This window comes from Asterias amurensis, chromosome 1 (genome assembly GCF_032118995.1).
Source record: "Asterias amurensis chromosome 1, ASM3211899v1".
Classification (NCBI taxonomy): Eukaryota; Metazoa; Echinodermata; class Asteroidea; order Forcipulatida; family Asteriidae; genus Asterias; species Asterias amurensis.
In genome coordinates, this window is record NC_092648.1 from 272361 (window position 1) to 386804 (window position 114444).

General features: G+C 38.2%; 4 protein-coding genes across 4 annotated transcripts; 2 read left to right on the top strand and 2 right to left on the bottom strand.

Moving 5' to 3' along the window:
• The first annotated feature begins 6446 nt into the window (after positions 1-6446).
• LOC139941330 (globin-like) lies at positions 6447-18327 on the top strand. The gene is made up of 3 exons (XM_071937774.1): positions 6447-7263; positions 14227-14452; positions 14917-18327. The coding sequence occupies exons 1-3, from the start codon at positions 7070-7072 to the stop codon at positions 15052-15054; spliced, it is 558 nt and encodes a 185-aa protein (XP_071793875.1). The 5' UTR covers positions 6447-7069; the 3' UTR covers positions 15055-18327.
• A 1949-nt stretch (positions 18328-20276) lies between these two features.
• LOC139941338 (spectrin beta chain, non-erythrocytic 5-like) lies at positions 20277-83037 on the bottom strand. The gene is made up of 73 exons (XM_071937784.1): positions 82925-83037; positions 81073-81205; positions 80217-80384; positions 79497-79610; positions 78828-78898; positions 78351-78431; positions 76830-76945; positions 76178-76290; positions 75487-75674; positions 74832-75057; positions 74548-74682; positions 73782-74003; positions 73220-73428; positions 72150-72327; positions 70957-71157; positions 69999-70208; positions 69189-69398; positions 68323-68566; positions 67732-67910; positions 65550-65806; positions 64887-65078; positions 64287-64446; positions 63666-63793; positions 62857-63016; positions 62374-62451; positions 61768-61907; positions 60971-61094; positions 59544-59690; positions 58766-59029; positions 58139-58269; positions 57589-57775; positions 56860-57060; positions 56079-56195; positions 55548-55661; positions 55007-55189; positions 54295-54440; positions 53638-53752; positions 52808-52970; positions 52007-52134; positions 51454-51657; positions 50630-50779; positions 49794-49898; positions 49277-49371; positions 48580-48670; positions 47722-47883; positions 46926-47117; positions 46486-46569; positions 45895-46013; positions 45328-45442; positions 44778-44891; positions 44129-44311; positions 43729-43830; positions 42967-43155; positions 42465-42542; positions 41725-41897; positions 40810-41047; positions 40068-40205; positions 39458-39583; positions 39107-39237; positions 38467-38653; positions 37766-37966; positions 36999-37229; positions 36346-36528; positions 35518-35709; positions 34226-34381; positions 33479-33696; positions 32567-32756; positions 31821-31997; positions 30952-31056; positions 29957-30118; positions 28095-28977; positions 25047-25183; positions 20277-24905 (listed from the first exon to the last, which is right to left on the bottom strand). Exons 2-73 carry the CDS (start codon positions 81202-81204, stop codon positions 24414-24416), a joined length of 12435 nt encoding a protein of 4144 aa, XP_071793885.1. The 5' UTR covers position 81205; positions 82925-83037; the 3' UTR covers positions 20277-24413.
• Positions 83038-84979: 1942 nt separating this feature from the next.
• LOC139941665 (cholesterol 24-hydroxylase-like) lies at positions 84980-93963 on the top strand. The gene is made up of 13 exons (XM_071938265.1): positions 84980-85311; positions 85725-85802; positions 86355-86436; positions 86891-87057; positions 87981-88119; positions 88726-88839; positions 89414-89648; positions 89989-90061; positions 90227-90311; positions 90800-90910; positions 91215-91303; positions 91732-91798; positions 92215-93963. Exons 1-13 carry the CDS (start codon positions 85178-85180, stop codon positions 92353-92355), a joined length of 1515 nt encoding a protein of 504 aa, XP_071794366.1. The 5' UTR covers positions 84980-85177; the 3' UTR covers positions 92356-93963.
• A 135-nt stretch (positions 93964-94098) lies between these two features.
• LOC139941654 (BBSome complex member BBS1-like) lies at positions 94099-111214 on the bottom strand. The gene is made up of 14 exons (XM_071938254.1): positions 111039-111214; positions 104602-104681; positions 103930-104112; positions 102805-102929; positions 100768-100856; positions 100266-100341; positions 99521-99652; positions 98942-99048; positions 98231-98351; positions 97620-97778; positions 96992-97220; positions 96168-96301; positions 95405-95539; positions 94099-94556 (listed from the first exon to the last, which is right to left on the bottom strand). The coding sequence occupies exons 1-14, from the start codon at positions 111098-111100 to the stop codon at positions 94383-94385; spliced, it is 1806 nt and encodes a 601-aa protein (XP_071794355.1). The 5' UTR covers positions 111101-111214; the 3' UTR covers positions 94099-94382.
• Between the last annotated feature and the right edge of the window lie 3230 nt (positions 111215-114444).

Genomic DNA, 114444 nt, shown 5'->3' on the forward strand with positions numbered 1-114444 from the left:
GAAAGCATCCCCATGGTACACAGTCAACCCTTCTACTGTCTGACCATCCAAACTCATCCACTATGGTTCTGAATGATAAACTGTGCCAGCCTTCAAAATGATAATTTGTGAATGCATCAACACACTACACAGTCAACCCTCCTACTGTCTGACCATTCAAACTCATCCACTATGGTTCTGAGTGATAACTATGCCAGCCTTAAAAATGATATTTTGTGAATGCATCCACACACTACACAGTCAACCCTCCTACTGTCTGACCATTCAAACTCATATACTATGGTTCTGAATGATAAACTACACCAGCCTGCAAAATGATGTGTTGTGAAAGCATCCCCATGGTACACAGTCAACCCTTCTACTGTCTGACCATCCAAACTCATCCACTGTGGTTCTGAATGAAAAACTATACCAGCCTGCAAAATGATGTGTTGTGAATGCATCTACACAGAGCACAGTCAACCCTCCTACTGTCTGACCATCCAAACTCATCCACTATGGTTCTGAATGATAAACTGTGCCAGCCTTCAAAATGATAATTTGTGAATGCATCAACACACTACACAGTCAACCCTCCTACTGTCTGACCATTCAAACTCATATACTATGGTTCTGAATGATAAACTATACCAGCCTGCAAAATGATGTGTTGTGAAAGCATCCCCATGGTACACAGTCAACCCTTCTACTGTCTGACCATCCACACTCATCCACTGTGGTTCTGAATGAAAAACTATACCAGCCTGCAAAATGATGTGTTGTGAATGCATCTACACAGAGCACAGTCAACCCTCCTACTGTCTGACCATTCAAACTCATCCACTGTGGTTCTGAATGAAAAACTATACCAGCCTGCAAAATGATGTGTTGTGAAAGCATCCACATGGTACACAGCCAACCCTCCTACTGTCTGACCATTCAAACTCATCCACTATGGTTCTGAATGATAAACTATGTCAGCCTGCAAAATGATGTTTTGTGAATGCATCTACACAGAACACAGTCAACCCTCCTACTGCCTGACCATTCAAACTCATCCACTGTGGTTCTGAATGAAAACTATGCCAGCCTGCAAAATGGTGTTTTGTGAATTCCATCTACACAGAACACAGTCAACCCTCCTACTGTCTGACCATTCAAACTCATCCACTAATTGGTTCTGAATGATAAACTATGCCAGCCTGCAAAATGCTAGATTGTGAATGCATCTACAGTACACAGTCAACCCTCCTACTGTCTGACCATTCAATGTCATCCAAATGGCAGACTGGAGCTTTTAGTTAAAGATTTGTTTTAAAGCTTTAGAGTGTAGCCTTACCTAATGACTGAGAAGACATCATTGAATCTTGAAGCTTGGCTGTATTCCAATCATGCATCTACTTTTGGAGAGGTAGACTTCATCTGACAATGGTGTGTCTGTGGCTAGCTAAATAGAAATAAAGTATATAATACAATATTTTGTGAAAAGGAAAGTACTGATTAGGTCTAAAAGGCACTGAAACAAAGAGAAAAATGAAACTGGAGGATTTGTTGACAAAGGAACTATTAATGAAAGCTTTCAAAGAACTCACTAGGGAAGCACAGTATGGTGGCGCAACTTGCTGCCAAACCATACCAGAAACACAGGAACAAGCCCCTCACTTTCACTGGGAGTGTTCTGGGTTCTTTAACATGTTTCATAACAAACAAGACCTACAGCTGTATGCACCTTCCAGAGGATGAAGCAAAAGTGCCTTGCTCATCAAAAAGACACGCCTGGTAAGTGAAAAGTACATGTACATGTTAACATATTTTTGTCAAAGCCTAGAGTCATCAACCTGTCTAAAATCTCTTCTACATTCAAATTGAAAATTTAGAAATTGAGAAATTACCAGTAGAAGGAGAAGACATCATTAAATCCTTTTAGCTGGGCTGCATTCCCTTGAGAGGTAGACTTCATCTGACAATGGTGTGAGTGCAGCTAACCTAAATGCGAATGAAATATAAACAATATTCTGTGACCAGGGGTAATAATGTAGGAGCGCTGTGAGAAGCCCTTACCGTGTGAAAAGCGTGGTATAAAAAAAAATTATTAATATTATTTTCAAAATATGAGTTAAGGGAACACTAAGTTCAACTCATCAGGGAAATGTTCATCAACGTACTTGGATAAGATTGTAATAATTTTGGGTTGAACAAAGAAAAGTTGACAAGAGCAGGACTTGAAAATGTCAGTGCTACACAAACTGAACGATAGCCCTATTTTAGGCGTCTCCACACTCCAGACTACTGTTTTTGCCCCTACTAGTCACTTGTGGCGATGATTTTGATACAGTAGAAAAAAATATATTGAAATGCCCTGAAATCTTTTCTTTGCCCCTCAGTTGCCCTTGCCCATAATATTTGAGTCAGGCACCGAGGCCAGTCATTTGTCCGGAAAGTTTTTTTTTCAAGATGCTTTAAGGACATTGCAGCTCCCTGAAAGATGGGTGAAAGAGAAATGATTCCTGTAATTTCAGCCAAAACCTGCTCTTCATTGAGATGTCATTGTGGTTTCACAACAGGATTTTTCACCCCAGGGACAAGACAACTTGAACTCATGCTCATAGCATACTATTATCAAACTATCCAAAATCTCTTGATCCATTTCAAATTGATGCTTTTAATAAATTTACCTGTTGATGGAGAAGACATTGTTGAATCTTGAAGCTGGGCTGTATTCCCATTATGCACCTTCATCTGACAATGGTGTCTCCGCAGCTGGCCTAAAATGGGAATAAAATAAAAACAATGTTTTGTGAAGGGAAACTACTGATAAGTCTATAATGGCACTTAAAGAAAAAGAAAAATGAACCTAGAGGATTTGTTGACAGAGGAATTATTACTGAAAGCTTTCTAAGCACTCACTAGGGAAGCACATTATGGTGGCGCAACTTGCTACCAAACTATACCAGAAACACAGGAACAAGCCCCTCACTTTCACTGTGAGTGTTCTGGGTTCTTTAACATGTTTCATAACAAACAAGACCTACAGCTGTATGCACCTTCCAGAGGATGAAGCAAAAGTGCCTTGCTCATCAAAAGGAAATGCCACAACCGGAATTCAAACCCAGTGGTAAGTGGTTGAAAATAGCGTTACGTTCATGTAATGGTTCCGACTTTGATACCAACACTACAAGTTACTAAACACTGAAATTAACCAAGATAAGAACATCAAGTCAAGTTAAAAAATTGATTCATGGTTACATAAGGCATCAGCGGAGCCCACTGCTTTATTTACCAATCACAAACAAAAAATGTTGCCAACATTTTACAAAAGCCTGTATTACTTCCTTGACTTTTTGTTCTTCTTTAATTTTTGGGCTCCTTTATCAAGTTTCAATATTTCCCTTAATAAAGCTTATATCTACGTTCAAATTGCATAAAAATGCATCAGTGAAGCCTACTGCATCTATTTAGAGCATAAAATCAAAATTAAAAATTTTGCAAAAATTTGACAAAATGCCTCCAGGGACTTACATTGTACCCCTTAATGTTTTTTCAGTTTAGGGCCCATTTTCCTTACCTGGATAAAGCTTATACAAAGCTTATATCCAAGTTTGTGTTGCGTAAGTTTTTTTTTTTTACGTGTTTACAAACAAACAAGACCTACAGCTGTATAAACCTTCCAGAGAATGAAGCAAAAGTGCCTTGCTCATCAAAAAGACCTGCCACAACCTGGATTTGAACCCAGTGGTAAGTGATTAGTACATGTTGACATATTTTTCTCAAAGCCGAGTATCATCAACCTGCCCTAAAATCTCTTCTACATTTAAAATTCAAGGTTTCAAATTTACCTGTTGATGGAGAAGATTGGTGAATCTTGATGCTGGGCTGCATTCCAATCATGCATCTACTTCTGGAGAGATGGACTTCATCTGACAATGGCGTGTCTGTAGCTAGCCTAACTGTAAAGAAAACAAGAATGGTGAGTTGACAAACACAAATGCCCCGCTGAGATTAATCTCACTCTCGAGTTGTTGCTTGGACAACTTTTCTTTTGTTCCCGGACCTCACATTAAACTTATGGGGTCAACAAACAATTGGCTAATGGGGGATCCCAAGCCAAATCCACAAAACAGGCTTAGAGTTGATATGCCAAGTCCTTCTTGAGTTATCACTCGGACAACAATTCTTTTGTTTTAGCCCTAATGACCGTTACATTTATCTTTGGGGGTCCAAAAACCATAGCCTTTTGGGGATCCTAAACGCCACATAAAAATTGGTTGACTATTCATTGAATGTAGAATTGTTGTTTTGCTAACAGTTGCTGGCATTTTGCGTGACATCAATTTATATTAAAAAAATGAATAAACGCTCACTGAGCGATAAACTCCAAACAGGAAATTAGTTTTATTATTCATTTCTCATCAAATATGACATTTCAGACAGAAATATTTCAAGAGTTGTTTACTACTATCATTATCATTAGACCATGCAAGTTTTTCTGTATGTAAATCTGTGATCTTAGGCAAGTCTTTCCCCAACCATTTCCTGTAATGTTCCAGAAGTGTTTCTATATTTTTCTCAAAAAAAATCAAAGCCTAGTATTATCAAACTCTCCCCAATCTGTAAATGCATCTTATATTAACGGTGGTTTATAAACAAACCTGTCAATGGAGAAGATATCATTGAGTCTTGTTGACGGCATTCACATCAGGCATGTACTTTTGGAGAGGTAACGTCTGACAACAATAGCGTGTTTGTGTGGCCATAGTACTTGTAAGCAAAATAAAAACAACATTTTGTGAAGGGGTGTGTGACTGTTTGTGAATGTTTTCACATAAGAGGGCGCCATACAGGCTATCTTAAACTTCAACAACAACAATACTAAACTGGACACTTAATTCTCATAAAGAGCCATAGATAGGTTGAAAGAAGAACTTCTGAACATCATGATGTTTTATTCTTATCGAACGAAAACGTCCTTAAAAAGCACGAAGGGACAAGGGTCCTACAGCTACATGAACAGTCAATGAAGAATAATTATAAGAACGAAAATTCATCTCATTTAATGTTCACATTAATTAAAAATCTATTTGCATTTAGAGAAGCTTTATGCCCAAGACGTCAGTGCAGTGCTACCGAGAATGGTGTGTCCCGCCATCAACCAATCAAGTGCCGGGGTTCGGATACACTTTCCCGGCAGCGCAACCACCGGGCACCCGCTCCAAGTTCGGAGTTTGGGAATTTGACAACGTCAACGGGGTCAAAGTTACCCCCACATATCTTTAAATTCGTTAAGTGAAAATCTTTAAAAATAAAATCAGCAGTATCACAATCTAATTAGCAACTCACCATCACAGTCTTGTGGAAGTTGTGTCCTCAGAACTCGGTAAAAAAAAATTGAATTGTTTGAGAAAAAACCACAGCAACTTTTGACGCAATCAGTATGTCTTTAAAAATGGCGGCGCAAAGCTGCTGCTTGTGTCATGTGATCTTCAAGAGGGCGGGGCTTTCACAAACAAAATTTGCATTACAAGATACAGGCGTTCTGATTGGACAACTCAGTGTTAATTAGTCAAGGACAGTTTTGTTTCTTATCAAAAGGTTTTTTGTTACCCGAATAAAACAATATTTAACAGAACACTAACAACGATAAATAAGGCAACCCATCAATTATCAAATAAAAAATAGAGCGCAACTGATCTGAAATTTGCTCTTAAACGAACCACGTGATCACACACCCGGGATTTAAGAAACTCATTTGCATAAATATTTGCATAAAAAGTCCCTCTTCTTATATTAGACAGGTTTAAGTCCCGTTGTTAAAAACTCCCTAGAATTTTTATTTTAAACAATGTATTTGCCATACCCCACGATTATCTCAATCATAGTTAATTACACAAGAGACTGCTGAAAAGGGGCACTTTCGGGAAAAATACAAACTAATTTTAATTGTCCGCAGTGCCCCTTTTTCTAGCCTTATCTGTTTGTTGTATTTATTTATTTATTTATTCGTTAAAGCTATCCTTCATCTATATATTTATTTGTATTTAAATTTTGTATTATATTTTGTTTACCAAAATATCGCTTTTATTACATTATCAGCATCCACAGGCGCAACAAAACACTGTTTAATTTCCGATAGACGGAATGTATAAACTCAAAAATAGACTTATCTCTTAAATGCTCCATTTTATTTTTCCAACAAAATCCTTTAGATAATTACGATAACTGAAAGATGCATTTTAAACTCTTCTTGTAAGGTCCAATATTGTTTGTTTTATACCACCATTAAAAGCATGACTCTAGTTCCTTTCACGCTGGCATTGACTTAAAACGGGAAATGGGAAAATGCATGTTAATAAACTACCTAGCAACCGAGCTAACAACAATAAGCGATCGTATCATGCCTGACTTGCTTTTACTGTGGAGTACGCTGGTAGACCAATAATAATTTAGACGTGTACAGTGGTTGTGTGTACACCGGTAATACCATGGTTGTCTAGTGGGTTTTAGCCACTACAGCACAGTGTATTGCAACGGACCGATGCTTAGACCACACGCATGCCATACATCATCGCAAGGTTAAATATCTCTGCATTTATAATTTCATCATTGTTTTGAAGAACAAAAATGTGGTTGATGAACTACGCATGGAATTAGGACCAACGAAGCCATGAATGATATGAGATGATTACAGGATTTAAATTGGTATAAAGCTTCATACGGATCCAGCAGCCAGATTGCCGATTAAACCTTCCTGTATTACACGCCAGAAAAATACTGTCTGTTTGTTCAGATAACACTATGGTTGGAGAAACAATTTAATTTACTTCTACTGCTTAGCATAATATGCCATACTGAGATTAACTGGAAGGTGTTTTAATTTATTTATATTCCTGGACATCTTCATAAAAGATAATGTGTATATCGTCAATAAATGGAATGGACAGAAGATGCGGCCACAAACAGCACCAGACGCAGCAGCGATCGCAAAACAAAACATGGCGGGCTGTTTAATATGCCGCCTGTGTTTTCTGTGGCAATATAAACACTGTTTCCTGGAAGCTCGGTAGATATTCGACGGGAAATACAGATAAACTAAATGGGTTGTGCTTCGTCTGTAACGGAGGAGAGGACCACTAAGAATGGTACAGCCGGTGGCATCCCTGAGCCAGACGCCCCTCCACCAACAGACCCAAGGCTACCCTTATCAGCTCGACAAAAATTCAGCCTGGAAAAATCATGGAAGGCGGTGCAACGAAGCTTAGAAGGAGTTGGAATGAATGCTCTGATTAGGTGGGTACATTTCACAATTGTTCACATTTTAATAATATTATACAGCATCATGACAGAAGGTAAACAAAATGGTAGACTCACGAAATATATTACACATGCCTTGTTTTGTCTCTGCCTCAATTAATTAAATCGGAAAATAAACAAAAGGGAAGCCCTAATACGATAGGACTCACTGATGTTTGTTTAAAATAAACATTATGTAGTGTCATCCACACTGACGGAAGCATTGTCATCCACACTGATGGGATGGATGTAAGATTTAGTCCGACTACGACGCAATATTGTCATATTGTGTCACCATCTCACTCCGACACCATCCTTGCTTATGTCATCTATTCACTCTAAAACCATCTAACTCGGATACCTGATCACTTGGAACCAATCCATGTTATAGTTACTGTGAGACAATCTCACCAGGTCTCAGAGACAATCTCACCCATCAGGCTATCTTACTCTGAGACAATCTCACCCAGGTCTCTGAGACAATCTCACCCGCAGGCTATCTTACTCTGAGACAATCTCACAAGGTCTCTGAGACAATCTCACCCATAAGGCTATCTTACTCTGAGACAGTCTCACCCAGGTCACTGAGACAATCTCACCCAACTCTGAGACAATCTCACCCATGCTATTTAACTGTGAACCAATCTCAGCCGGGTCTCTGAGACAATCTCACCCAACTCTGGGACAATCTCACCCATGCTATCTAACTGTAAAACAATCTCACCCAGGTCTCTTAAACAATCTCACCCATCAGGCTATCTTACTCTGAGACAATCTCACACAGTTCTCTGTATGAGACAATCTCACCCAACTCTGAGACAATCTCACCCATGCTATCTTACTGTGAAACAATCTCATCCAGTTCTGTGAGACAATCTCACCTATAGGTCTCTGAGACAATCTCACCCAGGACTCCGGGACATTCTCACCCAGGACTCTGAGACATTCTCACCCATGATATCTTACTGTGCCAATCTCACCCATGCAATCTAAATGCGAAACAATCTCACCCAGGATTCTGAGACAATCTCACTTCCAGTCAATCCCATTGTGAGAGTCATCTCATTCCCTAACAATCTCACTCAGAGAAAATTTCACATTCAGTCAATCTCATGGTTTGGACATCTCACTCCCTATGAAGATCTCACTTTCAATCAATCTCACATTGAGTCAATCTGTTCGTAACACCATCTCACCCACAAGCCATCTCCCCCTCAGTCCACCTTACATAGTAAGGTCATCTCACATTCTAAGGTCATTTGACTCTAGGATCAAACCATTGTGACTAAGCCTTATACTACAAGGCTGTCAACCCGTCTGGTTTCATCAAACACTTCCATTATCATTTCCAAGTCTATGCATATTCTTCCTGCCCTTACACCATGTACTGAAAGACAGTAGAGCCTGTTAGGAAATGCTGTAGTTTTTGACAGGAGTGGGATTTTATTTAAAGAGATTTATTTATTAGATTCGTTTATAACAAGTTTCTAGATGAGATCGATTGTACAATTGAAAGGTCACAGAGGCTTCGAGACGAAAAACTGTTTTTATTTTAGGAACAAAAATTCGTTAAAATAAACAATTAAGGCAATAACAGTTGAATGGTCTGTAATTAAATGTAAGATATTATTGCAACATAATTTAGATTTTTTTTCAACAATTCAACAAACAGATGTTTAAGTCAAAACCCACTAGTTTAGTGAGTGACGTTTACCAGTTTACTAAAGAAAAAAAACAGCTTTTATTTGTATAGGATAACATTTTTTTTTTACTTGAAAACTAATTTCATTAACCTTGACATTGAGACAATGAAGCTGTCATTCTTTAATTAATATTTATTTTTATTTTGCAAAACTTAAAATTCAAAAGACATTATAGTTCCTTTCTTGTCTTTCGTAACACAGCAAGCAATTCGCCATACAGATTGTACAGAGTATAACATCTTACGAAACGTTGCTGGCCTACACTTGAGTCCAAACATTATAATTCTTTGAATTTATACATAATTATATTGTTACCCATTAACTCTACGCCTCATACACACAGAGTGTATAAAAATTATAGAATTTCCTTTTACAGTAGAATAACTTGTCAGGCCATTAATAAAATTCAAATTGCAAAAAAAAGGGTAATGGTCTGGCGTTTTGATCCTAGCAGAGTCTTTCTCGAAGGCTAAATTCAACGATGATATCGTTTTGATATAGGGACCATTACAAACCTAATTCGTTAACCTGTTCTTTTTACGTTTTCATTATTTTACGTCTCTCTGGGTCATATGATCGGGGAATATTTGCTTCTGCGGAAATGATGTGAAGTAGAAGGCGTGAAGTAGTAGAATATTTAATTAAAGGAATTATTCTGAGTCAATAATCAATGTTGGTATAATGGTTCGTTGAAATGTGAGCTAAGTGCAATCACTCGCGTGTTTATCGATCCTCGTGTGTTTATCGATCCTAAATTTGACTATAGTCCTTCCTGGTTTTGTTTATATCCATTTTCAATTTCATTTGTGACAATAGAACGATTCCAATTGCTGATGGCAAATAATTATGCATTCCCTTGACACATATATAATTAAAAGTTCATGAACACACAAGGAAATGGTCAGTACGCTGGTAAATGTTGCCAAGCGTGCTAGGTAACACGTTCTATTTAAAGGCACTAGACCCCTTTGGTAATTGTCAGAGACAAGTCTTCTCACTAACTTGGTATCCCAACATTATGCATAACAAACTTGTGAAAATTTGGGCTCAGATGGTCATCGAATTTGCAAGAGAATAATGAAAGAAAAAACAGCCTTGTTGCATTTTGTGTGTTTTCAGATGCATAATAAAAGGCTTTAGTTGAAGTCATTTATTATTTATTATTTGAGTGAGAAATTACCTCTTTTTAACAAAATATTTTATGTTTTACTTCAGAGGGAGCGTTTCTCTTGTGTGTTATTATGCTTACAACAGCTCTCCGTTGCTCGTAACCAAGAACCTTATTGTGCTAACAATTATTTTGAGTAATTACCAATAGTGTCCAGTGCCTTTAAGGCAGTTTTCTGAGCATCTTCACGTTATCCCAATGTAATATTCAAGCCTCTGATTTAGTCGTGTACCAGCACCCTAATATTAGATGTACTTTGATCTGTAGTACGTCTTACTGTTAGAAATAAAGCTTGGCGTTATGTTTCAGCATTAAGACTATAGTATATCATTTACAAGGACAGTTTAAAGGCAGTGGACACTATTGGTAATTACTCAACATAATTTTTATCATAAAACCTTATTTGGTAACGGGTAATGGGGAGAGGTTGATTGTATAAAACATTGTGAGAAACGGCTCCCTCTGAAGTGACGTAGTTTTCAAGAGAGAAGTTATTTTCAACGAATTTGATTTCGAGACCTCAGATTTAGAATTTGAGGTCTCGAAATCAAGCGCTGAAAGCACACAACTTCGTGTTGCAAGGGTGTTTTTTCTTTTATAGATCTCGAAACTTGGGCGACCAATTGAGCTCAAATTTTCACAGGTTTGTTATTTTGTGCATATGTTGAGATACACCAACTGTAAAGACTGGTCCTTGACAATTGCCAATAGTGTCCAGTGTCTTTAAAACAAAAGAGTAATGTTGTCAAAGTATTATTTGTATGTAGCTATATTCAGCTTGTTTAAGAAGAAAACTCCTTGAGAACGGTTACTAAGTTCAATAATTTCCCAAATAATTCCTAACCAGGGTTTCCATTCTTTGTATTGCTCTGAGACTCAGTTATCGTTTTACATAAAATAGCTTTACATAAAGACTTGACAACAGACATGCTCAGTTGTCTAAGCTGATCTGTAAAATATATTCATTTCAATTCTAACGATACTGACTTGTGGGTTTTATTTTATTGTCAACGTTTGCCTCGAATGCCTGTGAATAAAGGTCAATTTAACTGAATCTGATTATAGCAGATTTTAAATTATGTCATCCATACTGTGCGATGTGGTCAAGGCAACAAATTGAAACGCCGTTATTCGATTTCTTCTGTTGTCCGTTTGGGGATAAAATAGATTGGGTCTTTCTATTTATATTTCCAATTTGATTATAAGAATGTTTTAAGGCACCCAAATTAGTTATGCAACCTAAAAACCAGTGAGTCAAATTATACTCGCACCGTACACTGTAGAGGGAAACAGCTATGTTTTTTAACATTTCTAGTAAATTTATATCACTGAAAATACAAATTTCCATTATACCCTTCAAGAAAGACAGTTCTGCTATGGTCGAAACGTTAGGCCATTAGATTTTGTTTGTTTTATACCAATGTATATTTTTTTTCTTCGTTTGCAACAGCTAATTTTACACACAATTTATTTAGCTGAACAACATTTTTGTGCGACGAATATATTTATGTATGTATTTGTTTATTTATTTGGTTATTTATTTGTATGTAATCATTGTTTTGCGCTGAATAATACGTGTTGTTTACTAAATAATATGACTACACTCAACAATTAATTTCATCCGTAAAAAATGCAAAATGTCAGTGGTTAAAAATATCCATTTTGAGATGGAGTGAGCGTGAACGATCATTACAGTAACCCGGTCAGTTGAAAATACCATTCCGTATTATCATACTGTGCTAATTACATTAGTTGGCCAGGACTGCAGTTTTAGCCCCTATAGCCAAATGGTTCACAATTCGTGTTTGATGGCTTTAATTGTATACAATAGAAGCCTGGGCTAAGTTTGATGCCTGCAGTAGTTTTATATACAGCGGTTGTGAGAGTGTATTTATTACTCAGTCCTCGAAACCTATTAGTATAGCATCCATACTCAAGATAGACTCTGGATACTCAGTAACGCTTACAGGCATGGATTCGACCTCTTTCTTGGCAATATTATTATTATTTGGGTCTTACTGACGGTCTAACCAATATAAAATTTGCCGTCAATAACACTGGATGGAGTGTTTCACAATATTCGCCCACTCCTACTGGATGTTATACTCGCGAATTAAGAAAAAACCTTCACACTTAAAGGCACTGGCCATCTTTGGTAACTTTATATCAACATGTATGCACAAACCTGTGAACATTTGAACTCAATTGGTCGTCAAAGTTGCTAGGGATAATTGAAAGAATAAATACATGTGTGCTTTCAGATGCTTGAACTCGAGACCTCAGTATCGGATTCAATTCAAATATTTTTAGTGAGAGATTTTTACTCCTTCCTCAAAAACTACGTTACTTTAGAGGAAGCAGTTTCTCACAATGTTTATACTATCAAGAAGTAAGATTTTATGCTAACAATTATTTTGGGTAATTGCCAATAGTGTCCAGTGCCTTTAAGTACCCTTGACACAGCGTTATTGAGTTAGAATGAAATATCTAATGGCCAAACACTTAACATAATGGATGTGTATATATGGGTGAATTTAAATCATGTAAAGTAAGTCATTTTGGGAGCCTCGTCCATTGTGGAATTCTGAGAGGTAAATCCATTTGTATCGCGTGACGTCTGTGCAGAAACATCTCACATTAACGGCTTATTTCAATGCTTTTATCATTTATTATTTACGGTATCAATGGAATATTTAGATATACCAATCCAATTGCCATTAGCCAATGACAATGACAATATATATATATCTATTTCTATATTACTTTAAAAGGCTAAAATATGACAATCTCAACTAATATTTTAACAAGAAAGACAACACAATTATATGTGATTGACACAAAATGCAAATCTTGTTTGCATCTAATTTTCTTATTAATGCATTGAGTGTTAGATACGAGAGCTTTGCAACGAACTGAAGCCGAACTGTTCAAACAATATTTTGCGCTTGTGCCTGGCACCCCTTCCTCTTCCATACATTATCTAAAGACAAGTCCATTTTTAATTGACTGCATTAGTCGCCATCTTGGATGAAACGTGCACGCATGAAAGGCTATCATTGGCTGAGAATCGTGCGCTGCGCGTACACCATCACCAGAGCACGTTTCCATTGTGTGTAATCCAAGATGGTGATGCTTGACGTCATGCAATCCATCTTTAGGCTTCTCATTATTAAAAGGGTCTCTTTAAGATTCAAATAGGGCTATATCCGATTTGGCAGACGGCTATGGCTGTTGCTAATGACATTCAATGCATAATGGCTAGGCGATCTAGTCGTAGCTGTCCGAAGCCGCTAATACGGACGATTATTATATATTATTCATTATTAAGTTATGATTATGTTGATGTGTCAGTTTCTGAGAATTATAACATTCAATATTTGCAATCAATAAATCAGCATGTGTAATGCATTTCCGCAGGAATCAGCCCGATTTGGTAACAATATACCACTTTCATTACAAATAATGTTTTGTTGTATATTGCCACCGGCAATGCTACAGCTATTCGTGCGTTTTGTTCACTGTTAACAAACGATTAAACGTCTGTGGGGAAATGACTTTTCATTCCACTGAGAGAGACTTCTTCATCTTTACTTATTTTCTTTACCGATTTTCGCAGAAAGAAGGTTTTTCTCTGAATAAATATTGACAGACTATGCTGCTTCACAACTAAAATCAAACAAAAACATTTGCACAATGAATGGATTCGTTCTTGTGAAAACACCGCGACAATTTTCCTGTTTTCTCAGAAAGCACACACAGTATTCAGCAAATTCCACTTTTATTGTAGCTTTCATTTTTTAATTTTTTTATCAAGCATTACGTTGGCAAAACCTACCCATGACCCACGTTCAAACACCGTTCCTTAAGTGTTTATTGCTTCATATGCAACTTTTTTTAGCCTTCGATAAAGACTCTGCTAGGGTCGAAACGTTGCAACAGAGGCCTAATCTTATTTTCTCACATTTTCTCTAGTAGTTTCTTTTTTGTATTTATATAATTTTGTCATTTTGGTTGGTAAGTAGCCTTCGAGTAAGACTTTTCTAAGATCGAAACGTCAAGCCATTACCTATTTTTTTGCTTGTCTTTTAGATTATTCAAGCAATGTCCAGACACGCAAGATTGGTTTCCTTCGTTTACGGGAAAGACAGAGGATCAACTAAGAGAAGACGAGTCTTTTGCTGCTCATGCTAACGCCTTGATGTCTGTGTTTGATGAATCAGTGGAGAATTTAGGAGATGTTGACGAAGCGATCAAACTTCTGACTAAAACGGGTAAAAGACATGCAAAACTAGGCTTAGATGCTGATGTCATAATGGTGAGTCTATTAATTGACTGTGTGTTGTCAAATTAATTTGTTCAAACTAAAAACGAAGAAGAGAGTTCCCCAAAGACCGTAAAGTTATTACAATAACTAACAAGTGGGACGAAAATAACTTGTGGTGTTTGTTTAATTGTTTGTTTGTTTGTTTGTTTGTTTGTTTGTTTGTTTGTTTGTTTGTTTGTTTGTTTGTTTGTTTGTTTGTTTGTTTGTTTGTTTGTTTGTTTGTTTGTTTGTTTGTTTGTTTGTTTGTTTGTTTTTTGTTGTTATACTTTTCAATCTACCTTGAGTCTTCCTCTTTTTAAATACACAGTTATTAATATCAAATCAATGTTCGTTTGAATTGATTATACAGTGATAAACTGGCTAAAGTTTGAACACATGAACATAAACTATTCAACATTTTGGGGGATGGGAGGGTTTGCTTATTAAAGTTGTTTTTTGTTGTTGCAATTTTGCAGAAATTTCATCAGCCTTTACTTAAGGCAATTGAGGAACTTTTGGATACAAGATATAGTGAAAAGATAGAAGAAATCTACAAATTGTGGTTAAAGTTTGTTTTCGAACATATAACAAAAGGAATGGAGGCAGGAGCTTAATGCATTTGTCGTTCGAAAGATCACGGCCTGGGCATAACGCATTACAATGCAGTGATAGAGATCCAGCGACTGTTTAATGAACAACTTTTAATGCAGTAATAAAGATCCAACGACTGTTTGGTGAGCTGCATATAATGCAAAGACAAATATACAGTGACTGTTTGATGAAAGGCTATAACGCAATGATAAAGACACAACGGCTGTTTAATGAACACCTACAATGCAGTGATACAGATCCAACGGCTGTTTATTGATCAGCTCGCACGTATAATGCTTATGGTCTGCCTGACACAAGATTGACATGCAGAAAGGAACATATGAGATTTGTGTGGAATACAAAAAAATGTGTAGACTTATTTGATTGTATAGCAGATTATATTTTAAAGACTCCTCAATCACCATGAGTGCCACTTAGCATGCTTAGCTATAATTGATGACATTGTGTGTAAAATCATGCATTGGTGAGAAAGAACTGTGGGCCAATTTCAAAGAGCTGCTTAAGCACAAACATTTGCTAAGCACAGCCACTTTATGCTTACTAAATTAAGGTTACCATCCACCATGTCACTGTACAGTTTGTGACTGGTATCCTGTCTATTTCTGATAAGCAGGAAACTGATAAGCAGTTTTGTTTTTGCCTAAGCAGCTGTATGATTGGACCCCGTCCATACATTCATGATGAACCCATTGTCAATATTCAACATTTATTTTATACAATAGAGTTGCATGAAAGTTGACAAAGACTTTTGTTTTGTGTTGTTAATATAAGCGTGTTTGATTTTTTTAATTACCTACAAATATATGCATCAGTTTTGTAGTTTAATTGATGACAATTACGTCATGAAATAACCAACTGCACAGTTGTTTCACTACCCTCAAGGAAAGTGTTTTTGTCTGACATAACTGTGAAAGTCGAGAATAGCAACTTTGGTAAAAAGTCTAGTATTTTGCACTTCATGTGACATGTGAAAACTTTTGAGCTTTTAGTCAGCGGAGCGACGAGAAAAGAGTGACAAATTTGTTTGTCGGAAACATCGAGTTTTGGACTCGCCATATCCATAAATTGTTTCACTCTTTTCTCAAAAACTAAAGACGTTCAGACAAAATTATTTAAGACTTGGGACGTTTTGTACCACGGTTTTGATCTCTCGAGTCAAAAACAAAACAGTAGGCTACTTGCTGTTTAACTGTTTCATTTAATAACAAGAAAGCATTTAAAAAGAAGGTAAGTTTGCTATCATTCTTAAAACCAATGGTAAGAAGTACAACAATTTTCGATAAAACAAAAATGCATTTTGAGAAACATTTCCCAATGCCCCAGAAGTTGAATCCGAGGGGCGTCAGTAACGCTTCTTAAACTGTGTTGGAATTATTCTTCATGCGTGGACATAATCGCTCTGGATTGTCGGCTCTATCTAAAAAAAACCGTTTTGTTGTATTCCGTCACAAGTTTACACAAATTTATTGATTTCGTTCAAGCTTGCTGATAAAGGCAAACCTAAATCAAATTGAAGTAGTCTGTAGTTTGGAATTTGGAGGCAACTTATTCACAAGTGTGTTAGGAAATAGATCACAGTTCAGTGAAATACCCACCAAAATGACAACAAGATTCTATGTTTTTTTCTGAAGGATGAAATTATACGCCAATAATTAATTGCTTGAATAACAGGGTTTTAACTTGGCACAATTTTATAATGCAGCTAACACATTTTCTGCCTAGCAGATCTGAGCAGGATAGCAGTCCAAAATTGTACACGTGACATTATATTTTGGCTGGTAACCTAAGATAATGTTTTTGCTGAAGGTGCTCTGAGTTCTGGGCCCAATTTTATAAAGCTTGTAGGCACAAAAACCTGCTAAGCACAGACAAATATTGCTTAGCAAAAACTGACTGGTATAACCTATTTTTTGCTAAGCAATATGTTCCTGTGCTTAGCAGTTTTTTGTGCTTACAGGCTTTATGGAATAGGGCCAGGAAGTGAGAAAGACTTTTTACTAAGTTTGGAGATACCTCTAATCCAAACACTTTATGGATGCCAGAGAAGACTTAGACCGGCCATCTTGGCTTGTTTGTATAACTGTACCATTCCACATTCTAATCTCATTCATACACACACAACTTTGCCAGTAGGCCTATAGGGCCACGGTATATATTTGAATTACTCAACTCTTATCTCAAATCACTTTTGAATTTAAAAGTAAGTGCACCCTTTAAAGTTTCGTCTATGTGCAATGCCTAATTTTACTTTTCTTATTAGAAATGATAATATTGTTTTATTAAGAAAATAGTTATACGTTTAGATGTATTATAAAGAGACAATGAAGATATTTTTCATATGTGATATTTATGGGGGTATGTGCAATCAAATTGGCTTATAGTAATATAGGTTGTGGTTGGTGGGTGGGTGTGTGTGTGTGTGTGTGAACTTATCTACGTTTAAATCGAGAACTTTGAACAAATGGATCTGGTAAAATGAAGTAGAGAGAACGGTACTCGCTTTGCGTTCGTGTTCAATACCGATAAGCCCCTACGCCATTTTGAGGTATGGTGGACAAACTACTATAACACCATATTTATTTTAGGTAATTTTGTCTGTGAATACCCGCAGCAAACAGGGCACAAACCCTAAGAGCCTGTAAGCAGATAAAACCTCGCTAAACACAGAATAGTATTTAGGAAGAAACTATAAATAAATAGTAAACTTGCGGGTACAACCATGTGTAAATCTCTTTTGAGGGAGTGTTGGCTCTGAAACTAGTCAGTGTGGTCTCGACGTTTCGAACAGTATACTCTGCTCATCTTCAGGAGAAAGCAGATTAGTATTGCTAAGCAGATTCAGGGTACCAGCCTAAATTACAGTAAATGTGCATTGTTGTAGCTGGTGCCTGACTCAATTATTGCTTAGCAAAGACATTTTTTTCAAGCAGTTTTTCTGCTTAACAGCTATATGAAATTGAGCCCAGCGCACTATAAGTGTCCACTATATAATATTTCAAACAGGCTGATGAGGACATCGCTAAAACAATATTATGGGAGAACAATGGAACGTCCTCGATTTGCGACAGTGTGTTTGTGTGTGTGCTGAGTATGTACTGTTTGAGCATAATAACCGAGTACAATTGAGCATAATAACCGAGTACAATGTATTTACAGGATAAGAATTCAGGAGATTTGTATCTTGTCTGAACAAGATGGTTCCAATCTAATTAGTTAGAGGGACAATGACCCGGATGGTTCCAATACCTTTCTGTGTGTCTTGTTTGTAAATGAAGGGCATCAGCAATAAATGAAACTGTAAATAAAACATGTCAAACAATATCAAGATTGTATTTTGTAATTATTATTTTGTTCAAGATGCATGTAAGATTTTGATGTTGAGAAGACAACTCGACCCCCGCTGTGAGAGCAGCTGGTTTGTTCACAGGGAGGGGGTATGTGAGATCGATTTGAAACTTTGATGATCGCTTGCAGGAGGTCGAGTTGGTACAAAGCTTGATGGCGCGTAAAAACTAAGGTCCTTGACCATGGATCGAAGAAGTGACAGTTGGGTCGACCTTGCATCTACGACGTGTGAAATATAAAATATTAAAAAACTAATTTGCAATTTACTGTTAACTTGTCTATCTTCATATGAACAGCGATCGCAATTATCATAGGTTGGCAGACTATGATGCAGAAGCATAGAGCAAGCCGTGTGGTTGAAGTAAACAAACTTCTTGGTTATTTACTGATGTAATGCTCTGCATCAAAGTCATACCGGTATAACCTAATGTTCAGTTCCTACGAACCACTCACATTGTTAGGCGCTGCACTGACTTAGATCTTGAACAACAAATTATGCACAAGACGATTTTAATTAGCACATGATAGATCTTTTTTTGGTTGGCAAGACTTGAAATGTTATAACAAGACGGGTAAAAATAGGGCATTATTAAATGAAATATCAATGCAATAGATTTACCTACGTATTGACAAGGTTTTAATTGTTTAATGTTTCAGCAAAGCTAATTACCCTATGTCTTGCGCAGCCGTCCTCGACTTAATTGATTTATCTTTTTCTCCTCAACAATGCGATGTTATTTATACACTTATTAGTTGAAATTACCACTCTCCCATGTCTGCTTAGCAATTCAGTTTGTCTTACAAAACAAAGATGTTCACCGTCACAAGAACAACTTCGATATCACTTGAAAATTCTCTTGAAAGGGTGTGGTGGGTCACATCCCATGTCGGGGCAGAAAGGTGCGTTTTTCTAAGGTGGGTGGGTGTGTGAGTGTGTGGGTGGGGGTGGGGGCAAGCTTTGTTTATGATGGGTATATGATACGATTGTTCACTAAGTTTTGTTTATATTAAAACGTGTTTTCCTCATTTTCTTTCTTCTTTTTAATTTTGAAATTTTTGCGCAATTTGTTTTCATGGGGGGGCGCTACATGGGCGTGCCCACTAGCCCCCCCCCCCACCCCAATTAGCTAACGCCGGTGCATAATACTAGTGTCGGAATCTAGAGCAGCCACTGTGTTTGTGTTTCTCTATCTCTTTGACTTGGTACTCTACTATCCTCAGCTGACATAGTCTCAGCCTTTCTCAAGAGCAAGGCTCTTGATGTCAACAAGGTTCTTAACATCAGTTATTTATTTAACCTTCTATGCCACATGGTCATGCCACTTCCAATCCACCTGTCTCAACAACAAAGATGGGTCCGTCTTAGATTAGTCGCCCTGATTTCGCCTCATCGTAATTAACGATCTCTAACAGCGACTGTCTTGTCCTGCTAAGAACAAAAAATAAAATCATCGCTCTTAAATCATTTTGTTCAGATCAAACAGGTCAGGCATAAAACCATTACATGAAATAGTCGTGTGGTGTTGTCACGAAAGGAAAAAACCTTTCATGTGTTTGCAAAACAGTGTTCAGTTTGACTTTAAAAATTACTTACAAATCTGCAATTTAGCCAATATCATTACAAACTCTCAGAGCTCCACTCAACTTATTTTTTTCTTATTTATTTCCCAACATTGTATTAAAATATGTTAATCGGATAAATTTATCAAAAGGTCATAGGTTCTAGTCTAGGTTCTTTGTTTAACCACAAGATATTAAATATTTACTCCTCTAGTTTCCCTTGGTGTCCTATCAATGTTCTTCAGTATATAACATCTCATTATACAGATAGAAATATTTCTTCTATTTATACAATTTCCACCGATAAACGCCCGAACAATGATATGCCTCTACCTCGAATATTTAACATAAAACACACGATCCTTCTGTGCCAGTTTTAATCAAATTCCAGCCGAGTATTTCGGTCCAGTGTGCTTTGATTCGAATGAAATAATAAAGTCATTAAGGTCAGCCATTCGTGGTCCAATATCACACTTTAACCCTCACACAGTATTATCATAAATTGTCAGGTTCATGAGCAAGATAAAAATATCACACTTTCGTTCTTGGCGTTAAATTTCTTGGATAAAGATTTGTGTATGCACGAGCTAGGATATGATGGTCCGAGTTGAGATTGAAGCCATATTCGTCTCTGCCTACAGAGAGATGGGGATTATGTATACGTTTGCCTAATGGCAACTCTATTTGACAGTTGGCTGATTCTTATCTGAATGGTTTAGAATGACATGTCTATTCCCACATCAGCAAACCACTTAAATCATCTCTCCTCTTCCAATAACTGCAAGATGGGTTTACAAGATAAAACACGCAACACATTAATAACTCAGACAGTTAAATAACTGCAACTCAGAATGAATGACAATATATAGCAATTCAGAAACGATGTTTTAATGTGATGTTGTAAGCTTTAGATTAAGTTATCACCATGGTTTCACACATTAAATCAGTTTAAAGGTAAGACTGGCGAATTTTAAATCAAATTTATGAATCCGTTTAAAAACAGAAATATATAAGTCAAGATTGCTCTGTTTAATACAAAATAAATGATACAAATTGGAGATAAAAACCCAAAACAAATATTGCTTAACAAAACATTCTCTGTTGTATTTCGATTATTCAAAAGACACTACAAAAGAGATATTTGTAAATTCCTAAGTACTTTTCAAAAACAACTCCAAGGGAGTCAAATAGTATAAATTATTGGAATAGCATAGTTTATAGAATATATTGTAACTATAGAAGATAAATTATAATGATTTCATCGCACACATTAGCATTTGGTGCAGCCTGATATGTGAATGGACGGGGAAAAAAGATGTCTCATAAATTAAGGCGGTGAGTAGATAGGCCTACCAGCTATCAGTTCAAGCTAGACTTAACTATTCATCCATTCTACAATAGCAGAACAATTCATTCCAATTTATTCTACAATCGGACTTCGTGTCATCTCGGCAAATTTAAAGAGCACATGAAAAAATTCAAAAGAAATAATAGGCAATATACAAGGGAAAATATACAATTCCTCTTTAAAATAGTGACATTTGCACAAATACATAAATATATAGATAAGTCAGTCAGCCACATATTAGAAAAAATATCAGTCTTTCGTACGTTTTTGGCCCCAAAGTTTAGGAATAGTGTAGCTCCTACATAAACCCTGTAAACAGTGTAGTAGAACTATATACACATATTTTACAAACACAAACACAAACACATAATTATTTGAATTTGCTTAAATTACCAACAATTGAGAAAATAGAAATAGCTGTTGCAAACTGAATACCAACCAAATGAACCGATTGTATAAATGCAAAAAATAGTTAATGGCCTGACGTTTTGACCCTAGCGGAGTCTTTCTTAAAGGCTAACAACACAGCACAACACAACACACATTTAAAGTGGAATAAAAGCAGTCAAGTGGAATCAATATTGCAAATAAGGCAATTCGATGTTTGTTTTTAACTGTATAAAGACATTTGAAAGAATGTAAAACAAGTAATAAAGCAATACTTATCAAAATTGATAAAACAACCACAGTTAATATGTTTATTTATATATCTGTTATGGTATTTCATCGATGGTGGTATAAAATCATAAGAACGAGGAAGACAGAACAAACTATAGTTAGGGAAAATGTTAAATATAAGCACAAGAAATGTCACTGCATTCAAATTATTCAAAAGCTTTTTTAAGTGTCTATAGAAAAAAAGGAATGTTCACACAGTGACTGAAACACGGAGCTGTATGTGTGATTTTTTGTCAAGGCATAATTTTTCAAATACTTCTATACCAGAATGTATACAGATAACCAATATTTACAGATGGAAAAAGGAATAAATACAAATATATACAATAATATCTACAAATGAGTTTCAACAATGAACCTTAATGTATTGATAACTTCATTCTTGAGTAGCAAAGCAACTGTAACACAGTGATTTAGCAAACAAAATATACAATATCAGCCATTTTGGAATTCTATAAAACCAATATATATTAAGGCCAAATCAGGAAGTTGGCAACAGCATTGGACACTTCAAACACTTAATTAGTCTCTTTGTTTTCACATAGAAAAGTATAAACTTAAAATAAACACTTGTTGTTTTTCAGTCATGATATTATTATTGCTGTTAAAGGAATTTCTAAGTATAAGGCACACCATTACATCACGATAAGGCATCAAAAGAAGTATTTTTTAAGAATATCATAATTTAATAAGATAATTAAATATAGTACAAAGTCACATTGATAAGTTTTAAGTATTTCAGCCAAGATAGGAAGAGTAAGTGTTTAAAATGAGTGTCTGATTTGACATTAGTCATTCAAGCAGCGATAAATGGATAACTCTATAGTACTATACTACTGGATGGGAGGTACTGTGATGTCAGACCTTCCTTGGTCCTCAGTGGAAACTAAAACCAAATCAGTGTTTCTTTCCTGGTGCAATCATTGTACTTCTGCATGCCAACAGTATATAAGCCATGGCATTTGGCAGGCAATCTTTTACTAGACAGAAAACAAAGTCTGCACCTAGTTACTTTTTACACTGAATTCTGTCTTTGAAGGTTGCTTCAAACAAAACAATATTTTTTTAACTCAACAACATATCAAAATAAAAAAACACAAGTCGTCCTGCGCTGTAAAAGTCAGCGGAATTGAAGTAAAATGCAAGCACAGCCTGCTTGGTCTATTAGTAATACAATCTAGTTATTCAAGTTGTATAGACACGCACTCAGCTCTTAAAAGCTTTCATGTTAAACATGTCTGTATAGCATAATGTATACTACAGACTTAATAACTCCACTGCCTGCTGATAAGGCATTAATTGCATACATAAGATGAGTAATTTGCATAAAAGCTCTAATGGGTACGCATAGGACAAGGCCATATTGGCTCCATCATGGTTATAACAATAAAACTCAAATCAATAATCATCATAATAATCCTACCTCTAGGTTCTATCAATTGTAACCAAAATATCATCAAACTGGTTAAGCACTAAATGCCAGATTACCAGGCAAACTACCATGCCACATGCACAATTTGTGACCGGTATCCTGCTCATTTCTAGTACTACGTTCATAAAGCTGTTAAGCAGCAAATCGTGCTTAGTAAATTTCTTGGTTAAGCAACAACAAATTAATGACTGAGGTACCAGCCAAAGCAAAGTAGGGTTCTCCGGCTGGTAACCCAACTTTTGCTAAGCAAACAGCTTTGTGTGCTAAGCAAATTTGTTGTGCTTATAGGCTTAATGGGCCCTGCTTAGCAGAGAATTGTTAAGCAATAATTTCTATGTGAGCAGGTCAATGAAATTTCAGGAGGAGTGCAAGACAAGGACTTCAAGGAAGATAAGTTCATCACTTCCTTCTATAAATATATCCAACATTTGAATCAACATGAGACATTAATCAGCTTATCATGCTACACTCATGTCTAAATCCAGTCATCATTATTCATTTATTATTATTACATTTAAAGAATTGTGAATAATAGAGGTGTTTGTTAGTGGTTTCCTTAGTGGATAGCAATGTGTTAATAGAGCTTCGTCATTGATGCTTCCTTCAGTACTAAGACTAAGCTGAGTAGCATCAATTAGTCTCAAGACTGACTCTAAAGGTAGAAAGGTTCAACAATCAATATCTAGAGACAAAACAATCTTTAGAAACTGATGTTAAAAGCTGCTTGTAGTATTAACAACTTCTTGTTTTATTTGGAGTTGATTGTTGATTCAGGCATGTATGCTTCGTTTTTGAAAGGGCAAGGGCACCAAGGCATTTTCTCCTTGGTAAAGGGCACCCTGTGAGGAAATTGTCAATTTCTACTGGAGCAATTCAAGGGCACCAAGGCAATCACCAGGGAACTTGCCCTAGTCAATTATTCTTTGTTCAAATCATAGATATTTCACTCAAAACAATGCTGTACACACACTTTAAACACAACCTTGTTTAGCTGGAGTTTACTTTTTCTTGAAGAAACCTCCAAACCCCTTATTTCTTTTTATTTTGGGTGAATCTGGAACTGACTTGCTTAGTCCTTTCTGGCTTCCTTTAATGCCTTGTATTTGTATAGGAGGAGGTGGTGTAGCTGTGACTCTATCTATTGGAGTCCTTGGTGATTGGGGTGTAAGCCTGCGAGGTTGGCTTGGGGATGATTTAGGAAGGATGATGGGTGATGGAGGCGCTGGGCGTCTTGGTTGTTGGGGCGGGGCAGAGTATTTACTTCTTGGAGCTGGTCTGAGAGGATGAGGAATGGCTGTTATATCATGAGATGATGTTGAAGAAGGAGCAGATTGTGAAATGGTTGGTGACGGACTTGATGGTTCCATCTTATTGCGATCGTTGGAAGATGTTTCCGTCTTTTTGCGATCGTTGGAGGATGAGCGAGAACGTCGTCTTCTAGGAGGGGTGAGATGAGGAGATGGATTTGGTTGCCATGGTGATGAGGAGTCCTGAGGAACGCAATGAAGCAAATAAGAAATGGAAGCAAACAATGAGTAAAGTGCTTGATGACGTCAAATGTATTAATACTACCATATTCACGTCTGGAGTTAAGTGTGAATAATATATTATCAATATTGTGTACTATGCACCTTTTCTGTTGTTTTTGTCTCTTGGTGGTGTGGGAGTTCGGAGCTTGCAGTTCTTGGAGAGTCACTGTAACTAAATAATGGAGGAGGACCACAACTTGGCAACGCTGGTGGCTCTGGCTCTGTCTTGACACACTCATCTGTCAAAAACAACCAACACTCAAAATATTAACAACTAGTAAGGTGTGTATGCTACGTTTTGAAAAGGCAAGGGCAACAAGGCATTATTTAACTCCTTGGTAAAGGGCACCGTATGAGGTAATTGTAAATTTCTACTAGAGCATTTCAAGGGCACCAAGGCAATGACTAGGGATAATGGAGGCAATCCCATTTGATGCCCCATGAAATATCAAGCCTGACCTCTTCTTGATCAATGCCCAATTTTTACACCAAACTTCCACTAGACCCCAAGTCTAAGGTTTGCTCATCATTATTGAACTTGAAATGGTTATTTGTATAACAATTGATGGTCATTGTCGGCAGCAGACTCATTAACCTTGGTGTACTCCAATGGCAAGGGCTTAATCGTGATATCACTTAGCAACCGTTGCCACGTAGTAAATACGGAAAATAAGCAACGGATGGACAAACAATATATGCTTGAATCTTACAGACCCAAGGTTGGCCGCTATTTACACTTACAAAGAATCCCTGATCAATAGTTAGTCATATATAACAAACAGGTAGTAAACAACTACTCAATACAAGCTGAAATGTACAATTTCTATCGATCCCTAGGGTAGAAACCTTCACCTTATAGTTCTTTTATTGCAAGCGCTACAGCCTATATCATATATTCACTATTAAAGAGTATATGACTCTTTGCTTCTAAATTAGTAAAAGTAATAAATTGCTAATTAGTATCATCAAATATATATTGCCTTCAAAAAAAATTCAGTTTTGCATATGAAACATCGAGGGGTTCTTGATTTCCAATTTCTAGCAATAATCATGCATAGTTCTTGTTAGCTTTTTAAGAAATCTTTACAGATGGGTGTCTCACTGTTTTCATGGCAGGTTTGCAGAGTTATGTAAGGCTACTGCGCTATCTTTCAACATCTCCATCATCCGACATCCCCATATTCTGACACCCCTGGTTTCCTATGTTTTGACAACCCCCTTGAGAATTACATGCTAGGGTTACAGTTAGAGTTAGGATTAAGCCCGGTTTATAATTATTGTGAATGCTTCGCGCGAAAAAAAAGGTTCCTGCGTCACAAATTGAAGGGGAGCGCATACGGATTGATGCATCACCAAAATTTGCTTAGCATTCACAAGAATATGGACCAGGCTTTATGGTTAGGAATAGGAACACACACTAGGGGTGTCTGAACACAGAGGTGTAAAAACATCTATAGGTGTGTAACCATTGAAGTACAACACCTTGTATGCCAGTGTAGGGTGTGCATTACACACCACACCATAATTCACAGCATTTTGCATTTATTTCTGGCAACTATAACATCCGATATGGATTGGTTTGATAATGCTGTCTCATGCATACTACGGAAGGATACAGGAGACAATGCATAAAGAATTATCCTACCAATACCTAGGAAGAGAAAGTCTTTGGTGTATAGTAAATAACCACTCTGCATTAGCATTGGACTAGACTGCATCCGTGACTAATAAATAATAGTATGCAGGAAGGTACAATTTCAACATCTTATACAACAATCAAGAATCAATTATATCCAGCATAACTTATGATCATCCATCCATAAATGCATCTTATATAATGGATGTTTCTATTTGAAGATTCTTAAGTGGTTGTCACTTTGGGTGAATAGTAAAAAAGATTTTGATTTTCAGAGCTTTTTGTTGTTTAGACACTAGCATAGTTCTCTTGGAGAAAGACTCTGCTAGGGTCCAAGCGTCAGGCCATTAACTATTTTGTGAATTTATACCATAGGTCCATTTGGTGGTAAGCAGTTTCCAACAGTTCATTCTGTTTTCTCCGCTTGTTGTTGTGTCAGAGTGAGTAAGTTTGCCCAAATTCACATTTATCAACTCGGCACAATTGTTATTACTGAGGGCATGACCAATGCAGGTTTGGTAATACTCAAACACACTGGATATAAGAATGTACTTCATTTTTAAAGGTGTCAACATTACTTTTCCAGAATTTATGAATCTTTTTAAAATAGTAAAATGTGTTTATTTTTAAAAGATGTCAACATTCTATTTCCAGAAGTTATTACTCAATGGTATCACAACACAGAAACTGGACTTACTTTCTGCACCTACATGAAGGTGAGAGGTGATAAATAATAAATGAAGTCTGATTAAATAAAACCCCTATTAAGCACAGAGAGGCACTGTGGCATATTACACAGTAATTAGCCCCTACTCTTTCATAATGTGTTCTTAGTAATTCAACACGCTGGACCTACAGCCCTAATGCCCTAGGCAAAGGACAGATCAATTATGGTTAAGTGTCTGACTGGATGATATAAGAGCCTTGACTGGGAGCTAACCTACAGCCTGACAGCACCAGAACCCAGAGTCCTTGGTGCTAAGATGCTTTGCCATGATGCCAATTAAGTAAATAAGACAAACATTATGCACCAAACAATATATATCATTAAATCTGGTTGTCAAGCCAAGGATTCTCAGAAAAGCAAACTTAATCACTGTACAAGCCAAGAACCCAATGGAGAGAAGACAAGGAAGGAAGTTTCAGTTTTAGATGTGGGAGGAAAACCCCAGAGAACTATTGCAGGGAAAACCCACGCATACAGGTACGGACTGATAACCCAATCCATGTAGTGCTCCCAGTGGGTTTGAACTACGGTCTGAGAGGTTGAAGGCAAGGAAAAAGACGACTACGACAACCCGAACACCCTAAATGTGCATACATGGAAAAATGTTTCTGCAAAATATGCTACCACTAACATTATTAACAATTATTTTGCAAACATCTGAGGAGACAAACTAAGCTTCTCAAACAACCCCCCCCCCCCCTGACATATTTATCCAATCAAATCTAATGTACATGTACATCAGGGTTTATGAATGCAATCAAATGTCACATTGAAAAAAATAACTTACCGTTATTTGAAGTGATTTTCGGTGAAGTTTTCTCTTTGCTTGTGATCGAAGGATTTGATTCATCAGGTAGCGATGGTAACGAGCCGATGCTTAAATCATCATCATCATCTAAATCATTCAGATCATCCAGATCATCGTTAATGATTGGATTCAGATCATCTGGTTTATTGACTGACCAATCACCATCTATTAACGACGATGGTTGATCTTCCAACGATTCCACTGTTTGATGATTATTATTGCTGTTAAGAATCAACGACTCAGTGCCTGGACTGCGTCTTGTTCTTAGTCCTTGTGTTTTCACAGCATCTTGGCGATTCCAATCATTGTCACGTGGACTTTTTGATCTTGGTGACATCTTGGTCTTTAGTCCTTGTGACTGGGTTGTTAAGCTCGGCTTTGTGGACTCAGATTGGGTTTGTTTGTACCGATCTGGACTAGATAATTTCTGGATGTTCAGATTCAAGCTTTCCCCGCCATCTTTCGATTGATTCTTTTGGTTTTTGACGTTGGATTTTACGCCTGGATCCAATGTCAAATTAGGACTGATTCTGACTGAAGCATCCCTAGACTTGCTAGTAGTCTTCTGAGATGGGAATGAAACTGGTTGATAGCTGTTGAAGCTGGTAGGAGTTTGTGAAGGATCTTTCTTGTTTGTAGCTAGCTCCATAGATGGTTTATCGTCCTCGTTAACAGAAAACAAATCATCGATAGAAGTGACTGGTGTTGAAGACTCAATGGTGTTGGGTTTGATGGAGGGTTTTTGGATTTTACTTTTTCCAGTCCCCTCTGGAGTAACGTCTTTGTTTGGCAAAGCAGCATTGACTTCTTCTTGTAGCTCGTCTTCCAATAATTCTTCTTCTATCTGAGCAACCAGCGCAGCCTGAAATGCACAAATAATAATGAAGAATGTGTAAGTTTCATTTTACTTCATTTCATTTCGGTTTTATTAAAAATACCAAACAACAAGTCCAAAGACTACAAATATTTAGATTACAAAAAGTGAGATAACAACATCCTGCAAAAATAGGTGATTTGGCCAGGCCCAGTGACCTTGCTATAATCAGAGTTGACTTTATTATTATTGATGTAATTTTGTCCAGCTAGAATGGCCTGAAAATGACCATCTGCTGACCCGGGGAAAGTAATGATGTATTGAAGAAGATACAGTCAAGCTAGATTACGACTTTGTATGGACGACATTAATCTTAGATAAAGGTACAATAAAACATCTTTTGTTGCGGCAGGGCCAAAGGGATTTCATCAAAGTACCGTGGATGGATGACAGACAAGATATAACCAGATAATACTGTGATTAATGTCTGATTTTCCAGTGACTGTCTCTGGTTAAATAATAAATAATCACATCTAGAGGACATCGCCCTGCAATTCCTACTTTCATTTCATTTCTGGTTGGTTATAATTCATTTGATATTCAATGAAAACTCTTTGTGTCTTTGTTGCTATGCATATGACCTTAACAATTCCTTAAATTTGCAATCTTTAATGCAATCTGTACTATTTATATACGATGGGTTTTTCATCATACCAATAATTTGAGTACATACTGCTAAAATGACTGCCTAACTGTAAAATAATAATATTAAAAATTTATATCGCGAATGATAAAAAGCGCATAACACATGTTATAATGCACAGAATGGAAGAAAAAGAAAAAAGAAAAAAGACGAGGCAAGGCGACCATAGAAGAAAGACAAAAAAAGACCAAAAAGAACCAAACAAATTATAATCTAGTAATGTGTGTTGAACAATATAAACAGGTCTTAGCTTATTCATCGTAATGCTAGGATAGCTTGGACTCGATCAATAAACTTGGCAAAGAACAAGTCAAAGAAACTTACTCTTTCATCATCTCCTAGTGCTTGGGGTGAAGTACTATCAACTCTTTCTTGATTCAAATCTTGGTCTTCTTGATTAATAGAAGACAAATCAATCCCATCATGTTGAACTTCATTCAAGATGTCATCAAGACGCTGCTGATGCCCAAATGACTGCTCTTCACACTTTATACAAAGACATAGAGTGAGAAAAAAGAATAAGCTAACGCGCTTTAGCCCAAACAAAAGAACCGATGTATAAATGCAAAAAATAGTTAATGGCCTTCGAGCCTTCTCGAAGATCGAAAATGTCAGGCAATTATCTATTTTTTGCAAAAAAAGATATTTCATTGAAAAACATTATTCTTTTATATTTTCTTTTAAAATGTAATCATACCAAATTTACTACAAGATATAATCTTTCATCCATAACTATTTGTTGATCATGTTCTTTAGTTCACCAAGTCAGTTCTAATACGATACTCCATGACTTAGACAAGTTATTTTAATTACCCATATAACTCAGCCAGAATATATCACAAAGTATCTATGGTTGACTAACAAGCTGACAAACAATGAGAAATTATATTTCTAGGCACAAACTGAATAAAATCATTGAGTATTTCCACAGTAATGATAATCATATAATAATAATACAGTACAAAAGTATACTGTATACTGTCAAAATAATAATTATACAGTATAAAAGTATAGACTGTCCTAGACTGAACATCTGACGGTACACTTAGAGGCTCGTCAATTACGCCAGAGATCTGCCTTTTAGCCCATCTCCGTAATCACCTTTGACCTCGCATTCATTTCACATGGCCTTCATGGTCCTGAGATAAAGAGTTAATGCCGATGGACATGTTTATACATATAAAGCCAATACCCGTCTTTAGCCTTGAGGATAAAGAGAGGGGACCAGTTTAGCACCATCCTTTTAAATTGACTTAATAATATTAATAGACAATTACTTATAAAGCGCATATCACTGTAAGTCCCCTAGAAGCACTTACCTTGGTTTTTCTCTTGAGGGCGGCAAACTTCTCTTCTTGGGCAGCGATGGTCTTTTCAAAATCTTCATGTCTCTTGATCATTTCTTCAATGTCCAAAGTATCTTCCTACATACATAAACATAATTATGGTTACGCACACATCGAGATATGTAGTTCGCACACATCGTGAATATAGCGAAAACCGGCATGCACACATCATGAGTACAAAGCGTAACGCAGCACGTAACGCGGCACGCATCGCGGCATGCAACGCGGCACGCAACGCGGCATGCTCACATACGGAATACATAGTGAAGGGTCACGCATACGTCACAGCCACCTAATAGAGTTATTATTATTTCCAAACACTTAACACTATCAACTCATAAAACACCCTGAAAACCACAAGGATAATGAGACTACAGACCGGATGCAGTGAGGGTAAAGCACTTTAACATTAAGACGAATACAAAATACCTACATCTAACTCAACAGACAGAAATAATAACCAAGATAATAGAATTAGCTGATTGGAAACTGCTTACCAACCGAAGGACCTATGGTATAAATGGCCCCAAAATAGTTGACAGCCTGAGTCGACCCTAGCAGAGTCTTTCTCAATGGCTGTACAGACAGACTCTTCTAGGGTTGAATCGTCAGGCCATTAACTTTTTTTTTTTTGCAGAAACAACAAACACTGAACAGTGCAATTAACTAACCTATAGTAGAAAAGACCCCCAAATAAAAAAGTTGATGGCCTGACGGTCGACCCTAGCAGAGTCTTTCTCAAAGGCTAAACAGACATCTACGAGAGTTCAAACATCAGACCATTAACTATTTTTTTTTTGCAGAAACGATAACCATTGAACTAATGATTGAAATGAACTTACCAGGAACGATTGATCTTTGAGTATTGGATCTCTAGCATTCAACCAGGTCTCAGCTTGTTGTAGATCTCTCTGGAATAACTGAGCATCTAAGTAAGTATCGTACACTGACTGCTTATCTTGCCACTCGCCTTGAAGACTGTCCCAGGAAGTATGAAGCTGCTGCACCTTGTCAGAAATCTAAGGAGTACAAAAAAAAAGAAACAGATGAGCAAATAAACAAAAGGGATATTCAATGAAAAGAAGTTTGTAGAGCAGAACCTTTGAACACACTTAAGCCATTTTCACACTACTCTATTCCCCGGGGTTGTCCCTTGGGTAATATCGGCTGGCCTGTTCACACTATGATCCCTTTACCCCTGGTCTGCCCTCGGTCTGCTCAGTGACTTACCTGGCAAATGGCATACCCGATGAATAACCACAAAATCCTGGGGTATTCTTGAAAGACGCAGCCGGAACCCCATGGTATATGGATCTAGGCTGGGACAGTGTGAAGGTGCGCTGGGGTAACCGTGGGGTAAAAATAAGTCCCAGGTGCCATCCCAGGGCTGTGTTCAACGGGGATAAGAAGTACAATGTGAAAAGGGCTTCAGGTCTTATTTAAATCAAGTGATTTGGGCTGTAGCTGTTGGCTACAACAACCACATTGACAAATAAAACTTGCAAGCACCACTGCCAAAGCCTGAATAATACCTTTAAAATATAAACAAATATATGAATATCGGTTTAATTGCCAGCATGAATCCTACCTCTTCAGATAAGAAATGGCCGTTATCAATAAGATGTTTGCCAGTATTAGTAAACTGCACCAGCCCATCGACTCTTCCATCAATCTCTGCTTTATGTTCAGCGTGTCTGGCCAGTAAGGATTCAGCACTGTGAACATCATGAGGAGTTTCATGAGTAGAGACTAACGCTATCATCTCATTGATCCATGCACTGCAAGATAACATTAAAACATGTATCAATCTTTAGACTCTGTAGCTTAAAAAGTATGATTACTTTTATTATTACTTAATATATGTTAATAGATTATTATTTCTTTCATATATGAGATATTGCCCAACTCACAAGGCCTGGCAGCCACTTCAAGGTGAGGGCTACCCAAATCAACTGCCACCGGGGGCATGTTGCCACCTACTCCTGGGGCTGAAACAGGGTTACCCCCTTCACAGTCTGTAAGGATGTAGGCATGGGTAGCATCCACTAGGAGCCTGGCTGGTAGAGCAGAAGGCACTACCTTCCCAACTTTTTATGAAGCATTTATGGTTAAGTGCCTTGCTCAAGAACACAAGTGTCATGACTGGGAATCGAACCCACACTCTGCTGCTGACAACACTAGAGTTTGGGTCCGTGAACTCAGCCAAGACACACCTCAAGCTCCTTTGTGTATTAATGTTGTTAGATATTTCTGGTAACCAAGGATGCCTTATAAGTGAACTTAATCACTGTAGCTCACAAGCCTGAGGAAACCTATAGAGAAGGGTGCTGAACCAGAAACACTGGGTTAACCCCTTACTCTTCCAAGTGGGTATTCTGGGTTATTTTCTGTGTACAACCAATAATAGTATAGTGTCCCATCCAAAGGACAAAGCAATAAGGTGACTTGGTTATTCAGAACTTCTCCTTTCAGAATAACATAAACCAGAGAATAGACTCACCTTATTTCTCTGTAATCCTTCAGGTAAGTTTGCAAATTCTCTGTTTGGGAAAGACGATCTTTGCGGGTCGCTGCTTCTTCCAGAAGTGAATTCCAAGCTTCAACTACAGCATCATTCTTAGCACTGATATGATCAAATGTATGAGGGAAATGCTCTACTAGCTGAGATGCTGTTGAGGAGATGGAGGCAACTTGCTCCTCTAACGCTGCTAGGTCTCTCTGTAGAGATAAATCAATCATAATAATAATAATTACTATCTCATTGGCCAAAACTGCTTTTATGTAATGTTCAAGTAGCGGAAAAAACAAAGGAAACAAAAGACCCACCATAAAACCAAAAATTGTACATGGTGGGAGTGTAAATTCTTTTAATGGTTGTTGGTTCTGAAAAGAACCAGTGGTTGACAATTAAACATTTTAATCAGTATACTCCGCTCATCTTCAGGAGAATGATCAGAGTATACTGATCGAAACATTGAGTAACCTAAACAAAACATTGAGTTGTCAACCACCGGCTGTTTTTTCCAGAACTAACACTAGTAAAGAGATTTACACATGGTGCTACCACAAACCTAAACTTAATATCAAAAGCAGTCAAATTTGCAAAGCAGAATTTTCTGCTAACAGCTTTCTGAAACTGGGCCCAGTGCTTTATCTCACTGTCATAGGTTCATATCCCACTCCAGCCAATTTGTCTTTATTCACATAGACAAGATATGATATAAACAATCCCCAGTAATCAACCTACCTCTAGACCATTGTGGCGTCTAATGAAAGCTTGTACACTCGCCAAGTCATGACCGTAATTCTCTGACGATGCCGCAGTTTCTTTTTCTTGAATCCAACTTCTTGTCTCCTCAGAATCACGATCAAATGTGTGAATCAGTTTAGCTGCTGCTAAAGCCTGCAAACAATTATCAAAAGTTGTATAATTTGTTTAAAATCTGTCAATATTCTAGCCATTAAAAATGCAATTGTCAGGAATGAAAACCCAAATCATTTGTAAACCTAGCACCAGTAAATCTCTTTCTCAAAGTTTTAATTAAATGCCAATAATAGGATAAATAGGAAACAAGAATTTTTTTTTAGATGTGGGAGGAAAGTAGGTAGGGACAGATAACCCAATCCACATGCAAGGCTCCGGTCTGAGGTGGGATTCAAACCAGGGTCCACAGAGGTGAAAGGCAGGGAAAGAAACCACTGAGCCAACCTCAAGATTTCTAAACATGCCGTCACTTCATTGAAACTTTATTTTTATGAGATAGCTCCTAACATCACAAGGCAACAGACAGCCACTTCAAGGTGAGGGCTACACTTTAAACTAGTTTGGGCTATCAACCAACACCAGCGGCACGTTGTCACCTACTCCTGGGGCTGAAACAGGGTTACCCCCTTCACAGTCCATGAGGATGTAGGCATGGGTATCATCCACTAGGAGCCACCTACTCCTGGGGCTGAAACAGGGTTACCCCCCTTCACAGTCCATGAGGATGTAGGTATGGGTATCATCCACTAGGAGCCACCTACTCCTGGGGCTGAAACAGGGTTACCCCCCTTCACAGTCCATGAGGATGTAGGCATGGGTATCATCCACTAGGAGCCACCTACTCCTGGGGCTGAAACAGGGTTACCCCCCTTCACAGTCCATGAGGATGTAGGCATGGGTATCATCCACTAGGAGCCACCTACTCCTGGGGCTGAAACAGGGTTACCCCCTTCACAGTCCATGAGGATGTAGGTATGGGTATCATCCACTAGGAGCCACCTACTCCTGGGGCTGAAACAGGGTTACCCCCCTTCACAGTCCATGAGGATGTAGGCATGGGTATCATCCACTAGGAGTCACCTACTCCGTGGGCTGAAACAGGGTTACCCCCCTTCACAGTCCATGAGGATGTAGGCATAGGTATCATCCACTATAGGAGCCTGGCTTGTAGAGCAGAATGAGCATAACTGTTTACGAAGCAATTATGGTTAAGTGCCTTGCTCAAGTGTCATGACTGTGATGTTGAAATAAGCATTAATTATAAATCAACTTACCTCTGTTCTAACATTAGTGACTTCCTTCAACTGTTCCCACAGTTCCTCTACTTGATGACATTTATGTAATATTTCTTTCTCATCTCCAATTCCTTCATCTACAAGATGGAGACTCTTAGATCCTACAGCAGTGATCCGGAACTCATTGCCAAGAAGGTCTCGAGTAAAGTCACTGAATTTAGCTTCCAGGATCTAATGATTGGAAAAGAACATTGAGAGAATCCATGATAAGAACTTGAGTAAGATTGGTAATAATGATAATAATAAAGACATTTATAATGCACAAAAACACACCCACCCAAGGGGTGCTCTAGGCGCTTACGAGAAGAAAATTAAAAAATGTCAACAAAAAATTTCGTCCCATAAGGTTTGTTTACGGTTTGGTCTTGAAATTATCAACAGTTCCACAAGTCTTCATCGAGTTGGAAAGCGAAGGCGAATACTCGATCACCCCATGTCAGCCACATCCTCATCTCACCTTTCCCCTTCAAGCCGAGAGGCCTAAGGGCCTTGTCACATGAGGCAACTTCTGCAAAACCAGAGTCCCCTAGAAAATTACGTGAACATTCAAATGTGAATGGATTCTCTTCTTGGAGACGCCTGAAACTGAATTGCCTCGTGTAACATAACCCTAAGACTGAAGTGCAATCTCACCAGTTTGCTCTGCTTTTGGCCACATGTTTATCTCTCCAGTTTGCTCTGCTTTTGGCCACATGTTTATCTCTCCAGTTTGCTCTGCTTTTGGCCACATGTTTAACTTCATTTCAAGACTACCACAATCAGCCAAATATTCAATTCAAACTCAGCTTTCATTATTCTTAGTCTTACCTCTACATGCTCTAGATCCTTGCCATAATCCTCCGATGATGCAACAAGCTCCTTCTCTTTGATCCAATCTACAGTTTCATCGGTATCACTGAAGAATTCATACAGCTTCTTATGATCCAATAAGGCTTTCCTTCGGCGCGAAGATAAGTCCAAACACTCTTGATACAACGATTCAACCTCAGCCTGAAATAGGTACAAATAAAAGTCACTCATTATCTTGTAAAACTCTATTACGTAAAGTTGTTTGGTTTATAACTACATTTAAGTGACATGCTTACCATAACTTTAAATTAATATTGCTTTCTAAAATGGCAGACCATTGTCAGGCAGTAGCCGCTCATGACATCAGTGGCTACTGCCTGACAATGATCTGCCATTTTGGAAAGCAAAATTCTGTAGTAAGCAGCACCATGAACTTGGGCCCACATTCTTTGTCAATTTCTGGTATCAATATTAATGTGCTATAATTCTCATAAAGGTCAGTCTATTTAATCATTAACAATCATTTCTTATTGTGTGTGGACAAATATATCAATGTACTCAGTGTACACCCCGCCTTTTTTTGCAAAATACGATAAAGTAATAAAATTAAAAGCACCAACAAACCGTTATTTTATAACAAAAATGTGAAAACAAACCAAGTTTGTAATTACCTGTCTCCTTTTAATATCTGCGCTGTCAAAATGTTGTCTCTCTATGAGTCCATTACTCAACCCAGCCAAAGAATCAATTGTCTTGTGGAAGTTCTCTACGTCTAAATCCAGAGCATCAAGTTTCTTGATTAATGACATGACTGAATCTTCATCTTTCCCGTAGTCCGATCCCGATAATAATCGCTGCTTCTCTTTCATCCAAGATTCTGCTTCAACTACCTCAGAGTAAAACTGAAAAAGAGAAAGACACTTTGATTATAATTCCTTAGGATCAAAGTACTTCAGTTAAAGACACTGGACACCTTTGGTAATTGTCAAAGACCAGTGCTCTCACTTGGTGTATCCCACCATATGCATAAAATAACAAACCTGTTAAAACTTTGACTCTATTGGTCATCAAAGTCGCAAAAAAATAATGAAAGAAAAACACACTTGTTGCAAAAATTTGTGTGCTTTCAGATGCCTGAGAAAGGCTTCAGGCCTGAAGTCTTTCTCAGATTCAAATATTTTAGTGGGACATAACCTCTTTCCCCAAAACTATGCTACTTCAGAAGGAGCCGTTTCTCACAATGTTTCATACTATCAACAGCTCTCCATTGCTCGTTACCAATCAAGTTTTTATGATATGATAAATGTTAATGTCGTCTGCTACATACACACATGTAACACATCACAGGTAAATGTTTGGAGAAAACCAAACATGAATTGATGCATTAATTATTCCAAATAATCAAACCTGTCTTAAAGATAGCTCCATTGCTACATACCGTTTGTGACTCCAGTGCATCCAGTAATTTAATCTTTCTATCTTCAGTTTTCTCTTTAAGTTGATACCACAGAGTTTGTAGCTGCGTCAGTTCTTGATTGATGTCCGTTAATGCATAATGCTCTCCTTGGATCAATCCTTGGGCTGAGTTGATGACAGCATTTATAAGTGGCTCATGTGCAGTCAGCTCAGACTCCAAAGCCTATAAAGACAATGAGTCAAATCATAGTAGTATTAATAAAAATATCAATGGCTTCTTATCCGTTACTCAGTTACGCTCAAACGCTTCAACATCAAGTATTTTCCTGCAAGGTGGGACTAAGTATGAGATCTACTCGTTTTACATAGCACCGTGCAATGGGTAAGGTGCTTTGGCGCAACATGCTGCCAATCAAACCAGGAACAATGGGGCAAACCCCTTTTCTTTAGGATAAGTTCACTGGGTTCAACACACAGGACCTACAGCTTTACGTCCCATCCAAAGGACGCAGCAATAATGAGGTGTCACTACCAGGAATCGAACCCACACTCTGCTGATCAGAAACATCAGAGTTACAGTCCGGTGTTTTAAGGCAGGGACTGACAATCCACATAGTACCCTGGCTGGATTTGAACCGGGATCCTAGAGGTGTAAGGCAAGGCAGGATACCACTACGGCATACCTGACCAACCATGAGTTATACATGTAAATGAAATCTATACCTGATGTTTCTTGTAGAGCCTCTGCACAGCATGAAGACTACTTCCTAAATCATCAGACGTTACCATCAATTCCTTCTCTCTAATCCATGACATCTCATCATCAAAATCTCGATGGAATTGATAAAGAAGTAGAGCGTCTTCTAAGCTGTCTCTTCTTACACGCATCGGCTCCCTCAACGCATCAAACCTAAACAGTGTCAATCCATTGTAATATTTAGTATCATCAGAGTCAGAAATATACCCCTCACTGTGAACAGGAATGAAAAAGCTGTCCATATATGACATGATATAAACAATAGTTTGAGTTCCGACACTCTACAAACCAGCCATAATGTGGCAGTCTCCCTAATATTTATTTTCTTTTTTTACATGTAAAGTCTGGCAACCCTGATCAAATAAATTTACAAAAAAGAGAGACTGGGAACATTAGGGTAGAAAGCTAAGTTGGTAGAGTGCCAGCACATCAATCCAGTGGTCGCAAGTACAAATCAAATCCTGCTCTAATCAGTTGCTGAAGTCCAACAAAAAATTGTTTTCAATTTACCCAGACAGTTTACCTTGTGGTTTATTATTTGGGAATTCTTTGTGTCGGACTGGTAAATGTAATTTTCAAGGGGTTGATGTTAATGCTGTTACAAACCTTTGTACAATCTGTTGAGTTTTCTGAGTCAGTTCTTCACTCAAGAAATGTTTTGCTTCTTGGAATGATTCTGCCATTATCTTGGCCTCGGAGACTTTGGCATCGTGAGCAGTCATCTGAGACTCAAGCACCTGTAGGGAATAGTCAAATACAGATATCAATGTACAAATATAGAATTTTAATTAAATTTTATTTGATAAATTAATTAATTCTGGTTGTGAAGCCAAGGACTCACAGAAAATCAAACCTAATCACTGCACTAGCAAATAACCCAATGGAGAGAAGACAAGGAAGGAAGTTCCAGTTTTAAATGTGGGAGTAAAACCCCCAAGTGTACTTTGAAGTACTTACAGTATGTTTCTTGAGGAGTTTGTTGACACTACTAAGGTCTTTGCCAAGATCTTTTGAAGCAAGTTGCGTTTCTATTTCAGTCAACCAGGTAGTAAGGTCATCTAAAGAGCGTTGAAATACTAAAGCCTTTGGAACAAAGAGAATCAGTCATTAATGAACACATCACTATCTGATACACTTCAATTATACAACTATACAGAAATTATTGTTTCAGTTTACGACAATGAATCTTTCTGATACAATTCAGTTTAGGATTGTATGGTGTCATGGCCGAGTGGTTAAGAGCATCAAATTCAAGTTCTGATGGTTAAGTCACCGGAGTGTGGGTTCAAATCCCAGTCATAACACTTGTGCCCTTGAGCAAGATACTTTACTATAATTGCTTCTCTGTACCCAGGGGTATAAATGGGTACCTGCGAGGGTAGAGGTTGATATTGTGAATTAAAAAGCTTTTGGAGCGCCACGGCAGCTCGGGGCTGTATACTCCCTAATGGGAGCTGAGAAAGATTAAAGGAATGTTATTGGCCCAATGACCAGGGCACTAATGTAAAGCGCATTGATGCAATTATTGAAAAATGTGCTATATAAGAACTAGTTATTATTATAATACCTGATATGCATGATTGAGTTTATCTCTCTTCTTGGTTGATGTATCCATGAGTTGCTGCCATTTTGCCTCCATGTCAGTCAACTTATCCTGGACCTCATTGGATGCAAAGTGATTTGCAGTCACTAAGTCTGTTCCTTCCTGAAAACACATATGTTGAAATCAAACAGAATATCAATCCAATGTACATTTATTGTTTTATCAGGTACACTGCCCAACTCACAAGGCCGGACAACGGCCACTTCAAGGTGAGGGCTACACTTAACTGATTTGGGCTAGCGACCCAAATCAACTGTCACCAGGGACTTGTTGCCACCTACTCCTGGGACTGAAACAGGGTTACCCCCTTCACAGTCTGTAATGATGTAGACATGGATATCATCCACTAGGAGCCACCTACTCCTAGGGCTGAAACAGGGTTACCCCCTTCACAGTCTGTAATGATGTAGACATGGATATCATCCACTAGGAGCCTGGCTGGTAGAGCAGATTGCACTACCTTCCCAACGTTTTATGAAGCATGTATGGCTAAGTGCCTTGCTTAAGGGCACAAGTGTCATGACCAGGATTTGAACCCACACTCTGCTGCTGACAACACCAGAGCCTGGGTCCGATGACTTAGGCCGCTCGGCCAGGACACATCTAATATCAAGGTTGCAGTGATGTAAACACAATAAGAGGCTTGTATGCATCTCAAACATTAAGATATAAAACCCTGTTATGGATTGAGTTGGTTGCTATATACCTTTGTTATAGCATCTATCCTGTCTTTATTAGCCATAAGTTCAGCTTCAAATGCTTGATGTTTTTGTATTTTTCCCTGGAGGTTACAAGGATCCTTGTAAGATTCATCTTGAGATATCTGAAGTTTCTCTTCAATCCATGACATCACCTCGTAAACATTCTGAAGGAACTGGTGAAGTTGCTTCGATTCAACGAGCTTACGATGTCTTGTATTGGCTTGGGACCACAGTTTGTCTCGTCTGCAAAATACAAACAAATTGTGTAATTTGTTTCAGAGAGGAATGCCAGTGAAAGCTAATGCTCACATGATGTGATTAAACAAGCACAGAATAAAGTACATGCAAAGTACATTCAAGAGGGCGCTATCAATCGATTGCACAGTGTGCAATAATTTTAAAGCCCAATTTAAGTTTGGAAATTGCTTTGGATAGAATGAAACACAGCTCTCAAGAAATGCATAGAAAGTCAATGCAGAGTCAATGTGAGCTGAGGTTAAAATGTCAGGCCTCACTGCGTTTAAACAACTACATTAGTTTTAAACCTTCATCGCACTTAGGCCGTTTTTACACAACTCTATTTCCTGGGTTTGCCCCCAGGGAATAAATGCCAGCCTGTTCACACTATAGTAGCTTTACCCCTGGTCTGCCCTCTGTCTGCCCTGGCATGTGGGCATACACCAGGGATTAGCCACACCAGCTCTGGAGTAGGGGGAAGCGGTAAAACCCTGGGGTATTCTTAAAATGTTCAGCCGGAACCCCATAGAATAGGGACCTAGGGGGTCACAGTTTGAGAGTGGGCTGGGGTAACCATGGGGTACAAAAAGTCCTTTAGCCTCTCCAGGCCTGTGTTCAAAGGGTATAAGAGATCAAGTGTATAAGGCTTTTGTCTCCCTTAAACCATTACATGTATGTCTTACCTTTCCAGCACAGCTTGAGATCTTTTATTGATATTCTCCACGTCATAATGACTTCCTTGTATCAGCTCAGAAGCAAAGTTTTGTAACTCCTCTATTTTCTCTGCTTGAGTTTGCAACGTCTTCTCAAATCCTTCATGTTTCTTGACCAGAGTTTCAGCACTGGTCAAAGAATCCTGAAACAGTAGAGAAAGGAGCTGGGTTACCTAAAGGGCTTGCAATCAGGGAGATTTCGTAAAGCAATCAAGGAGATATTTAGAATTACATTCAACATAGTATATTCTGCAATTTTTTCTCATAGTCTAATGATATTGGTTTCTTCTAAATAGCTAGTTGTATTGTGTATTTCGTGTACCTTTTGTATTATTATTGTATTTTTCTAGCTTTAATTTTCCAATTTGCTTACTTATCATTTATATATATTTTTGTGAAGCGCTTAAAAACTTATTTTTTAGTATAAAGCGCTATATAAATATAATCTTTATTATTATTTTATTTTAGTAGGGACAAAGTCACAAGTGTCATGACCGGGATTTGTACCCACACTCTGCTGGCAACAACCACAGCTTGGGTCTGATGAACTAAACCACTCGGCCAAGACAAGCCACAGACTTCAAGCCTAACAAGTAAGTATACAACCATGAACAAACAGGATCTCTACAGCAACCATGAGCTTTAGATGCTGAAACTACAAACTTAAGAGAAAGAATGCTGGATGAAATCAATGTCAATAAATGACTTACTCCAATGTCTTCATTATGCAGGATAGCATCTTTAGATGTGAGCCATGTCTCTGCTTGGTCTACATAGTCATTGAATACCTGAATGTTGCAATCAAATAAAGACAGAAAAAAATGTCAATGAACTTTCAAATCAACAATAATAATTAAACTATCAAGCGTTTATATAGAGCGTCATTTGTCTAGAAAATAAAATCTGACGTGAAAAACGTAAACAATCAAAGATCAAAGGAAACAAAGAATATCTAGAAATAGAAGATCAGGGGGAACCCCTTCTCTTAAAGTGTACTGGGTTATTTTACATGAATTAAACAACACAACGGCCCATCCACAGGACAAGCAATAATGTTTTTTTGCTTAAGGACACAAGTGTCGAGACCAGAACTCAAACCAAGAAACAGCAGAAATTTAGTCTAGTGCGCTTGACCACTTGGCTTTGACACTTGAAGCAAGCGCCATGAGAACTTTTGTGGACATTATTATTTTGATGATGAAACTTTCTTACCTGTAAATCCAGACATTGAGCCAGTAGATCTTTCCTCTCTGTCCATACATTATTGACATGTTGTTTCAGATCTTCAAGTCGTATCAAAGACGTCTGAATATCTTCTCTTGCATGATTGCCTTGTTCAATGAGTCTATCTCCAAACTTCTTCAAGTATCTGAATGTACTGTCTCGACCATCTATCTCAACCTAATTCAGATCAGCACAAACACACTCTCACATCAAAATGGCTAACATAAATGTTGCATTGTAGTAAAATGAGATAATAAAAAGTATGTATATATGGTTTGCGGAAACCCCATGTGTCTATCTACTAGCTGGGTAGATTATGTTGTTTTGAGAAATTGTCTTGCTATTCTACTACACGGGATAGATTTTTCAGAATTTGGGTTTTAATAACTTCACTGCCACTTAATTTGTCTCAACGTTTTCGACTAGCTTGCTTTAGTCATCATCAGGAAAATGTTAAAATCCCTTTTAAAAAACAAATAAGGGCAGGTGCAATGTGAGATAAAGAGATTGTTACCAAGCCCCTTTCATAGCTATCTAGCCCTATGTTGGCTCAGTTGGTAGAGCCCAGGCGCGTTAATCCGAAGGTCGCTGGTTCAGATCCCGCTCTAGTCAATTTTTCTTTGTTCAACTCAAATCACAGTTTATACATGTGCAATGCTCTATTGGTTACATGCAGAGGCCTCAGATCAAGAGATGTAAACATTGAGAGACTATTTTTGTGAGACTGTTAACATTTTCCAGTCCACTCACCTTTCGTTCTTTGTGAAGCTCACACATATTCTCAGCTTCTGGAACACTTTTAGCCAAGTCACCAGACGTCATCCTTGCCACAATATCACTCACCCAATTATCCTATAGGTGTCAAACACAAAAAATTTCTACATTACTGTCTGCCACACTCACCATTTTGGAAGTAAAATTGAAAATCAAAATGATGGTAAGTATTGGATTTGATTTAATAAAAAAGACGCGTACATATAAATTTAGCCTCCAAGAAAGACCCTGCTAGGGTCGAAAAAGCAGGCAATGATCCATTTTGTTTACATATAAATGAGTCATTTCAATTGATGCTAAAAACAAGTACATCGGACATTGTGGATCATTTGTTTTCAACTTGTACAAAGATTAAGAAACAAAGATGCTGCCTTACCATTTCTCTGAAGTCTTTATTGAATTTCTGGAGATTATAAGCTTCTTCTAGCCGTGCTTTGCGTACTTTAGTAAGATTACAAAGAGCTTCCCATTTCTCTGTAGCCTCTTGTTGCTTGGCTTGGATGCTGTCTGCATTGATGGGTTGGGAAACTAAGAGAATCTTGGCTTCGGCATAAGTATCCTGGGAATGATCAAATGAAATCACTTCAATCAGTTTTGTTCAAATTGTTTTCAATATTGTTTTCTTTTACACGTCCAATAGCACAATTAGCACCATTAACAGGATGAATTGAAGGAAAGCCCCAAATGGGGAAAACCCATGCAAACAGGTAGGGACTGAAAACCCAATCCACATGCAAGGCTCTGGTCTGAGGTGGGATTCCACCGGGGTCCACAGAGATAAAAGGCTGGGAAAGAAACCAATGAGTCAGTCTGTTTGTGACAAATACCATCGACCATCTTGTAAGAAACAGTTACCCTCAACACAACCTTGTTCCCAGAGGTGTACAATCTCACCATGTCATTTTTGCCATAACTTTGAAATATCCAAACATAGGAAATTTTACTGATCAATTCTGTGTGAGAGTATTACGCTATGCTGACTTACAGCCATACACAAGAAAAACATTTATCTAGAATGGCCTTACATTGAGTTTATCTTCAATTGCTGTCAGATCTTGAACCAAGTCTTGATGACGTCTTTGAAGACTCTCAACTCCTTGTAGATCCTTCCCTAGTTCATCACTGGACATAGCATTGGTCTACAAGGAAACAATTAAAACTCTCATTCTGAAGTATTTGAATTGAAGTTTTGAATAACTTACAAACCATTTATTAACAAACTACTGTCATCAAAGTAATTAACAGAGGCTATTAACTTAGACAGTACATAATGGTACACTTATAAAGTCTTAAGGATGTGCTTGTTGTACTCAGGGGATTGTCAACAAGTCTGAAACTGGAATCCAGATCTTCAGAGCTACATTGAAATAATGGCATTTCCATCTTTTGATAACCCCTGGCGTTCTGGATTCCAAGGAGCTTTTGGAAACAGTATCCTCAGTGCTAGGCCAGCTTTATCTGGGAAAACACATACATTTTTTGTTACTAGAATGAGTTTAAATAATCTGAATTTAGAAAAAAGTTTAAAATTTCCTCTCCTTGTGTACTTAATAAAACTACTTGAATATCTCTTACCTTTTCCGCAATGCGTTCTTTAATTTCATCCACATCTCTATTGAAGGCATGAACCTCTAGAGAACCAGCCAGCTTAGCACGGTAGTTAGCAAGACCTTCTTGCATCTCTTGCCAACTAGAAATTATGCATAGTGAAACATACACAGAGTGAAAATACATAAAAAAAGAATACAAATAGTGAAAAAATAAATAATGAAGTTTGCTAATATTTATAATACAAACATTTAAAAAATACAAAGTGAGAAAAATACAAATAATGAAAAGTGCACTTGTGACAAATACAAATGTTGAAATAACACAAATAGTAAATAAACACATTGTAAACAATTTAGATTTGGGCTAGCTAGAAGAAATATTAAAAAAGAAAAAATACAAGTAGTAAAAATACAACTGGTAAAAAGTTACTTGCAAAAGTTGACACAAAATACAGCTAAAGAACAAACTAGATACTCGGATATTTCAAAATGGATCAGTTGAACACCAACAATCAGAGCATTGAATCAGATATCCAATCTACTAATGTTAAACACTACTCTTTACAACCAAGAGGTAGAATTACTGGCTTACCTCAGTACGATACTTGCTCGTCTATCTTCAATAGCTCCACTGTCTCCCAGTGACTCTTCAACAAGTTTCTTACCAACTTTGTTGATTTCATTCACTACAGAGTCATCCACGGACATGTCCTGTAAATACACACAGGTGTAAAACGTTTTGTTAAATTTTGTATTTCGAACTTGTCATTATTACAATAATTTTTTAACAAAAATTGTGATATTTATTTTCTGATGGACAAAGTAATAATTTAGATAGACAACCTTAAGTCTCTAACCTTACGCTAAAATGGTGTAAACCGCCATTTTATCTGAAACTCTTTCTCCAGAGAGAAATTTAAACCATGACGTTATCAGACAGCGAAAAAATAAATTGATTAGTACATTCCAAGGAGGAATTTTGAACCATTCAAAACGTCTAATTCAATACCATTTTAATTGAATATCGTCAGAAAATGATATTGGTTAATTTTGTTCCAGGTTTGTTTTGATAGTTTTCCCATAAACATTTATGAGCCAACAATACATACTGACCCCTTCATGGTTTTGTTTTAGTGCTAAAATAAAATATACCAATCATTGTATTCTATCTAATTCTACTTACTGCTCCAAGATCATCCAATTTCTTCTGCAGTTCACAGCAATGTTCATAGTCTCGCCCAATGTCACTTGCAAGAACCATCAATTCCTGAGGAAGAAAAATTTAAACCAGATTTTAAACAGTTAAAATTAAAGAACAGTTGTTAAGTAAAAAACAATGAGCCAAGTAGTTAGACTGTAGAACTTGCAATCACGATGTTGTGGGTTTGAATCTTACCAAGCTAACCGCTGAATATATGTATTGTTGTATAGATACTGAATCCAATTTTTGATTTGTGCAACCCATAAATCAAAAATATTGAAACCAGTGTTTGTATGAGAGAGATTGGTTGTTGCCAGCTCGGTGTTTATTTCCCCTTGTAGGAGTTTACTGAGTTCTCTGAACGAGAAGATCATTTAGACAAAAAGACAGACAGAGAAGTTGTTTTGGATGAACATTAATACCTTTTCTTTGATCCAGCTTTCCACCTTATCAGCTTGTCGATTGAACTCTAATAGATTCTTGACTTCATCTAACTGTTGACTACGTCTTGCTGATGCTTGACGCAATGCATTCCAATGCTCCAATAACTCCTGCACTTCAGCTTGGATGTTATCAGAGTCAGGATGATGTTCCTTCACTAGAGAATTACCAGCCTGCAACAATTGGAATACAATAAAAAAAGTTTTGGGTTTGTATAGTAGAGACTGAGAGGATACTTATTCAGCGTTCCCTCGCTAATACTTTTCCTGTGTACAGTTTATATATAAATTTGGGTTTTAAGATGTTGTTTTACGAGAGCAGGACTTGAACCAACGACCTTCAGATTAATGTACTGGCACTCTACCAACCGTGCTATCCGGCTCTATTTTGGTGGCTACATATTATTTAATATCTTTATTCAGGGTGACAATACAAACAATGGAAATTTGGAAACCTGAGAAGCTGAATTGCGAAGGACGCGGCTACCACATGTTCCAGCTGCTGGCCTGCAAGGGCACCTGGAGCAACCAACCCCATCGACCCACGGAGCACAGCTATAGATCACAAGTGTTTAAATTTTCGTAGGGAGATCCAGAGGGCCTGAAGAAAAACCAACATGGACAAAAACCAACGCGCAAAATCTAATCACATTAATCCTAGCTAGGAATCAAGCGCTTTATGCACAAGCCAACCATGATAGGCTGTCCCTAAGTTATAGGGGTAACAACAGCACCAACACGGACAACTCTACCACGATATCTTGGCTTGATTGTTTACCTGTTTGACTTCAGCAATGAGTTTCTCATTAGCAACAAGCTCAGCTTCAAATGCTTGATGTTTCTGAAGTTTCTTCATCTTTTCTTGTAGATTCTTCATGTCTTGTAGAGAATTCCGATCATCTCCAAGGGTCTTCTGTTTCTCATCAATCCAAGAATCAGCCTGAAGTCAAAAATATAGGAAAAATATGAAACCAATATGGTATATAAACAAGCATTTACCATTCACAAGCTACAACCAATAAGCAAAATGCATGTGTTTAACCCTGTGTGGCTTTGTAGACACAAGCTCTGGTGTTTCTGATCAACAGTGTGGGTTGGAGTCCTGGTCAATTGCTTCTTTTGGATGGTACATAACGCCATAGATCCTGTGTACTAGGATGGGTAAGGCACATAAAATAATCTTGAACACTTATTAGGGATGAATGGGGTTAACCCTGGTGTTTCTGGTTCCAATACAGGTTTCCTCAGGCTTGTAAGCTACAGTGTAAGAGTAGGGGTTAACCCTGGTGTTTCTGGTTCACATAGCAAGCACCCTTGTTTACAGGTTTCCTCAGGCTTGTAAGCTACAGTGTAAGAGTAGGGGTTAACCCTGGTGTTTCAAGTTCACATAGCAAGCACCCTTGTTTACAGGTTTCCTCAGGCTTGTAAGCTACAGTGTAAGAGTAGGGGTTAACCCTGGTGTTTCTGGTTCACATAGCAAGCACCCTTGTTTACAGGTTTCCTCAGGCTTGTAAGCTACAGTGATAAAGTTCACATACATGTAAGGCATGCTTGGCTTCATTACCAGAAATATATAATAATAAAAATACAAATAGATCTGATTGTAAACAAACATTAATCAAAGTTTTATACTTACCTCTCTGATATCTCTTTTAAATTGTGCATACATTTTAGTAATAGCCAAACTCTGTTTCCTTTCATCACAGCTCGCTTTAATCTTAGAACGTCTGCAAATTAAACATAAACAACATTACTAGAAACGCACATCACTGTCTTCATGACTTTAATCTCTTCATAATAGAGTGTGCAAGTCTTGCACTTCTTTGGATGTTGGGATCCGTCAAAGTGTGCCAGTTTGTTCTCTTCACACATTAAAGTAATGTAAGAGGTGCCAAAATTGTTTGAATATGAGCAAGAATACACCAATCCATTAAGCCAGGCCCAATTATCATTGACCAATCACAACCGCGAAATCTGATCACCATTTGAACCGTTTGGTGATCTTTGCACTAATGGTGATCGGGTTTCGCGGGGCGTAATGGATCGGTCTATTGCACGTTCAAAAGGCCCTTATCACACGAGGCAATATTTACAGGCAACTTGGAGGTAACCAACTGCAGTGCATGCTACAGGACCCTTGGGTAGCACATGAGTCATTGTTCAAACAATGTCTTGTTAACATTCATATGTGAATGCCTTTCCTTCTTGCCTGGAACTGGTTGCCAGTAAATTGCCTCAAGAGTAGTACTTTATCGCTACCACTTATCTACTCACTGTTTATTTGCACCAAGTATTAATTCACATTAAGAGAAATCCTACATGATGTTCCGTACCTTTGCAATACTTCATTCATCTTAGTCCTCAAGGCTGGAGAATCAAAATGATCTTGGGAGATGAGTTTATGTCCAAATTCTTCCAACACTGTACCCTGTAATAATACAATACAATATAAGTAACCTATGAAAGTTTCAGCAGAATACAGGGTTTACTCGATGAGAAAACAGCAAAAATACTGTCACTGTTTTTGCACAAGAATGTTGAATTCATCCATGTTTAGCAAGGTGACAGCGGGTACCAACCACATATGTAACCACAACATTCCCAAATGGACACCAAAGTAATTTGATTTAAATTTGTTTACATACTTCAGAAAAATAATTTCTCAAAGCACTCTCAGATTCATCTTAACAGGGTTGCCAAAGTCATTTGTATTGTGACATCACAAGCGATGAAGATTGATACACATTTAATATCAATGGGTCGATGAAATTGTGTCCTGGTTATTTGTTCTCCTGTCCCTGAAAACATAATGAATATGAAATACTAGTTCTATTCCAACAGGAGTCCTACCTTTTCCTCTTGAGTAGCCAGTAACTTTTCAAAGTCTTCATGTTTCTTGATTAATACATCCATCTCTTCCACTGTTGCACTCATAACAGCACTGGTCAGATAAACCTAAAACAAATACATGATAAATAAATCAAGTAATAATGATTGCATAGAGAATACTTTTTAAAGAAAGTGTTCAATGTGAATGGTAATGAAATCAAATGTCTAAGTGTTTGCAGATTTGAGTGATCATGTAGAAACATGATTCAATTGAAATGGATTGCGTCAAAATATTTGCAGTTACCTATGCATGTACTTAGCACCGTACAAGCGCTCAAACAAATTGTATAATCGGCATGCAGAGCAAACAGATTTGGTAGCCTATCAGTGTAAGTTTCAGTAATTCCTGTCTCGGGTAAGTGACGAAAGGTATCAACATCGCGCACTGCACATGGTGGTTCCAACAAATTCCCATACCCCACACAAACCAGGGAACAATTTCATACAGCTGCTTAAGTAAATATTTTTTTATTTTATTTTTTATTTATTTTATTTTTTTTGCTTAGCAAGATGAGCAGAACACCAGTCACAAATTGTACAAGTGACATAGCAGTTTGGCTGGTAACCTTTATCTGTTAAGCATCATTTTGTTGTGCTTAGCTACTTTTTTGTGCTTAACGGCTCTATGAAATACGGCCCTAGCATCAAACTATAATAGAGTCCAGTCAGTGTTAGGTAATGACCGTAACGACAACTTTGACTACAGACAACTAGATGGCGCGTATCTGCCAATTCTGCGACGCAGGCAGACGCACTAATCTAGCTGTAGGTGTAGTGAGACTGGCCATCTTTCCTACCTCTTGTTGACTGCTGATTGTTTCCAACTGTTTGGCATCTCTAAGAAGAGCTTGCTGTTCAGCAACCTGCTCCAGATGTTCCTTCTTAGATTGCCAACTTGTATGAAGTTGTTCTCTCGCTTGAAGAGCCGAATCAAGTTTTTCCTGGATCTGTGGACACAAGAAAATAATAAGAAAGGATTCAATGAAATTATAAACTCTGGTGGCCAAGTCGTTGGGGTGTCGTGGAAGAGCGGATAGAAGCACCGAACTCAAGCTCTGGTGCTTCTGTTCAGCAGAGTGTGGGTTCGAATCCCGGTCGTGACACTTGTGTCCCTGAACAAGACACTACAACAGGACACTTAACTGCAATCGCTTCTCTCCACCCAGGGGTAAATGGGAACCTGTGAGGGCAGAGATGGTTCTTGTGGTTGGTTTAGCTTAGTGTGCTACATATTTGGCAGCACAGGCTGTATACTCCGCAGGGAGCTGAGATGGTTTAAGGAATGAAATGGTCCAGTGATCAGGGTAATAATGTTGGAAGCGCTTTGAGACACGATGTATAAAGCGCTATATCAAAACCCAATATTATTATATTTAGTTTATTATTAGGTTTGAATCCTGGTCATGGCGCTTGTGTCTTTGATCAAGACTATTAATGCGTACGTTGGGTACATTGAGGAATAAGCTAAATACTAACCTCATCACTTGCATAATGTTGATGTTGTATGAGCATCTGTCCAGCCTCTACTAATGATGAGAAGTTATCTTCCCTAGTTCCTATCTCTGCATGGTATTGCATATAGTAATATTTATACTACTTGATGAATAAGCTAAATACTAACCTCATCACTTGCATAATGTTGATGTTGTATAAGCATCTGTCCAGCCTCTACTAATGATGAGAAGTTATCTTCCCTAGTTCCTATCTCTGCATGGTATTGCATATGTTGACTCAGTGCTGCTGAGGCTGTAGCTACATCACGTATTGGTACATCAGTCATCATTTCAGTTGTCATCTCATTGGTCCAATTAATCAGATCTCGACACTGTAAGGTAATAGAGTCAATTAAATCAACTGTTCATTAGAATTATGACTAGTCCAATTCACCGAAATTTTGAGCCCACATTTTCGACTGCCTGTTTGTTTATTTTGTTCTTGTTTCAATGGCCAAATAAATTATAATATTAATGAAAAAAGAAAAAGTTTTTTTAAATTTGTTCAGCTAAGTTTGGTTCACACATGCTCGTACAAGGTCACAAATACTGAAAAGCCATAAATAGTAAGACACGAACTAAAAGGGTGGACAATGAGCCAGATATCTATAATAAAGAGTCTGCCCACTTCGATCAATATTCCAATGAGTTAAGGCGGTAAAAACCAGCTAGATTTCTTACTGTTGCCATTAATCGTTGATAATCATTAGCAGCTTGTAGTAACTGACGTCTCTGTGTGGCATGTTCTTGTAATGTGTTCCAGTTGGTCACTAGAACATGTTGCTGATCATTTATCTGCTCAGCATTCCCTGATAAACAAATAAATACAGAACAACTATTCAATAGTGCTTTGAGATTTGTATTTATAATAATAATCAATTCTTATAAAGTGATTTATCTATTGGCGTCTCAAAGCACTTATTATGTTTCAGGTATGCTTAATTTTGAATTATGAGATTCATTTCCAAAATGTCTTGTCATGATTTACAAGGTGCTACGGTGCACTCAGCAGCCACTGCCAGAAACACCGCGACAAACCCTTCTATTAGTGAAATTGTAACTGAGTTCATACAATTGATCTTATGTAAAGTCTGTCCTAAGCCAATATGGCTCATCAGGCCAGTGTTTATAACCGGTTTCCTTGGCGTTAAAACGATTGAGATTATTTATACTCCCCCCCCTGAACAGAATACCAGTCCATTTGTACTCCTGGGTGTATAGAAGCAATTATGATGCCTTGCTCAAAGACACAAGTGTCATGACTGACCAATCCAGATTCCAACCCCCATCCTGTAGATTACAGAACTTGGATCCACTGCCCTAGACCACTCAGCCACGACACCCCACATAGCTAAGGTTACAGCTACGGCTAGGACTGTTACTAAGGGCGTTGCTAAGAACGTCCTATACTTCAATACATGCTGACCAGCAATCTAGCCAAAGCCAGAGCCATAGCCACTAATTCCTACACAGCAGCCGTACCTCCTGGATATTCTTCCTGAAGGCTCGTAGCTTCATTGACTAAACTCTGAAGCTGACCCTCCATTGCTAGTAGATCATTCTCAAATATCTCATGTTTACGAATCAGGGACTGAACAGAGTTGATATCTTTACCCAAATCCTCAGGCATTGCATTGTACTTTTCCTGTAGATCAACAACAAAACAAAATTAACTTATTAAGTAATAAATCATACAGGAAACTGACTGGGTAAATCTTAACTAATTATGGATTCAACAAATAAAGATTTACTAGGGCAGGGTTTTGAACCTGTGACCTACAGATTAACGCAAGTTCAAATCTTACTCTCAATAATTTTTCTTTGTTCAACCAGTCGGTTTCCCTTGTGGTTTACTACTTAATAATTTTAAAAGAAAAAATTGCATCCCCTTCAGGTGATCTCTTTGCTGCTGCTTCCCAGGCGGTGTTGTAAACTTGGGTTAGATCCCTGGCTATACAACAGTTACAGGCTGTATGGCTTCTGACTGGAACCCCAGACAAATATATTGACAAAATAGGAGACAGGAAACATAGAATTAGAGAGCTCAGTTGGTAGAGTTTTAATCTGGATGTTGCAGGTTCAAGTCCTGGGGTGGATTACACAGAGAGTTAGGACTAGTCTCATCTCCAGTTAGGATGAGTAACTTGTCCTAACTCAGGACTACCCATGCATTTTTTATATCTCCTAGGACTAGTCCTAAGTTAGGACCAGTCCTAACTCTTTGTGAAATCGACCCCTGCTCTGCTAATTTGTTTTTATTCTACGCCCCCCCCCGACCGTTATTATGAGACTGAGCATTTTGAGACATATACCTGTATCCTAGACATAGAATCATCAATGTCGCTGTTGAACTTGTGGATCTTGCCAGCTGCTTCCAACTTCTGATTTCTGACCGAGATCTGTGCTTGAAGCATCTCCAGAGCTTGTCTAAAACACAAACATAAAGGGTCAAGGGTCAACTGTAAACGTATTCCGATTCTTCCACATCCAATGCAAAGAAATAAAATGTAACAATTTTTCATTATTTCTATAAATAAAGGTGACCTATTGTGAGACGTTATATAAAGTGGTGGCTAAAAAGCTTTTTCACATTGAACAGAATTTTGCTAAGCAAAGAAAAAATGCTGTTAGCAAAAACAGTCTCCCAGCCAACATTTCATAAGGTTTATACTGTTGCTACTGGTGCTTCTCTCAATTCTTGCTCAGCAAAGGACTCTCAGAAAAGCGCAATTACTGTACTAGCCAAGAACCCACAGGAGAAAAAATAAAGAACGTGGTTTCAGTTTTAGATGTGGAAGGAGAACCCCAGAGATTTATTCCAGGGAAAACCCACGAAGTCAAGTGGGAACTGAAAACCAAATCCAGGTGGTGCCCCCGGCGTGATTTGAACCGAGGTCCCAGAGGCAAGGAAAGATATCATCAGGCCAACCTGACCACCATAATATTATTCAAACTGAAAGTTTCCTTACTTGAGACTGTCTTGTTTCTCTTTAACAATATGAGCTAGAGGATGATCATCTTGAATTAATCGTTGAGCTTGTTCCTCACAGCGATTAAACTTATCCATCCCTCCATCGACTCGACGACGAAACTCATCATACTTATTCTTCAGTCTCTGTAAGCAGCAAATTATCATAATAAGACAATTATATATATCAGTCAATGTTTCAATCTTTAGAAAAAATAAACTCACCGCAGTATGACCAGGATAGGTTCAGATTTATCCCTCAATGCTTAGAAACAAAACAATTGACTGAAGTCGAGCAGAATAATAAATAAAAATAAAAATAACTAGTCCTTATAAAGCGCATTTCAAAATAACCATATCAATGTGCTTTACATTACAGCCCTGGTCATTGGGCCAATAACATTCCTGTAATCTTTCTCAGCTCCCTAGGGAGTATACAGCCTGGACTACCGTAGCACTCCAAAGGCTTTTTCCAAACTCTACCCTCGCAGTTACCCATTCATACCCCTGGGTGAAGAGAACTTGCTCAAGGACACAAGTGTCATGACCGGAACCTGAACCCACACTCCTATGACTTTACCACCAGAACTTGAATCCGATGCTCTACACCACTCAGCCCTGACACCCCACCTTGTTCAAGGTTCTGATTTACCTCTCAATGTTTGGAAAGGAAACAATTCTCTGAAGTCTGAGCAGGAATAATTCTGATTTACCTCTTGGTGTTCATAGTCTTCTCCAAAGTCTTCTGAGCTTGCTATCTGATAATGAGCTTCAATCCATTCTCCGATATCATCACTTTCTTTAACATACTCATGAAGTAGCTTAGCTCTCTCTAACTCATTACTTCGTTCTACAACATCATTCTCAAGACGCTTCAGATGGGTTTGCAGAGTCTCCTGTGGTATTAAGAGATAAAACAAGGTGTGAACAAGGTTAACCCTACTACTATCTTGCATATAATCATGTACCTCTAAAGGATGTAAAAGATCCCCTTCAAAATTGATTGAAGATGTCAACCCAGGGCTCAGATTTATCCGTTGTCAACTTCACCATAGGCGTGTAGCGATTCATCGTCGCATCACATTTAGCTTAAGTGCAACTATTAATTTATTCATATTATCAACAAGGAGAGGGGCAGGGGATTGGAAACATGCACAAATAAATTAATCGATACATTAAAGGCCTTATTTCCCCCACTTGATTTCAGGTTTGCAGGTAACAAAGGAGTGAAGAAACATGACTTAAGAAACCAACCTGTCTGGTAGATAACTCAGCAGCTTGAGGGTTATTCTTCTTGATCATTGCGTCTGCTTTATTACCCAAGTCAGTCACAACACTCTGGTAGTTCTCTACATCCAACTTCAGCGCCTACAATTTGACAATAATAGATTATGGCATATCAATTTTAAAAATGACTTATTGAATGAATTCTGTGTTGAACAGCCTGGTTTAGCATTCTGTCCAGCCATCATCACAATGTAGTATTATTCAAGTCACTGTGGTGCAGTGGTTAGACTTGCAATGGTTTAACGTCTTTGATTATGAACTGCATAAATCAATCAGTCCCAGTAGTCTGTTATTAAGGACTTGTAGAACCTATAAGATATGGAAAATTCACATCTCCATCTATAAACACTGCAGACTACAGCATCTTCATTTGAACTCTTGACATCATCAACCATAACACATTACATACTCAATTAAAAAGTTTGAGATAAACGATTCTTTCTTGTAGACTAAAAGGAAGATATGATTACATGTAACAATCTGCAGAGTTAACCCCACCTTATTTCTTGTAAGTAACTTGTCTGTTGCATCATGACTGTTACCATAGTCTGTGTCTCTCGCTAGACTCTGCTTCTCACTGATCCAACTCTCTACTTCATTAGCTTCAGCAAAATACTACAAGATAAAAAAACATCATGAAAGAGAGTCAACCATTATTTCAAGTGTTCCACTGTTATTATCTTGTTGGATATGGTTTGCAGTAGCACTATGTGTATATCTCTTTTGAGACAAGTTGGTTCTGAAAAGAACCGGTGGTTGACAACTGAAAGTTTTGATCAATATGCTCCGAGTGTCTCCTGAAAATGATCAGAGCATACTGAACGAATTGTTGTCTTTTAAGAAAACTACTCAAAAGAGATTTGTACATGGTGCTACCGTGTACAAAACCCAATTAAACTCCAACCAAACATTTCAAATCCTAGGCAATTATCTTATCAGCCTTTTGTCTTTCTCTAAATTGGATAAAGTAAAAGGAGTCTCAGGATGTATCTAAATTGTTGGTTACAGCTACGGCTATGGCTGTTGCTAAGGCTGTTGCTAAGAACGTCCTATACTTTAATGCATGGTGACGCAGCGATGTAGCCGTAGCCCTAGCCACCAATTCAGACATGGCCTAATTTCATAAGGCTGTTAAGCAGAAAATACTGCTTGCTAAGCAAAAGACGAGTGGGGCACCGGTTAAAACATTGTAAACTTAATGTAATTTTGCCTGGTGACCTGTTTCTATTAAGCAACTGTGCTTAGCACATTTTCTATGCTTAGCACGTTGACTACCCACCTGTTGAGCTTCAAATGCTGTATTCAATCGTTCTTCTCTCTCATCCATAGCATCTAATAACTGAGTCCATGTCAGTGATAACTCTTGGCAATTCTCTCTGATAGTAACGGATGCAAAGTGGCTGCCAGCTATCAACGCTTCTCCAGATTCAATCACTTTATCTATCATAGGTTGGTGACCGGTAAGCTCAACTCGCAGTTTCTAAAACAAAAGTCAAACAACGAGGTTAGAGAAAAATTACAATCCTGCTCAAAGTTACTCACATGTGATGGAAGTGAAACATTAAAGTCACTTTAGCCCTTTTCTGCTGTATCTCTAATATCCATAAGCCTTTTTTAGGTGTACTGGACAAAATTCTACAGCACTATTATGTTTAGGTAAATTTGTCCAGGTATACACCTAAAAGCAAACAATGCACTCCTAAAGTGTCCACCATATCTAAAAAAAAAGGCCAGCAGCCCAGAGGAGGCTCCGAGAGGTTTTTTACCCCATCGTTACCCACTTTTACACTGTCCCCGCCTAGGTCTCTCTTCCACAAGGTTCCTGCTGTACATTTCAAGAATACCCCAGGGTTTTACCGCTTATATACCCCTACTCCAGAGCAAAGGTGGCTATTCCCTTGGGGTATGCCCATTTGATGGGGCAGGTTAAGGGGAAATGTGTATCTTTTCCCCGGAAAAGAGTAGTGTGAAAAGGGCTTTTGTAAAAAATATGCATTAAGAGTGATACCTTGTGTTTCTGCAGATGGCTCTGACATGCAGTAAATGTCTTGCCATAATCAGTGGAGCTAGCAGAGGGCAAATGTTCCTTCATCCACTGCATCTCATTATTCACATCATGTAGAAACACTTGAAGCTTGAGGGAATCCGCTAAGATGGCACGACGTTTCTCACAGGGTTCACCAAGCTTGGCAAATCTGTTAAGATAAAACAAGTTATTATTGTTTCTATTGTTTCAAATAAGCAAAATTGGACAGTTCGAGTTGCGTTCAATTAACCTAGTGTTTCATGGCTGAAATGAACTAAAGTTCTACTGGTTGATTCATCAGAGTGTGGGTTCGAATCCCGGTCATGACACTTAATTGCTTCTCTTAACCCAGGTAGAGACAGTAGTGTGGTGGATTAACCCCTTAGTCATAATTTAAACAGCTTGGGGTTGTATGCTCCCAGGTAAATGAGAACATTTGCAGGGTGGTCTACACTACTATATATGAACTGAGTATTATTATTATTATTATTATTATTTTTATTATTATTAGTTCCATATGATAAGTGCTAACCTTTCCGTAATAGCAGCAGTTTCTATAGCGATTCTCTCTGCATCAAAGTGACCTTCTTCCGTTAGACTGTGAGCCTGCTCTACTATCTGGGTAATCTTGTCTGCTTGTACTGCCATATCACTCTCTAGTAACTAAACATATAATCAAATCAAATCAAATCAATCAATCATAAGTCATTTATAGAGCTCCAAAATCAAGAGTTTGTTCTAAGGCGCTGAGGCACGGCTCTGAGGCACAGTTGAATGGTTAGTAAGCCTGCTGAAACAGATGAGCTTTAAAGAGTGTCTTGAATGAGGTGAATGAGCTGGCATTTCTGATCTGTGTAGGAAGCTTATTCCACATTTTGGGGCCATACATGTGTATAAACAGAATGATCTCTATGCAAAAGTTGAATAGCGAGTTCTTGGCACAACAAAAAGGGAGCAAGAGGTAGACGAATGAAGATGTCTTTGTTGAGATCTCAATTTGAGCATGTCCATGATATTTCAAGGAAAGCTCCTTAATATATGTATATCACAGACATGCTCAAATATTTAACATGATAACTTTGAGGATAAATCATCATCATCATCATATAATATTAAGTCGGATTTCTGGAGTGCCTATGACTTGAGTCAATCTTGTTACCTGTTGTTTTTTATTCAATCCCTTGACACTGCGTAAGTCCTGCCCAACATCTTGAGATGATAAAGCCATCTCCATCTCATTGATACAACTTGCTGCATCTTCTAAGGCTCTGTTTAACATCTGTTGCTGAGTTGCTTGTCGTAGCTTGATGCCTTTGTCTAATGATCGATTATTGAGGTCGTACCAACGATCATTCAAAGTGGATAAAGTCTCTTTGATGGCCGGCGATTGGAAGTTATCTTTCTGGATCAGTTCTTGACCATTCTAAAGAAATAACATCACAATATGAATTAAATTTACCAAAGCAATTTTTCTCCAAGCAAGTACTATTGTTTGTTTGTTTTTGAGGGGGGGGGGCTAAGGTTTACAGAAGTCTAAGAAGCAAAGTGTCCAGCATTCAAGTAAAGGCAATAGTATTACTAAGTTGAAGTAAAGGCAATATTGTCGCTAAGTTGACGTAAAACCGTTGATTACGTATGTTGTGTAATGCACTGAAAAAGAATACCGTGACTGTGCACTTATTAAAAAGAGACGGGTTCGCCCTGGTGTTCCTGGCTAGAAAGGAATAGGTCTCATACTTCAAAAACGTAGCCCCACAAAACCTTGCAGGAAAAAACTGAATGTTGAATATTAATAACAATAATGCATTGATTTATATTGCGCCCATATTAATTTATATTGAAGCGCCTTGAGCTTCACTTAGTGATGGATAAGAGCGCTATTTAAAGAGACATAATTATTATTATTATTACGTTAAAATAATACAACCTGTTACTACCTGATGGAGTTTATCCAAGCTGTCTTTATTCGCTTTAAGTTCAGCTTCAAATGCTTCATGTTTCTTGACTTTGCCCTGTAGATTAGTCAACTCTCTATAGGAGTCATCACATGCTATCTCATGCTTCTCAGATATCCATACTGATAACTGAAATATCAAGTTAATAAAAACAAATAATTCAGTTTGAAATGGATGCTTATTGCTAGCTCTTCTGTCATGATTAAAACCACATTTGTATGATTTTAAATGTTTTAGTAAACCTTCCAATGGTAATGGGGTATGTTCCTTTTGGACTAAAAAAATAAAATAACAATGACAAAGTACAATATGTTGTAGTTTGTATAGGTTAACATACAGATTTTGTAAAGTCCTTTTTTTCTTCTTTTTTTTTACATAAAATCCTGGGCCCGAATTCATGGTTCGGTTTACCATAAGAAAATAATTGACGCTTATAAAAGCAGGAAAATATTAATAATAATAAAAGCTCTTATATAGTGCATTCCAAAAAATGTTCATTACGCTTCACAAAAATACAACCAAAAATGTCTTTCTAAAATTCCTACCTTCAGCTCCCCCAAGTTTTTTATCTTTGTTTTCTTCTTATACCATCTTACCAAGAGTGGTGTTTAACCTTATACAGTGTGAACTTGCATAAAACCAAAAAGGAACTTAAAAAACTATAACCTAAAATCCCAATGCCTAGCTCAACTCTCCTCCATGCCTCACCAGATCCTACATCCATGCTGCAGCATGCATTGGAGACCTCTGACTGCCTAGCACTATACTGCACACACATCACACCCACTGACTTCAAACACTGGTACTCTGCACTTACTTGCACTGTCTCCAATTCATATCCCACACTACCACTCTGTTCACTCATGTACACCAGTGACATTCCAAAGACATTCCTGAGGGACAACGCCCCACAGAACAAAAGAGACCAAAGAGATTGGCCCTAGGAATGCCTTTGTACTTATATTGCAAGTACTGCTGCTGCACAGTAGCACTTGCACACCTGCCAAAACTATTTATAACAAAGCAGCCACTGCACAGTAGCACTTGCAGTAGCAATTGCAAAGTAGCAACTCACACCAACAATTGCACAGTAGGAAAGCATGGCCCTTCAGTTTAGTGGGGTAAAAATACATACAAATTTTAATCAACTTCCATGGGTCTAGCTGTGACAGGTTCACTGCTACAAACAAATGGAAACAAATTCACGAAACAAGAGAGGAAGTGAACATTAAAGTGTCATTAGCTGACTTCTTAATTTGACAGGGAGTTGCTGGAAAAAGTTGGAATATCTACACGTATTTACTTTATAGTCTTTGACAGATTTTTCTGAGGACCTGAAATAATAAAGTAAAACCGTATACGATACCTGAGATAGCAGGCCACATAAACAATCAATAATTAATAATCACCTCATCTGCATCTTGATGGAATTCCAGAAAGTCTTTAGACTGAACTAATTTGTGTTTGCGAAGAGCGCTGTTTTCTTTCACCTTGAGTCTACGTGTCACTACTTCCTCGCATCGGTCAGAAATACTGAGCAGAAAAATAAAAAACCTTCACTATAAAGATGGAGTTTAAATATTGTGTTAAGACATCAGTGGTCAATAAATGTTCACTGTATCTTTTATTTCAGTAATAAGAACCAACACAAATTAACCTTGAGTTTAATAATAAAAGTAAGTAATATGATTTTGGGTTGAAATTTTTTTTTTACTAGAGCAGGATTTCTCCAGAAGGCGATCAGAGCATACTGATCGAAACGTCGAGTTGAAACCAACGGTTCTTTTCAGAACCACCCTAACTCATAAGAGATAGTCATTACATGGTGTTACCGCAAACCTTTCCATATCGTATTTCCACCATGCAAAGTTTCAAATCCTACTCAGAGCAGGATTTGAACCTGCAAAATCCAGATAATTATTAAGGTGCTCTACCAACAGAGCTATCCAGCCCTGATGTTGGTTGTCTCCCTATTTTGTCAACACCTTTGTTCAGGGTGCCAGTCAGAACCCTTACAACGTAATAACTGCTGGATAATCAAGGATCCCACCCAAGTTTATGATACAGTCTGGGAAGTGCCAGCCAGGGGATCACCTCAAGGTGATGTGACTTTTTATTTCAAATATTAAGTCAAAAACCATAAGGAACTAACTGTGACTAATTAATAATAATTAATTCATAACGTAAGAAAAACAGTTCCACTTACGTTTTCTTTGCGTAGTGATTGTTATATAGAAGCTTAGCATTGATTTCATTCAATCCTTGTAGCCGTTCATCTTGTACAGCAAGAGTATTCTCAAAGTCATCTTGCCTCTTGATCAAAGCGTATACAATCTGTAGAGTACCCTGAATACAAGAGATAATCAATCAATCATCAATCAATCATCAATCAATCATTAATCAATCACCAATCAATCATCAATCATTAATCAATCAATCAATCATCAATCAATCATCAATCAATCATCAATCAATCATCAATCAATCATCAATCAATCATTTATCAATCACCAATCAATTATCAAACATGTTTATTTTAATCAATCCTACAGGGGTAACAGTTAAAAGGGTTTTAATTCTGAAGCAAACTTGTTAAGAAGCGGGAGAACTAGATTTTGACTTTGGTTACTTTTGTCATAAGCATGGTTAAAAGAGACCAGGTGATGGCGGCGACTCCAGGAGTGCGCCCCCATTACAGGTTGAGGACGAGGCGGCCACGGACGCAAGTCTATGCCAAATAATGATGATGTTGACACTGCATCATGGTACACTTTGATCCAGTCCCAACAAAGTTTGTTGTTTAAATACTTACCCCAAGGTCAGCAAACTCCAAGAAGGTTTCATGGCCACTAGTAGTTGCATCTATCTGATCAGCTTCTCTATTAAACAGCTATTTGAAGAAAAAATACAGTATAGTTTAGCTATCAGATCTATAGCTTACAGCAGTCAATTAATCTATCCATATATTCAATCATTCATATATGCATAAAACAACATTTCAAATTTTGTCACACCTGTATTTATAAGAATTATTTACCAAGCAATGAAGGTCCATCCAGCATTTGAAGAGATAGTTCCTTGTTATTTTTGTTAACCCTACAATTGATTTGCGGGCCTTGAATTTCACTCTTGAAGGGGCACATCAATTTTTCTCTGGTAAGATGCACTTCTATGACGACAATATGAACTTGTACTGGAGCTTTGCAAATGGCACCATAGCAAAAGCACAGGGCGCCATGGCAATTGCTGGGAGTACCATGGATTACTTCGAGGCCTGGATTTTAGATTGACTTACCGCAAGATCCAATGCATCTCTTAGTTGTTGATTCCTTTTATCCCAGTCTGCTTGTATATCAAGCTTTGCTTTAGTCATTGTCTTGAGTTTATGCTTAATAGTCACAGAGTCCGGTAGTGCCTTCAGTAACTGCTTACCAAGCTTCTCTAAGCTAGCAAATCTAGAAAGAAAATATCATGTGAATGTAAGAAGAAAATAGAATTAGCTATTTCAAACTGCTTACCAACAAAAAGGAACTATGGTATAAATGCAAAAGTAGTTAATGACCTCATGTTTCGACCCTAGCAGAGGCTTTCTCAAGAAAGACTCTTCTATGGCCGAAGTGTCAGGCCATTAAATTTCTTTCTGTGTGAGTAAGTATTCACTGTGTAAAAGACACAATTTTAATAATTGGAGAAAAGATGTTGAGCACACTAATCACTTAATACATAATACAAATAATAATATGCAGTGCTAATATGGCGCTTGTTCATACTGGAGGGTATCTTAAAGCGCTCATTATTGAAACACAAGAGCTTTATCATTGAGCTGCTCTGCTGATATCACCCTCCTAGATCTCTCTGCTCCTCATCCCACAAGGCTTCTTCATACACCTCACCCAAGTTGTGGAATGCCCTTCACTTAGAACAACTAATACCCTAGACAATTTCAAATCCAACTTAAAAACCCACCAATTCAACTTGTCAGGAGCATCAACATTTCTTCCAGTTATGTTGTTTTAAGGTGGTACGGTGCAATCTGCTGCCAATAGCGCCAGAAACATTGGAGAGAAACGATTCTCTAAATGATAAGATAGGACCGATACTTACATCTCATCGTGGCTTCTTATATCCTCCAGTAAATCTTGATGTTGTTTGAGTAGATTCTCAGAACCAATGACGTCTCTTGCTAGCTCTGTATCCAGCAACATGCCTCGAACCTCATTACACCATATCGTCTGAGGAAAATACAAATAGAAAATAATAAAAAATACTGCTGGAGTAATAATTCCTAGATAACAGACAAACAATTGCAAGGAGACAATTATTTTGTTTAAAACCTAAATATAAATGTCAATGTGAACAATTGCACTTACATAGGTGACCACAAATTCTGGAGTTAATCCCAAGCAGGCAGGATACCAGTTGAAGATGGTACAAGTGACATGTTATTTTGGCTAGTAACCATATTCTGTTAAGCATAATGTTGTGCTAAGCTGTTTTTGTGTACTTTAGCAGCTCTAAGAAATTAGGCCCAGCTTTAATTTTCAATTCAATTCAATTCCTATTAATTCATTATCACATTGAATGCCATACTTATACCAAAACACAGTGTCAGTTGCAGGACGATGTTGCAGAACAGGGCGATAAGATAAAAGGACAAAGTGACAAAAGATATTTAACTAAAATTACAAAAGGTACTGCTACTGATGTACATTTGAAGACACTTACCAATTCCTTGGTCTCATGATGGAATCGACTGATATCCCGACTCTGTTCCAACTGGGCTCGTCTCTCTGCTGCTTTAGCTTCTAAGGTATCCCATAATTCCCTGATCTCGTTCTGTCGTTGGTCGATATGATCACCTTCATTTGGGTAGGAGGTTTTCACCCTGGAAATAGTTCAGAACAATAACAAGCTCATAAGCTGGGTTATAAAGGAGAGATATAGCCCATCACTGGACACGTTTGGTAAGAACTCACAAAGCATTAGCATAAAAACTTACTTTGTAACAAGCAACAGAGAGCTGTTGATAGTATAAAACAATGTGAGAAACAACTCTAATCTGAGAAAGAGTTCTGGCCTGAAGCCTTTTTTAGTCATCTGAGAGCACACAAATTTGTGCAACAAGGGCGTTTTTTCTTTCATTATTTTCTTGCAACTTCGATGACCAACTGAGTCCAAATTTTCACAGGTTTGTTATTTAATGCATATGTTGGGATACACCAAGTGAGAAGACTGGTCTTTGACAATTACCAATAGTGTCCAGTGACTTTAGATGAGCATCTTTAATTTGTTGACATCAATATAAACTTAAAGGATTCAACTTACGCTTTTGCAAGCAACCCAAGTTTCCTGAGTTTCTCCTGGACTGGTGCTAATTCTCTCTGTAGGTTTTCATGTTTGCGTTGAAGGTCTTGCACGGACTGTGTGTCTTTACCAGGATCATAAGAAGACAGGGCATGGAACTTATCCATTATCCACTCCTTGCATTCACCCCAAGAATGGTTGTACAATTCGATGCTAAATAGAGACAAAATAGTACAAATCAAATGTCATTATTATTTTTAGGAGAGATCACCTAACATCACAAGGTCACAGACGGCCACTTCAAGATGAGGGCTAAACTTAACTGTCACCAGGGGAACGTTGCCACCTACTCCTTATGGTTACCCTCTTATCAGTCTGTAAGGATGAAGGTATGGGTATCATCCACTAGGAGCCTGGCTGGTAGAGTAGAATGCACTGCACTGTATGGTCAAGTGCCTTGCTCAAGGGCACAAGTGTCATGACTGGGATTTAAACCAACACTCTGCTTCTGAAAACACCAGAGCCTGGATTCGGTGAACTAAACCACTCGGCCTTGACAACCAAACACTACAGCGCCATGCTAGTAATATAAACCCACTAAGAAAACATTATTAGGACTGGTAAACATTATGATCCCTGTTCATCTGCGATACTTTAAGACCATTCCTCACCATCATGTCTTACCTTGAAGCTCCCTCCAGCATCTTCTCCTTTTCCTCTTTAAGTTTCATCAATCTTTCCCACTGGTCATTAATCTCTTTCTGTCTCTTTCTTACATCAGCTTGCTTGCTGTGTCCAGTCCGTACAAACTCATCTGCCATCTTATTGATCCGGTCAATACGTCCTTGATTCGCAACAAGGTCAGTCAAGAGATTCTCAAACTTGCGTCTTGAAGCCTCGACTCGCTCAGATAACGTCTCTCGTTTCTTGAGGATTTTCTCCTGTGAAGTCAGTTTTATATCAATTATGTCAAATCTTGGTGTTAGTAGTTGTTAAGACACTAATTTGATTCTCACACTAGGGATGTGTTTTGGCGGTCATAACCAATAACTGTTTCGGTCATTGGCCAGTGATGGCCAATTCAACCCAAACAGTTATTGGTTTTGAACGCCAAGATGCACCCTAGATAAACAAAGTGCAAGGTGTAAACTAAGATCACAAAAGTTGCTAACAGATTTCCTGAGTGAGGGTTAGAACCATTAATACTAGTTCACTTGTAATACATTAGTTACTACTTTCAACATATTCAGTGACTGCATTTTAAATCTCAATGACAAATCTTGGAGGGAAAAAGCAAGTCAAATGAAGGGGTTTATTTTAGCGAGGGGTGGGTGGTTGGGGACAAACAAACACTGCAATTCCAAAGCACCAAACAGGTGTATTTCCTATCACCTTCTACTGAGATCCATCCGTCTCTCACACTAAAGCCCAGTTCATGCTTCCTGCTTATGCGAAGCGAATGTTGACGGCTGTTTTCACAGCGAATCATTCACAATAGTTGAACACAGTTCAACTGTTGTGAATTTGTGACATCAACTTTTTGATTACATTCACAGAAAATATGAACTGAGCTTCACATTGAGTGCTCTAGTATTGTAGTCACGACCTGAAAGTCAAAGACTAATACCAATATTTGGAACGAGCAAAGATCCAATAAGATCAAGATTTAAACTGCATCTAGAAGGTATTGAATCTCAGTGGAAGGTGCGGTTTGTATTAAATCAAACAGTGCATTGCAAGGAAGAGATATGACACCTACCATAATACTGGTTTGAAAAGGGAATGCTTTGGGCTTAGGGGAAAGGCAAATCAAAAAGATATCAGAAGCATTTCACCAAGAAAAGTCTCCTAGCAATAATGATAATAATAAGACTTGTAATGCGCATATATCCACCCTACTGGGTGTTAAGGCGCAAAATATATGAATCATATATGACTATTTCATTTTGAGCCTGTTCACAATGACAGTTTGTCATTTAATATGATTTGATAAACTCGAGTAATGGCTTCCGACTGGCAGCCCCCTTCCCCTGGACCTTGCCCAAACAAAGTTATGGAGACCATTAACATAGCTTAGTTGGTAGAGCACCAGCTCTTTAATCCAGAGGTCACAGGTTCATATCCCGCTCTAGTCAATTTTCCTTTGGTCAAACCAATTTGTTTTTAATGAATACATCCGCTTTCTGGAAACTATGCAACCAACTTGTTCCTTTTAACCTTGCTTAAATCTTCTTTATAAAGATGGCTTTGACAATAAATTATAAGCAATTTGTACCCGGGTAGACTACCAAGCTAAAGGGAAAAGGGAAACAAGAAGCGGTATTAAGGAAGTGTTATAGAGTTAATGTTACCTTGATTATCAGAACCAATTTGCCTGGATACTACTCAAGAAAGAAGAGGGGTTTGCAAGCATTAATAATAATCCTCCCATTCATTCACAACTCAGATAGTACAAATATTGAAAACATTCCTGCAAGATAACGCATAATCTACTTGAAGATATCAGTCCATTTATGAAAAGGAACAGTTAGTTTGTTGGCTTTCTAGGGGGTTCACAGCAGTTTGTGCAAGTCTTGGGCGTGTTCGATCATCAGGACCCATTAAAATGCTTGAGTTTGCTTCCTTCACACACTAAAGCAATGTTTGTTGGAACAAAGCGGTCCCAAATTTGAATTGGAACTTTACAGAGGGCACCACAGCAAAACCACAGGGCAATTGCTGTGGATGCTTTGGGTTTTTTCGAGGCTTGAGAGTATATCTGCAAAGAAACTCAAACTTTTATATTTTTATTTGGACGTATCTTCATTTGTCATTTGGCATCCTCTTCATTTTAATCAGTTACCTTAAAAAAAAATAGTAAACTCACTTTCTCTTTGATCCATACTTCAAATTCATCACATTCTCTGTAAAATGAAAATAACTTGATGGCATCTTCAAGATAGCGTCTTCGAGCTACGGCCAGTTTCTGAAGACGTTTGTACGTGCCATCAATACCTTGCTGTCTTAACTCAATGTTCTCCTTGTCAAAGTGGTTACTTCGTCTTACTGTAAAAGAACAAAATAGTTCATAGCCCAAAGTTTACTGTAAAATACAAATATTTCCTACTTCAGGATAGCAGGATTTAGGCATGGGTATCATCCATCAGCAGCTTGGCTGGTAAAAAAGAACACACCACCTTCCCAACCTTTCACAAAGTAATTATGGTTAAGTGCCTTGCTCAAGGACACAACTGTCATGACCCGGATTTAAACCCACACTCTGGTTCTTCTAACACCAGAGCTTGGGTCTGGTTAACCAGAACACTCGTCCACGACACGCCACAGATTGGGCAGATCAATCCATATTATTGCTAACGAATTAACAAGGCTTTGTTTTCTATATACAGGGACCACGCACATATATTGGTTGGAACACCAATCTGAATAATCCTAGATACAATGATCAAACTGCACTCACAACTTGAGCTTCTTGACAGCGACGCTCCTTTACCCCTCACCCTCTTAGTCCGAACCATCTCTCGTCTCGTCTTTGTCTTCTTCACTTTCACCTTCTCTGGTACCTTGACTCGCTTCTGTACTTTCTTCTTAACAATTCTTGGTTGGGTTTCCTTGACATAGTTAGCTGGTACGAAGCCTTCATCACCGGATGATTTACGGATGCTCCACCAGTCAGCATTGGTTTTCTCAATCAGGATCATGATCTAAAAAGAACAAAACAAGTCAACAACTTATTTACCCTAAAACAATTGACTGTGCAGTATGATTAATTGAGGCAATACCTAGCGCTGCTTAATGGTAAGCAAATTTTTATGCTTACTTGTTGACCTCTGACAATCTAGAGCAGATTTTTACGAACTGAGATTGCCTGGTAGCTAGGTAGGTGATTTAGTTGGTAGACATCTGTTCTACATTAGCAAAGGTCGTGGGTTCTAATCCCACCCAAGTAATGTGCCTGTGATTTGTTTTCACAAAACTTGGGTAAGTACTAAGTATACAGTGCTTACTCACATCAGTGTAAATCGTTGCGGTACTTGCTGCTTAAATACAGGATTTGAACTGCCTCTAGCTACCTTGCAATCTCTGTGGTCTAGTTGGTAAGACACTGCTCTAGAATTGCAAAGGTCGTGGGTCTGAAGTTCACCTGAGTGATATGCCTGCGATTTTTTGTTCTCAAAACTTAAGAAAGTATTCACACATCGGTGAAAGGAAAACCAAATAGTATTTATTCAAGTTGTTTCCTGTTTTTTGATACGATCGTGACTTGCAGTCTATTGAGGAGTGTCTGAATATATGACTTGAGAGAAGACTAAGAATGTGACTCACCTCTCCTTTAGCTACTGTCAGTCCCTGACCAGAGTATGCATAAGAAGCCTTCACCTGGGGATATTGCTTTTCCTCGATCGTCTCCTTTACAACCTCTTTCTCAACTATTTCTTCTTCTTCTACTTCATAAGGAACATCTACAAGCTCTGTAAAATACTCGTCCTCTTCCCTAAGGGATGGTTCCGGTTCTGGAGAACTCAGCGCTGAAAACTGAAGTTAGATATGCAGTTCTTAAAATGTTTGCAAAGACAAAACTCCCACAAGGGGATCTAAACCCCAAGCTAGCCACAGCCAATCTCTCTCATACAAACATTGGTTTAACGTCTATGATTATGAATTGCACAAATCAAGAAATTGTGATTCAGTAACTAGACGACAATATTTAATATAAAGGCGAAGCACTTCTGGGCTCAGAACCCTTGCCCCCCCCCATGTGATAACAAATCCACAAATGAAAGGCTCTCCCAATCAAAGCCCCCCCCCCCCCACTATTCAAATATCTGGTCTTCTTAAAGAATGACATTTTATTTCCTTCACACACTCAAGCTTTGCACAAGGGAACCAGAAACGTCTTGTAAATGGATCTCAGAGCTGTTATTCTCAATCAGGGACTTTTTGGGACTCTGGGTGGCAACAAACTTACCAGGTAAATCCATTGTTCTCGGTAATGTGCGCATCCTCAGAACTCTGTCAACAATGGATTTCACCTGGTAAGTCTGCTGCCACCTAGTGTTTCAAAGTCTCCAACTACTTGGTAAGTCTACAGCCACCTAGAGCTCAAAAGTCCCCCATTACAGTGACTAATCTTACCTGATTGTTCTTATTAGCGTCCACCATATCCTTAGATTGCTGAGACAGTTTGTGAATATCATCTTCATATGCATGGATACTCTCCATCAAGATAAGATGTTTCTGTAGTAGCATCTTAGCAGACTCTGGATCTTTACCGTAGTCATCACTACATACTAATGGCATCTTCTCTCTCATCCAAGACTCAGCTTCATTTGCATCAATGTAATACTACACAGGAAACAATCAAGACATCATTTGCATTATATAAGATAAGATGTTTCTGTAGTAGCATCTTAGCAGACTCTGGATCTTTACCGTAGTCATCACTACATACTAATGGCATCTTCTCTCTCATCCAAGACTCAGCTTCATTTGCATCAATGTAATACTAGACAGGAAACAATCAAGACATCATTTGCATTATATAAGATAAGATGTTTCTGTAGTAGGCCACGGACAGCCACTTCAAGGTGAGGGCTACACTTAACTGGTTTGGACTATCGACTCAAATCAACTGTCACCAGGGGCACGTTGCCACCTACTCCTGGGGCTGAAACAGGGTTACCCCCTTCACAGTGTGTAAGGATGTAAGTGTGGGTATCATCCACTAGGAGCCGCCTCAAGTGTTATGACTAAATGCTTACTATGTGCCCCCAAGACACAAGTCTCAGGGCCTTGACATGCGAGGCAACTTTTACAGGCAGTTTGCAGGCAACCAACTGCAGTGTATGCTACAGGACCACTTTGGTAGTACATGAGTAATTAGGCAGACAATGTCTTACAATCCCCAAAAATAATATGTGAACCAGCAAATGTGAATGGAATCTCTTCTTGGAGATTGCTTGGAAGTAGTGGCCCGTGAATTGCCTCGTGTGACATGGCCCGTACAATAAAATAATGAATACCAGTAATATTTTATTTCCTACAATCAGAGGGTAGTAGATGAAGACTTTCTGAACGGAATAAAGTAAGTTACCTGATGCGATTGAGAGGCTTCTTCCAAACGATATCTACGAGCCTCTGCAAACTCATTCAATCTGGACCATTTCTCTTGTAGCTCATCAATCTGTGCTAAGATGATATTGTTGCTACGGTGACCGGCTCTTGCTAACTCCTCACCAGTCTGCATTACTCCTTCAATAGTTTGCTGTCTGGCACCTATCTCAAGCTCTAAGGCCTGCAGTGAAAACAAGTCAAGTGGTTCAGGTACCAAATCAAGTTTTTCAACATCTATCAATCAACAAAAAACAACAAGTCTTTTTGTACACAGTAGACTTGCAATCACAAGGCTGTAGGTTCAAATCCTACCATGCTAACCGCTGATTTCACAATGAATAGAAAAAGTATTGTCGTCTAGTTACTGAATCACAATTTATTGATATGTGCAATTCATAATCATAGGCATCTAACCAATGTTTGTATGAGAGAGATTTGCTGTTGCCAGCTTGATGTTTATATCCCCTTGTGGCACAACGTAATGGTTTACAAGGTGCTGTTGCGTAATATCTGCTGCCAATCAAACCAGGAATGCCATGACGACCCCTTTCTCTTTTTGATATTTGCAATGGGTTCTTTGAGTGCATTACACAATACATGAGATCTACAGATTTTCATCATTCTGAAGGACGCAGCAACAATGGTTAAGTGTCTTGCTTACAGACAAAAGTTTCACGACTGGGACTCGAACCCACACTCTGCTACAAAGTACACCAGCTACCTTTTTAAATTAGTTCCAATTGTTTTCTTTGTTGTGCTGGTTAATGTTTTTTACCTTCTCTTTTTTTTTACTTTTACAATCCTGTCGGAAAATTATTTTTATCTAGCTATTATTCACTATGGCCAGGGATATTGGAATTGAAGGCTTTCGGGCTACAGTTTTTAGGTAAACTTTTTTAATTCCAGGCATATGTCCCTGGCTTTTGTTTTGTACTTTATATGTTTGTTTTTTGTATGTGTTTTTATGCCGAATAAATAATAATAATAATAATAATAATAACTATTCTCTCTATTGTCTTTTTAAATATAGTGGCTAATTCTATGTACTTTTTACAAATGTTATTATCAAACGTCAATTCATGATGTATCATGCCTTTGAGCTGTTTTTATCAAATTTGATTTTAAATAAACCATTTCAATCAATCAACATGATGAACTTGAATGATAACCTACTGCATGTTTCTGCTGTGTACTAATCACACTTCTTAGGTCTCGTCCAGTCACCATAGATTTAGCGATTCTCTGCTTCTCCATCAACCAAGATTCTTCTTCTTCACTGTCTCTAAGGAACTCAAAGAACTTGAGGGATTCTTCCAGTTTGGATTTCCTTCTTGTACTCACGGTGCTGATTCTGATGAGGATATTTAAAACATCACAGACATTACAATATTAGCAAATCAGCTGCTTTACATTAAACTTAGGGGTGCCAAGACAATAGGTTTATAATGGGATCCCTAGTTGATATGCCAAGTCCTTCTGGAGTTATCAAATGGACAGACACCCATTGTGAACTGACAAGGCAAACACTACATGCCCCTTTGGCTTGCTTCGTAGGCGGGGCATTTTTGTTAACATTTTTGTTCTGAGATATTGCCAACTCACAAGGACAGACAGCCACTTCAAGGTGAGGGGTACACTTAACTGATTTGGGCTAGCAACCCAAATCAACTGTCACCAGGGACTTGTTGCCATCTACTTCTGGCGCTGGAAGAGGGTTGCCCCCTTCACAGTCAATAAGGATGTAGGCATAGGTATCATCCACTAGGAGTCTGGCTGGTAGAGCAGGGCCCAATTTCATGGCTCTGCTTACCGCCGAATTCTGCGCTACCGATTACGATTCCCTGCTTACGTGCAAGCACTGAATTTCTGCGCTAGCCTTGCAAGCATAGAATGCCTAGTAATACGGAGTACGCACGCGCAGAAGCCAACATTCGTCGCTAACCCGTGAAATACGCTTGCCATAAGCACATAATTCCCTGCTTCCGTAAGCTCCGATTCTGTGCTTACTGTAGGCAGAGCCATGAAATTGGGCCCAGATTGCACTACCTTCCCAATGTTTTAAGAAGCATTATATGTTTAAGTGCCTTGCTCAAAGGTACAAGTGTCATGACCAGGATTCGAACCCTCACTCTGCTGCTGACCACAACAGAGCTTGGGTATGGTGAACTAAACCACTCAGAAAAGATATAAGATAATCTTACAACTTGAAGCTATCTACATTGAACATTGTTGTTTCTACTTACTGATCATAAGCCACATTGACTAGAGCCACCCTCTTCTTGATGGTATCACTTTCTGAATGGTTCTGGGTCAGGTATATATCAGCTTTCTGATTGACTTGATTGACTCTGTAACCCTGGGAGTTGATCTGTGTTTCTGTTAGAGCATGTCGCTGTAGAAGATCTTCAACTCCAAGGAGATGTTTCCCACAATCATCAGACTGGAGACCAACCTACAATGCAGTCAGGAAATATTTTAACATCATGCATAAACAAATATTGAATGTCATAATTATATCTATCTTCCATATGTCTGAGAGAAATATTGAAAACATAATTTGACGCCTTGACTCTTTCTCAAAGGCTAAAGTTTCAAAGAACTCTGTTAGGGTCAAAGCGTCAGGCTATTAACCATTCTTTACATTTATACCAATTTGTGGGATAAGCATTTTGCAACAACTAATTCTGTTTTCTTAGAAGTTAAAACAAGTACATGTAATTAAGGAGTGAACAAATTAAGTAACTATAACAAGATAACTTTAAGAGTATGGAGCTCTTTGACAAACAGAAGCTTGTACAAACCTACCTGAATTTCCTTCATTTCTGCCATGACACTCTCAATCTCTCTAAACATGCCCATAAGGTCAGTGAACCCATGCAACACCTGCTGCCTCTTGGCTAATAGATCAATTAACTTCTGCCAATCACGAGATATCTGACGTTCCTTCTGACCAACACCTTGAGATGTGTAATGAGTCTCAGCAATCAACTCCTTGGCCATCCGACTCAGGTCTTCAAAACGATCTTTCTATATTCACGATATTTAAAAGAAATAATTGTCAGTTGAAATTCAATTAATTATAATAGTGGCTTCTTATAAACGCTTGTATTCCGTCACTCAGTGATACTCAAGGCAATTCGACATTCAGCATTTTCCTGCAAGGTATTGTGGGGCTTGAAGTATGAGACCAATTCCTTAATGAAGCCCAATACAATGTTTTACAAGGTGCTGTGGTGCAATATGATGCCAATAAAACCAGTCACACTGGGGTTATTTTATTTGCATTGCACAACAAACAAGACCAACGGCTTTACGTCCCATCCAAAGGACACAGCAATAATGTTTAAATGGCTTGGTTAAGGACACAAGCGTTAAGATTGGGACTTGAAACCCACACGCTGCTGATCAGAAACAACAGAGCTTGAGTCCGGTGTTCTTAATCGCTCGAGTCTGATGTTCTTATCCGCTCGGCCACAAGACGCCATAAATGATGTATCCTGGCAAAACCCCAACAGCCACTTCCAGCATTTGATTTTGATTAAGTTAAACTTAATTCTTGTAAACAACTTACCCTAGCCATGACATCTGCTGTTATAGCTTCATGTCTCTTAGTAGCTGCTTCAACAGCAAATATGTTGTTACTTGGTATGACACTCTCCTTTAGTACACTGGTCATATCAGCAAGCCAAGACTCACGTAATAATGCCTGCAACAACGAGATACAACTCATTTAAATAATAATAATATTATAATAACAATTGTATAGCACTTTGCACAGGCGTTCAAAGCAGTTTAACATTGTCTGAAAAGATGTGTTTTTAACTGAGTTTGAACTGAAATAATTATTTTCGGTACCTTTCTGGTAAACTTTTCTGCTAATCTCTCCAGCCTCTCTTGTCGTATGAGTTCTTTCCTCAGTGCGATTCCTCGATCATGTTCTGCTTTCTCGAGTTTACTCCATATTTTCTCTACATCACTAACAAGATGGCCTTCTGGTGGTGTGTAGGGTCTCATATGACATGAACGTATCAGAGCCAGAAGGTTAAAGATAGCAACTTCTATATTGGCTCGCTCAGCATACCTTCAAGTATACAGTGAAATAACCAAGTATATCAGCGTTAAAGGGAAGACATACATTTAATAATCACTCTAAATATTAGAGACTACACAAACTTTGGGTTAGAAGCCTGAAGCAGATCGATAGTATAAAATATTTTCAGAAACATTTCACTTTGAAATAATGTGGTTATGATAAAAGGTTGAATCTGAGTAGCCTTTCTCAGATTGAGTATTATTATTTTTCCTGCATAAACATTACTGCTCCAGATTTTCAGAGATTTCTCAAAAACGCAACCATCTTTCACAGGATTAAAACAATCAAACGGTTTCCAAAAACCAAAGGTATGCTTTGCCTTTAAACTTCTCCTGGATTCTATAGTTTGTAAAATGAATAAGTTGTATATTTTAAACAGGATAACTTCATTCTACCACTATTGCTGAGCCTACTTACTTGGGTGGTTTTTCAACCGTTCTGTATTGTTTAAACGTCTGCATCAGTGCTTGTATTCCTTCTAAGGAGTTAGGGAAGTTATGATCGGATAGTTCTTGTATCTTGGCTTGAATCCAATGTAGAAGGTCAGATACCATGTGTTCATAATCATGCTGCATCTTATCGACATCCATCAACTGACTCACAATCTAATACAACAAACATAATTAAGATGGTTAGAGAAAGAAGAATTTGGATTGGTGGGAGTATAACACCCATTTCTGAAAGGCCCTCCAGAGCTGTGCCGAACAAATTTTTGAATTACAGACATGAAAAGTTTGAGGTCTGAAACAATTAGGAGGGACTGGATGCGCTAGAAGTCGAAAAAACGACTATAGTCGCTCCCAATCTATTCGGAACAGTGCAACTCTGGTGCACCTGTCTTAGGTAAGGTTTGCGGTAGCATCATGTGTGAATCTTGTTTGAGCAGTGTTGGTTGTAAAAAGAACTGATGGTTGACATCTCACGCTGTAAGATTGCTACTTTTACATTCGTCTTCATACTAAGTCTGAATTAGTGGTTGTGGCTACGGCTGCAGCTGTTGCTAAGGGTGTTGCTATGGGCCTTCAGCACACGTTTATATGATAATCAAGCCATAAACACTAATTCAGACATGGCTTCATAAGTTATAAGATGTTCCATCTCAACCCACCTTGGCTATTCTCTTGCCTCCAGTCTTCTCTGACTTCATCTTAGCAAAGTAGTGATAATAAGAAGCCACATACGTCATGATGGATTTCTCATCAGGTTTCTCAACATCAACATCTACAAGAAGATAACAGTTAAGAAAAAACTTGCATTACCAATTATTGACAAAGTCACATATTGAAGTTTGTTAAAAAGAGTCTTCAACATGTTCAAGGTCAAATACAGATGCACCCAATATTCCAATAGATAAAGTCCTTATGAAAGTGGGGGAACAATTTAAAGTATCCAGCTTCATGTTGAAGCCATTAGTGCGGTCTTTGTCTTTCACATGTACATCAAATCTGTTTACATTTAGTGGAGCGACAGCAGGTACCAACCGTATCTCTATCTGCAGCATTCATGGACAGAAAACAGCCCTCAGAAACATTTAATGCACTAATTGTTTCTCAGTTTCATATGTTGAAAGGTAGAATGGTCGGCTTTGCCTCGTTGAATAGAACATTTCATCTTTCAACTCATAAAAGTATTCTCACCATTGCACTCATAAACATTACTATTCCCTATCGACAGCTACAACGCTTCCCAAAAAGCATGAAGGAAGAAGTAAGTTTTATGCAATTAAATGTTACAGTAGCAAACAATCTATGTTTATTTACCTTCAGCGTCAAGTAGATCCGAAATTCCCAATGTCCCCTTAGCCACAGAGAATGCCATATTCAGATTGTCTTCATTACTTCTCGAACTCAGCTTCTCAAATGGAATCAACTCTGGTCTAAAAATAAGAAACATATATGTGGTTTCAAGCAGATGATACATTCAGGAGAACTAATAAGAGGAGTGACTAAAGCCCACTCATACTTAAGCCCGAATGCGATTGCTAGACGAATTGTGACGTTACTGGGGTATTTTCGCAGTGAATGTTTCGCAGGAGTTGAGCACAAGTCAACTCATGCAAATTATTCATTGGGAATTTGTGAAGTCAAAATTCGTAGCACATTCCACATTCAGTATGAACTAGGCTTGACTCTACCAATAAATAGGCCAATACATGTATCTCTCACACACTTCAGTCTCCTGAGAATGACTAGAGCAAGCTTGTAAAGGTAAAAACCAGGAGTCCCCTTGATCCACTAAACGAAGGTAGTTGTCCCTGCCAATTCCTACCTTCCACCCAGGTAGTAGTTCATAAGCAGGACAGTTCTTTTTAGAATTGAGAAATCTCATGAATTCCAAAAATCTACTCCACTGTAGTAGAGAAACCTCCCGAATGCAGACAAAATGTACTATGGGTAGTAGATTGTAGCATCACAAGTTCTCATAAGAACATAATCTGCCCAGCAAGTAGATATTTACAAGTAAATATACAAAGGATACTTGTGTTATTAAACTTATGGCATGGACCGCAACAAAACTAACTTAAATATAGTTGAGAAAAAGGGGTGATCATTTTACAAAACAGTTTCAGTTCTGCATTCTTCCTTCAAATCTTCAAACTGCTTACATTTTCTTCACACATTTTTCTCTTTTCTTGACATTTTACAAACAAACCTTCCCTCAATCCTTTCAAACAAACATGACATTAAATAATTTTTGTAACTTATACATTAAAACAATAATCAATGAAAAACATATTAAACTTTGATCTAAGTCAACTTTCACTGAAAACCCAGAAACATAGAAACAACATAGAAAGTTAGCTTGAATGTTTGGGTTTCACATTCCTTACACGCAGTGCTGTATAAAAGGTCAAGCTAAATACATTCTTAATTCCAAATGCAATTCAAGCTTGTTTTGATGTCCACAATTTGTACATTAATTCAACCAGTAAAGAATGATTCACTTTCAGCTAACTTTATTTCCTTGTTTCTTTATTGATAATGTTATTTAATCTGCATTGGCATTGGTTTCATTTCTTCATTGCAAAAGAAGTTACAATTACACTTTCAAATTTGATTTGTTTGTAAGTGTAAGGTTTCCATCTTGTTTCTATATCATTTCCCGGGTAGAGTTCACAAACTCTGACCAAACAAAATTATGAAGGCAGTCTCCCTATTAGTCAATATTTCCAGCCCTCTTTATTACTCAATACTTTGTTTAGGGCTGCCATGTAGCCAGGGATCACAAAAGAACAAACTATTTCTGGAGATGAGGAAACTCTTTGTCTATGATGAACTTACCGATGAACATGAATGAGTGCACTGAAGGCTAAACCATTCCTCCAGCTGCTGGTGAAATTCTTAATAGTGACACCTGGATACCTGTAATGAAAGTAGATAAGAACATTCAATAACAAACTCAATATAGTAATAATAATAACTAGTTATATAGTGAACTTCACAATAGCATTGCAATAATCGTTCCTTCAATATTTCTCAGCTCCCTGTGGAGTATACAGCCCTGAGCTGGTACATAGACCTCATGCACATGATGCAATGTGAGTAGAGCTCCCCGACTAGAAGTCAAATAAAGGTTGCTCATTGTCCCATCCTGAGCGCAGCGCATACGTGGATGTGTATTTTCATTGTTTCATCAATGTGTTGCCACTGCCTCGATGACGCCAATGCATATATTCAGAAGCGTAATGCTTTTAGAGTCCAGCAAAAAAAGGGCAACTTTCTGAGGATACCCCATGAAGGAAGTGAACCATTTCTTACCCAGCTGTTTTTCTTTGACACCAAAGCAGTAAGGCTTCCTTTGCAGAACGAGTTTCTGTGCTTCCTTCATCCTGGAAGAAATCAACAAAATCCAAATTCATGCTTTGAATCATGGCCCTCAACAAACAGCATTTGATATAAATAAAAATACAAAGATAACGTGATCTGAGAACTCATATAGGAATAACAGTGCGAGGATCCAGTCTCCATGTTATTAAAAAGGTTTTGCAAGTCTATGGATACATGTATGGTTACAGATACGTCACCACAACATCACAACAACTCCATTTAGACACCAACCTTTGCTGCTGTGTCTCGACAATTGGGAACAATCTGCGAGTGTCCAACAACTGTCCACATTGGACTCCAATATTAAACTCTGCACTGTTGCGGCAGTAAGTCCGTGGTAAAATAATCGATGATACGTGAGGCATGTTCGAGCCATCAAACAAGGGTATGTGTGTCACGTATAATACCAACAGCACCTTTTAAACCGTTACATGGTGCTATGTAAAAGGAGTAGGTCTCATAATTCAAACATAGTCCCACATATCTTGCAGGCAATACTGAATGTTAAAGCGCCTTGAGTGTCAGTGATTGACAGATATGCGCACTATTATAAGCAGCCTCTATTATTATTGTTCTTATTAAATATCTGTGACTTGATACCTCTATTTTGATGTCTTGAATCTGGAAGCGTAGAATGATTGTCCACATGAGACCCAGAGTCAATCTAGGATTACCATCTACGATATCCTCAGCTCCAATACTCTCAAGGCGTACCTATCGGGTATAAGGATCAATTGAAGACAAGTTAGGTTTGGAAAAGATGTGCACTCATTGTAGTCAAGTAATAAACCACAAGGGTGATCCTTCTTCTGCTGCTTCCCAGGTTGTATCGTTAACTTGGGTCTGATGGCTGGCTACAGAGCAGTTACTGGTTAACTGGCTACTGGTCGCAAGAGTTTAAAATTCTTACTCTATCGATGTGTTCCCAACATGCAGGAATCAGTTAATTGAGTGTTACGAGTTATTAGCGCCAGCGTTAGCTAGGTCACAAACACGCATCTGGCTGTTCAAGCACACACACATTAGCAACCAGTCTTCAATCGTGGATGACACGAACACAACAAATCCATGATCTCCCAGTTATAGTGACTTGAATAGTCAATTTATGCTTGACTCTGATAGTTCCATAGCAGCCAAGCATATGCAGCTGGTCAATTTCTGGTTATTATCAATGTGGTTATGGGAAAAGATATCAGTTGTTATCCCACAAATATTTGAATTTGAGAAGCGTTACTGTCAGTAGCGTTTCTCAGATGGTATATTCCTATGAGGGTTAATTTACCTGCGTGGACAAAGGACAAAACCTTCAATGTAACTCACTTTTGTAGCAAGGAACACAAGAGCTTTGCCGACATTCTCCATCTTCTGGACCCTGAGAGTTCCTTTATTCGGTCGACCCAGCTTCTCACCGGAGATGATCTCCAGTAGTTTGAGGAGAACTTTGCCATCTTCCAAATCAACAAAGAGATCTTTCACACGGAGACTTGCCTGTCAAGATACAAATGTGGTGAGAGAATTGTTGTTGGTATTTTGTTGGTATTTTGTATGTATTTTCTTTTGGATACTGCAACAATCAATTACTGCAATGGGTTACTGTTGAAGGCAGGCGAGACAGCTTTGTACAAGTAAGCAGGCCTGATACAACATGGAGGCAACAAAGGCGATTGCCTCTACATGTATGCCCCCTTAACATTGCTTTGGTGCCTTTGAATTAGAAACATAGAGTTTCCAAATAGAGTGCCCTTTACCAAAGAGAAAATGCCTTATTGGAGTAAGCACTCCCCTTATGTAAAGAGCCCCCCCCCCCCCTCTCCAATAATTGAAGACACCTGTACCCTTGAAGTTAAGATTTAATGACCTAGACAGAGCTACAATCCTGGCCATACCTCCTTAGGCTACTGCCCCGGAACAATATTGACTCTCATTGAGCAGTTTGAGATCCAGCTGAATGGGGTGGTTACTACTTTGATTTTATACTCATTATTATGATTTATTTAGCCAAGTTTTCAACTAACATGCAACAAGGGTATACATACCCAGGGGTATACATACCCAGTTGAGTGTATGTTTATTTTCAGGCGGCCATTAAGTATTTTGGTCATGATGGCAGCTCCCCTGCGCTAAGAAGCAAGTTCCCCTCAAAGTTCATGTCAAAGGTCAAAGCACTTAACCTTACCTTCTCTAAGAATGAGTTGACCCACTTGGTAAATGTCTTCTTTTGTATCTTGATGCGTTCCTCTTGCAAGGCTTGTATACGTCCCTTCTCAAAGGATGAAGCTGCTTGTGCCGTAGATTGAGGATTAGCCATTCTGGGTCAAATCAAATAATAATAAATCACTACATTTTCAAAAACAAAACAATTGATTATGTATCCAAAGTACATGTACGACTGGTCTTTCAATACGGTCACTGACCCAATATGACACCTGTTGGAAAGTATGACATAAATTATTGGAGTGCAGTGTAAATGAATGTTTTCAGGCCTTGAATAAGCAACGACGCTCACAGCAATTGCCGTGGTGCCCTGTGCTTTTGCTCATGCCCTTTGCAAAATTCCAATACAAGTTTACATTATTCCTCATAGAGTGAGTGCCCCTTGTCAGGGTGAAATTGCTTCAATTGCTACCATTGTTTACATTGCATTCTGGCTCCTTGCACTCAGCATCTAGGAATAGCAGCCTTGTTGTAACAGTCACCAAGATCAAATAATGATCAAATCCTCTAGTTTCAAAACAGAATTTGTTTAAATGATGTAAAAATTTACCAGTGAAAGTGAAAAGTACATGTACCATCGATAATTACATTTTCAGTTTCCATTTTTATGAAAACGTTTAATGACAAATGGACATGAATGGTGTATTTATTCGCCTTTGACATAATGTTTTTTAATTTATTTTGGCAATAGAAATAAGCCGTTAAAAGATTTCTGTTATTATTTTTTGTATTGCCTATATTTCATTCGCTGTATTTATTCCATGTATATTTCATTCGGTGTATTTATTCGCCTTTGACATAATGTTTTTTAATTTATTTTGGCAATAGAAATAAGCCGTTAAAAGATTTCTGTTATTATTTTTTGTATTGCCTATATTTGAATACTGACCAATTTGCATAACAATGCAGAATAAACTTATACGCACAATGCGCATACCATTTTCACCAACATAGTGTGGGCCAATTTCTTCGCATTTTGACTCCCACAATAGCAGAGTTGTAAGTGCCTGCGCATTTTGCAAAGAGGTTAACTTTAGTTAGAGTGGTCACTCATCATCATGGACATCAGTCACTATGGTGGATTGTGGATTGAACTGCTAAACTGCTGTTGGTACTGGTAGCCTGTACTGTAACTGAATATGGATGGATGAGTGCACTAGGGGAAAAGTTTCCGTATGGCGCCACCACTTTTTCATTCGATATGAAATAATATAGTATCTAATTTACGTCATTGAGATATCCCTTTTTGTAAAAATGAGTGAAAAAGTGGTGGCGCCATACAGAAAGTTATCCGCACTAGGTAGTGCTTCTCTATTTAAATGAGGTTCCATCCACTAGGAACGAGACGATAGCAGAACAAACCACACAGTTCTGGAGTAGTGCTACTGTGAGTATTACTGTGTGAGGGGGCCAGCCATAGCCCCATGCCATGTCAATAGAGGGGGTACAGTACAGTGTCACTAACTTACTGTGTGTATTTACTCCAACCAACCAGTGTCTGCAGTGACACCTTGGTTGAACTTTTGGTAGTTTTAAATAATGAACTGTTTCATTCACTGTGGTTGAAAATGTAAACATTCTCCCCCAATATATGACCCATTCTGTATTAATCCTGGCCTGCAATGACCATCGTACGGCACCGAAATGGACAACAAATACACGACACATACAAAATCACTGCACAACTTCAAAGTTCCCAACCGAGTTCAAAACTCAAAGTCAAAACTCAAATACTAAAGTTTTCTTACATTCCCTTACGAAAATGCATGCATGAAAACTGTGCGAATGGCTAGAATAGCTCAGGGATGGCTTACCTTGACAATGGTCGGTTTTCAAGCCCCTGCCATCTCAAGATACGATGATTTTGTAAACATAAACAGAGCAGCGTGTACGTTGTTCCCTATCGCATTTTGAATGTGTCCTTGTGTGCGTACATACGCTAGGGCACTGTACGCACAGGAGATGGTACATGACGGGACACAAAATGGCCGTCAGCCAATTTTCATAAAGTTTTGTTATGCAAATTAGAAAGTGTAACAGGTGCTGAGTCCTATTCAATCAATAAATGCCGACAAATGAAATCATTGTTAGTCAGCAATCATATTCAATATTATGACTAGTCACACATATTCTATATATAAGGTCAGAATATTATGTAGCGTAATTAGAAAATTCCCAAAAGCCATGCCCGTGCTGCCATAGCAACGCGAAGCTCAACCACAGGTTTCCGGTTCACTCGAGCGTAAAGACACGAGTAAAGTATAGCGGTCGCATGCCGGGGGGGGGGGGGCGGTAATTTGCGCTTGACAGCACAACATTAATGGGCCTGCATAATTTATCAAATAACAATGATATAATACTATTAAAAATTTGTCAACAGACACCTGCTTACATTCTTGTCGAACAACGCCCAACAATTTTTTTCTTACTTTTTTTTTTCTTCTGCTAACAGTTTTATTGTTTATCGCTTGTTGTTTTTGGTTAATTTCCGCTTGACAGCACATCATTACTGGGCCTGCATAATTTATCCTAGAACAAAGATATTATAATACTCAACAGACGCCTGATTATAATTAGTGGGAAAACGCCCAACAATTCAGTGTTATTTTTGTCTGCACTTTTGTCCTCAGTAGGTTGATTGTTTTTGTTGTTGATGTAAATAGAGTGGGTTTTTGGATGTTATTGGCCACAAGCATTCTTTTGGCTTCTAGAAACACCTCACCTTTGTTTGCTTTTAAAAATGTTTTTTTTTTTTTTCAATCAGTTTGTGATTGTTCCTTTTAATTTAAATTTTTTGTCTCCCCCCTCACTATATGGAATAATTATTTCGAGGAAAGATGGAAAAGTCCACCTGCATCGTGCTTTGTGTAGAGCCAACATCGCTGAATGAAATTTCAAAAATTCAGCGGAACACCGCTATTTTTGGTTCACACATCATCAGTGGGTGTGGTCAGCTCTTCAAACCGCTTCCAATGTCAAAAGAGGGCGTGTTTTTGTCCTATGACATTTCTAGTGAGTCAATTACATGAGGGCGTCTCAAAACCAGCAGGGCCCGGTTTCATTTTCTCTCAAGTAAAGCTATGGCAGCGGTTTTGACAAGTAGTTGAATTTGATCTTAGAGTATGTGGGTTTAAAACAAATTAATTCCGTTTTTGTGTTTTGCTTACCCTCCCCGGGCAAGAGGTGCGGGTAGAGGGGGTAAGGATGTCGTGTATACTGTGCGTATAGTGTATAGGCCTACACTTGATCCACGTTCTATCGGCCAGCACCCCGTATTATGGGCGGGGCTGCATTGAATCCGCAGGGGCCTTAGTTTTCTGTAGCTGACCCCTGACCCACATTATACTGTTGGTTGTCATGATCAATCGTTATTTCCCTAAATATTAACGAATACTCTCTAGAGAAAATATGAATAGAAATTTAAAGTGGCGAACCGACCACGTGACTGGTGCTTCGGAGAGTCACCAATTCAACTCGACTGTCTATATTTCAAAGTCTTTAAAAGTTGGAAGTTGCAAATTACTTCGAAAAAGTCACACCCTGAAAACTATGCTTTTCCCGAAACGACTTGCCTCAGCAGTTTTCATGAGTATGGAGAAAGGTTTAAGGACCAAGCTTTAAAGGTAACTCCATAGCGTCTTGGGACTGACTCCCACCCCTTAAGATACAGTTGAATGGTCCAACAAGGATATCAAGGTCGATGTCTGGGCTTTCAGTGTCTGGGCTTTCAGGCGGGCAAATCAATGGCATACACAACCCATCACATGGGGGGGGGGGGGGGTGTAGGCCTATACGTGGTAGGTCCAATGGGTCCAAACCAATCCACTCCAAGTACGACCCAAATAGGGCTTGGTTGGGGGGGGGGGGGGGGGTAGTGTCATGATATTGACAACAAAAACACGATCACAGGTTGGAACCAACTGAACAAACAAATGCAGCCTTTAGCTAGTTAGCCTTTCTGTACAACTACTGACCCAAAACGGAAAAACGTCACAGTGGCAGTCAAAGCACGGGCTTATAACTGACTACATTAATAGTTCATTTTTACCTGAGGGCTACTACTAAAAATGGCTGCCGATATGTTCACTGTTATAATCCTTGCCCCTGTGGTCTGCATAGCTGTCTTGTTTTTGGCTTTTGTGATATTTGTTCATTATCAACATCGGAAATATGCACACATTCCGTCACCCCAGCGGGAAAGGTGAGTTGAATATTTGCGAGTATACTTTGATTCAATAATATTGGCATGCAATGATACACAGTTAACAATTGAAATGGATAAAAAAAAATATTGAGCTACAGACAAGCCCCGCGGACCTGTGGACTTTTCCCCCTCATGAAAGGTTTTTCAATAATATTGTCATACTGAATAAGTGTCTGTGTCCTGCGACCACTTTCATTCGTTATGAAGTAAAATAGGGTGTCTAATTATTTATCTAATTAAATGTTCCTTTTGTAAACAAAATTAGTGAAAAAGTATTGGCAAGACATATAAAGTTTCCCATGGTTATACACCATGTAAATGGAAAAGGACACAATGATGTAAATAACTCGTGTCTCACTGACATCTTGATAAACTGATATAATATTGTGTTGACCAATTATTCCTAACAGTTTCTTTACTGGTCATGTGTACAAACTGCTCTCCTACAAGAAGAGGCATCTGTCATTTGCAGGCTCATTTGTAGATATGTAAGTATAACAATGTTTTAATGGTTTAATTTTCTTGCTATGTCTTTAAATTCTAGTGTGTAGTTTGTAGTTGCTGGGAGGTCTCCACAGGGTTAATAAGAAATACGTAAATAAACAAATAAATAAAAAACATTTTCAGATGGAGGCCCTGTAAAGAGGAAACCCGTGTAAGAAGTTTTAGACATTTATTTTTCCGTATTTACTGTCACGTACATGTGCGAGTATCAAACATCATTGCGAAAACTCAACAAATTCTATTGTTTGTTTTCCTTTTATCTATTTTACGGGGATGGTAAGAGGAAGGCACAGTTCTGGGCTGAGAATCAACTATACATGCATATGAAAGGTTTTAAATATTCTCAAAATGCTTGGTTCACTAACTGCCTCATATGGAATAGCATAATTATATAAAGATCCGATTTAGTTGCAGTTTTTGGATGACAACGTATACGGGGTGAACACATCAATTTCCTTGGTGATAACAAATTATTCGAAAGGCATATACTATTATGTGTGTTTTATTTTACATTTTTGTTGTCTGTTTGTTTGTAGAATGAAAGAATGTGGGCCGATATTTCACGTCTTTATGTTGTTCAACCCGCTTGTGGTAGTGTTAGATGCAGAGTTTGTCAAGGTAGGCAACCTCAAATTTATATGATATCCGGTTTCAATTAATATTTGGTGTGCGGTAACACCATGTGTGTATCTACTTGCCAGGTAGAGTTTGTTCTTAGAGAACTGTCTTGCTTTATTCTACTACCGCGGCGTAGATTTTCGGGAAACTTCTCAGTTCTAAAAAGAATAGTCCTGCTTTTTAGCTACTATCCGGGCTGAAGGTAAACATCAGCTGAGACCACTACTTTAGCTTAGTGTATCGTTATTAACTGCATTTCCGCGGAGTGAGTTCTTAGTTTTGGTCTCAATGTTTCGACTAGCTTGCTCTAGAAGCTATATGTAATGATTGAATATTAATATCTGTTGTTGTAATCACAGGTTAATAATGTACTTGTTGTGGAGAGAAATAAAATGGTTGGTTTGATGAATAAATTGCAGTTTATTTTTATTCCACTCTTTTATTTTACCCTCAGGAAATCTTATGCACCAATACAGTGATCCATAGAAAGCCATACTCATTCTATTGGGTTTTCATGAAGATATATGGTGCTCGACTTTTGGGTGATAGCATCGTTTGTGAGTTGAATCCAGCAGTCCATGGACCCAAGAGGGCGCTCCTCAATCCAGCATTTCATAAAAGGTGAAAAGCACAAAATTAAAGTTTACGTATACAGCTCATGATTTCGTCATTTAAAGGAACACGTTGCCTTGGATCGGACGAGTTGGTCAAAACAAAAGCGTTTGTAACCGTTTTTTATAGAATGCATATATGGTTGGAAAGATGTTTTAAAAGTAGAATACAATGATTCACACAAGTTTGCCTCGAAATTGCGTGGTTTTCCTTCTACTGTGCGAACTAACATGGTCGGCCATTTATGGGAGTCAAAATTTTGACCCCCATAAATGGCCGACGTGTTAGTCAACAAGGTAAAATGAAAACCGCGCAATTTCGAGGCATGTTTGTGTGGATTATTGTATTCTACTTTTACAACATCTTTCTACCCATATGCATTTTATAAAAAACGGTTACAAACGCTTTTAAAAGACCAACTCGACCGATCCAAGGCAACGTGTTCCTTTAATCTTCTTTGATGCATTGATGTTATTATTATATTTTTATAGTTGGCAGGGGTCTGGTTTTACACGTCTTACGGTGACAGTTTTTGTTATACTATAACCTTGACAGCCCCTGTCCAACTTGTCTAAAGATTTAAAATAAAATAATAAATAAAGTTATGACTAGAGGAGATTGAATAGGTAATTCTGCATTCAGGTGCCATCAATTTCCACTTGTTTTTGTTCGAATAAGGAATTCTATTAAGATTCAACCTTTGTGGCATGAGATTCTGTCGCCAATACGGCGAATTGTGTGCAAACCTTCTGACAGCGCCCTTTCAAATCCTCCTCCTTCAAACCACGTTACCATGGTGACAGAATCTCATGCGGGCAGATTTTCCTGGGACATCGGCACCAAAATGATTCAGATAGTTGGACCCATAAACCATTGTCTCAATTGTTATTGTTTGTGATCGTTGTTTTTGCTGGTATTTTTTCTTGATACAGATATTTGGTTGATTTGATGCATCAGTTTAATGCCAGTGCAGATCTTCTTATTGAGAAACTCAGCCATAAAGCTGATGGGAAGACTGAAGTGGCCATGTTGGATGAATTTAATAGAACAACACTGGATGTAATTGCTAAAGTACGGACATTAAATCAATAAAAAATATGCATTGAATATTATTACCAGTGAATCATTTAAATGGAATGATATTTTGATAATGCTGAAATATTTAGCAACTTAATATAATTATATAATTAGACGTCAGAATACTTTGATCTTACTTGTAGGTCCTCACTCTGTGGTTATAAACACAGACCAAAACAAGAATTAACCGCTAAAATAATTAACAAGACACCACATTGATTCCTTCCTGAAATGTTTACTAATGTAAAATGCAAAAATTATAATGTTGACCAGATTTAAAAGTAATATGAGAACGCAAAATAATGTAACAATTTTTGTCTCTAAATGTATTTCAAACTTAATATTATGTTTGCCCGTATTTGAATCTGAATTTGGTTCTAATAACTTCTGAAGTGTTCTAATGTACGTTTTGTCCACGTTTGCAGTAACACCATTCAAGTGGTTCGGCTTTCTCGAGAAGACGATCAGATCATAGTCTGATCGACATCGGAGTTGAAACTAACGGTTTTTTTCAGAACCATCCCAACTCATTTTAGAGATAATCAACCGCAAACCTTTACTATCGTTTCTGTAGCGTTGTAATTCTTGTTGTTCCATCAGGTGGCGTTTGGGTTGGATCTTCATGTTATGTCTGATGAGAAATCTCCCTTCACTGCAGCAATTAATATGTGTTTAAACGGCATGAGCTCATGTATTAACTCACCATTCATTTCGGTAAGAATAATGGAAGTCAGGTCTATTTGCCGCACTCTAAAAGTCTGGGTCAGAATTGACCAGGATGCGATAAACATGTGTCACTGTTTCAGAATCGGAGCTACCCCTAACCCTATATAGAACCGTAACACATAAACAGGTAGAGGGTAGAGGTTTCATTGTGAATGAAAAAGCCTTTGGAGCGATATAAACTGTTGCCCAGGTTGTATACTCCCAAGGGAGCTGAGAAACATTAAAAAGGGATGTTATTGGCCCTATGACCAGGGCACTAATGTAAAGCGCTTAGAGAATTAAGTGTTAGTTATTAGGCGCTATATAAATCGAAAGTTATTATTATTATTATTATAAACAGGTTTGTCACGTAAGTTAACACAACATTCTCCAATAATTTTTTTTTTAAATAAACTTTTGTTGTTTGGTAGTAAACAAAAAAAACTCGGCTAACAATTTTGCGTTTTACCGGTAGGCGCAATGTTTTGGGGTTTGGGATAATTGTACGTGGTGCTCCTAAAACAAAAAGTAATATTAAATATAATGATTAGATAAGATTGCTAAAGTCTTAAGATCTTTGCAGATCAATCCACTTCCAGCTGCTCGTAAACACAAACAAGAAGTCCGAGATAGCATCAAGTTCCTGAGAGACACTGGAAGAAAATGCATCGAGAAAAGACTGGAAGCAATACAAAGGGAGGAAGATGTTCCTCAAGATATCTTAACATACATCTTAAAATCAGTGACTGAAGCGTCTGGAAAAGATAAAGATCTGATGGAGAACGTCATAGATGAGTTTCTCACTTTCTTTGTTGCTGGTAATTGGAATCTCTTATCTTAAAAGCATTGAAAGTCCTTCAACTTTAAGCACAATTTGAACTTGAGTTTCCATTTTTATTTAATAATTGAACGAGAATATAGGAAATCAATGTTATGTTTACAGAAATATTGAAGTTTCATGATTCCTTACATCTCTGTGAGAACAAATATTTAATGTAAACGATAGATTTGTTCAGCAGCATATTGTTAAAAACTCATTATTTGTTAGATCGAGAAATTGTTTCATACTAGTGACAGATTCGCCTATGTTCATGAACAGTATTGATCTGTGTTCCAGTGAACAAACACACATCAGTTGTTTACCTCTTTGGTCATCAGGTCAAGAAACCACTGCAAATTTGTTGAGTTTCACTCTGCTAGAACTTGGTCACCATCCAGAAGTCATGCACAGGTAAAAATATATTTCGACTCAAATCGCAGAGCTGTGAAAGTTTTTGAGAAGGAATATCGTTGCAGATTTTTTTTCTCGAATTTATAAATAATTGAGTAATATGATTGGAACCAATCTTATCATATTTCAATTATATAAAACAATATTTTGTTTTGATTGTAACAGATTGAAAACCGAGGTAGAGTCAGTATATGGTGATAAGGATTATTTGGAGTACAGCGATGTCGTCAAACTCAGCTACATGATGCAGGTACGTAATGAAGACAAGGACAAAAATAAGTCGAAACGTTTAGACTTAAGAACTCACTCCGCGGTAGTGAAGTTAATAATGCAAACTCCCCTCGATCCACTAAGCTAAAGTAGTAGTCCTGGCCGATTTTCTACCTTCCGCCCAGGTAATAGTTTAAAAACAAGACAGTTCTTTTCAGAAGTGTCCCGATTTCCGAAAAAGTTACTCGGCAGTATAATAGAATATAAAGCAAGACAAGTTCTGCAAGTTCTGCAAATTCTCAAGATAACACAATGCATACGCAGTAATTATGGTGCTACCGACAACCAAACAATCAGTAGGCATATACTTTGATTTCAATGAAACGATAGTCTCACGAGTTACATAAGTAATCGTCACAAATTATATCTAACGATGTAACGTTTTGAATCGAGACTACCGATGAATTTACGAATCATTCAAGTTATACATCAATAATTAAATCGGACTTTGAACTCGTTTTACTTTAGGTTCTTAAAGAAGTACTTCGTCTCTGGCCTCCTGTAATGGGTACTGAGAGGGAACTTGCTCATGACGTCACAGTCAAAGGATATAAAATACCCAAAGGGACTATTGTTATGGTAGGTTTTTGACAAAAACAGTCATAAGTTACAATATAATATGTTTTATTGTGATATAACATCAATTATGAATGTTTCCTGTATACATCGAAGTAAACTAATCCAAAGTGCACGAAATATAGTGGTATATGAAATTTAGATTATGAGGTGAATTTGGGTTCTTGTCCTGGAAAATGAACCTCCAAAACTCCTAGATAAAAAACTTCGGTGCAACTTTACCAAATCTGTGATATTTCGGTGTTTAGTGAATACTGACATTTGACATCCCCGATAGTTCAAACTGATAATTATGATTGCATTACAGATGAACACGTTTGCTATGGCAAGAATGGAGGAGTATTTCCACGATCCAATGCAGTTTGATCCGGATCGCTTTAATGCCAGTGATGACAAGTAAGAAATATTCACTTGTATAATACGTTATTATACAGGGTGGTGAGAAAAGGAAACATAATTATGTCACGTAGCCTACAAAATTAATTTAATGATACAGGTTTTCTCGGTCACATTCGGAAAATGAGCAGCCGATTTAATTTCCTTGCATTCAAGTTAAAGCTACATACATTTTACCTTTCCAGTTCATAATCGTTTCCAATTCAGAAATCGGGCATTAAATTTCGTTTTGAGTCATGCAAATTCCTTAAGCAATGTGTTTAACTAACCAAGAAAACCGGGATATATTAAATAATTGATATTTAAACATAAGCGACCAAAAGGGATTGCAATGATATTAAGAAATCCTGCAAACAAGCCGATATCAAACCCAACAGCAACGACGATTTACAATGAGTTGAAACTATTATTTTGCTTAACCCTTTCAGACCACAGTATGCTTACTTTCCATTCTCTTTGGGCAGTCGTAACTGCATTGGTCAACAGTTTGCCATTGTAAGTATACTCATCAAACTCTTAGAACACATGGATGTGATGTAATAAAATCACTCAATTAGGCCCGTTGGGTTTTAAAGGGTGGCCAGCCCAGCAATTAGAGCAACAATAAAAAACCGTTTCAGACTCTACAATTTAGTAATAAATGTGCATTATTTATTTTATACTTTTGTTATTTGATTGTTATTCTTGCATCTTAGCTGATCGAAGCACGACAATTACTCCTACCCAATGGGGTTAGGGGTTGGGTTATAGGGTGTAGTCAGTTAGGGGTTGGGCTATAGGGCGTGGTCAGTTAGGGGTTGGGTTATAAGGCGTGGTCAGTCTGTGCTCACAGCAACTAGAAAGCCACAATAGTTCAATTAACTTGTCCACATATTTCGTGTAAATGTGTTATCCGTTTATTTTGTTTTCAGATCGAAGCCAGGGTTCTGTTGGCCAAGTTGCTCCATCGATTCGACTTTGACCTTTTGCCAGGTCAAGGTCATGAGATTCTTCATGAACTGACCTTGAAACCCTTGGGTCGATGTAAGAACTATGTCCGACCTGTGGAGTAGGGACTCACATTCTAAGTCTCCATTGGTCAGGACAGAAAACATTTACCTGAGAAATTAATGAATGGCTTAATGCCAACTCGATGTAAATTTAAAATAATGCTCAAAACTTTATCAAACTTAGTGAATCAGTGATAGCGATTTTGTATATGAATTGGTTGACCTCTTGTACATATTGTAGTCATGCATAACTTGATACAACCAATTCAGGGTTGAACAAACAAATTTTAGGTGGCTGGATTTGAACCTATGACCTCCGGATTGCATGCATATTCAAAAACTACAGAACAATCTTAACGTGTAGGATGAAACTCTGCTCAAATCCTATACTTAATTCAAATTTCAAAATTAGTTAAGACTGAAAAAGACTTTATAATGACCTGAAATTTAAATATTGGAAAGTGCAAAGTGTTTACCATTTTGTTTGTTGGTATGTTTGTTACTTTTAGTTGTTTTGGTGGGTCAAATTGTTGTGTATGTTCAAAAGAAGAGCTTATCTTATAAAATACATTCAATATTTGATATAAATCTATATTTTGTAAACGATTTTTATAGCGTTATTAGTTTAAGTACATACAATATAGAATTGCAACGTGTAAAGTATTGAAACAATTTAGAATAGAGCAGTATTAACGTATGACACCTGAATTACGTAAGTTTAATATTTTTGATATGAAGTTAAACCTGGCCAAATAGTTGAAAAAACAAATATTATACACCAACATTTAAGGCAACTTTCTCAAAAAACGGCAACAAAATTGAGTCATTGTTTAGAATAGCTTGGCTCAATTATATCAACCATTGTACTTTCCACAAAAGAAATATCTCAACAAATTCTCAAATAAATTTCAAATTCTTCACTGCAAGGTCAGTTTCTCAAAATGTTTATTTATCTGTAGTTTTGGTTTGAGTTCTTGTTCAGAAATAAAGCACATCACAATATATATATATAGTCTATCATTTTTCATATTTATGTACAAACTAAAAACAACACAATATCAGTGGTAATCAATTGTTCAAATTGAACCATTTGTCGTTTTGCAACTATCTCTTTTGCCCAGAAATCAAATAATATGCTTACAGCTCTTCCAACACAATACATTAAGATGTCTGTACAGTATAACTAGTGATTACAAAACAATATGCAACAATATTTTATAGCAAAATCAAATCAGAATGCAAGATGAAAATCTTGTTTGATAAACTTGTAAAGGAGTGTGTGTGCTTGGAGATGCCAACAATAACAATAAGTGCCGCAAATAGCTGTGTTTTTCTGTTATCTTCCGCAAGTGAAACATTTTTGTTAAGCTTTTAAAATTAAAATCTGAAAATATAAAACATTATCAAGCTGTGATACTATCTGTGTATATTTTGGTTCATCATATAATTATATCTAAACATCTTTCCCAAGTGACTGGGACATCATCTTCTGGGTTCTTTGTTGAACGATTGACCGGATGTCCATAGATCGGTTTGAACAACTTGCTTTATTGAGACACTTAGTATTTGTAAAGTAATTGTGTAACAAAATATATATCAATTTTTCGTGACTAAGTAGGCACAAAAGTAGCTGTGCATGCCAACCAGTGTTTATACACCAGATGAAGGTGAACAGTTTCATACAGCTGCTTGAGGAGAAAAAGGTAGCTAAGCACAACAAAAATCTGCTTACCACAGTAGGGTTGCCAGCCAAAACACAATGTAACATGTAGCATATTTGACTAGTATCCTGTTTATTTTTGCTCAGCAAATAATTTTTAAGCAGTATTGTTTACTCAAGCAGCTCTCTGAAATTGGGCCCACTTTTAATCGGCTTAATAAAACAACTCTGTGAATTTTGGGCATGAGCTCTGGAAACAAAAGCTTATAAATTCTAAATAAATAATGACAGTGCGTTTAGACTCATCTTGTATTTGTTTTCAGACTTTCTGTAATTGGCAACTAGTTTTCAAGATCAATAAAATAATCTTCATAACCAGCAAGCGCTAGTTCTATTGTCTTTTTTCCAAGACCAGTAGAGATCCCTAACACTAAACAACCACCATTGTTTCACTGACTGGCATGTTTATAATGGCTGTAATAACGGGAATAGTCTTTCCTTGTTTCAACACAAATACCTTGATGACATCTGAGATTCCTTTATCACTCAAACACTCCACCAGAGTCTCGAAGGAGTAATTCAGTCCTGGCACGAGCATGGGGACCTGCAGTCAAGCAAATTACAAATAATGATGGAAATTAGTTGAGTGAGACTGTCAGTGTCTGTACTTAACATGAGTTAGTATAAGTGATTACACGATGGAATGATTTGAGCAAAGGTCTGATAAACTCTTCTAATAGCATTCCATAGATGCTAAAGTTGCATTGTTGATAAAGAATATTATTTGGGTTTACTCGTATGCACTGTGTACTCAACACTCTGTGTCCCCCCCCCAAGTCCTGTTAAAAAATGTCCACATGTGTAGTAGTCTCTTCTAAGTTGTTGCCGAACCTGCTCCTAAAATGCAGGATTCCAACTGCCTCTAGGTACCAAGGTCCAACTATATGGCTCTGCTTACCACTGAATTCTGCGCCTACGGTCACCACTTGCCGCTTACTGTGCAAGTGCCAAATTGCTGTGCTAGCTGTGTAAGTGAAAAATGCCTGCTAACCCGTGCAATACGCTTGATGTAAGCACAGAATTTCCTGCTTCTGTAAGCGTCGATTTTTTGCTTCAGTAAGCAGAGCCATGAAATAAGGCCAAGGGAATCTCGGTGGTCTAGTAGTGAGACATCGGCTCTAGATTGGTAAAGGTTTTGTTTATAATACCGAGTATAGACCCATTGCACAACAGGCAGTACGCATACAAGCACGTCTTCTGTCTGCCATTTTGGGGGTCAAAATGTGCACATGCTCTATACTTTGGTGCATGTTTTGACCACCATTGGAAGAGGAGAGGAGACGCACCTGTATGCGCGCTGCCCGTTGTGCAATGGGTGTTTAGAATGCTTTACACACATCCATCTATGGGTAAAACCAAATATGATTCCACATTGTTAGGATCTGTACTTACATCAATCATAGTCTTCTGTAGGGAGTAGAGTTTCTCATCATAGAAGAATGTTATAAGGAGCTGCATGGACGGTAGATTAAGGGACGTATTCTGAAGATTGACTGTTAACTTAAACGTTGGTCCTATTCCTTGAATCTGCCACAAAGAAAGAGAGACGCTAATAATTAGACTTAAGAATTTCTAGAAAGTAAAGTCACTTTCTTCAACAATACATGCCGGTTACCATACTCAGATTATCCCAGTACCCCATGCCATTTCTTCCTATAATAATGGCTTCTTATATAGCGCTCATATCCGTCACTCAGTGACGCTCAAGGCGCACAATTCATTAAATATTTTCCTGCAAGATATCCTACTCCTTTTACACAGCACCATGTAATGGTTTACAAGGTGCTGTGGCACAATTCGCTGCTAAACAAACCTGAAACACTGAGGCGAACCCCTTCTCTTTTTTTGATAATGCACTGGGTGCTCTTATGTGCATTACACAACACACATCAACAACGGCTTTACATCCCATCCGAAGAACGAAGCAATAAGTAAGTGTCTTACTAACGGAAACAGGTGTCACAACAGACTCAAACCCACACTATGCTGATCAGAAACACTAGAGTTTGAATTCAGTGTTCTTGTCAACTCACCCATGACACGCCACACATGATGTTGCCTGGCCAAACCATAAGCCATTTCCAGTTTCACAATCTATATGATGTAACATGGATGTTGATTCTAAGAACCCTGTGATAGGCCTATTAAGCCTTACCTGAGCAGAGAGTTTCAGCGGTTCAGCAGGATTAGATGAGATTGGTGTCAAGCTGTTATCAAGAGCTTTAACAAACGACCTTGCTGTATTGAGCCTCAGTCGATACAGATCATGCTGAAACATACGATGCATCGCTAGAAATACAAATTGAAATCACAGTATTATTTAGTTTTCAAAATCCAGAATACCTACGTCTAAGACCAGGGGCAGATCTATACAGTTGTTTGCTAGAGGAAAAGGGTTTTAAGTCAAGCATGAAGGCTGGTTGACCAAGAATGTCATCATAGGTAAGCAGGTTAACTTGAATTTCGTTCTTTCATTTCCCAGTTCAAGCCCACAGCCATACCTGGGGTCCATCCCCACTGGGTGGACCTAGGGGTTAACCTCTGGGTCCACCAACAGGGTTCACCCCTATGAATCCATCCATGTTTCAACCCCTACACCCACCGAGTCACCCCAACAGTGTTCATCCCCCGAGTCCATTGCACCTACTGACAATATAATGTCTACCATGTCATTTATGAACAAATGTATCTGGCAAAAACCAAATGATAACAATAATTGTTGAACTTATTCTTATTGTGTTCTTATTAGCATGTAATATCTAAATGTTATGAGAGTGAGGCATTTCTGAATCAGCGTCTACAGCTACGGCTATGGCTACAACTGTTGCCAAGAGTGTTGCTAAGGATGTCCTGAACCTTATTGCACGATGACGCGGAAATCTAGCCGTAGCCCTAGCTGTAGCCGCCAATTCGGACACAGCCTAGTACACAGATAAGAAATGACTATCCTCATGTGGGGTTGGGCATAACTTGACTTACATATCCCATTCTCTCTTTCTCGCATAGTCTGGTCAACAAACACCTTAGTCTTCTTAGGTACATTGAGTTTATGTGCTTGGGAAGGAGGCGGACCCCTGACCAGATCTTTGTCTTCAAACATGGCGCTTCGTTTTAGAATCTTGATGAGTAGACTTCCTCTCCTTGTGGTTAGTACCAGAGTGGAGTCTTCTCGGCCAAAGCGGCCATATTGAAGTCCAGTTATCACATCCTACACGAACAAACAAAACATCACTGTGTCAAAATTAAATCAGTTTTGCACTATCCAACAAACAAGAACAATAGATGGATAGAAGTATACGGTGCTGCTTACTCACATCGGTGTAAGGGTAAAACCAAAATTAATACTCTTTATCCCCCATGCAATTTAACATCACTTATATCGTTGCGGTACCCGCTGCTAAAAGAATCTCGGTGGTCTAGTTGGTAAGACACTGCTCTAGAATTGCAAGAGTCGTGGGTTAGAATATGCCTGTGATTTTGTTCATAGGACTGGGGAAAAAACTGAGTATACATTGTGTAAGAGTAAACCCAAAACTAATAAAAAAAATATACTAATACTAGTATAAAATAAATACAACAAAGCAACTAGATGCTTGAGTGAACTTACATCACATTTGATGGTGTTGATGAGATACTTTTCCCGATAGAATTGAACTTCACCATTATTGAGTGCCACCATGACCGCCTTGAAGCCTTTCTGTTTATGGTCCATGATGGCCATTGTTGTGATACTGGATGACAGGTATACACACCAAAGCTTCTTACCCTAGGGAAAAAGAACATAATAATAACCGGTGGTTATTATATAACGACATGTATGCAAACCATAAACTGATTCGGGTCGAACAAAGAAAACAAAATGACTAGAGCGGGATCTGAACAAACTGAACCAGCACTCTACCAACTGAGCTATCAAGCCCTATGTTGGTGGTCTCCCTATTTTGTTCGGGGGTGTTAACCCCAAATTATTTCAACCATAAACCAGGAGCCGATTTCACAAAACGCTAGGATTAATCCTGTCTCAAGCTAGGACGAGTAACCCGTCCTAACTTAGGATGGGTTCAATGCGTCCTAATGTCTATGAATATGGAACTGAACTCGTCCTAAGTCCTAAGATTAATCCTTAGTTAGGAAGAGTTTGGTGAAATCAAAGACTTGAGATAAGCCTAGTTTGAAGCACTGGGTCTGGCTCTGTCCTTACTCTATACATGTACATACCTTGATAGTAAAACATTGCAGAGTTTGATCCATACATCCAACCACAATATTCTTGCCCACTCTCTCCAAACCAACAGGCTGACTGTTCAATTCTACACAGTGTTTAGCCATCTTCATTCCTCTATAATACAGAAATCAAATGTACATGTATAATGTTAAATCCATTAAATTTGAACAAAATTGACATTTCGACTCTAGCAGAGTCTTTTTCATATTACATAGGCTCGCACTGCTTCACAGCTCATTATAAACAGTTTTTATAAAGCGCAAAATTATAGTTAAAGTCTCAGAGCATTTTAGGAAAGGGAGAAGAGAGACATTTTACAATTTGATTTGATTTAATGAAAAGATACATAACCTGTTACCCTGGGGAAGGATGGCAACAAATTTAAAATATACAAAATGCAGTTTACATCATGACGGAGGAGTTAGCAAAAGCATTAATACAAACTGTAGATACAAACAATGAAATTGTCGACTAATTGACAAAGATACGCAAAATTATCGCAAAGGAGAGAAAAGAACAGAAAATGCAAACTAGTAAATTCTGAGTGAAGGAGTGGATATAATGAATGATTTATGGGTGCTTTTAAGTCATGAATAATCGTTGTATGTCAGCATACATGTATCCTGTTGTATCCCGTTGGGGTTCCATAGAGAAAGCATTACTCCATAAAGCTAACCATTACCAAGCATTGAGTATTGATTTACCTTTTGAGTGAATAAATGTTGCCATTTCTACAGGATACAATGATGCGATATTCTACATCATATAAGCCACTGACGCTCATGAATACAGGCACACTCTGAATAGACATCTACAACAAGACAAAAATAAATATAGTATGGCCATAAATAAATATAGTATGGCCACATTTTAGTATCAAGTATGTTACATCAAATGTGGGATAAGTTTTTAAACAATCAACATTCTGAAAACAAAAGTAACTCTTTTTTCTAACCACTGCACAAGTGTCGTGGCCAAGCGTTCTAGGTCACCGGACCCAAACTCTGGTGTTGTCAGCAGTAGAGTGTGGGTTCCAATCCTAGTCATGACACTGTACCTTTGAGCATTACCCCATAACTGCTTCGTAAAAAGTTAGGAGGCAAAGCATTCTGCTCTACCAGGCAGGCTGCTAGTGGATGATACCTTCATCCTTACAGACTGTGAAGGGGGTAACCCTGTTTCAGCCCCAGGAGTAGGTGGCAACGTGCCCCTGGTGGCAGTTGATTTGGGTTGACAGCCCAAATCAGTTAAGTGTAGCCCTCACCTTGAAGTGACCATCTTACCTTAGCTAAGATTGTGAATGCTTCTGGATCTAAGATGTACACTTCTTTACTCTCTGTACCGACCACAATGCAACTTATACCATCCTCTTCCGCTGACGACTTCTTCAAGATATCCAGACATGTGATGACCGTCTACAGAGAAAGAAACATCAATCCATTAACAATCCATGCTGTTTATTTTCCTCTTCAGCTTCAACAGATAAACATAATTGCAGACTTTCCAAGCAGGAATTAGTCAGTCAATCTCATCAGTAACGGGAGAAAACATGTCTGATTTGAATGCAATATACTATGATTCATTTACATAATACTATACATTAAAGGCACTGGACACATTTGATAAAATTGTCAAAGACCAGTCTTCTCAATTACTGTATACTAACATATGCATTAAACAACAAATCTGCTAAAATTTTAACTCGATTGGTCATCTTATTGCAAGAACATAAAGAAAGAAAAAAAAAACCATGTTGCACACATTTTTGTACTTTCAGATGTCTGAGAAACGCTAAATGCCTGAAGTCTCTCTCAGATTCGAATATTTGAGTGAGAAATCACCTCTTTCTCAAAAACTATATTACTTGAGAGGGAGCCAGTTCTCACAATGTTTCATACTTTCAACAGTTCTCCGTTGCTTGTTACCAAGTAAGGTTGTATGCTATTAGATATTTTGAGTAATTACCAAACCTATCCAGTGCCTTTAACACGTTATTTTGATCCTAATTGATTGTAATCTTCCACCCACCTGTCTCTTAATGGCAGTCTGTTTATGCAGTTGAGCAAAGGTCTCCATTTGTTCCTTGTCTTGTAGCATTAAATACCTGAAGATAACAATACAAGCCATTGTTAAGTCTATTTCAACCTCTTCGTTTAGATTCAAGAAAATGCTTATCTTTTTGTGAAATTATAATCCAATTGATACTACGCATAGTTTTGTTAAAACCCTTATAAAATAATTGTTGTACCAAATGATACACTGATTGAACCTACTTCAGAGATGCGCCGATCTGAGGTGGGATTCGAACTAAGGTCCACAGAGGTGGAAGGCAGGGAAAGAAACAACCGAGCCAAGCTAATGCTCCAAATATAAAGAAAGCTTCAATTACAAAGAACGTGAAAATGCCATTATCTATGATCAACACATTTACCAAAATGCAAGCGAAATTATACACAATTGACAGCAATTTCCAAATAATAGTGATGTGTATTCTTGGCTAGTGGATAAGAAATCAAATCCATAATTATACCTGAGAGATCTGACTGTTAGCGCTCCTTCGTTCCCTTCTCTTCTTATACTATCTAACATCTCTCGGAGTACCGTCACGTCAATCTTGTCCTGCAACAAAACCAACATTAAGTTATAATAGATCCCTATGGAGATTTAAGATTAAGTCATAATTGGTCCCTACGGAGATTTGAGATTACATAAGTCATTATTTGCTTTTTTACATTTGTGTTTAGGGCCATGGCAATTTGGCGATTTATGAATATTGTTTTATTATATTATTATTATAATTGGTCCCCATGGAGACTCAATCCCAGCCACAAACCTATTGTAATCACCTATTAGTATAGACACATCAATGTCATGTCAGTCAAAATACTACATAATAAATCACAAGGGAAACTGCCGCCAGATAAAACCTTGGGTGTGATCCCTGGTGATACAGCAGTTTCAAGTTTTATGGCTTTAGACTGGCACCCTGAACAAAGATATTGACTTAAAAGGAGACAGCCAACATAGGGCTACATAGCTCAGTTGGTAGAGCACTGGCACGTCAACCCGAAGGTCATTGGTTCAAGTAAATTTTTCTTTGTTCAACCCCAAATTGTTCAATTATATAAACTGCCTTATTATCAAACTCAATCTCCTTGGACAACGATAGGAAAGCAATCCTCATCTGACTAGACTACTGCATGACAGTAAATTGTAGACTTTGAAGAAGATTCACACCAATTCTCGCATGATGTTTATCAGAAACACCAGATCAGCTGAAAACATGTCATGAATCTACGAGATTAATTAAATGTCAAAGATTGCACAGTACCCACAATAACAAACTAATAAAGATAAAAACAATGATGTTCTTAATAAACATTCATAAACACCTCAGACAGTTTCGCTATTCCTATTGGTGGAGAGCGCGTCACGTGGGTGTGTATAAACCTTTGTTTATGACCAGTAAAAAGTGTTAATTCATGGGTGTGACACGCGACCTTGCACCTGTTCTTATAAGACAGTTTCTTCATTCCTATTGGTCGAGAGCAACGGCTGAATCAGTTGTGCCACATCACACGATACGCGCAACGCGCACAGCATTCCCTTATATAGAGTTGTTTAGGAGGGCTTTACCATTTCATAGCTGGAGGGGTGTTGTGTTGAAAGAAATCATTTAACAATTATAATTTTTGTATTTATTTTACTATTTGACCAAAAAGTGATGATGTTTTTGACCGAAAAGGTATTTATGAATGGGAATCAAAGTGTGTTGAATCGGTTTTCAACTAGTGGTTTAAACCCCCCAAGGCCTTGTTCTTGATAATTTACCTTGACTTTGTCTCGGTAATGTTATCAAGAACCAGGCCTCGTTGGGATTAAACCACTAGTTGAAAACCTCTTCACCACACATTGATTCCCTTATTGACAGCTTACTCATTCATAAGTCTTGATTGTTGTTTCAATGATATCATTATTATCCTGTCATTAAGTATTCCGACAGTCAAGTAATTGGAAAAGCTAAATTACTTCAATCTGAATAATTGAGTACATCAATCATCTGATTCTAGAGAGCCTGTCAGTAGAGCATCAACCCCAGGCCAACCTCCAATCACACAATGTCACTTTGATGTAATCATTTGCAATAAATCAGGACCAACAATCAGTCGCAAATTACCCCCAAGCTAATATTGACATGACTAATTAACCTTTGAATGGTCTGGAAAAGTAATGAGAAGTTCAGGAAACCCGCTGTCACAGGCCATTGAACTTTGCTCTTGAAGGGGCACAGCAATTGCCCTCTGGTAGAGAGCACCTTAATGAGGAAAATGTCAATTTGGAAAGGGCACCACAGTAAAAGCACAGGGCACCACAGTAAAAGCACAGGGCACCACAGTAAAAGCACAGGGCACCACAGTTAAAGCACAGGGCACCACAGTAAAAGCACAGGGCACCACAGTAAAAGCACAGGGCACCACAGCAATTGCTGTGGGTGTCGTGGGTGGTTTCACGGCCTGACACTGTAATGAATCTAGATAGAAGGGTTTAAAAACACTTGATTACTTACCTCTTTAGCCTGGTTCCATAGGTCTTGTTCCACCGGGTTCACATCCAATGGTGGTAGAGTGAACTTGAAATATGGTCGTAGGTTCTTGTATACATAGAGATATGGTCCTGAAGCAACCGCAATGGCTACAAAACAATTCAAATATATTAGAATCTACATCAAATTCTGAAAGCAGATTACTCGAGCCCCTTTTAAACTATTCTTCAAAATATTTGGTGACCTTTTCCCACCAGAATTTCTCACCCTTGCAAACTCCTGGGCAAAAGCTAATTTGTGTTGAATAGCTACCCACCTTTAAAGTAGGGTTAACAGTGAAATAACCCCAGGGTTAGCATTATAGCATTAAATAAAGTGAACTGATCATGGGGTGGCAGTGGGAGTTAAAATCCTTCAGGAATTTCCCTGAGGTTTTATTTCATGGGAATTGACTCAGGGGTGTGAACAGGGCTTAAATTTAGGTCTTACTAGAATCACAGAGGTCGTTCAGACACAGTACTTAAAATAGATATTGCCATATCACGCCTTTGCTAGTTGATTTACATTGGCTGCCTGTCAGTTTTAGAATTAATTTGAAAATTTTGCTGATTGTGTATAAAGCCCTTAATGGGCAAGCGCCTTCATATTTGTGTAATCTTTTAACTAAAAGGTCTTTGTCTAAATATTATCTTTGTAGTTTTAATGACACTTCCATTCTCAGTTACCCACTCTGTAAAACTAAAAGTACTCTGGGAGATCGCACTTTTGAGTGTGTTGCTCCTAAACTTTGGAATGCTCTCCCACATGCAATCAGGATCGCCAACAATACAGGTACCTTCAAAACATTGCTCAAAACCCATTTATTCCGCCAGGCTTTTTACTAGACTTTTATGTGGCCTTTTGCCGGCTGTGGTTTTATTTTTGCTGTTTGACTTTAACTATTGTTCTCGTAATTTTCAGTGTAATACCATTTTTAAATCTGTTTAAATTATTGTTAATATCTGTATATTGTTGTAATGCGCATCTGTACATATTTTTTTATGAAACTTGCGCATAATAAATGAATAAATTATTATTATTACTATTAAGTCAGTTTTAAGAAGTTTTAACTCATTCAGTTTTAACTTATAAGGTGGAGATTGCATTTACCTGGTACTCTTGGTTCATTGGTGTCCATGAAGAATGTACTGACGCCTGTTGGTAACTCAATGATGGTATTCTCACTCATGATACTGGTACCCTTGTATACCTTGAGTTTCATATTATATGAGCCGGTACCCAAATCAGCGATCACCAACTTGTTTTCACCATCTCCATTTATGTCTGAAAAGGCTGATGAGGAAGAATAACATTCAAATGTTTCATCCACAAGATTTGTGTTCAATATGCATTCACAATGCTGGTTCATATTAAAGTTTCTTACGGTCTTGAATTGTTTAACAGTCAGTCTCGCCTTTCAAAACATCACACATCATTAGATTTACTTGATGCTCAAAGATAAAATAACTCAATGTTTTTAAAATTTTACCTTTACATTTGCACCAGCATTTCATTTGGGCAAAGAACTAGCAATCACCACAACACATCTAGGGTTGGACAACACTTGCCTCTACTGATTACAGACTTTGCTCATCAAAATTAAAATTTGCTTTCAAATGATTGATCTGTGCATGTTACTGCAGTACACTGCCATTCATAAGACACTTTCAAATTGTGTCTTTAGAGATCAGTCCACACTGTGTGATAAACAAACCCAAGTTGAAGCAATTCTCTTCATACTCGTAAAGTGATGTAATGATTATAGTGCATTGTAATACTTACTCATGCAAGATGAGAAGGTGTAGAGATTAGCCACTGGATCATAGTGGGCATCTAACCATTTAGAATTACCTTCATGTGCACTGTTAGAAAATAAAATAAAAAACACATTATTATTTACAAAGAACTTCAAGAGCATAAGCTGACGGACCAGTGAAATGAAAATCTAGCTGGACCTGCTGGCCAGTCACTGACAAAGTTAAGGTAAAATCCTATTAAGTGATGCTTCTTTGTAATCTTTGTAATCTGACATACCTTTCCTTTGTATGTAATTTCTGAATCTTTTGATAATATCCACGTGATTGTTCAGCACACACGTAAGTCTGGTCTTTCTGCTCCGAGTGTCCACCACTAACATTGAGTTGCTTTAAGTTGTTTATAAATTGCTGTTGAGTGTCTTGACATGGTCTGTCATCATCTTCCTTATCACTGAAGCTTTGATACACAAGATGAGGGTCTTTCCTGAAGATAGAGTCCCATATCTCATCAGTAACCGTTGAAGATCTTTCCATTATGAAGGGATACGAGTACACAGTGTAGGCCTTGAAATAACCCACAGCACCCACAGCAATTGTCCTGGTGCCTTGTGCTTTTGCTGTGGTGCCCTTTGCAATGTTTCAATACCAATTTAAATTCTCCTCATAGAAGTACCCATTACCAGAGGAAGATTGCTGAGCCCCTTCAACAGGCTCGACAGCAATACTTCAAACCCCGCTTCTGATGGATACAGCTGAAGTGAACGGGACTGAAGTGAAGATTCAAGATTCTGGCACTGGTGGGATCATTTATTCTCATCTGATGATCAATTCCACCTGAGAGACTTTGAGTAGAAACACAAGAACACAACTCTCAGCACATGTAAACAGAGCCCAGCATTCTCCTGAAGACGATCAGAGCATACTGATCGAAATGTTGAGTGGTTAACCACTGGTTCTTCTCAGAACCAACACTACAAGTCACTCACTACTTATTCACATGGTGTTATTGCAACCTCTCTTAGTTTCAAACATATCCAAGATAGTTTGATTCCTTTCTACAATGTAGATCTGACAGTCATTGTTCCGTCATTTGAAGGGGAGCCAATATTAGGATAAGATCACCTTATTACAGTCCGTTTCTTATAAGAAACTGCAGGCCGTCGTGACAATCCACTTTGCTCTCCAGCTCTCTCCCTCGGCCAAGATTATTAGCTCTCTCCCTCAGCCAAGATTATTAGGAGCAATTGGCCGCACAGTATCAGATCCCATGTGCCTCAGTACAGCTTCACAAGTATCTTGCGGTATAATTGGCAGACTATCTCAAAGTGCTTCCATTAGCACGGTGCACTCTACAATTACTACTCCACACACACACACATACACACAGACGATGCACTAAGCTCAATAAACTACCTGAGTAATTACAAGTGATGACTGGTAAATAACAATTTGGATTGGAATAGGAGTGAAAATGGTAACGGAATATCAAATTAGAATCTCCATGCCTCACTCTTCATAGAAACTACCACAATCCAGAGAGTTAGTACAGCTGCATACTGTTGTGGATCCCAAAGCGTGTTTTAAAATTGCATTATTAAAAGCATCATCTATAAAACATATTGTGGAAGGCTCTTTTCTACCTAACTTATAAATATGAATGAAACATATGTATTGGTCATCGAAGCAGATGTTTTTAAATGTCAGTTAATGATAATTAATGCAAATCTTATGACAAATGATATCACTGTATAGAGTAATATGATTTATCAAGATTTGCAGCATTTTTTGTAAAGTTGAATGAACCCTAAATTTTTACTAAATCTAAAGTAATTTTTTAACATAAAAAACACACACACCAATTGCACTAAATAAACTAAATTTAGTTTCAAACAAATGCTGTTTTGAAATAATGTGCTGTTTATTACCAAAGCATCATGTATTGCCATAAACAAGAATTATTGAACTAAAAAGAAAGGGCTTTTAGGTAGTTCATGTATAAAAAGTTGTTGTTTTTTTTTTGTTTTTTTTTTTTGGGGGGGGGTTGAACTGACAAGAGTGGGATTCGAACCAGTTTTCAAATTTACCACAACTTTGGACACCCTTTTGGACATCAAATCATGGCAAACAGCCTATGACCCCTGGAAGGATCAAGGGTTATGATCTCCTGATGGTCGACAGTCTATGACCCCTAGAAGGATCAAGGGTTACAAGCTCCTGACGGTCGACAGTCTATGACCCCTGGAAGGATCAAGGGTTACAAGCTCCTGACGATCGACAGTCTATGACCCCTGGAAGGATCAAGGGTTACAAGCTCCCGACGGTCGACAGTCTATGACCCCTGGAAGGATCAAGGGTTACAAACTCCTGACGGTCGACAGTCTATGACCCCTAAAAGGATCAAGGGTTACAATCTCCTGACAGTCGACAGTCTATGGCCCCTGGAAGGATCAAGGGTTACAATCTCCAGACAGCCGATGGTCTATGACCCCTAGAAGGATCAAGGGTTACAATCTCCTGATGGTCGACAGTCTATGACCCCTGGAAGGATCAAGGGTTACAGTCTCCAGACAGCCGATGGTCTATGACCCCCTGGAAGGATCAAGGGTTACAATCTCTTGACGGTCGACAGTCTATGACCCCTGGAAGGATCAAGAGTTACAATCTCCAGATGGATGACAGTCTATGACCCTTGGAAGGATCAAGGGTTACAATCTCCAGACAGCTGATGGTCCATGACCCCTGGAAGGATCAAGGGTTACAATTTCCAGACAGCTGATGGTCTATGACCCCTGGAAGGATCAAGGGTTACAAGCTCCTGACGGTCGACAGTCTATGACCCCTGGATAGATCAAGGGTTACAAGATCCTGACGGTCGACAGTCTATGACCCCTGGAAGGATCAAGGGTTACAAGCTCCTGACGATCGACAGTCTATGACCCCTGGAAGGATCAAGGGTTACAAGCTCCTGACGGTCGACAGTCTATGACCCCTGGAAGGATCAAGGGTTACAATCTCCAGACAGCCGATGGTCTATGACCCCTAGAAGGATCAAGGGTTACAATCTCCTGATGGTCGACAGTCTATGACCCCTGGAAGGATCAAGGGTTACAATCTCCTGACGGTCGACAGTCTATGACCCCTGGAAGGATCAAGGGTTACAATCTCTTGACGGTAATAATAATAATAATAACAATATACATATTCAAATGCGCTTGACAGAGATATTGTTAACAGAACAGGTGAGTTTTGAGCAGTGTTTTGAACATATTTTACAGTTTGGGAGCGGCAGTAGTGAAGGCTCTATCACCAAGTGTGGGTAGCATCTTGGGAGATGGGTGGTTCAGCGTGATGCCTTGAGAGGAGCGAAGGGAGTAGCGGGATGGTTGCGTGATAGTTATAAGTTCAGATAGGTAGGGAGGAGCTAGACAGTGGATGCATTTGAAGGTGAGAAGGAGAATTTGTATTCTATCCGGGACCTGATGGGTAGCCAGTTCAGTTGACGTAGGATAGGTTTCATGTGAAAGAACTTGGATGAACCTGTGGCAAGTCTGGTGGCGGCATTTTGGATTAGACCTTAACAGTAATCCAATCGGCTGGTGGTGAAGGTAAGGATCATCTTGGGTTATGATCATTGAGAGTTGATAGTCTATGAACCCTATAAGGATCAAGGGTTTCGATCAACTGGCGGTTGATGGCCATTGTAAGCTGGTAGGCTCAGAAGCCTAATGAAGTTTGGACGTTCATTTTATATTAAAAATCATTTAATGTTACATGTAGTTGAGGTATTTTTAAGAAAATTTTAATTTGTGGGATAACATTTTCATATATCTGTCCAATATAATTCCACCGACCTGTTCACATAACTTTTTTATTTGTGACTGCTGAGAAAAACAATACTAATTCATAAATGGTGAAAATTTTAATCATTCAGACAGACATACTTAGTTGTGTTAAAACTCTCATGTTCAAACAATGTCAGTCTTTCTCCAGAAGACGATCAGAAGACGATCAGAGCATACTGATCGAAACGTCGAGTTGAAACCAACGGTTCTTTTCAGAACCACCCCAACTCATTAGAAATAGTCATTATATGTTGTTAGTGTTACCGCAAACCTTTCTATGACTATATAATGTCAGTCTATAAACACTTTTAATAAATGACACATGTGGCAAAACAATTTTCAGTGAATATGTAGCGAGTCCACCGATCCGCCCCTTTTGGGTATTTGTATCTGTCACACGTAAAAAAGGGCAAACTTCATCGATGAAAAAGTGCTACATATACGGCACTTTAGTTGCTCCAAATTACCTTATGTTGTTCAGGATCATGAGTTGTGATCATTTATTGTTTTGTTTTTCAACTTACGTGCACTTAAGATGAGAAAATTTGCGATTAACTTTCACCTTTCAGACAACCACCGCTAACGTGGGCGCATCCATTTTGTATTTTTTTCACGTGACGATGTGTTCTCGTTTTCGCCTTAATATCTCGTGAGAGGATGGTGACACAATATTTATATTTCACACAAATGTTGTAGAGAAATAAGCGTTCCCGATCGTGAGAAAGTTGTAAACATTTAGGCTTTCAAAAGGTAAGAAAATTTGCCTCAAACTTTGTATTGTTTGTAAAATTTGTTCCAGATTGGTGTCAGGTTCATTTCATTTCGTTGATTACTGAAAATCTAAAACCAAATAAAGTCCAATAGGGGTATCATCATATGTGTTAGGGCCACCGCTACAAAATGAATCCATAAGTTTTGTTGTAAACGCTGGCGCATTTTAGCGCAAGCCCATCTTTTGGAGGCAGGTCCAGACTCCATTTTTATCATTTTGAGTTTTCCATTTTCTGTTCTACTATTTGTCGTCAAGCCGCCGTCAACACAACCACTACGCAGATGGCAGTATTTGATTAGTCTTGGCAGAAGACGTCAGTGAACAAATTACAGGAAGCGATGTACATAAGTATCGGTTTATAGTCGGTCGCGCGATGGAAATCTTGACGCGCAATCATAAAAAGACACAGTTTTTAGGCCTCAGTCTTAGGATCGCGCGCAAGATTTCCCTCGCGCGACCATCGCGCGACCGACTATATGATTAACACAACCTCGTCCCCGGGATGTGTCGAGCGGTTGCTAGAAGGGTGCCTGTCAAGATGGTTTAAAAAGTAAACTATGAGGACGAGGTTGATATTCACGGTAACGATCATTAACGTCTTGAGCTATGACTATTCCATGTGCAGGAAAGCGCCCTCTGTTGTCCATCCTGTGCAAGTTAAGTGAAAAGCAAGATGTCGGCCGACGGCTTTGCTGATTGAGATTTTTCGCGAGGGAAAAACTCAATTGTAGAACTGAAATGTAACCTCAAACTTATGAAAATTCTCTGTAGCAAATATTTTCAGTTCTCTGCCTCTTTTGTGGATTTTAAATTAATATTGGAGGAGTAAACGGCAAGTTGACAGTAAGAGCTTAGTTGACAGCACCAAGCGAATTGACGGCAGGTTGACGGCAAGTATTAAAACCCCTCCATTTTGAACTGCGTGTTAGCGATTGCGCCATGGTTACGTGGTTAAACTTTAAAATTAAATTTTGTTGCTGGTCCCACAGAACATCCTCAACGGAGAAACAGTAATTAAACTTGAAGCACATCGTCAATTATTATTTTTTAATTTTTTTATAGTGTTTTATCATGGTTTTATTATCAAGGGAACAACAAAGGACACAAAACAAACAAAATTACTCAAAAGTGACATCAGATTAACACTCATGACTCATGTTTAAAATGTATTTATTTATTTATTTTGAAACTTATCGTGCAGGAATGGATCGACCAATTTTGTTGTCAAGTGCTTTGTCCCTGGTTTTAACAAATGTTGAAATTAATAAATTTGAATTACATGAAGACCCCCCCCAGTATTTTTTTTTACTATCAACTTACAAATAGGACAAGCTTTCCATTGATACCAATTGTGTGTATGTGCGCTAAAAAAAAAATGATTCAAATATATGACAGACACCCTCCCCCCCAAAAGCAATGTTTAAACGAGCATAACTTTGTGAATAATGAACCTATGGCAATAATTTTTTTACTATCACATTACTCATGGGACAAGCTTTCCATTGATATCAATTTTGTGTAGGTGCTCTGGAAAAACCTCAAAAGTGCCGGACTCCCTAGAATATGTAAAGTTTCAGTCAGGCAAGTTATTTTAAAGAAACTTTCTTTTCTTTTTCTTTACATCTTGTTTTCAAGTATCTACCTTTGTTAACTCTTTCATTTCTGTGCACCACTCAAGTCACAGTGGAATTGTAGCAAACAATGACAATTCACAAGAGACGCAGTGGCCATGCCAGTGCACTGACTGATGATATGCACACAAAAAAACATCAACACTCCGTCCGTGTAGAAGTATAGTTATAGTTATACACAATTCTGATTCTACATTCCCACGAATATGGTGCTTACCTGCCATCACTATTTGACAGTTGTGAAGTCATTTGAGAGCTGTTGTCGACTTCTGCAGTCATTTTGGCAGCTGTTTCTACATGAACAACTCACTGCATAACAACGAAAAAGCTTTCCATTGAGTGCACTGGAATGTATGATGTCTGGTCTCCAGTTTGCAGTACGTTTGATAACACCTGAAAGATTGGATGGAGTACAGTCTAGTATTGATTTCAACTATTGGTGGCGCTATTTCAATATAACGGTGGAGGCAGGGGGCGGGGTAGAGCAGGAGATGGGGGGGGGAGGGAATTGGGGGTCCGGGTAATAACATTACTTCTTAGACCTGCGGCTGCAGGAAGTTTCTATTTATTTCCACGTCTACGTTCGGTGTTGGCAAAGTATTTTTTTAGGTGTGGCCCTAGCCCTGGTGGCCTTACACTTTCGTATTATACTAGTGTATATGTGTTCAGCGAGGAAGAGACCTATGTAGGGCTTGTGGCCCTTGTTCTACCTAGGACTATATAATACATCCAAGACAATAATTAACTTCGTCAAGTGAACACTAGGCCTAAATCTTTAGAAATCTTCAAAGTTCTAGCACATAATATACCTCACTTACCCATGAACAGTGCCAGTGACGGGCACGTCTTTCCTAATACCCCATATTAGACACCTCTGTTCAAGTTACCTACGGCCGGTCACAACCCAGGGGGAAAAATGTTCTAATGTTTATAATGCCGTTGGGCGGGAGATGCTGTCCCTCCATTTGGCAAATAATGTGTACTTCTTATGGCGCTCTCCGTATGCCCCCCCCCCCCCCCCCCCCCCACTTCAGCCCACGTTTCCATTATGGGGGACAGACGATCCCCGGCGGACGGAATTCCATTGTTCACCGCGGCAGCTGTTTTGTGCATCGCCGTAGCATTATATGAATTTATGTGATGTTCTTCGTTTTAAAACAAACTCATTCAAAAGCACTGGGGGAAGGGGGTTCATAAAACATAGAGGAGAAAGAAAATTGAAGTTATTTTTGACTTATCTCCAAATTAAAACTTATTAAGCCAACACAACGAGTATTTTATGACATTTAATACACGGTCGGCACAAGTTATAAGTGTTACCTTTCCACTCATCAGGTGGATGAGCAACTCTGATGTATACATAAGCCATGATTATGATTTGTAAAAAGTCAGAACCGATGTCAGTATTTAGTTATGACTTTGTGTTAATTTTCTTACTATACAATATTAATCTGACAAGTTCGAACAATTCCTTTCGGCGAGAAGTGCCAGCAAAAAAAACACAAAAAAAACTTGCAACGTCATCATCGTACAGTGACAAAAGGAACACAAAAACGAGGTTCTCCGTTGTGATATTTTTATTCTGGAATTACGTCTAATGTTGGGGGTCTGGAAATACGTCTCCAAGGTGGGAGATGTGTTCTAGGTTTGTTAAATCGTCTTATTAATCCAACTGGAGTAGAAACTTGATAAACTTCATTGTAGAAAAACAACCTTGCTACAACTACCCGCTGATCGTGCGTATTGCTATTATTGTCAGACGTCTTTATTTGCGAGACATCAACTTCACATATCCAAGGAAGTCTTCCTTCTTCGGCAAGTCTCCATAAATCATCATCAGCGTGGAAACTACAATTCAATCCATCCTCAAAACGATCTTCCCCGTCACTAATTATGTCACTTTCATTAATGTTACCGTTTGAACATTGTTGTAGTCTCAGCGAGGCTTTAGTTTTTGGTGTACATCTCAAATCGTTGCAAAATGAACCATCCGATTTTATGTCACGTGATTTAAAGACCGGAGATGACTGGTCGTCTGGTTGTGTTCTCGAGTTATTCAAGGGTAGAAGAAGTCCATTATTTGATCGTTGTTTAGCAGGAATGTTAAACACCAATAATTCATTAGTAGTCAGCTCTTTTATATCAGAAGTATGGTTATTTCTTACAGTTTGAGTTACAGCATCTTTCAATGAAGTTTTACATCCACATAAATCCTGATTTAATGATTTACAGCGACATGACAAGGTCGTCTGAGTGCCTCGATTTTGGCGCAACTTCTGATCGGCACAAACCTCGATCACACTTTCATCAGTATCACTCTCAGATGTTGTTGTATCGGATCCCATGGCAACGAACTGTCTGTACAATGCCAGATCACCGTCGGATCGCCGCCTTCGCAATCCTGTCAAACTCAAATGACTTCGACATTTTTGATCAAACTGTTCCAGAGATGATTTGAGAGAGTCGACTTTAAACTTGAGTGAAGCTCTGTGCTTGGCAAGCTGCTCGTCAAATGAGGAATGTCTTTTGATATTTCCTGTGGGCTGCGCTGGGAAACACTGATGCTTAGTCATTGACCTATCGAATGAGTCACGTTTGTTCTTTGGTAGAGTATGAAGCGATGATGCAGTTCCTATTGACGTTTGTTCGTATCCCACTGCAGTTACATCAACATGGCCGTTATGGTGTGAATTTGTCATTGACAATAATTGATTCATCTTACCCTAAAATGTCATCAGTGTCAGTTCAAGCACACATCAATTTTTTTTACGTGTGCTTGTCATTGTATTTTGCGAATTAAATTCCATATGCTCTGTTCACACAATAATACACGTTTATCAGTTGCGCAAATAATATTCAAGCAAACTTTGAACCCGTTGGATAAATTCGCCTGGTAGTGTTACCGGTGCATAGATCCACAAGCATCGACGTGTTTACTGTCATGCATGGCTGAATGCTGGCGTGTCCTTGGTGCACATCATACGGATCTATCATCTGTGTGAATCCAGCTCCATTATTAGTTGACATTCTTGCAGTAACATCGTTCTTAATGTACATTGTTGCTGCAGTTTTTCTCAGCATATGTCACCCCAAGATAATGTCATCACCACGAATAGATGTCACATTTAGCATTATGATAATAATGTGACGCCAGCTGTTAGTGCATGCGTGCATTCATACGTCGTCTATGTATTTCCTTCTCCCATGGTTGCAAACAACATTATGCCCACGCTGCTTTATCTCATGGTACCAACATCATTTGATAATCAAAATCAGGCAATCATAATCAATCAGTAAGTTATGATTCATAGCAATCGTACTTTCCTGTCACCTGTTTACAGCACTCATACCTAATATCATTATATTCCACGCAATACTGTGCACTGCCACATGACGGCAGACGCCCAGCACCACAGTAGCTAAACGCTTGAACGAGCACAGATGCTTTACGCCCAAATGGGCGCAACGCGGCAAAGTCAATTTGTTGATTTTCATCCCTCAATTAATAAACCAACAAATTAAAAAGACCTTGCCACCACTGAATGCCAAAGGAAAAAACAGGTTCAGATATCGACAAAGTAACTCTATCAACATTTCCAACTTATTCGGCGAGTCTTTTCAAA

Coding starts and splice junctions, on each gene's coding strand:
- LOC139941330 (XM_071937774.1), top strand. CDS start 7,070: ATGGGTTGTGCTTCGTCTGTAACGGAGGAGAGGACCACTAAGAATGGT. Junction 7,264..14,226: donor GGAATGAATGCTCTGATTAG/GTGGGTACATTT, acceptor CTTGTCTTTTAG/ATTATTCAAGCAATGTCCAG. Junction 14,453..14,916: donor TAGATGCTGATGTCATAATG/GTGAGTCTATTA, acceptor GCAATTTTGCAG/AAATTTCATCAGCCTTTACT.
- LOC139941665 (XM_071938265.1), top strand. CDS start 85,178: ATGGCTGCCGATATGTTCACTGTTATAATCCTTGCCCCTGTGGTCTGC. Junction 85,312..85,724: donor CCGTCACCCCAGCGGGAAAG/GTGAGTTGAATA, acceptor TATTCCTAACAG/TTTCTTTACTGGTCATGTGT. Junction 91,799..92,214: donor TTGGTCAACAGTTTGCCATT/GTAAGTATACTC, acceptor TTTTGTTTTCAG/ATCGAAGCCAGGGTTCTGTT.
- LOC139941338 (XM_071937784.1), bottom strand. CDS start 81,204: ATGGCTAATCCTCAATCTACGGCACAAGCAGCTTCATCCTTTGAGAAG. Junction 63,017..63,665: donor ATAAGAAGCCACGATGAGAT/GTAAGTATCGGT, acceptor TTTTCTTTCTAG/ATTTGCTAGCTTAGAGAAGC. Junction 52,135..52,807: donor TCAGGAAGAATATCCAGGAG/GTACGGCTGCTG, acceptor TTTGTTTATCAG/GGAATGCTGAGCAGATAAAT.
- LOC139941654 (XM_071938254.1), bottom strand. CDS start 111,100: ATGACTGCAGAAGTCGACAACAGCTCTCAAATGACTTCACAACTGTCA. Junction 100,857..102,804: donor TATGGAACCAGGCTAAAGAG/GTAAGTAATCAA, acceptor GTTTTGTTGCAG/GACAAGATTGACGTGACGGT. Junction 99,653..100,265: donor AGACTGCCATTAAGAGACAG/GTGGGTGGAAGA, acceptor CTTTCTCTGTAG/ACGGTCATCACATGTCTGGA.